The sequence below is a fragment of the Grampus griseus genome, assembly GCF_964374135.1.
Source record: "Grampus griseus genome assembly, chromosome: 7".
Taxonomy (NCBI): Eukaryota; Metazoa; Chordata; class Mammalia; order Artiodactyla; family Delphinidae; genus Grampus; species Grampus griseus.
In genome coordinates, this window is record NC_139001.1 from 57,949,840 (window position 1) to 58,074,915 (window position 125,076).

The 125,076-nt window shown below is 43.3% G+C and overlaps 1 protein-coding gene and 1 pseudogene across 3 annotated transcripts; both read left to right on the forward strand.

Annotated features, from left to right (window-relative positions):
- The first annotated feature begins 302 nt into the window (after positions 1–302).
- WIPF1 (WAS/WASL interacting protein family member 1) lies at positions 303–114,767 on the forward strand. Of its 2 annotated transcripts, none has more exons than XM_082658982.1 (9): positions 303–392; positions 89,916–90,004; positions 93,980–94,109; positions 99,429–99,557; positions 102,556–103,347; positions 107,291–107,503; positions 108,239–108,352; positions 111,748–111,799; positions 112,143–114,767. In XM_082658982.1, the coding sequence occupies exons 2-9, from the start codon at positions 89,954–89,956 to the stop codon at positions 112,153–112,155; spliced, it is 1,494 nt and encodes a 497-aa protein (XP_082515108.1). In that variant the 5' UTR covers positions 303–392; positions 89,916–89,953; the 3' UTR covers positions 112,156–114,767. The 2 variants fall into 2 exon arrangements, with proteins under 2 accessions (XP_082515108.1, XP_082515109.1); XM_082658983.1 differs by lacking the exon at positions 303–392 and adding an exon at positions 80,445–80,478.
- An 8,413-nt stretch (positions 114,768–123,180) lies between these two features.
- LOC309825151 (MARCKS-related protein-like) lies at positions 123,181–123,781 on the forward strand (annotated as a pseudogene). Its single transcript has one exon. The product of its transcript is annotated as an MARCKS-related protein-like (transcript).
- The last annotated feature ends 1,295 nt before the right edge of the window (positions 123,782–125,076 follow it).

Below are 125,076 nucleotides of genomic sequence, written 5' to 3' on the forward strand. Positions count from 1 at the left end.
CGCTCCTCTGCAAACACAGGGGAGGGAGACGGAGCGACACACGAGCCCCAGACTCCTAACCGCCCCACTACTGCCACGTTCCTCCAGGGTCCCGAGGCCACGGGGCGCAGAACCTCGGCAAGGGGCAGCGCGGGCGCGGCGCGCAGACAGGAGGGCGAAGGGCAGACGGCTGCCTCGCCGCGCGTCCACATGTGGCAGGGCCGCAGGGGGGTGGGGACCGGCAGCCGAGGGGGAGGGTTTACATCCCAGCGAAGTTCCCGGATGGTCGCAGCCTCCCGGCGCTGAGCACTTTTCCTGCCCAGCTGCTCAGCCCTACGGACTGGGGAGAAGTTTCCCAGAAAAAAATGCCCGGCGCGCCGCGAGGCCCTGGAGCCCCACGGAGCCGCTGCGCGGTAAGGGACGCGCCGCCGCCGCCACCGAGGGCGCGACCGGGTTCCGGGGACTCAGGGCAACGCCCGTGGAGACCCTGGCAGCCGCCGGGGACCCCGGGGAGGGCTGGGCGGCGCGGCGCGGCTCGGCGCCGGGTGGGCACGGGCGGGGGCCGCGGGGACGTCGGGGCTGCGTCCGCTGCGGGCGGGGGCGCGGGCGCGTGGTCTCCTGGGGGGCTCGACTCGGGCCCGGCGGCTCGCGCGTCCTGCCGGCTGGCCGGCGGGCGGGGGAAGAAGGGGCCGCGGACCGATGGGCTCCGGACGCGGGCGCCTCTGGGGCTGGGCGCGCTGCTTGCCTCCGCCGAGCCTGGGGCCGCCCGGGGGGCTCGGCCCCGCTCGCGCTGTGGGTACCCGGGGCAGGGGCTTCGCGGGGATGCGCTGGGGCGCGTCTTCCCCCTTGCTCCCCATCCCCAGCGCCGGCGGATGGGGACTTTCGGGCATCCCCGGGGCCAGTTCCTGCTCTGGAGCCGCTTCGCTTTCTTCGCTGGGGAATCGTACCCATCCCGCAACTCGGCTTCCCAAACTCTCTTCCCGCCGGGTGCCCCAGGCTGCTGCTCGCGCAGTGGGCGGTGTAGACGCGCGCGTTCGATGTGTGCAGTGACCTTAGAGGACTTATAGTCCCCGTCAGCGATTTTCTCCCGGGGCCTCTCCCGAACTTTCCGGACAGCTTCACTGCAGTCTCATTCCCTCTACATTTTCTTTTTAAAATAGAACAGTTAAAGAAAGTTGCAAGGGTAAGAGAAACCAGCTGACCCAGTCAGGGGGACCCTAAATCTTCAACTCGTGTTTAGACTTTGAACTCTTTGAGATTAACAAAGGGTGCTTCTGCGAGGGGCCCAGCCTGGCCAGGTCCTTGGTCCTGCTCAATCCCGGAGGAATACATATTCCTTCCTGGGCCACCGGCTCCTGACTTTATCTCAGTTCTCTGGGAAGCCTCTCAGGTTGTCAGCAGTGACTGGATGGACTTGGTACCTTTTTCTGAAAATTGCGTGTCACTATTGTCCCCTGCATGGTCACTGGACCCCACCCCCAATCGCTGGCCGTGGGTAGTCCCAGGCTTTAGGTGGTGCAGCCGCGGAGCCCCTGGACAGAGTCCCGCCCTAGGTGGGTTTTCTTTTGCCAGTTTCCCAAGGCAATTCCAAAACAATACTGCAGCTTCATTTTGAGTCATTGGCATATTTTTCCTCCTCAAAAAAATGTCTTTTTCTCTAGCGGATAAAATAACTCCGAAGAATTTTCCTTTTCAGTTTGCATAAAATACTTTTTGACTTCCAGAGGTAAGAGATCCTGCATAGGCCAGCAATATTTACATCTTAATCCCTCTTTACAGTGCTTACAACTCTGCCTTCACTCTTGCTGTGTATTTTTACCTGCCTGACATCCCCACAAGGTTGAGTTTCTCAGGGACCAAATCCACCGCCACCTGTAGGAGCCCATTACCTGTTGAGTGGAATTGTGCAGACTAGACTCTGCAGATGTTACTAAAACATTTTAATATCATCTTCTTCCTTGGGACCTACCCAACCTCTGCCATAATTTTGGCTCCCTGAGCAGCACATAAACTCTTAGGTTTGTGGGATGTAGAACAGAGAGATTTGTAAGCAAGGTAACATCAGATTCTGGTACATTTAGAGACAATGAGATTACTTCCAGGTGGAGAGATTCATGCCTTCTTTCATTTGTTCATTTCAGCAATTAAGTGTCTACTGTGTGTTCAGCCACTTTCTGGCCCCTTGGGCCTATCATGCATATTGTGTACCTTGAGCCTCACTTATCTCATCCAAGAAATGGGGTTGATAACCTTTGCTCTTCCTCCATCTCATCGTGTGAGGATCAGGTGGGATAATGGCGTGTGAAACAGCAAAAAGCAGCACAGCACAGGGCATTGGAGGGCCACACAGACACAATAAAGGGCTAAAGTTGTGGGACAGGGGCAGTGAGGAGGTGGGATGCCTTTACTTTTTAAACGCACTGTCTTAGTTGCTCTGGCCAGGGATGAGCCCGCTTTTGTGGGAAGTGTTTGTTACTGGGTCTGCGTCACTGTCTTAGATATTTCAGGGTGTTACTCACTACGGTTGTAATTTTAGGAACATACATGGTTTTTACAGTGCACATCAGGAGAACAGAATTAAAGAAAAGTGCCTTTTGTTGTTGTTGCTGTAACCACTTCAGTTTTCAGCATCTGTTATTTGGGATTGTGTGTCCCAGAGCCGTCATCTTACGGAAGCCTGCCCTCCCGTGAGGTCTTCCAGATTCCTAATGATTTTCATAGAGGCTTCTCTGCCACTGTGACCCAGCAATCCACAATTATGTTGCAGTGCTGGACGGTTAGGCCTTGTGAATAGCCAAGACCCACGTATGTGAATCGGCTCACAGTTGAAATCAAGCAATGAAATCAATGCTCATTTGGCATTGAGGGTCCCTTTTAGGGGTCACTGTTGTGCCCTGTGCCAGGGTAGAAGGGGAGACCTAGCTCAGAAGCAGATGGGGTTTGGTCCCTGAATGCTTACCTCCTGGTAGAGATGAGACATGGTTTTGAACAGCAGGAATGCAGGGTAGAATGTGGTAAATAAGATGAAAAAAAGGTACAGAGCAAATACAGGGAATTCAGAGGAAAGTGAAATTACTTCCAGCTGGAGGGAGTCAGTCTTCCCTCATTTGTCTATCTAACGAGTATCTACCAAGTGTCTTCCATGTGCCAGGCATGGGAAGATTCATAGGCACGTGTACATTGTGTTCCATCTTCCCTGCTCCAACTGAGGAGCAGTTCAGTTTCCTCCTCCCTGGGAGAAATGAATACTTCCTTACGGGCCTCATTGCCCAGCCCAACATTTATCAGTTGTTCTCACCTTGTAGGGATTACGGTCAGGTTAGAATAATTAACTCTGCCTTTTATACTTGGAAGTAATAAAAACTCTGAGGCTCACCATATTCCCCAGAATACCTTCCATTAGTTGAGAAACGCTATCTACCTAACACGCTTTAACCAGTATTGAAGTACGCTGGTCCTTAGTCGTGGGTGTGACTTAAAAAGGCTTGATTCTGTAAGGCTGGGGTGAGGCCCAGGAATCTATTTTTGAAAGCCCCCCCCAGGTGGTACTGACGCACTACCACCTGCAGAGTCCCTAAAGGTAAAACCGTGAGCCAGGGGGTCAGGCAGATCTTCCATTCCCAGCTCTGTCTTCCACATGTTCTGCGACTTCTGTTTCTTTATCTTTAAAATCAGAGTACTGTAACCACCTGTACTACGGGGTTGTTCTGAGGGTCGGATGAAGTCATGGATGTGAATCACTTGGCGGATTATCCAGGACATGCGGCTGCTAGGTATTTGTGGGCCATTATTATTATTATTTTTCTTCAGCGAAGACAGCAAAAGAGATGATTTATTGTACACGTTACATTCAGCCACAGCTGAGAACAGAACTAGTCCAGAATGTCACAAGTCCAGGGCAAAGGACTGAAAGGGACCGTTTTGATACCAGCAAGATGGGCCTCTCAGAGGTGGTCGAGGCGATCAGAATGGCCATAAATGTTCCGGATCCATTGAGACAAGTTCTAGACAGTTGGCATGCAGTCCGACGACTTGTACCAGCGTGACTGGCCTCTGGCTTCCCTTGTTTCTGCTCCCGTGGCTTCCGTGGGTGTACGAGTTTACTTGGACCTCTGCCCCATCTCTCTTCTTTTGCGCTTCAGCCTGCGCCTTTGCTTCTTCCTCCACCACCACCTCCTCTGCTTCTCCCCAAACTATCCTTCCTCTCCCAACAGCTCTTGGGCACCCTTGAGAACCCAGTGATCCAGAACGATGGCGGCCTTCCCTTGCCACATCTACTCCCACAGTCTCCAGTTCTTACAGCCTCAGCCCACTGGCAGGGACTGCTCGCCTTCGCTCTCGTGGTGCGGAGGTTTCTCAGAAGATGGCGCCAAGGCCGAGACTGGGGGTCACTGTTACTATCAGTGTTAATTTGCGCAAAACACTGTGTAGGTATTCCTCTTTCCATATGGAAACAAAAAAAGAGCCTAAACATAGGAACTGCTTTTGTATATAAAGTAACACATAATGATCCCTCAGCTGTCTGTAGTTTATTGAGCATTTCACACTGATCACCTCATGTATTCTCTCAACAGCTGAGGAGGAGGGATATCACAGAGGAGAACATCAGTGTGGGGGGTGAGGGGAGGGCTACCAGCCTGTGGTATCTGCTTAGCCAATCAAGCTACTCTGTTGAGACGACCAGGGCAGATAAAGGGCCAGGGGAAGAGAGATGTGCTACTTTCCTGTCCCTTTGGCACCACGAAGTGCTGGGGTAACATGTTGTGGTGGTCGCACAGTGGCCCTCATCCGTGTGGGGTGACCAGGGGGACCGCCTGTCCCAGGCCAAGCTGCTTTGGTCACAGGTAGAGCGCCCACGCCCACCGGATGGGAGCAGCTCTGCTCTCGTGTTCTCTGGCGGCCAGGAGCCAAGAAACGTTGGCTGATTCCTGGGGGGCCGCTCAGCATTGCAGCCTTCAGGTCAGGCGTCCATACTTGGTGAGAAGTCAAAAATAATCGACTTTGCTAATACTCAATAAAAGGAGAACGTAGCTAAAATAAACAGGCAAAACAATCACCTACAACTTTCATTAGTTTAGAAGCTTCAGAAACATGGTTCATATTGTAAAACCATGTTGCTGTGATGTTATACAAGTAGTCATCCCTTGGTGTCCGAGGGGCATTGGCCCAGGGCCCCTGTGGATACCAAAATCTGCAGATGTATAAAAATCTGCTGACTATAACAAAATCTGCTGACTCTAACATTTTAGCATTGCCTACGAGGGATATATTGTTTCTCTTCTAATAAGCCATCTTTCCACTGTAACTCAGTAATTTCCTTTTAATTTCCTTTTATTGCTTAGTTATATTAATTTAAGTGAATCAGATTTTCAAAGCTTTCTGTGATCTGGCCCAAGCTTTACAAAATCTCTCCTTCCTTTCCTTCCTTCCTTCCATCCTTCCTCCCTCCCTCCCTTCCTCCCTCCCTTCCTCCCTCTTTCCTTTCTTTAACATTACCACTTACTGTGTGTCATTTAATTGAATCATTTAATAGTCACACAGCCCCGTGAGGTAGATTCTATACATGTATGTGGAGCCTGAGACTGAGAGAAGTTCGGTAACTTGCCCAAGGTCACACAGCTAGTGACAGAACTAGCGTTCAAGCCTGGGGCAGTCTGATTCCAAGCTCTGCACTTTTAACCCTTAACTTCACCTTCTGCTGTATTATACACGACTTTTCATTGCTGTGGACTCCAGCCAAAGATTCTTTTCCATTCCCATCTGTATGCCTCTGCTTTGCCATTTCTTCTCTTGACACTGCCCTTCTCCTCACTTGTATGTTGAATCCTATAGATTCTTCATATTGGCCACAAGTACTTGTTGAGAAGAAAAATAGCAGACTTTGTTAATACTCAGTAAGAGAAGAATACAGCTAAAATAAACAGGAGACACAATCACCTACAAATTTTGTTAGTTCAGTGGCTTCGATGAACATGGTTCACATTGTAAAAACATGCTTCTTAAGAAAAGTCGAAACGCCGTCTTCTTCTGGAGCCGATTCATCCCTCTTCTTAGTAAATTCTCATTGCTGTCTGTTTGGGCCTCACCTGTGGCTCGGAATCCACTCCAATACATACGTATTGGAGTCACTTGCATGTGTTTTTTTCTCCCTCATTAGATTGTAAACTCTTTGAAGGAAATAACTTAATTTTTTTTTTTTTACATTCTCTCAGAAACAGTAGGTTCTTGTATAGTAGGTTCTCAATTAATGTTTGTTGAATGACAGTTTATTTCCACCACTCTGGTTGTAAGGTTTGAGGTGAGTGAATTTTTTATGAAGGCAAAATCGATTTTGATGTTGGCTTCTGAAGATGCTGGGAAACAAGTTTCATCCTAAGAGTGATTTCATCCTTCACCATGATTGATATGTATAATACATTACTTTTCATCACATACATAAGTATCTTTAAATGCTGTTTATCTTTATTTCTTCCAAATTGAAAAATAACAATGATCCTAATAATAAAGGAATGGGATTTTGTGTTCTTGTGGGGAATGTGGAAATTATTATTGTAGAACCTAAGAAGTAACATTTCCTGATCTAATGCCTGTATGTGGTTCACTTCCACATTAGTGAGTGTTCAGGCTCTCCCACCCACGGATTTTCCATCTTTTTCTTTGAGCTAAGAGGTGATGTACAACTTGAGAAAGGAGTTTAAGCAAAATTGAAGGACATTAGCCTCTCCCCAGACTGCCACAGACTCCTTTGTATTTGGAGGATAAATAGTTCTCTCAGGTAAGAGGTGTCTGCAGGAGGAAGGAAATGGTGAATAAAATGGAAAATTGAGGGCCAAATAGTTTCCTTGGCCAGAGGAGTCAATTACGATTTAAAATAAAAGTTAATTTTACATATGTTCTATTTTTCTTACATAGGCAATACACACACACATAAATATATATATATATACACACACACATTTACATTATTTAAATATATATTTTGTCTCATAGGCAATACTTGGTTACTTTAAATACTGAATATGTAATGTGTACACCTTACCTCATTGTAACAGCTAAACACAGCTTGATTACATTCCTCCTATTCTCCCTCCTCCACCCCACATGTTTGAGACTGGGTTATTTGCATTTTGCTTGCCTGATAGTTTTAGCGTTTCTTGGACATATTGCTACTATGTTCTTAATAGTTGCATGGCATTCTGCTGTCCGGCTGGATATATTTTCCTGTTCAATGACCATCTTCTCATCTGTTAGCTCTTGCTAATGATGCCCAGACAGCTAGTCCATTGAGTCAAGTCAGACAACCAACCAATTCAGTGACAGCATCAATATAATCATTTAGTTGGCTTACACAGACCAAATGGGCAGTTGGTTGAATTTCTTGCTTTTCAACCACTTGTGTGTCACCCAGCCCGTTTCTGAAACTTCCCGAGCATTTTTCTATAGACGTATGCAGGAGATTAGGTCTGTTGACTGAAGAATTTAGGCCTGGGAGGGACCAAGAAAGAAATCTGGCCACATCTTTGATGCAATTTTGAAGTGTTGAACATGTTATCAAATAATATTTCAGGAAACTCTGAGACTATTTTCTGCCCTAGGCAGGATAGATTTTGAAAGCAGAGAACCTTTAGACCTTGGAGAAGATCTTGAGAAAACATGTACCCTAGCTATTTTTTTTAAAAAAATGTAAACAGTGAGGTCAGTGTCTTCACCACAGTAGACTTGTGTTATGGGGATGGATATTTAAATAGAGGAGACAGATCAGCCAGACATAAAAGGGGAAGAAATGGGTATTCTGGAGCAGGCTCATGTAATGTAAGGAGCACACGTATGTGCTGCGGGAGGGTCTTTCAGGAAGGACCGGGGTGATGGATTGAGAGAAAAGGGTGGGGGCAGGGAGAATACAACAAGACGAAACCAGTTATCTTTCCCAGGCCCCAGAAGGAAGGCTGGGGGACACTAAGACAAGTTTTCAGATGGTACTGACATTTCTAATTCAATTTTTGAGGGCCTAGAAAAAGGCAAAGTAGTTGAAGTCTTTTTAAAAATCTTTAAAAAGTAGTAATTTACTTTAGCAGTGCCTATTCTTATCTATTAGAGCAAGACTTTGATTGCCGCACATGGTTTAACATTTAACCCAAAGCATCCGTTTAAATAATCCCAGGTTTTGTGAGTAAAATGCCACATTATTCTTTTCCCTAGAGTTTTAGCACTGCTTAAAAAAAAAAAAGCCTCACGTGTTGTTTGAGACAAAATAAAAAATTAGATCATTGTTAAAATTGGGGATTACTTTACGTGGTACTTTACAAAGATGTTGGAGCTAGAACCTTATTAATTAAACATTGTAAACCTTTCCCCCCCTTAATCCTCTCCCTTTGATGAGGAACTGCCAGAAGAAAAAGAGAAAACAATTCTCAGTTGGTTAAAGGACTGTGCATGGGGTATTATGGTATTACTTTAACCACAACATTCCTTTCTGTACGGAATTTTTGCATACATCATCTCTACTTTGCTGTGATGAAACATGTCCCTTTTGTCAACCACCAAGCCAGGTGCTCAGTCTTTCTAATTCAGTCTTTGCTTCCTAGTTTTTGCTGAAAATGTGACTCTTATCACTTAAAAAAAATTAAATTATAGTTTCTACCTTGTTGAGATTACAAAAGTATTATGTGCTTGATATAAATAAAACAGAAGAGAAAGACATATACAAAGAAAAAGTTAATTTTTCTCCTATGTCTCTCAAATCTAACCACTCGGGGTAATCAATATTACCAGTTTGGGGTGTGCCCTTCTTTTCTCTTTGCTTATAAAACTATGTACAAATATATATGCACATATATAGTTTTTCTATTAAAAATAGAAACCTTATACACATTAGGCTACATGATTTTTAATTGCGGCATAATTGACACAAAACATTGTATAAGTTTAAGGTATACAACAAGTTGATTTGATACACTCATATATTGTAATATATTACCTCCATAGATTGGCTAACCTCCAACATGTCACATAATTATCATTTCTTTTTAGTGATGAGAACAGTTAAGATCTAGTCTCTTAGCAACTTTCAAGTATTTAAAACAGTATTGTTAACTGTAATCACAATACTGTACATTAGATCCCTAGAACTTATTCATCTTCTAACTGCAAGTTTGTACCCTTTGACCAACATCTTCCCAATTCTCCTACCTCCCCCCACCCTACCCTGGCCCTGGTAACCACCATTCTAATCTCTGGTTCTACAAGTTCGGCTTTTTTAGATTCTACATTTAAGTGAGATCATACAGTATTTGTCTTTTTCTGACTTATTTCACTTAGCATAATACCTTCCAGATCCATCCATGTTGTCAGAAATGGAAGGATTTCCTTCTTTCTCTTGGCTGAATAATATTCGTGTGTGTGAGATATTTTCTGTATCCATCCATTGATGAACACTTAGGTTGTTTCCTTATCTTGGCTGTTGTAAATGATGCTACCATAAACATGGGGGTGAAGATATCTTTTTTGATATCCACAAGATTTATTTTTTATTTATTTACTTTTGGCTGTGTTGGGTCTTCATTGCTGCACGTGGGCTTTCTGTAGTGTGGTGAGTGGTGGCTACTCTTCGTTGCGGTGCGTGGGCTTCTCATTGCAGTGGCTTCTCTTGTTGCGGAGCATGGGCTCTAGGCACACGGGCTTCAGTATTTGCAAGCGTGCGGGCTCAGTCGTCGTGGCACGCGGGCCCTAGAGTGCGTGGGCTTCAGTAGTTGCGGCGCATGGGCTCTAGGACGCATGGACTTCAGTAGATGTGGCATGCAGGCTCAGAGGTTGTGGCTCGCGGGCTGTAGAGCGCAGGCTAAGTAGTTGTGGCTCACGGGCTTAATTGCTCCGCTGCGTGTGGGATCTTCCCGGACCAGGGATTGAACCCATGTCCCTTACATTGGCAGGCGGAGTTTTAACCACTGCGCCACCAGGGAAGTCCCAAGATTTTTTTTTTTAACATAACAAAACATTATAGCCATTCTCTCCAAATTAAAAACTCATTTATACTATGGCTGACTGATATTCCGTAATTTAACCATTCATATTATTTCAAGTTTTGTGCTACTACAGTTCTTCCCCGAATATCCATGTGTTCAGAACATACTAGCATACAGAAGCTTTGATTTCTGTCACAGTCCCTAAAGTGGTATTACTTTCTAAAAGTTGTAGTAATTCATAGTCCTACTAAAACTATTTGAAAATATCTGTTTCCCCACATCCTTGCCAGTGTAATTCATTTTAGAAGTATAAACTTTCTAATCTCTTTTTCCTGTTTTGTTTCACATGATTTCTTTAGGGAGCACTTGTCACTCTCTTTACCTTTTTTTCTTTTTTAATTCCATTCATTTGAATTATTCATGCCCTGTCTTTTCCTTAATTTTCTAATGTGCATATGGTTTGTCTTCTAGACCTGGAGAAGAGAAACTTGAGCCTAAGCTCACTGAGCTTAATTGTTCTGTATCGAAATGAAACAAAACACTTGATATCTACATATAACAAAGTAAATACAGAACTTTTGATTCCAGTTTTCTCTTTCTGAAGTCTATTATGTAAGAAATGTCTCAGGAAATATAAATGTCTTACCAGGAAAAAATGGAAACTTATAAAACGCAAAGATGGGAAATTTTAAAGGAGTTTTAAGCTTGCACAGCTAACTGGGTTTCCCTCTTGAATCTTAAAGTCTGAAGACAAACATTCTTTGAGAGCATTAGTTATAAGTTATGCTGAATTACATCAAGAGGAAAAAGTGAATCATAGCAGATAGGAATTTAAACCTGGAGTGTGGTTGAAAGCCCCTGCCCTTGTTGCTCCTGCTTGTTTTTCTGGGAGGTGAGACTAGATTCCACTGCTCCTGTCCTTGTAGTTGCTGAGTTCACTATAAAATTATTTGTATATAACTCCAGCAGTACATTGGTTAATCAGAAACAGCTGTACAACTGGATTCATTTATATGAACAGAATAACTAAATCAATCTGCAAAATTTCTTGTATCTGGGTAGGTCGGGCCAACATTGTGTAGCCCAGAATAATAACAGTGCTTTGTAACTAACCTGACACAGATGGCAAAAAGATTGTGTCTGGGCAGCAGACGTTGGAACTGAAAATTAAGAAGCCCTGTGAGTCCATGATATCTGCCATAATAAAATGTTGCTCTCTTTTTAATGTGAGTGTTTTAAAGGCTAGGAAGCTTCATAAAGGGATGTCCTGTTTAAGAAAGAACACATCAGAGTTGGACCCTCTGAGAGTTGGATCTCCTGAATGAGGCTGAATTGTCCAGATCAGTGTCCCCGGAAAGATCAGTTTGTACCTCCTGCCAAACTGTCGGGGCTGCGACAAGCCAAGGGCCTCCTGCTGGGAAGAGGCCACAGACTAGATGGGCAAACTGACGTGTCTGCCTGGGGGGAGCCAGGCCAAGGCAGGGAGAAGCACGAGGTTCCAAGCGAGACTGAGGCTGAAGTCCAGGCATAATGGAGCCAGAGGAATTCCTCAGGACGTGTGTTCTTGTGCAGAACCCTAAGGTCCTGAGGAGCTGAGTGAGTTCAGTTCAGAATGCAGCCTTGTCCGTATGCCTCTCACAGTCAGTCTTTTTTTTTTTTTTGCGGTACGCGGGCCTCTCACTGTTGTGGCTTCTCCCGTTGCGGAGCACAGGCTCCAGACGCGCAGGCTCAGTGGCCATGGCACACGGGCGCAGCCGCTCCGCGGCATGTGGGATCCTCCCAGACCGGGACACGAACCCGTGTCCCCTGCATCGGCAGGCGGACTCTCAGCCACTGCGCCACCAGGGAAGCCCCACAGTCAGTCTTAATGGAGACTTCAGTGCAGTAAGATGGGAGGTCTGATGAGAACAGGAAAATCTCTAGACCTTGAGTCTCCATGGGTGGCCCAGTCCTGCAGGACTGAACTCTCCACCACTCAAAAAAACAGGTTATTCTCAAGGCCAGAAATCCACTGGCCCTCAACTAGCCAGAGTCCTAAGTCTGGACTGGGTTCTGGGTACCTGGTTGGCCTTGGTAGGTAGCTGTATTAGGTATTAGCCAGAGAGTGGCAGTGAGGGAAAGTGGTGCCCAGGGGGAACTGGGCACAGACCATAGTTTTGGCATTGGGATTTGCAAACACTCAGCTTCTTGGGGTGCTCATATGCTGTTGCCTGAGGGCATGTGTCCCCTCTGCCCTGCCTTCACTTTCACTCTGCCCCTGGTTTTGGATGTCCATCAATCCTCAGAAATAGACTCTTGAAAGTCAAGTCACTTTCAGGCTAAGACCTGATATCAACCAGCTTATTACTTAATTCCTTTTGCACTGAATCCTCTGCTAAAGGTAGAGTAGTAAAGTGAAAAGTGCAGAAGAGCCGTAGACTAGGAGTTTACCATTGTTTTATAATCCCAGCTTTCTTGCCTAGTGGTCACATGACCTTGACAACAATAAAACACTGTGCAAAAATAGAGTAGGGGAATTTGTAAGAATGGGAAGAAGGCTGAGGCTAGGATGTCTGTGATGCCTGTGGTGGGACAGACCCGACATCTCCAGATAAGGCACTGTCTAAACAATGCAGTTGTTAACAGTTTAACTTATCAGTCAGAAATTTGATAAGTCTGAAATGTTACTTTACCTGTTTTTGACTAAGTATTAGGTAAATAAGGGAGAGAAATAGATGTTTATCTCATTCCTCATTTAGCTAAAATAGTGTGGCTGTGTGACGTGGAACTCATAGGGTTCTTCATTAATACTTGAATCTTACTGTATGCTTGAAAAAAGACCATTAGCTATTATCCCAAGATTTTCTTGTAATGTTATTTGTGGGAGTGAGACGTGAACCAGGTGAGTCCAGGTATGCCTGGCAGATCTTATTTTATTTACATCCAGTGAAAATCACACTAGCTCGTGTGTACCTACACACATCCATTATACTCACTTTTATTCTGTATTAGTGCACACATGGTCCCAACCCTGAAACCACATGTCCTTATCATCTACCACCCACGGGTGCATGTGTACACACACACACACACACATATACACACACACGTGCACACACATGTCATTGGCTTACCCCTTTTAAAGAACACTTCAGATAGAGCCAGGAAGTACCAATTCTAAATGTTGCTGGGAAAGCACATGGATTGCTGAGTTTTGTACACATCTGCCTTTGCAGTGTCTTAGAAAGCAGAGGTCATTGCTCACTAATGTGCCCTTTGTACAGTCTCAGACCAAACACCAAATGCAGGTGACTGTAAGTGTGTGCTTTGGAGGATGTTCACTACGATGGTGGGGATTCCCGGGGGTGGAGAAAAATACCCACTTGGGGCTTTGCCTTGGGAGTTCTGCAGTGACCATTGATTGGTGGTTGTGACCATCACTGGGTGAGTGTCTTGTTTGTGTTTCTTAATCCTGGTCTGAGGAACAACACATTGCTGTTTTGGCTCAGAGGCAGACCATCTTGGATGGCATCCAAGAAACTGCACGCTGCTCTTGCTTCTTGAGATTGGTGCTAACATTACAGGGTCTCCAGTTGTGCATAGAAAGATCCTGGACCAACACACTTGTAAATGGTACCCCTGTGGACTCTTTGCTTTACAGAGAGGTTAGACAAACTTGGCCACCCTGGAAGCTGAACCTTAGGACTGGTGCCCGAGGGAGCCCAACCACCATTTGTAGATAAGGTTGTGACTAGGAGAAGATGTTTTCTGAGTTCCAACCCAGATGCCCATGGAAGGATGGAGGCCTAGTAGAAACGTCCCCTTTGTCCCCTTCAGCTCTGGCCCCAGCAACACAGAGGGAGGAAGGAAAAGGGAGGATGTTCCTGGTGGTGGAGAGAGTACAGAGGTCAGCAGTGACAACAGGGAAAGGATCTGGTGGTGTTGAGCTACGGGGAGACGCCTCAGCAGTGGGAGTGAAGGGACTCGGATCCTAAGCGTCCTCTGCAGGGTAAGAAGCTTCCTGACCTAAGGATGTCGCTGGGTGGGGGCCCTGGAAGTGCAGGGAAAAGTGGTGAGCTGCACTAAGCGGTGACCGCCCTTACTAAGAAGTCATTAGGAAACAGAAGCAAGAGGGTGCCTGCCTGCTCTCGCTTACAGACAGAAGTCAGGAATGAATTATTCCTCTTCAGATTTCTAGTAATGATGTTTGGACAAGGAGTAATAATAACAGCATCTAATAACATAGATATTGCTTAGTATGTGCCAGGTAATGTTCTAAGTGCTCTGAATTAACTCACTGAATCCATATAACAACCCTATGAGGCAGACACTCTTATCTTCATTTTACAGATGAGGAATTTGAGGATGGTCAGCTTGTCCAAGTTCACGTGGCTAACTTGGCAGAGGTGAGATTCAGTCGAGTCCGTGTGGCTTCAGAGCCTGCTCTGAACCACAGTGCCCACCTGCCCCTTCAGTAAGGGACATTCAGTTGTAAAGGACCTAGGTGGCCCCAGCTTTCTTCATGTAGATGGTTGACCATTGATCCATTGTTCTGGGGAAGTAACCTGGACTTCCTGTTTCTCTGCATACTTCTGGGTTAGTGTCACCAATGCATTGCAAAAAGGACAGCCAGAAAAAATAAAGACCAACAGCTGACCTGTCAGCAGAAGGGCCTGCGCTTTTCATGGTGTTTGGAGTACCACATTAGCTTTACTCTGAATCACCCACTTTAACACCTGACACCCGTCACAGCCATACATTCTAAATGACCCCTAAGACTTCAGCAGTCTCTAATGAGGAAGAAAATCTTCCTAGAGTGTCACAAATGCTGCCTAGTATCATTGACTAGTGACACATGATGTTCTCAAGAATAAATGAACAGGGGCTCCCCTAGAGGCACAGTGGTTAAGAATCTGCCTGCCAATGCAAGGGACACGGGTTCAATCCCTGGTCCAGGAAGATCCCACATGCCATGGAGCAACTAAGCCCGTGCATCACAACTACTGAACCCAAGTGCTACAACTACTGAGCCCAAGTGCTGCAACTACTGAAGCCCGCATGCCTAGAGCCCATGCTCCACAACAAGGGAAACCACCGCAGTGAGAAGCCCGTGCACCACAACGAAGAGTAGCCCCCGCTCGCCACAACTAGAGAAAGCCCGTGCGTAGCAACAAAGACCCAACACAGCCAAAAAAAAAAAAAAATTAATTAAAATTAAAAAAAAAGAATAAATGAATGACATTCAACCTGTGGGGAAGGAGTATAATATTCAACTATAAAATGTAGAATCTTTCATAAAATCCCAGAATGTTGGACATGGCAAGCCAAGCGAAGAGGAAGACCATTTTGCCTAACCTCTCAGTAGAAGGAGAACCCCAGAGAAGTTATGCGACTTGCCCAAGGCCAATGGCTAGTTGGTAACAGGCCTGCTGAGTTCCAGTCCAGTTCTCTTTCCTCTGCCTGAGACTGTATAAAATATTCTGTAAGTGATTTTCTTACTAAATTACAGATGAAACAAAGAATGGTCTATTTCTTTGCTGGGCAGGGCCAAGGTTAACCCTGACTTAAAGATGTGAGGGATGCAGCTGGACACCTCCTTCAGGTACAGGACGCAGTAAGCCCAGGTGAGGAAAAGGCAAGGCAGGGTTCCAGTGGCAGCTGCTCCCAGGGAGTTTGCAGTACTGAGCCTCTGCCTTCTAGAAGGTCCCTGGTACCCTCTGCTCAAGTCTGTTTTGGAGGTTAGGGAATCAAACTGACTCGGCTTATAGCAGAGTTCAGTGAGGGACGTGAGGGAGAAGAGGAAACGGTCACTTCCTATCCATAGAGAAAAATGTTTCTCAAAACCCTGCTGCTGTCAGGCAGCCAGGCCTTAGCCAAGCTCTGGCCATATTGGCCTTGGGGCCCGAGAGGCCTGCCCACTACAGGGCTCTTTCTTGCTCCACTGCTGGGATGGAGAACATCGAGCCCTTCCTGGAAGAGGCTCAGGCAGCCTGCGGAGGCCTGCCCAGGGGGCTCTGGGCAGCCCTGCCCCTGTCTGCAGCCAGGACCACAGGGCTCGACAGCCATTTCTGCGGACAGGGACAACTACAGGTCACCTTCGTACCTGCAGAGCAATGACCCAGGGATCCCCACAGGCAAGAATGGAGAGGAGGTCACATAAAGACAGAAACCCAGGCCTGGAGGGGCATCCAGAGCTGTTTTCCCCACCTCTGGGCTGTACTGCCTCCAGATAAGCCCAAAGTGGGCTGTAAGGTAAAATTGTCAGGGCTGATTTCAGCCCTGGTCAGTGTGATCCCACCCTCAGCAGAAGCGTCCGGGGGGAATCGAGGGGCATTCTCCACAGTGCCTGCAGAGACCGGGACGAGCAGTCCCTAAAGGTCCCCTCCCCAAGGGGCAGGGCTGCTTTACTCCTTCAGGCCCCGCTGGCCGCTTATCTGGCCATCTCATCAAGCCCAGGGAAGGACAGAATAGAAGAGCTCTCCAGAGAGCAGGAGGTGAAACAAAACCCGCTCCATTCTCAAGCCCGTCCGATGTGGGAAGCTTTTCAGGGAGGTGTGCTGCTCTGAGCCCCAAGGGGCCTTTCCAGCCTCAAATCCACAGGTCACCGCTCTTGGTCAGAGGGTAACAGGATCTTTGTGTTCTTCTGATGTGACCTGGAGCCCTTCTGTTATAGAATTAAGGAGGAAACCAGAGGCAGAGCTAGGATTCAAATTTAGAAGGTTGTGCTGTCCAGTTCTGTGGTCTCCGTGCCTTGGCTTGGTTAGAACGACAGTTTTTTGTTTGTTTGTTTGTTTGTTTTGTGGTACGCGGGCCTCTCACTGTTGTGGCCTCTCCCCTTGCGGAGCACAGGCTCCGGACGCGCAGGCTCAGCGGCCATGGCTCACGGGCCCAGCCGTTCCGCGGCATGTGGGATCTTCCCGGACTGGGGCACGAACCCGCGTCCCCTGCATCGGCAGGCGGACTCTCAACCACTGCGCCACCAGGGGAGCCCAGAACGACAGTTTTGGTGAGCTGTGCTGTGCGAGCAGCAGCCACCCCCGTCCTGCCTCCCTGGCACATGCGGGCTGCTGCCTCGTTGCTGCGTCTCCCCCTCCTCAAGCCTGGATGGTGTGCAGAGTGGGAAAGTGGCTTCCGGCCCTCCCTCTGTGTGGTCGCGGGGTACGGAGGGGACTGCTGTGGGCCAGCCCTGGTGGGTGCAGGTGGGACCCACCTTCCCCTGATCTTACCATCCCAGCTCCAGTGTAAACTGATGAACTCTCATGAAACCAGCAGTGGCCTGCTTGCCAGGAGGAACTAGAGGGTAGCATGTGCTTTAACTGACCCTGTTCAGTAAGTCAGCCCAGGGAGTTCCTCCTTTTTCCCCCCATGAGGTACCTCAGAAGGGCCCAAGGCACGAGAGCTGCACGAATAAACTCGGTCCTAGTACAGAGGCCACAGGCAGGAACCTTGTACTGTGAAGATTCTGGGGTCTGGGAATTTAAGAGACTACACGTGGTTTAAATTTTAAAAAAACAGCAAAAAGAAGCATGCTTAGAGTGCCTTATTCCTTGAATGACAGATGCGACAGATCACAATGTCAGATGCCAGGTGGCATCTGGGCGATATTTGAAAAGAAATCTCTCTGTGAACAGTGAGTACTCCATGTAAAGAAGCATTATCTAAACTAGCGTTTCAAAACCTTTTTTGACCATGACCCACAGTAAGAAATGTATTCTTCTTTGAGATCCAGTATAGATAGATGGATTGATAATAGAAACAAAGCTTTATAAAACAATTCCCATCCTTCCCACGTGCAGTACATTTTTATTTTTATTTTTTTTTAAAAAGAAGCAACAGCTGGTTGCAACCCATTAAATGGATTTGACAGCCAGAGAATAGGCAGCAATTTGCGGTTTGAAAAATACTGATTTAAACAGAAATGTATCAGGCGTGTAGAAACCAATTCTCGTTGTAGCTGTGGCAGATCTCTGCAGAAGGAGATCCAGTAACAGGCCTTGTAGTCTTTGAAGAGGTTTTCCTCGCGCTTCCAATCGCTGGAAGTTGGTGAGATGGTGATGGAGATGGAGGACCAAGGAAAGGAGGAGACGAAGCTGAGTTTTCATTCTGCTCATACAGAGAACACTGAGTGTCCCTGCTGCCTTGTCCTGGCGCAAATAAGACAGACCCTGCTTGTTCTGTGAGGGCGCTCACAGTTGAATAAGTGTACGCTCATCACCATCCAACATGGTCTATAGTGAAATGGAAGCATAAACAGGATGATGCAGGGCAGCTGAAGCCCCTTCGTTCCGAGTTCCCTAAATGGAGGAGCCGTGTTACAGGGAAGGGTATATTCAGTGTTACATCCCTAGTTCTGTGTCTCACATATAATAAGTATTCAATAAATATTTATTGAAAGACCATGTTATCGAATTAATACTTGCAATGAGACTAGTAATACTCCTAATTATCTATGGTAATATTAAGAAAACATTTTTGAAGGGCACTTTAACACACTTGATTCATCATGGAGCATAAGAAGGGACAGGACAGTTTAAAAAGACCCCAAGAAGTTGAGGTTAAAGAGCAGAACTGCTAAACCCCACCCAGGCTTCAGGTCCTCCGCATAGCAAGCCTTTAAAAAGTTGAGGTTGGTCTGCCCTGACTTGTAGGTGTGGGCGACTCATTGGTGGGTCTTGGGACAAGTTGCTCTGGCTCTTTGCTTGGAGGTGAGAAGTCAGAGCGGTGAGGCGCGTGTTGCCCCTGGCCAAGCGGGGAACACAGGCAGGAGTGCCTTCTGACTTTCCACCCCTGCGCATCTGAAACGGCTGCGTCTGCCCACTCGGGTCAAGCAGTTCGAGAGGATGTGATTCAGGCCTGAATCACCCAAGGTTCTGGGTGGTAGGTTTCTGGAGAGAGGAAGGTGCTTGCAGACCACTCTCTGTCGGGTCCTAAATGGAGTCTTTGTTTCAAGCTCTGGACCAACCCAGCACTAACCAGGCATTAAGGCTCTGAAGTGGTCAGGAGCCGTGGAGACCCTGGTGTGGGTGCCCCTGCACGGTGGGAGGAGTTCCCTGGCGCCCTCTGAGCTGAGCTTCCTGTAAGGGTCCAGCCCCTGGGGCCAGCCTTCAGTATCTAGCTGGGCCTGTTGGTCCAGACCCCAGCCTGCCATCCTGCTGCTACACTGAATTAGCTACAGGTCCTTCTTTCAAGGAATTGTGGGGCGAAGAGTGGGGGAGTGGGGAGTAGGCAGGGAAGCAGGGGTGTGAGGAGAGGAGAGGGAAAGACATGTGACCTGAGAAGAATACTTGAATAAGGGTGGTTTCCGTCCAAATGAGGTCACCTCACTTGAGCTTGGACTAAGGAGACACCCGTAAAAGTAGACAAATTTAACCTCGGGGTGACTGCTGTCCATTTTAGACATTCGTTCAAGTTTTACATGACCCGACCCCAGAGAGAATAGTTAGGGATGACCGGGAACTAGGAACCAGTCACAAAGAATAGGTAGCCCTTCGGCCCTGGAGCTTGAATACGGCCTTGGGACCTTGGATGCGTGAGGGGCTTCACAGGATGGCAGGTGCACCTAGCAAACTCCGTCTGTGTTTAATAATTTGCCTAGTTATTTACACCTATTTACGATAAAAAACGTTCCTGGATAAAACCAAATCTAAATGCAAAAGAGCATTAAAAATAAGAAAGGCAGCCCCGGCGCCCCAGCTTCTAGTTCCAGCTCTGTCCCTGTCTGTGTGACATTGGGCCTCAAGGGTCCTCATGGGTAAATTGAGGGGGAGTGGGGATTTGGAGATGCTTCCCCAGATCTCCCTCAGCTCAAACACCCTGTGGCTCTCTGCAGCCCGAGACACGTTTTCTGGCAGGAGAGAGGCTGCCAGAGCTTCCTTCTCAGGCAGCCAATGAGTACATTCTTTCCTGTGCCCACATATGGAAGCAATTTCTTGATTATCCAAGGCACTTGTGCCGCTGAGCTCAACCAAAACAGAGGAGCTCGGCAGTGGAAAGTGGAAAAAGAGAAAAAAACCTTGTGTGCGTTCTCTTACCTACGTACACTTTCACATCTGGAATCCCCCATGCAATTTGCCTATCTGTGCTATCTCAGGGGTGTGCCAGTGGGTTTGGGGCATTCCACAGATAAAATCAAAACTAAATGAGGGTTGAGCTCACTGCTTCTCCCCTGAAGCCGAAGGCCTCTGCCTTTCCCCTCTGGAAGCTTATGGCCGGAGGCTGGGGAGGAGTGCAAATTCCAGAGTTTTGTTCCCACATTTATGGTCATCTTTCTCTCCGGTCTGTTAATAAGGACTATTAAGGGCTGCTTTCAAAGGTTCTCCGTGAAGTTGAATTGGCAAACATTAGCCAAGTGCTTTGAAGGGGAAAATGTTTGATTAGTTCCTTTTCTGCCCAACCCTTTACTTACCTTGCTCTTCTGAACTCTTCAGGGGTTTTGGTAGTGGTTGAATGGTAGCTCTTTCACCTGTAAACCAGGGACACGGGGCATTTGCTCCTGAACTTAGGTCAGGAGAGTGACTTTTTCTAGGACACGACCTTATTCAAAAAGTCTCATCTGTGGTCCCGGTCCCCATAGGTGTTCCTAAGACCCTTATTTCCTCCTCCTCTCTCTCACCCTTGACCTTAATTCCTGGGAAAGAAGATTACTGAAAAGGACATGTTTATAGAGAAGTGCTTTTTGTTCCCCTTTCGTTTTGTCTCTAACTTCTCTACTGCCTAATCCCCCACCAACGTTAAAATTTAATCTGTAAAGCAGTGATATTCTTCCTAGGTATGAAATTCGAGTAAGTAGAGCTCTGTAAACGTTTACCAACGCTTGTTAAAACCGTTGCATGGATGTTCTCATAACAATCCAGGGTACCACCTCCAGATAGCTTTCTGGAAAAAACTCTCAAAATCAAGACAGTAGGCTGATGGATGCCGAAAGGCTCTTAGCGGGAACCACATTCTTTTTTGTTGTTCTTGCTGGGTCTCCAGCTTAGAGCCTTCTGGTCAAAGCAGCCGTCTTTTTCCCTTCAGAGAGCATGTTTACGGCTCTGGTTTGCTTCATTTGGGATTGCTGCTCTGGAGGGCCAGAAATCAAACATGACGTGAAGATAGAAACACTTGCGGGAACCTCACATGCCTGGCTGCCCTGTTTCAGGACGCTCAGATTAGCTCTGCTTGGCTGTGAATAGGGTGGTGATTCCACACATAGATTTTCCCCCATGGGATTCTTGCTTGGTTTAAAGCAGCTAAACTTTGCCGCTCTGTAGAACCATAATCAGGAATGTTTATTTGAAGCCCCGTCTCTGCAGGACTCTGTGCTCGATTCTCCTCAGCCCTATTCAGAAAACGTCACCCGACCTGCCTCTTGTCTGCTAGGTGCTGAGGGCCTGAAACCACACTCCAGGAGAAGAGTTACTGAGTGCAGGCCTGTTCCTGCCACACACATGTGCAGTATTAACTCGGGGCCAGGTTAGGTACCTGTGCCAGCCAGAGTGATGCCACTCCCTGCTCTGCTGAGAAGGTGAAGACCATTCAGTTCATCTGTCCGTTCCCTCCAGGGATTCCTTCCCCTTCCCAGGCAACCTCTTGTCTCTAACACAGCCACAGACACACCCACCCAGACCCCAGGCTCCCACTGAGCAATATAGTTGAACCCACCTCTCCAGGTCGGTCACCCACAAACCTCCCTACTACTCTGCAGCCTGTTTTTTTTTTTTTTTGCGGTACGCGGGCCTCTCACTGTTGTGGCCTCTCCCGTAGCGGAGCACAGGCTCCGGACGCGCAGGCTCAGCGGCCATGGCTCACGGGCCCAGTGTGGGATCTTCCCGGACTGGGGCACGAACCTGTGTCCCCTGCATTGGCAGGCAGACTCTCAACCACTGCGCCACCAGGGAAGCCCTGCAGCCTGTTTTTGCTTCATCTCTTCACTCAGCAAACATTTGCTCAGTGCTCACTGTTGAAGCTTGCAGAAGGCAGGCTCCCTATCTCTGTGGAATGTATGTTCTAGGAGGGAGAAACAGCAAACAAGTAACTCAGACAAATTAATGAATGCTTCAATAATTAACGCTTAGTTAATTACTTAGGTAGATTAGTAGTGATAAGGGCTATGAAACAAGGCTGACAGGATGATGGGATGGAATGGTAGGGATGCTACTTGAGGTACAGCTGTTAAGGGAAGTTTATGAGAGTTGAGATATGAATGACGAGGAGCCAGACGTGAAGATCTGGGGAGAAGTGTGCATCAGGCAGAGGGAATGGCAAATGCAAAGGCCCTGAGGTGAGAACAAGCTGGACAGGTCCCAGGGAAAGAAGGAGGGCTGCGAGGAGAGGGGTGGGGACGAAGTCAGAGGTGCAGGCCTGGCCAGGTACTCTGCAAGGACCATACTGTAATCTAATAGGGTTTTAGCCCATGGAGTGATGCCGCCTGCTGTGTTTCAAGAAAATCACTCTTGCCTCCATCCCATCTCCACCCAGCTCTGAGCTCGTGGCCTCACACCCTGACTCACCCCTGCTTGTTGGTTAGGGTGCCCTCAGCTCTGCCCACCGCGCCCTGGCCCGGCTCTGGCCCTCCCATGCCCGCTGCCCGTGTTCAGGCCCATCACTTCTGCAGCCCCAGCACCAACTGACCAACCGTGCCTGGGGATTCAGAGGGTGGGTGAGTCAGTCTTCCCCGAGCTGGACTGAGTGCTGGGCAGAGAAGAGAGCGAGGTGCTTACTGGGCTGTGAGACCTTGGACAGACTCCTCTGTGATGGGCTGTACTTGTATCACACTCACTCCTCTGAGACTGGCACTGTTGTCATGCCCATTCTACAGTGGAGGAAACTGAGGCACAGAGCGGTTAAGTAACTTTTCCAGAGTCCCCAGCAAGCATGTGGTTGAGCCAGGATTCAAAGCAGATGGTCTGATAGCCCCATGTTCTAAATCACATTCCACTGCCACATGCAGTGGGGATGGCTGTTCCTTCCCAGCCGCCTGACAGTCCTGAACGAGGTCCTTTTCCAGAGTGCTGAGCCCAGAGTGCTGCCCTCACGGGGGACCCCAGATGCCCCCTGCTGACACACTCAGCCTCAAGCCGTCAGCAGACCCGTTGAGTTCACCGAGTTAGGGTGGCATCTCCAACCTCAGTCAAGCCAGTGCTGACTGTCCTCTCCAGGAGGAGCCCAAGAGCCCTTTCCTCGTCCACCTGTGAAAACCCCACTCTGGGCACCTCCACCACCTGCCAAGTAACAGTCAGGAACAGTAATAGGAGCAAGCGATTACGGAGCACTCCCTATGGAATGCTTATTTTACCGATGGAGAAACTAAAGCACACCCTGCTTAAGGTCACAGAGCTAGTAAATGGCAGAACCAGGATTTGAACCCAGGCAGGTTGGCTCTGGAGACCCTTTAGAGTACAATTCTTATTCATTTTTAAAAATTTATTATTTTTTGCGGTACGGGGACCTCTCACCGTTGTGGCCTCTCCCGTTGCGGAGCACAGGCTCTGGACGCGTAGGCCCAGCGGCCATGGCTCACGGGCCCAGCCGCTCCGCGGCATGTGGGATCTTCCCAGACCGGGACATGAACCCGTGTCCCCTGCATCGGCAGGCGGACTCTCAACCACTGCGCCACCAGGGAAGCCCTAGAGTACAATTCTTCATACTGAAGAATTCCATTCCTGTGGTTTCCACGTTGTGGTCCATTCTCTAATCCTTGTAGCCACAGAATGGTCTAATTTTATTAACATAAGACAGACCTGTCAGTATTTGAAGACAACTATCACATCTCTCTCGGTTCCAAACCACCACACCAAGCTCTCAGGGAGCAGTTCTACCCTGAGTCCCTTTCTTTCTCCCAGAAAAGCACAAAGAGTGCTTTGTAATTCTCCATCCAAATCCAGATACTTGTGAGAGGCGAGGGAGCACAATTAATAATTATGCTGGGACAACAGGCATAAATGTGGACTGTCCTGGGCGAACCAGGAAGTGGTTCTCCCTACCCCCAGGCCACAGCAGAAATACCACCACTTGGCATGCCTTCTGAGCATTCTGTTCAAGTGGATTATGGGGAAGTTGAGCTAACTTTACACAGATACGTTATTGATGGGACATCAGGTTTCAGGAGTCTGCCATTCGTCAGACTTCTTCCAGTGGAAAAGTGCTGGATGTAAGGTCAAGTCCCACAGTTGCCACTGTGAACTTGGATGAGTCACCTCCCATCCGTGCTCACTGTTTTCTTGTCTGGAAAATAGAGGTTGATCACCCGGGAGTCCCTTCTAGTTCTAAATCTCTGATCCCACGTCAGCCTTCCCAACACAAGCAAAGGTCTAAGTTCTCACTTTGAAGCCATGAACATGGAACTTGAAGGTTTTAACCCATTTTCTGTCAGTTTAGCAGCTCTTCTACCAGCTTATTTGCCAAACCCCAGAGGTAGATTTTGAGAGTAAGATCCCCTTATCTTGTCTACTCTGGGGGTGTCAGTGAAACTGTGCTGAGCACTAATTATCTTTAAATAATGCTTTTCCTCCGAGACAGCCATGGATTTTGTCGATACAAACACAGGAGATAGAAAATGGCCTCCAAGGAAAGTGCCTGTTGACTTACTGAGAAATTTCTTTATCTTAAAAAAAGAAAGAAAGCCTTTTATGTTCCCTAAAACCTGTACCTCTGAAATAATTTCGAAGTGTTTTCACATAATTTATCACATTAGATCCTCAAAATGGCCGTGTAAGATAGGTGTCGTCTTTGTTGTCCGGATATTGAAACAGAGGCTCAAGGAGACGAAATGGCTGGTCTGAGGGCGCACAGCTGGTTAGTGGTAGGGCTGCAACTCACATTCACGTCTGCAGGATCCTTATCTAAGAGTTTCTGTGCTGCACCAGTAGTTCTCACTTTGTTTGAGTCTTTTAGCAGAGAACTCATTTTTTTCAAGCAGAAGGGAAGCTTTTCTGGGTAAAGTCGAGTGTACGTGCCTTCCGTGGTGCTCTGTGAGGGGGTCCCCGCAACCCGCACAGAGCATGGCTTGAACAACCCTGCACTTTTCCAAGGTGCTTCACGCTGTTTTGCCCTTTTCTAGGGTATAGAGTGCTTGTGGGATTAGGTACAGTTTCACTGTACATGAACTTGTTGCATTTAATAAGCTTCACCGTGATTCTCGGTCACCTGGTCAAACATCTGGGGGCTTGTGTCAGCTGCATGGACACGGTCTTTGCTAGGAGGTTTGACTCCCTCCTTCCCGCCCCCCTCCCCTAATCCCCAAGGCTCAGTTATAAACCTCTCCACCCTGTTTTTCCACCTTGCTCTGCGGAATCCCAGTCCCACCTGTACCATTCACAGACTCCTGTGGCCTTTCTGGATAGGACTTGCCTGCCTTCGTCATTCATCCACCCACCCAATAAACACATTAAATACGTACTAAGTAAAATCATGTGAAAAGGCCCAGCCTAGCAATTGGCACATAAGGAAAATGAGTTCCCATCCCTACCACAAAGCGTGGTACCCCTTCATTTCCTTGTATCTGAGATGACCGGCTTCCCCATGACAATCTCCCAGGTCCCGTCTCTTGAGAAACGCTGTTGCTGTTCTGCCAGCCTTTTCTCTTCCCTCGAAGGTAAAAATGGGGTGCTGGGCTTATTGTCACGGCCTGCGTATCCTGTCCTCTCCCCACAGTCAAAGCACAAGTCTGTGCCTCCACCAGAAGTTACCCCCCAAAAGAGGAAAATTTAGAGAACAAGCTTTCCATTCTCTGAGGTTGCTGGGTTGCAGGGAGCAGCTAAGTGGCATCTATTCACAGAGCCCCCCTACCTAGGAGAAAAAAAAGAGCGGGAAATAGTTCCCATTTTTTACGTCTAGATTTTGCTCTCCCTCAGCAGCGTTTAAATGCCCAGTCTCACCAACTGACAGGACATGTAATAAATGCTGACGGTTTATGTTTATGCTTAAGGTTCTGTTACCCTTGCTTAGAGTCCGGAGCTTTGCACACACTGGGAACTGATCCTTCTCTTTCAAAACATGCAGCATACGTGCTGCCAGATTTTTCTTAAATCTACTTCTTCAGTCTCCACCAGATAAGATTTATTAATTGGAGATACTTTTAAAAGACATGATAGGACTTCCCTGGTAGTACAGTGGTTAAGAATCCGCCTGCCAGTGCAGGGGACACGGGTTCGAGCCCTGATCCGGGAAGATCCCATAGGCGGCGGAGCAACTAAGCCCATGCGCCACAACTACTGAGCCTGCGCTCTAGAGCCCGTGAGCCACAACTACTGAAGCCCGTGTGCCTAGAGCCCGTGCTCCGCAACAAGAGAAGCCACCACAATGAGAAGCCCACACACCGCAACGAAGAGTAGCCTCTGCTTGCCACAACTAGAGAAAGCCCGCATGCAGCAATGAAGACCCAACACAGCCAAAAATAATAATAAAATAGAAGACATGATATATTCTCAAAAATACGTTGATAATTTTACCTTCTATAGATCATTCAGAAACGTCAAAGCATTAGTCCAGTATGAACCATTAGAAAATATTTTTGACATTCTGTTTTTTGGTTTTTGTGAAAGACAGATCCTTAGCTTAGACCCTATTTCTTTTACGATGATCCTTTTTCTTTCTGAAAGAGAAGTAATTATGAGAAGCATCAATCCAAAGTTCCACCAAACCGCTGTAAATTTAGCACTTTCTCTTCATTCTGCCTATCTACGTGGGTCTTTAAAAAGAATCTAGCCATATCCTGGATTATGTAATAGTGCCTCAGCTGTCTCCATGGGATATCAGTATAGTATGTGTGTGTATGTGTTTGTGTAAGTGATTGGATGCCTGGGCTAAAGTCATGGGTAGCTGTCTGTTTTACTTGTAATGATCATTTTAGTTTCTAGTCAAAATTGGCCGTTTTGTTCTTTGGGTGATTTTCACACTGAACTGAACATCTGATGCTCAGTCCAGCTAAGCCAGGAGCCCCTACAATGTTCCAGTCTGCCCTGAACACAGCAGCCCCCATGCCCTCATCCACAGCTTTGGAACTACCCTACCGCTAAGTAAGAGGAAGTGGAACAGCAGGATGGGCTGGTCGCCTGCTAGTTTCCATTAGTGTCTTAATGTTCACATTGCATCCTTGGTTGGACTCCTTAATTTTTAATGTCAGACCAGGAACCCTTTAAAAAAAAAAAAGTAGGGAAATCTTTTCATTGGAAAATATCTTAAAACCAAAGAAAACGACAGAGGAAAATTGTGATGTATTTTAAATGGAAGCTGGTGGTATGAGTTCCTCGATATCCTTTTAATGCTGTTGCTCTTTTCTTAGATCTGCCTTTTAGAAACTTCGACTTGTCTTTGCATAAAAGTTATTCTGTGATTTTTGTATTCCATTTTATTTATATATTGAATTTATTATAGTTATGTGTTGGTATGTAACAAACCACCCTAAAACTTAGTGGCTTAAAAACACAATCATTTAATTGCTTACAATTCTGCACTCTGGGCTGGGCTCAGCTGGGCAACTCTTCTGCCATTCTTGCCTGTGGTCAGTCTGGGGCTGCATTCAGATGGCAGGTTAGCTGCGGCAGGACTGAGCTGGGCTTCTCTTTTTCTCCAGGAAATGTCAGGACCTTTCACTTTCCAAGTGGCCTCTCCAAGTGGTCTTTCCATATGGTCTCTTCAGCAGGATTGCTGGACTTTTTACATGGTAGTTAGAATCAGAAAAGCAGAAGCTGCCAGGCCTTCGTAAGGCTCAGGCCCAGAACTAGCAGGTTCTTCACTTTCTTTTTTTTAAAGCAAGTCACAGGTACAGCCCAGTTCAAGGGGAGGGGACTACACAAGGTGTGAATACCAGGAGGCATGCTTCATTGGAGGCCAGCAGTGGAACAGACTACCCCACAGTCATTCTTCAATCACATGACACTTACCAAGTGCATGTCATGCACCAGGCAGTGAGCATACAATGGTGAAGAAGCAAAGCCTTGTCCCTGCCCTTATGGAGTTTATTAGTCTGTGGGGAGCACAGGAAATGAGGAATCAGAAAATTACCATGCCAGCGCTGAGTGCTGGGATGGGAGGAATGCTAGGGGCCCTGGGAGCACACCTGGACTTCATGGAAAGACAGAGGAGGCATCCTGTGGAGATGGCTGAGAGGGCTGCTGGGAAAAGAACAGCATGCTCCCTGGCCAAGAGACAAGAGAAAATATGACTCTTCCGTGGAGCTGAAGAAGTTTTGTGTGGCTAGCGAGTGGAGTGTGGAGGGTAGAGCTGCGTGGGTATGTTCGGTGAGGGGAGGGGAGGAGTCACACCTCGGGTTCAAACAAAAGACCCAAGAACTAAGCAGGAGCCTCCTCACTTATTGAGAGCCTGGTAAGCCATGTTTGGACTTTACTTCATTTCAGTTGTGATAGGAAGAGAATTTTAAGCAGATTTGCCCTTCAGAGAGATCATAGCTACATCATGCTGAGAATGGAAGGACCTGGGCCTGGAGACCCCAAGAAACTGTTCTGGGGCCAGGCAGGGGAGAGTGGTGGATGGCTCAGGGGACGAGTCCAGAGATGCTAGGAAGTAGAATCTGCAAGTCTTGGTCATTGGTTGATTGGTTATAGGAGTGAATGAGAGGGAAGAGGCTAGGGTTACCTTCAGGTTTTTGGCTTGGGTGGCCAGTGATAGTCTCATCTGCTCCAGTAGGGAGCCCTGGAAGAGAGGCAACGTTGGATCCCATCGAGGTGGGCTGGAAGTAGCAAGGAGAGCCAACTGGAATGTACCAAGTTTGATTCCTTTGGGTTTTAGTCCACTGCAAACCTTTTTCAGACTAACATGTTGTGAGAACCTTATTAGAACCTGCTTCTTCTGCTTCCCTCCCCCACCTCTCTCACCCACTGTGTTGCTTTCTGCTTCTCTCCTTTCCTCCCACGGGGAAGAGTAGAATGACCAGGTCTGAGGCAGGAGTGTCCAAGGATGGCATCTTCTTGAACCTTTCACTTTGAGGGCAGTGGGTTGGAAACACTGGTGATGGAGAGTTATAGGATTTGAGGTTGGCAGCTTACAGAGAGCAACTCAGGTCACAGAGTTGAGAAGTGCAAAGGTGAGGGGATTTAGGACAAAATTGGGAAAAGGAGAAGAGAAAAAAAAAAAAAAACGCCAGTTAAGGCAAGGAAAATGAATCATTTGAGGAGGAAATACTGAACAGAATAGAAAAAGCAAAGAGAAAGAGGCAGCCCCACAGCTATGACCTCTGTCATGGAAGACTCTAGAATCTTGTTCTTTCATGCCTCCTTTTCACATCCACATTCTAAAAGTTAGAAAAGTAAAATAAGCCTTTTTCCTGAAAGCCTCAGTGGGCCTTCAGATAAGCTTTCTTGTAATATATGAAAAAGGGAAATGAGCAGTTAATACACTAAGGTAACCTCTAGTCCTTTTGTGGAAGAAAAGGAACCCTAAGAAAGGGACATGCATACAAACCGTTAAAGTCAATTTTTAAAAAATTATTGTCTATTCTCAAGCGATCTGACAGAAAAATATCTGTAGCCTGAGAAGATGGGGAGAGAGCATGTCCCTGTGATCAATTTTTAATAAACGTAAATGGTATAATAAATTATGCATTGAGGAGTGGTATAAAGCATTAAACAATGAAGGATAAATAATTTAAATGATTAAAAACTGCCTCTGTCATATGTTTGATGTATGAGAACTCTATTTGACTTTTCAAGGAAATAGAGGAGGATTTCTTTTTTTAAAGGGGATTTTTCAAAATAGATTTTTTAAAAGGGAAATCATGTGATGGTCTGCCGAGAGAGGGTGTTGAGCACAGAAACACCAATTTCCATGATCCCGTATCTTGTGCTCCTTTGATAAATACGTGAGTTGTGCCTTGCTAGTGGATGGGATTCTATCAGGTGATCCATGGTGGAGGTACTGCCCATCTTCTAGAAGGCTGAGACTCCAGATCTCTTTCCTCGTGTCCAGAGAGACGTGGTCTGGGTGTTGGAGTACAGTGACCTTATACAGTCTTAAACTTCCAGTATTCTGTGTAGGAGGAACTGTCTCTGCATATTCGGTGCCTCAGGTAAACTTCCATTTCTATCACAAAATTAGAGTAACTGGATGGGTTATAACCAAAGAAGTGTTGACCAAGGCTTGCCCCCTTCTTGGACACCACTCACCTGTGGTTTAGGGGAGCCGCATTCATCAAAAGCACCATATTATAACATGCAGTGGCTAAGAGCACAAGTATCGGGGTCAGACCTGTCTGGGTGTGAATCACTATGTACCACTCAGGAGCTTTATCACCTTTGTCAGGTTAATTAACCTCCTTGAAGCACCATTTCCTTATTTGTAAAATGGGTTCAGTAATACCCCAAAGGACTGTTGAGCATTAAATAAGGAACAAATGTCAGTAGCTTAGCTCAGTGTCTGGAACATAGTAAATGCTCAATACATGTTTATTAACTACATAATTATATATTGAGGGTTTATTTTCTGGTCTCAGAGGAGTGCAAAATAGACCAATAGAACCAGAACAAAAACTGTAAACCTAAGAAATATCCACCATGTAATCTCAATCAAAGATCGTAAGCTGTGGTCTAAGAGCCATTTCTGGAAAATGCAGTATTTTTTAAAAATCAAATTCAGATACCTTAAGGCAAAGGACACATGTGCTCCAGTTAACCCCAGTCCGCAGTATTTCCATTGGCTTTTACTTCTCTACTTGCCCAGCTCTGATAGAAGTTTGAATTTGCCACCTCAAACTGAATAGTTAGTTCTATAAAGTTAAATTGGTTTCCCCTAAGTTTCCTTAGGTGTTTTAATTTAGCTTGGGGCATCTGATTGCTCTATAGCCTTAGTGGAAATAGGGAAAAAAAATTTTTTCCCAACAGAATAATTTTGATAAAATTAAAGGCAAAACAGGCCAACAAATCTGCCAGTTGTATACTTCGTTGTTCTTCCAAATTAATATTTTCTTGTTCTTCCAAATTAATATTTTCCTAACATCCATGTAGGCATTTTATTGCCTCCATGGCAATTCAGAATCTGATTATCCAGAAATACAATTGCAGGCATTTATGGTTGATATTCTGAAAACACAAATGCTGATCAATAAAAGTTCAAGTTCCAAATATTGGTGCACCAGACAACGGGAAACTGAAGGCTCACTCTAGGTATTTGAAATCATGGCTGCAAATATGTTGACACTTCTCCCGTTGAGAGGTGGGTCTATGTCCCCTTCCTTTGACTCTGGTGGGGGAAGGGGATTGTACTTCTTTTACTAAGAGAGTAAGACAGAAGTGGCCCCATGTGACTTTCAAGGCTAGGTCATAAAAGGCCGTACTTCTGCCGTGTTCACTGGGAACACAGAGACTTGAGCCACCAAGTAAGAAGTCTAACTAGATGTAAGTGCTGTGGTGGACAGTCTTGGTGAGCCCATCCTTTAGCCTTCCCAGCCTTGCGTCAGACATAAATGAAGAAACCATCAAGGAAGTGGATTCTCCAGCCCTAGCCTTCTCGCCCCCAAGTTATCAAGGATCCCAGCTAAGACCACAGATAATATGGAACAGAGACGAGTTGTCTTCATCATGACCCTTCTAAATTCCTGACTCACAGAATCCATGAGGATAATGAAATGGTGGTTTTACAAAGCTGAGTTTTGGGCTCATTTGTTACACAGCAGTAGATAACGAGAGCACTCACCCACCATGGTGGGCTGGCTGTATAGCTGGGGTAGTTACAGTATCACATCATTGTGTTTATAAGATCTTGACTGTAAGAACCACCTGGTCCCATCAAAATGTACCATATCATTGCTAGGTTTTTTCCATACAAGATAAACATGGGAGAGTGAGCTAATCAGTTAATAGATATGTATTGAACTGAGACCCAGTAATAGGTGACAAACCAAGCTCTTCTGCAATTTTAGAGCTTGCTCAGAGGAGTATGTTATTGTTTTTCATTTAGCAGTAAGTCCGTGTCACCACCTCTAAAGTAGAAATAACAGCTTTCTTCAATGATGATGAATTAGGCAATGCATTAAAAAGCACTTAGGGTTTGTTTTTTGTTTTTTTTTTTAAAGAAAAACATTGTTAATACATATAAACACTTAATGTCATAATTATTTTAGGTTAATGGATAACGCTAATAGTTCGTGCTATTAAGAGCATTTACAAAGCAATCTGAGCATATACAGGAGAATTAGGCTATTAGGGCCTGAGGTAGCATGTGCTTCAGAAGCAGCTGAACTGGAGTAACAGTCTTAGTACTTACACTTGGAATTAGTTTAGTGGTCTTTTTATGAAAAGTCTGAATCCAGTCTGAATTTTGAAAATCAGGGTATGGCAGATCACAGGGCAGATCCCTTCTGAGAGGCTGTGTGGAGAAATCTTTATTTTTTCTAATCGCTGCCTTTTCAGCCCAGCCAGCAACAGAGAAAGCCAGCTCCTTGTGGGTCAAAACGCATATTCCTAGATCAGGGGTAGCAAATTCACAGCACAACGCAATGCCAGTAAACCAGGCTGTCTCTAGACACGTTAAGTTCACCATAGTGCTGGTCTCAAGTGTGCTTGTGTGGCCGTCACACGTGAGTCCTCATGGCAGGCACCTGCTTGGCCATTTCTCACTGCCCATCCTTCTGAAGAGAGCCCATGGGCACCTTGAACCAGAACAAAGATCACTAGCACGGGTATGACTGAAGATAGATTGGTTGCTTTCTATTTGTCAAAGACTTTCTATCTTGTTTGGACACCACTCTGTTAAAAATGCTGTCAGGAGGTGTACTATTTATGTTTAATCCTAGAAAGAAAACCGAAAAGCTAGGAGATTTCTTTTTTTTTCTGACTGCTAAGGAGAGCAGTCGAGATGGTATTATGATTCAGTGAAAGTAGAAGGTCCAAGAAACACTAGTACAGGAGATTGTAGAAGCAGGGACAAAGGGAATTTTATATCCAGTTTCACCTTAAGATCTATAAATTACTAGGCAGGTTAACTTAGAATTGGAATCAGCATTTTTCATTTTCAAGCTTTTATACTTTGTGCATACACAGAGTGGACCGTTTATAAAACTGGTAAACTGGACTGTGGATTTGAGAATGAGGAATTCCTCTGTTCTTTGTTTTGGGGAGGCAGTGATCGTTCATTCATTCAGTAAACACCTGCAAGGTGCCAAGCCCCTTTCTTTCCCCTAACCTCCAGATGGGCTGGTAAGGAGTGGTCTAGGGGATGACTGGTCCAGTGGAGTGAGGGGGTGAGACCCTACTGAGAGGGTTGAGAGGAAGAAGGAAGGAAGGAAGGGAGGGAGGGAGGAAGGGGCTGACCTTTGACCAAGGCCAAGATTGGCATCACAGGAGACAGAACACCTCTCTCTTGAGGTGCTTATTGCCTTAAGTTTCACTCTTTACTTCAGAGATGTACTGAGAGATGGAAAGTAATTTCTTTGTTTCGCTACATATTGTTCCAGACTTTTTGTAAGGGCTGATAAAGCAGACTGCGGTGGGGAGCATGTCATTAGCACATTGTCATGTGTTAGGACAGTCACTCACCTCTGGGTATGCCTCCTCTTTTCCTTTAAAAGGGCCAGTAATGTTCCAAACTTCCCGTCTCCTTTCGAGAGACATGAAACTATCACAGGTACAGGACAACAGTAAAAGGTTGTTGTTGGTTTTTTAAAATCCGTCTCAAATCTTTCCTTCATCAGCTTGGCATAAGGAGAACGTGAGGGAGGGACTGTCCAGAAGGAACGGTGGTTTATAACCGAGCCTTGGAGTCACTGCAGCAGCAGAGCTTCTGAGCTGCCGTTGTCAGGATGGGGAACCACGTTGAGATAAAGAAGTATCTGGTCCAGTGCAGTTCAGTGACGTTTACAGTTGTGGCTAAGGTAGCAATTTACTCTATTCGGAATTACTCTTGATCACTGTCTCCTTGGTTGACATGAACTGGCTGGTTGCCATTTATGAGCCCTGGCATGTGAAAAATATGTGTTTTTGAAGATGGGCATTATACCCAGTGTGGCATGCCTGTGACAACCACAGATTCACATCCCTCATCTCAGGAGACTCGGGGCGCACTCATTGCACGGAATGGTGAGTGAAATGGCTGTCACTGTGTATATTGTTTTTTCTCTCTTTTTCCTTCAAGCATAAAGAGTTGGATTTCTGTAAGTAAAATATGCCTGTTATTGCAACTGCACAAATGAGAAACATAATCCTAAGATGTGTCTGTGCACCGTTAGCACAGTTTGGTCGTGGGTTCCTAGATTTTTTTTCTTTACAATTTGGATAGCAAATTGGATTGCAAGACAGTTTATCATTAATGACAACCCAGGGTTGTGTTGGTGTTGCTTTGCTTTATTTGTTTTTGTTTTTGTAACCCTAAATCCTTGTCTTTAATCAAGCTAAATGAATTATTTTTAACCTGAATTTATACATTTAGTTGTACACTTAGTAGGACACTACTTGTTACAGCTTATCTTCCCCCTGCATATTCCTTATTGTTTAAGAAGGCTTTACACTTATGAAGTCTAGTTACTAAAAACGTCAACGTATTTTGATGAATATTACAGTTCATGGTGTTCATTTTCCAGTAAAAAGGGAAGTATAATTTATTAAAACAGTTCATCATAATATTCCATTAACTCCTATTCTGCCTATACTTCCAACAGTGTTATTAATGATCCACAGTGCCCCTGAGGTTAAAATGCAGTTTATGTAAAATGTTCAGGAAACATATTTAAATAAGTACACTTATGTTATTAGATGCAGAGATGTTTGATCATTTTTGTGTGTACGTTTGTCCTTGGAAGTTAGTAGCTGCTATGTTGCTTTTAGTACAGTAAGTATATCATTGAGAGATGTGCAACAGTAATTTAGCACATAGCACCTTGTTTTATTTTAGGTACCTCTCAGAGCACCAACTTTATTTCTAGGCAAAGAAAATAATAGGTAATCATATATAAAATATATTGTTACTCATTCAGAATGACTGTGAGTAATTAATAAAATCTTGAGAGATGTTTATCTTTTGAAAGTTTATCTCATTTATAGAATCGTGTAATTCAGCCTGTCTACAGCCACTTCAAAATCCAAATCATAATCCAGAAAATACGTGATAAACACACGTGGTTGGGTTTGATGTTGCTCAGCTGGATGTGACCCACACTCTAATTGTAACCTGAATAAATCTAGAGGCCCCACATGGTCCAGATCCTGCTTGGAGTCTCATTCAAAGAAAACATCAGAAAGCCAGAAAGCCTTGAAGAGTAATGTATCTCTTTCATCTAAGGTTTTCTAAAAGGCATGGCTTAAAGCTGTTACAGTTTGCACCACATAAACAATTTCTCCAAAATTCTGTGTAGCCATCTGTTCCTCTCCCTACACTCATGGCCACTGCTAAACCTCTCTAACTCATCCACATAGTTTTTCACTGGCTATGCAACCCTTCATCATTCAAAAAAAATTAATGGAGATATAATTCACAAACCATTTTCCTCCTAATTTTTTGATCAGACACAAATACATCCATCTCTTCCAAATTTAGAAGCATAAATGCTACACCACTTCCAAAGTTAGAGTATGCAGATGGATTTCCTGTTCTACTTCCTGGATGGACTGTGCCTCTCTAGAATGACTGGAGGACCTGTAGCTCCACTGCCTCTGATTTTTGAATATTTTTTATTTCCTGTTTACCCAGCACCCTCAGAAGTAAAGCCCATTGCCTCACTCTCATTGCATTTCTTTTTCTTTTTTAATAAATTTATTTATTTGTTTATTTATTTTTGGCTGCGTTGGGTCTTCGTTGCCGCTTGCGGGCTTTCTCTAGTTGCCGCGAGCAGGGGCTACTCTTCGTTGCGGTGCGTGGGCTTCTCATCGCGGTGGCTTCTCTTGCTGTGGAGCACGGGCTCTAGGCGTGCAGGCTTCAGTAGTTGTGGCACGCGGGCTTAGTTGCTCCGTGGCATGTGGGATTTTCCCGGATCAGGGCTCGAACCCGTGTCCCCTGCACTGGCAGGTGGATTCTTAACCGCTATGCCACCAGGGAAGTCCCTGATTGCATTTCTTGTAAGAAATTCTAATGTAGAATTTCCTAATAAAATTTCCACCTACTAACAGTAACAGGAGCCACCGTTTATGCACTGCACTGGCTAAGCTCTTTGAATGCAGCGTCACACTCAATACTCAGAAGGTTATCTGCATGTTACAGATGAGTAAACTGGGACCTAAAGAATAAAGTAATTCACTGCAATTAGTAAGTGATGGATCTGGGATTTGAACCCAGGTAGTTTGATTCCAGAATCCTTCCTTTTAGGAACGACATGGGCTTGTTTACCCATTCTACCGTATTCTATGTGCTCTTCAATGTGGAAGGGAGGGATGCATCTGAGTAGGAAGATTGTGAAAACAGGCAATTAGTTAGCTGTTCTCTTGGTCCCATGTTATGTATACGTGTGAGAAAAACACAAATCCTGAATCAGGGCTACAGATCTGCGCAATACCCACTCATGATCTCTCCCAGTAACCTTGGTTCACTTCTGAATTGTAAGATTGCCTTATATTCTTCTTTTCTCTATTCAGCCTAAAAGAAAGGAGCAAGAAATATGTGAGAGGGTCTTGGTTCTCAATACTGTCTGCAACCTCTGGAGTTCTGTGTTTATGAGCCTTCTTAAAACTCATGCTGGGTGAACGTCAAGGCTTTCTGTGTGCCCCTAGCCAGTCTTTTTTTGAACAAGGGAATTTGCCATATGCTTTCAATGTTTTGATCAACAGCAAAGATGAGTGAGGGGCCTAGTTATTTGGAATTAAGCTGTGTGAAATTGGAAACAGCCAGTTTGGTTGTTGGCCTCAGGTCCCGTAGTATGCCAAAGAATGACTCTGTCAGGTAGGGCTCTGGCTTTAAAGACAGCTGGCCAGAGTGCTTGATGATTCTGGCTTAGATTACATTACAATGGCATAGTCAAATGTACCAGAGTGCGGTGCATCATCAAGAGAACTTTCTTGACTTTTCATCTTCTTTTTAGCTGTTCCAAGTGCTCAGAAATGTGGTGCATGGTGTCTTTTTGCATGACTGCTAATGAGGAAAGCCTTTGGCATGACATAATGCTCCCAAAACCCCTGAGGGTCAGTGTAGAAACAATTGCTCTGGGGTCCGGCTGGACTGTTTGACCTACATGGTGAAGCACTGACTGCCAAGGGTGTGCCTTGCTGCAATTTCTCTCTGCAAAACATGCATGTGGTGTGCATGGGTTTAGCTTTCTCTGAAACAGAAGTTTTGGTATATGTTGGAAATGACACTGGACTTGTAGTCAGAAGCTTTGGGTTTAAATCCCAGTTCTATTACTTATTTACTTGTTTGAACAAATCCCTTCAACTCTTGGAATCCCTTAGTCTCCCCTTTTGTATTATGAGAATGCTTAAAAAAGGATTTACTTCATAAAATTTTATGTGGCTAAATTAATTTTTAAAATATGTTAGAACAGAAACACTCTTTTAAGGTATTTAATCACTTCTTCTTTGTGATCCAAACCAGGATCTCAGTCCAGTAAATTGAGAGTTAATGGCAGGTCTTCAAACAGTTGCTTCACCTTTATCCCTCTTCCCTCCCTCCCACTGGGATTCTCCATGAAAAATTAAATATGGAATTTTAATGTTAACCTTTATTCAAACACATGCACTTATAGAAACACATACAAAGAATACACATACATAGGTATTTATGGCCAGAATTTTCTCCATCACCCCTGCACCTATATCAAAGTTTTAAAAAAGTGGAAACCACCTCATTTTTAGGGGAAAAAAAAAGGTGGATTCTTGTTGATTACTGAGCTTTCTTAACTAGACATTAAGAAACTCAGAATTCTAGCCTCCTAAGCAGGTCTAGCAACATTTATTTTCTCATTTGGATTCTTCACCTCTTTAGAGGGTATGTTTACATTCTTGTGGTCTTACTGTTGCACTCTTAGCTAATTCTAGATTAGATTTCTCAGCTGATGATGACTTCTAGAGACTGGAAGTGAAGTAGCAGGAAACTCACCCTGACAGCCTCCCTTCTACAGATACTTCTACAGATCTCCAAAGTGCATGTATATCTCAGAGTCCAGAATTTGCAGAAGCATTCCTTAAGATGTTCCTGGCTGTATCCCAACCACTAGGTTCTTGACTGCCCCTCTACCCCACACTCATCCACAAGATTTGTGAAAGCTGTAGTAGCCAGTCCTTGTTGTAGGAAGGGAGAAGGGAAGTGAATGGAGATCTGGTCACATACTCTTTTAGAAGGGTTTCTAATACCTATTTAGTGTCATTCCCATATATACACAAAATCTATTATTGCTACTGACATGAATCTACCATTAAATTTCCCAAAGCAATGGACTGACCTTACCAATTAACAGGGTCCTACTATGCAGTTATCTGATGTTCACCAAGAAAGGTCACATGTATTTGATCTTTAGAAAAAAATATAGGTAAGATTTCTAAACCATTAGATATTAAAACACACACACAGAGCTAGGGGTGCTACAATAATAGAAACCATAGTCTATCAGCAAAGGTCAAGAAAAGAGGGAAAAAAAGTAAGAAGAAAACCATATGATAAAATAGCAAGCATAAGATAAACATATAACAATAAATGTGACTAGGTTAAATTCCTATGTTAAAATCAGTGACTCTCAGATTGATTAAAAAGATAATCCAGCTAAATGCTGTCTTTAGGAATCTTTGTATACCAAAATTACACAGAAAGGCAGAAAATAAAGGGATAGGTTGGTGAAGTCTAACTAACAAAACAAAAATAGGGATAGTAATATTAATTCTAAAAAGTGTGGGATTCAATGTAAAAAGAAATATTGAACGAGACATAAAAGAATAGATATAAATCAAACAAGATTCAATAACAATGAAACTTTATGTACTGAACATTTAGCACTGAATTAAATTAAAATTTGTTAAAAATACAAGCAAAATAATGCAAATAAAAATAAATTAAAAAATTTAAAGCATAAATAAACTTTTCCATAATCATAGTGGGAGACTTTAACAAAATACTTTCAGAATTTTATCAAGTAAATAAAATTAAGTAGGAACAGAAGATTTGAATAACATAGTTATTATTATTAACCTAACTCAACAAATAGGAAGTATACACAGTTTTTTTAAAAGACCATGGATCATTTTCAAAAATTGATGAAATACTACACCACAAAGAAACTTAAACTAACCAAAAAGTAGACATATAACAATAACATAGCATTGAAAGTTACACAAGATGGCTCCTGCCCCTACCTCCATCCAAGCACTTGGAAACTAAGATATGGTCCTTTTAAATAATTCTTGGATCAAAAAGGAAATCACTACTGCAACTATAGACTATTTTAAAATTAACAATGAAAATACAGTGCACTGAATTATGGGGATTGTACTAAAAATATAGTTAGATAAAAAGTTAAGGCTTTTATTTAAAGGACTGAAAAGAAAATAAGCTTAGAATTTAAGAAGCTAATAAATGAAAAACAAAATTAAACAACAAAGTAGGGGGAGGGAAATTATGATGTTAAATTATTTACCTTTATGGAAAAATTGTGAATTTTTTCCAATAAAAAAATTTGATTGGCAGTTAGGCAAAAGTTCAGAGTTAACAGGAAAGCTGCTGGAATGAGACTGGAAAGCTGAGTTAATGGGCTAAAAGACACTGTCCCTGTCCTCACTGTCACTTAGGTTTGGCTGAGGTGAAAAGCATGTGCAAAAAATAATTAGAGAACAAGACTGTATTCAATAAAGTGCCCGTTTGAGAGTTATAGATGGTAAACCATCTATAGCAAAGAGAAGCATTAGGCTCTGAGTCTCTGGCTTCAAACTTATCAAGGGCCTCTGGGTGGTTATTTAGCTCCTCTGACGTGGCTACTTATCTGTGACGTGGGGATCACAGTACCCACCTCAAAGGATTGCCGTGAGAATTAAAGTACACTGGGCCCTCTGTATCCACCGAAGTGGAACCTCGGATACACAGGGCTGACTGTAAGGGACTTGAGCATCCGTGGATTTTGGTGTGTATGTGTTGTGGGGGGGGGTCCTGGTACCAATCCCCTGCAGATACCAAGGGACAACTCCGTGCATGTGGTAAGGGCTGCCAAAAAAAGTCAGTGTGGCATCTCTTCCAATCTCTTCTGGATGCTGGTGAGATGGTTAGGGCACAGTCAGTATGTTAGTATATTTTACACAGGAGTAGGACACGTAATGATGTTTAGAGTACCCAAGTTCTATCTGCCTGGGTGAAAAGACTGGGCATTTTATCTGTGACTGTCTTGAAATATGCCCGTGGTGATTAGATAAACAAGTCTCTGTCCATTAAAAGAAAAAAATCTATAAAGCATGACACTCCCAAAGCAGCGGCAGTTCATGAGTTTCTGGCCACAGAGAAAGAAATGACCAGTTTTGCCATTATGTAGTCAGATGGCTTCCCCAGGTAGGAAAGGGGGGGACCAAGGAGTCCTTCCTGATCTGCTTCTGACCAGTAAGCACTTTTAGTCCTCATGTGTAAGAGTGAGACATCATTCTTGCAACCATTTAGTGTCGGCATTAGGCTCCTCAGGCATGATGATGGATTCTGAGATCTTGAAAAAGTGACCTGGTAAACATAAAAGGAATCAGATAGTAAACCTATAAAAAATTGAAGAGAATTTAATGCTTGATGAGCATATGTGGTTTGAGGTAAAGTTAGAATGTGGCTGGGAGTAGGTAAAAATCTGCAGATGCTACACATCAAACCACTTTAGTCAAAATATTTGTTCAGTGGGGGAAAAATATCAGTGAAAGTAGTTAAATGACGTCTACGGTCCAAACAAGAATTAATCGTCTACTCTACTTCCTCCATTCCCAAGACACCATCAGCTGTAAGGTGTACCATCAACTTTATGACAGGTGAGGAGGCGGGGGCAAGGACATGGTATTAAATGTATACTTTGGTTCCAGAAATGTTAGAATATGAAGGCAAAAAGCACTATCAACACAAACATGCATCTTGGAATTAAGGAAATGCAGAATTTCACACAGTTGATGTTTTGGTGTTTTCTTGCTGGTAGAGGATAGGACTAATTTTATAAAAACAACTTTTAAAATGTTCACTAATACATGGGGCAGAACTAATGACAACTGAAGGCAAATTTAAGTTTTCTCAGGCCCATAGATTTATTTTCTTTTATTCTCTTGTCAAGACAAAATAAGCCATGGACCGTTGGGGCGGTACTATACGTGATAAGCGTGGAACATATTTTAGTGCCAGAAAATAATGAAATGCTCAAAAACAAAAACCAAGACACAAAATATTGGTGGGAGAATGTCAAAGGAGCACAGGAGCCAACTGAAAGAGGTCTCACCAGTCAAAGGTAGAACAATTTGAGCAACACAATTAGTAAAATAGTGTTGAATTAGAACCCAAAGTATAAAATGAATACCTATGAGGCCATACTGATGTAAATAAACGGTTGAAAACATTGTTGAATGGGGAGAAGAGATAAATCTTCCGTGAAGAAGAATTCAAAATAATTTATATAGATACTCCACCCTCAAGCTTTTCCTTCCAAAGTGTATGGTATGGAAGCGGGTAAGGAGCAACCTTCCAGTGGAGAAACCTGACAAACACCACCTCGGGTGATCAAGGCCAACGTCAATAGTATTAAATTATGTTGATAGTATATGTGCTTGATCTGATGTGATTAACATGGCAGTTTACCTCTGTGGTCTTCCTCCAAACAGCCCATCACCCCAGTATCATGAGAAAGATCCCCATTGTGGGACATTCTACAAAATACCTAACCAGTACTCAGAACTGTCAAGGTCATCAAAACCAGGGAAAGTCTAAGAAACTGTCACAGCCAAGAGGAGTCTAAGGAGACTTGATGACTAAACGTAATATGGTGTCCTGGATGGGATCCTGGAACAGATGAAGGACATTGGGGGAAAAAATTAAGGAAATCTAAATAACCTATGGCCTTTAGTTGATGATAATGTGTCAATATTGGGTTTCTTAATTATTTATCTATCATATTAAATGTAAGATTTTAATAGTGGGGAGATTGGATACAGAACGTGTGGGAAACTTACTATCTTCTTGATTTTTCTATAATTACAACTGTTCTAAAAGATAAAGTCTATTAAAATTCTTTTAATGCCTAAACAGAAAGAAAAAAAAAAATTCATGCACAGGAGGCCAGATTCTAGAGTTTAAAAGGAAGTTATAAGGCATTTTGTTGAGACCTTTAAAAATTCCACACAGAGCATGGCTGCAGCAGAACATATGTAACTGCTTAGCTGAAAAAAATGGAACTGGCAGCTGAGCCCAGAATGTGACACTTCTGAATAAATTTAAATGGACCCATTATTATTTATCATCGATGGAGTATTTTGTTTTTCCAAGATGGCAAAGTTCTACCATTATTCCTATTTTAAAGCGAATGCCGTGCTTTCAGCCATCTTGACTCACTCAACTGGCTAATCTAACTGTACAGTCCAATCAGAAAACCAGCCATCAACTGTCAAAATGGTAAAAACAGTTATGCATGTTTTCAAAGCCAGAAATGTAATTATGTGGTGCGACTTCAGGGTTTTAGTGTTCTCCAGGATTCTGACTCCCGGGGTTCGTTCCCTTACTCGGTAGAAACTCACATGGAAAAATTCTTTGAGGGAATTATAGGGTAATATTTTCAAGACTTGGAACAGTGAGCTTGTCTACGGTTACCTTCCTAAAAAACAACTAAAAAATGCCTTTAGAAGCATTTTTTAAAAAAAGAATTGTGCCAGCGTAGCCAAATAGAGGCAACGTTGGGGTTTCTGCACTGAGTCAAGTTGCACAAACTGCAGAATATTCCCCTCTGTCCAGGACATCGTTTTACTCCCACATACCACTTCCTACATCCACAAATTCCAGTGTGTTGGACCTCCAGAGAGCTAGAGGAATTATAAAAGGAAAGAGGCGGGTACTGACCACAGGGACAAGTAAGCTAGAATGGCAGCCCTGGACTTCTCGCTTGGTCCTGCCTCAGCTCTTCTCCAGGCCTCCCCGCTCCAGGCCTCTCCCAGGTGCTCTTGCCAGGCCAGCATCAGGGTCCCCCGTGGCCAGGGCTCACGGGCCGCCAGGACCCCCCCACCATCCCACAGGAAGACAAAGTCAGCCCTTTCAGGGGAAACCAAAAGGCTGGCATATTTTGGAGACCAGCAGGGGGGAGGTATGTGCCAGTTATTTAGCCCTGGGAGGCAGGGAGTACTGGGGCTTTGTTTGCTGAGCCCAGAATTAGGGCACACAGTCCGTCAGCAGGACTAGCTAGACGGGATGTGAACTTGAGACTGTCCCCGGAAACTCAGGGTGAGTGGCCCCTGTCGCTGCAGGGTGCAGAACCACAAGCCAGGCCCTGGGTGTGCTCCTCCGGGCTGGTGCCCTCCAGAAAGCGTCCTGGGGACACCCTGGGTGCAGCACCACGGCCGCCCTTCCTCAGCAGTTCCCAGGGCAGTAGCACCAAGGCCTGCCTGTCCTGGTGATAGGACAGCGCCTAAGCCCCAGTGAGCTCAGACGCCCCTACCCCAAGATGGGCAGCCTGGGGCCCAAGAGTCTCTGTCTCTCCCTTTCTCCCCCTCCCTCCTTGTGGAGTCAGAAGAGCCAGGAGCCCGGATACTACTGTCCCCGGCCCCCCACCCCCTTTGCTTCTCTCCTCTTTACCTGAGCCCTAGGGATGCCTGAAGCCAGCTGGGGACCCCTGCGAGGACACAGCATTTCTTCAGACACAGGATTACCCCAGCGTGAAGCAGGCAGGGAGATGGTCTTATCACATGCCTCTGACGGCTCCTTGAACGAGTCAGAAAAGGTGCAGTAAGGAAGTATAATGTCACATGCCACACTTACAGGAAGCTGGCCAGAAGACAGAGGGGGAACTTGAGAACCTGGGTCATTTCAGCGGATTAAAACAACACAGGTTAGTGCCTTTTTTTTCCTCCCCCTGAAAAATCTTTCATAGCCATTCTAAAATACCTAACTGGTTCTCTTTCCTTAAACCGTCTTTAACTCTTTGCAATGTGGAGAAATTGCTCCGGCTTTGGATGTAAGAGCCAGGGCGTAGCTGGTAGCCACATGTTATTAGAGGAACCAGCAGCAAGCCATTATTATGAAAATGAAATTCTCAGAACCTCCCGCTTCCCTATTCAGAACTTCTGTACCCTAAAAAACAAACCTTCAGATGGTCATTAAATTACTTATTTCATGGAATCCAGCTAAGCCTCTCCTCGAGTTTACCTATTAGCGTACATTGGGACACATCATTTTGTGTTTGGAGGCAGACGCTGGGTGCTCAAAGGGCGGTAGAAAGTGCAGCAATAGTGTGTGGACAAACTCGCTGCAAGGCTGCATGCAAAAGTTTGCTGTTTTTATGCACTTTTTGCCTGGCAGAACGAATCTTTTGGCTTGTGTTTCCTGTTAAAATAATTTCTTGTATCTTTATAAATTCTTAAGTTCCCTTTTCTTTTATATATTTTTTTCTGCCCTCTTCCTTTCTGTGTTCTTTTTTTTTGCAATTTTCCTTCTTTTATTAACAGAAAATGGGAGTAGAGGGTTGTGGGCAGTTTGAACGTGGGATGAGGAAGTCCCCTGCCTCCCCTGCCCCAGGGTTTCAGAGCACAGCCTGGGGCTGTCATGTGCAGGGTGTATAGAAGCCATGAGGTCTCTCACTAGAGCTTTGTGTCTTCAGCTTGTTCTTCCTCTAGAAGGGAAGATTTGAGGAGTCTAGAAAAGAGCCCAAGAGATGGTCAAAGCATTGGAAATTAGAGCCCAGAAACAGCTAAAGGGACCAAGATTATTCATCCTGTGGTCCTCGAGGGACAGTTTAATAAAGAAGTTCAGTAAAAGGCTCTTACACAACGGCCTGCCGCTTTCAGACCTGTATGACAAAGGAAAGTGTCTCAAATCTGAGTGAGAGGAAGGAAGTCACCACCTTCTTGGGCTCTCGTTAAGCACTAAAACAGGTTAGCCAGAGAGGTTGCCGAGCTTTTTTTCTGGGCCATTTGAAAACAAACTAGCCTTCTTCTGTGACTGTTCACGTGTTAACAGAGGCAGGGAGAGAAAGGCAGAGAAGAGCCCAGGTTTGGGAGCTTCTTGTTTCCTTCTCTTCATTCCAAAGTGTACTACGAAGTGTCTGTGCTGGAAAACAGAACGACAGTGGGGTGAGGGGTTAGTGGACCCGTGTGTTGTTTATGTCCCAGTACTGCAAAATAACCAAAACTGTGAGGCAAGAGGAAAAACATCATTGTTGATGATGTCCTCAGATTGCCACATTTATTTCATGTTTTGCTACCACGTTATGCAAGAAGATGGAGAGGAAGCTGACAGACTATGGGAGGATTCTAAGTTGGAGTTCTCAGCCCAAGTGGTTTCAGAAACCCTGCACTAGCTCTGACTGAGGCAGCCCACGTTTCCACTGGGGGTCGGAGCTGGAGGGGAGATTGGACTTTATTTGATGTTTGGAGCCCTTTGCACAAATAAATGCCTGGAGGAGACACATGGAGGAGCACTGCAGTGGAAAGGTCTCTTGCACGTGGTACCAGGAGCTCTCCTGAGCACCAGAAAGAGGCTTACAACTTAGCCATGGCTGGACATCCCTAGAAGGAGCTCTTCTTTCGGTTTTGTTTTGATTTTTAATTGGTCCTAGAGGTTTGTTGATCAGGGAGTTTTGTATTCTGCTAATCTGCTGCTCATAGCAGAAAAGGGCTTTTTATTTTGTTAAATACTTTCCAGATGGACCTGACATCTTTTTTCTTGGAGTGCATCCTTCCAAAAGCTGTTTCCCTTTCTCCTGGGGGAATCTGTTCTCTCCCCAGCCATTTCTCCAGCTTCCTACCGTCACTGTGCTCCTTTGTGTTTGAGATGCAAGAGAAGGTTTATAAAGTGTCATTATTATGCAGTGCCTTTGATCCCCCAATCTGGAAGTGGTTCCGGAAAAGAAAAAAGACAAAAAGAAGAGGTCTCAGAATGGCAGAAGGTGGTAGATCGTGTTGGATGGTGGAGAACACCTGGAATATTAATCTCACGTGTAATTCTTAGACAGGAAGTACTGCCAGTTCAGTGTGAAGGTCAAAAGTAGAAAGAGAGAAGTGGTCATCTTTTATCTGGAGAAAAGATGCTGAATTTTATGGGGAGGGACTGCATGGGCATGTTACTGAATTCTCTAAATAAGAAGAGGAAGGGGGCTTCCCTGGTGGCGCAGTGGTTGAGAATCTGCCTGCTAAGGCAGGGGACAGGGGGTCGAGCCCTGGTCTGGGAAGATCCCACATGCCGCGGAGCAACTAGGCCCGTGAACCATGGCCGCTGAGCCTGCGCATCCGGAGCCTGCGCTCCGCAACAAGAGAGGCCGCGATAGTGAGAGGCCCGCGTACCGCGATGAAGAGTGGCCCCCGCTTGCCGCAACTAGAGAAAGCCCTCTCACAGAAACGAAGACCCAACACAGCAAAAATAAATTAATTAATTAATAAACAACTTTGAGGAACTAATTCATATTAAGCAAACACAGAGGAACCTGATTTATACACCAGAATGCCAATTTACAATATTAATTTAAAAAAAAAAAAAAAAGAAGAGGAAGGGGGTTGACTTCACATATCCCTCCTCTCCTGGACCCTGACATTTAGGCAGGCCTCTTTTCCCCAGAATCCCAGATAATGCAGAGTAGCACTTCAGAATCGGCATCCACAGATGTTTGGGTGGCCTGAGTTTCAGAGGAGTGTAATGGTGAGATATTCAAAATATTCATGTTAGTGGAGAGAAAGAAAATAAAAAATAAAACTCCGATGAGTGCAACCATGTAGTTGAATTTATCCTCGGCCGTCTTTTTGAGTTGGCATCAGCGAGTCTGTAGGCCAGCCCTCTGGGCCTCTCAGAGAGAAGTTCCTGGGTGTGTCTGCGGTGTTATTGTTAACATCACTAGCATACTGGGAGCCAGAGATTTGGTGTTTTCAACTGTGGTAAAATACACATAAAATTTACCACCTTAACTATTAAATGTGTGGTTCAGTAGCGTTAAATATATTCACGTTGTTGTAAAACTCCAGAACGTTTTCATTTTGCGAAATGGAAACTCGATAGCCATGAAACAACAACTCTCCACTTGCCCTCCCCCAGCCCCTGGCAACCACATTCTACTTTCCGTTTCTATGAGATTGACTACTCTAGGTACTTCATGTAAGTGGAAGCATACAGTACTTGTCTTCTTGTGACTACTTTATTTCACGTTGCATAATGTCCTCAGGGTTCATCCATGGTATAGCGTGTGTCAGAATCTCCTTCCTTTTGGAGGCTGAATAATAGTCCATTATATGTATAGACCACATTTTCTTCATCCATTCATCTGTGGATGACATTTGCATTGCTTCCACCTTTGGCTTTTGTCACTAATGCTGCTGTGAACATGGGTGTCCAAATACCTCTGTGAGACCCTGCTTTCAATTCTTCTGTATATATATCCAAAAGCGGTATTGGTAGATCATATGGTAGTTCTATTTTTAATTTTTTGAGGAATTGCCATACTGTTTTCCATAGCAGCTATACCCTTTTACATTCCCACCAACACTGCCCAAGGGTTTCATTTGCTCCACAACCTAGCTAATAACGTGTTGTTTTCTGTTTGTTTGGTTTTTTTGTTGTTGTTGTTTTTTTTTTTTTTTTTGTGGTGTGCGGGCCTCTCACTGTTGTGGCCTCTCCCGTTGCGGAGCACAGGCTCCGGACGCGCAGGCTCTGCGGCATGTGGGATCTTCCCAGACCGGGGCACGAACCCGTGTCCCCTGCATCGGCAGGCAGACTCTCAACCACTTGCGCCACCAGGGAAGCCCTGTTTGGATTTTTAATAGCAGCCATCCTGATGGATGTAAGATGATATAGTTCTGATTTGCATTTTTCTAACAATTAGTGATATTGAGCATCTTTTTATATGCTTGTTGTTGTTTGTATATCTTCTTTAGAGAAATGTCAGTTCAAGTCCCTTGCCCATTTTTTAATGAGATTATTTGGTTTTTTGTTGTTGAGTTTTAAGGGTTCTTTATGTATTCTAAATATTTAGGGAACTGTAGATTTTTAAAGTATTGTATGTGCAGGTTCTAATGTTCACATTACCTACTAGGAACCAGCTGCCTCCTGTGACCTACACCCTTGGGAAAGAGCATGAGTTTCAATAATATGTTTTTTTTTCCCCAACAGTATGATTTTTATCCTAACTCTGGAGTGCTATACAAAATCTCAGTCATTTTCAGCTTATAAGCGGTTTGGTTTTTGAGAACTGACAAAGGTGAAGAGAAGGAAAAGAAAGGGAAGAGCTTGGGGTAATGCTTTTTATTCCTTCTTTAATTTATACTTTTTCAGCTATGTAAACGTCAGGAGAAAGCTTTATCCTCAATTCTGTTGACTAAAACTAGACTCTGTGCAAGAAGAAATATACTTTCTGAGAATCATCCAGTAATTATGTCTTCTTATACCACCCTCCCTCCAAACCCACAGACTTGAATTCACCTCAGATTATGAAACCATTATCATTTTCCTTCATGAATGCCTCAAGCAAAATGCATTTAGCTTCTGAGTAGTAAGTACCCAAAGAGGACTTGGTCTGCTGTCCCAGGAAAAGGAGCAAGAAAGGCGGGACTCTTCTGGAGCTGTGGCCAGGGGGTTTGTGTAGATTTCAGATTTTCAGGAAGGAACTGGTAGGGAAGATGTGATGGACAGGCGGGCACAGTGCTGTGGTAGGGCTGCTTTTGCTGGAGGTGCTGCTTCTAAATGGAGTATCATCGTGGTTAGGGAAGGGATTGCCTGTGTGCCCGACTGATTCTTCACTCTACCGTTTCAATTTCCCTCCACTTCCTCATCAGTTACAAAGTTGGTGCTGTTTCAACCCCCCCCCCAAAAAAAAGCCTTAGTGTCCCTCCTCTCCTCTCCCACACCCACCCCCCCCCAAAAAGCAAGCTATCAGGAAATGACAAGAACAGTAACATGTATTTGTTTGTTGATGAAAGGACAGAGAAAGCTTTGTCTTGAAAAGAATAAGAATAAACTGGGAAAATATGAGTCCTGGAGGCGGAACCCTGTTATGATGCAACAAACCGACAAACTTCAGAGGCACCTCTTCCTAGTGTACATGACATCCTACGCCAGTGCCACCCGGAGGTATTCATACAACACCAACATTGTAATTTCTCCATACTAATTCGAAGTTACTGCTTTGAGACTGTCAGACTAGCTAGATACTTACCAGAATGTCTGTTTTTGATACTTTCTGGTATGAATTAGGCTAGCTTTCTGCTTTTGTTTGTGCCTGTGTTTAAATAATATGTCATATTTTAGGTTCACTCATTGTATTGGTTTGTAATCCTAGCGTGACTTAAAAAGAGAGACTTTTTTTTTTTATAGTAGGATACATGTTTGCACACATGCATGTACCCACCCCTCCTAAAAATTCTTTAGGGCATATGCTTCCTCAGTTAAAAGTCATTAGATGATATCTTGGCACCTACAATTATTTAGAATATGCTGCTAACTTCAGGCTAGGCAGTTATTCATGTATTATACCTATAGATGCGTTTGGAGGGTCTGCTAGTGAATTGCTCTTCTTTCAATAAATCACTGACTTATTAAGTGGTGGTTTGGAGCATCTTTGATTTCCAGGATGGCTACGGAAAGATTTGGTCTTCCTTAAAGGCTTTAGAGACCTGTAGAATGATCCTGGCTCCTGGAAACTGGGTGTGGGACCAGTAGCGGGGCTGCCCAATACCTCACCAGCTTGCTACGCAGACAGATGCGCAGACAGGAGTTGGCGTTCCAGCTCCGCCCTCTCACTGTGGTGTGACTTCGTAGGAAAGTCCCAGTTCCAGAAGCCATTTAACCAACTGAACATTCTTGATGGGCTGCCACCAGGGCTTCGCCTAAAAGCTCTTTCAAAGCAAACAACATGTGCCTTCACTCTTTCTCTCCTTCCCTTTGCGTTCCCCCTTCCTGCCCATCATCTCCTGAAAACTGAGACCAGAACTCACCTGCGCAGACAACTTGTTTCCTCCCCCAGCCCCGCCTCTAACCTTTGTATTCCATTTCCTCAGAGCATTTAATACCCTTCCCTGCAAAACAGGGATGATGAGCATAGTTGCCACAATGAAAGTGTTTGTGTGGTTTTTCATAGGAAAAATAATTGGGGGGGGAGGGGGGGGAATAATGTTATTATGAGATAGATCCTGATGAATATGGAAGGGTGGATAGTTTCCTTTTTTAAAGCTTTTTTTAAGGATTCGTAAGGAGGTAGCAGTAGGGGAAAGGGAATTGAAAAGGCCAGAGGATAATTTGCTCTAAAAGACAAAATAGTTAAGTTATTCAAAAACTATTTTTTTCTCCTACTTCGGTGCCAGGAACATCTGGCCTTGGGAAAAGTTTCAGAAACAGGGTTTCAGATGCTGTTGTCATTATTTAAAACTTAAAGAGGTAGGTAAAAAATAGAACTCTGGGTTTTTAGAAATAGAAGGGATCTTCAAGTGTTCAGTCCCCTCATTTTTACTTTTTTAATTAATTTTTTTTTGGCTGCATTGGGTCTTCGTTGCTGCACATGGGCTTTCTGTAGTTGTGGTGAGCAGAGGCTACTCTTCGTTGCAGTGCAGAAGCTTCTCATTGCGGTGGCTTTTCTTGTTGCAGAGCACGGGCTCTAGGCATGTGGGCTTGAGTAGCTGTGGCACACAGGCTCAGTAGTTGTGGCTCACGGGCTCTAGAGCACAGGCTCAGTAGTTGTGGCTCACGGGCTTAGTTGCTCCGCGGCATGTGGGATCTTCCCGGACCGGGACTTGAACCCATGTCCCCTGCATTGGCAGGTGGATTCTTAACCACTGCGCCACCAGGGAAACCCTCCCCTCATTTTTAGATTTGGAAACTGAGGCCCCGAAAGTTTAGGTGATTCGTCTTGGCCAAAAGAGCTAATTAGTGAGAGTGGTGACCATCAGTCACGGCTCCTGGCTCCAGCATGGGCTGCAATGTTGAGCGCTCCCAAGGGCTTGGACTCTGGATGTTCTACCCCTCTGGGACCTACAGAGGCCAGACCCATGCCTAAGAGGGGCAGGCCAAGCGACTGAGGAGCTTATGAGCTCACAGAACTCCAGCCAAGTGACCTCTGTTTCTGGAAGGTGGCACAGCAATATGGGTGTAACCTTACCAGGAGACACCTAATCCGTCCTACCTGGAGAAAGTTTGTGTGCAGTGAACGGTGATGGTCCCCTTGGAGCAAAGAAGACGACAGCCCAGAAAGGAAAAATTCCCAGCAGTTGCCCAGGATTGGCCAGTAAAAGAGACCCTCAATCTCGCGGACATGACTGTGGATTGAGAGGGCTGTCCGTTGAGCAGTGTGGCTGAAGATCAGGCCCAGATTAAGTAGCCTTTCCAGTGACCATGGCCCAGATTAAACAGCCTTCAAGAGGCTTACCCATCCTTAGCCCTGATTCCAAGATCCCTGAACCACCTTCTGAACATTCAATCAGTTTCCTTGCTACCACTGTCTCAGAAGAGTATATTCTGGGCAATGGCCATGGTCACTGGAAAGAAATGCCATCATTTGTGAATTCTGGTGTGCCGGGGAGCCTCTCGTGAATTTGTAAGATGGGTCGGTCATTCTGAGTCTGATCCCTCTGACTCCCAGATAAAAAGGAGATTTGGGGACCTCTATGGCGAAGTCCCTGTGCTGGAAGTGTGGTGATCTACCCCTCCCCGGGAATGCCACTCCACAGGGTCTTTCCTGGGCAAGCAGCATCCTTTCCTCAGTGTCAGTCCTACTTCTTTGTCACTCCTCTTTAAAATGCCACAGCATTATGAAAAGAAGAAAATGGGGCTTCCCTGGTGGCGCAGTGGTTGAGAGTCCACCTGCCGATGCAGGGGACACGGGTTCGTGCCCCGGTCCGGGAGGATCCCACATGCCGCGGAGCGGCTGGGCCCGTGAGCCATGGCCGCTGAGCCTGAGCGTCCGGAGCCTGTGCTCCGCAGCAGGAGAAGCCACAACAGTGAGAGGCCCGCGTACTGCAAAAAAGGAAAAAAAGAAGAAAATGAAATATAATATGTGGGTCCTGCATTTGGACATCACAAGCCCCTTTTTGGACTCTTGATATCTTATGGGGTCTTTTTTCTGCCCTTTGGGGGGCATTTTCCCTTAATTCAGAAATATTTACTGAGCCCCTTCCATGTAGATCTTAAATTCTAGGTGGGGGATGTGGACAATAACAATAACCCTAATAAAATAGTACGTCATGTGGTATAGGACAAGGTTAAAAGTAGCGAGGACTGTGGAAGGAGTGCACAGGGTAGGAAGAGTGGCAAGGCAGGGGTGGGTGTGTGGATTTAAGTGGGGCAGGTAGGGTGATTGTCACGGAGAAGGTGGCATTTGAGTGAAGACTTGGAAGAGGTGAGAGAATTCGCCTTGCAGTTACTGGGGAAAAGGCACAGGGGCCTTGAGGCAGGAGCAAGCCTGGCATATTGAAGGAATAAGGAGGAGCTGGTGTGACCAGGCAGAGTAAGTGAGGAGGAGGGAAGTAGGGGGAAGTCCTGGAGGGCCTTGTAGACCCTTGTAGGACTCTGGCTTGGGAGATCAGCTCGGTGCTCTGTGACCACCTAGAGGGGTGGGATAGGGAGGGTGGGAGGGAGGCTCAAGAGGGAGGAGATATGGGGATGTATGTATATGTATAGCTGATTCACTTTGTTATACAGCAGAAACTAACGCACCATTGTAAAGCAATTATACTCCAATAAAGATGTAAAAAAAAGAATATCCTGCTGAGTGAGGTTTACGTTAGAACGTATTGCCACAATTATTTTGAGACTTTATGGCTCTGAATTTGAAAACATAAAAAAAGGAAGAGTGAGAGGGAGCTTTGGGATCCCTTTAAGCCATGGAGAGACGACGATCTGGCTTTGTTCTTTAAAGGATGCCTCTGGCTACTGTATTGAGAGTACCGTACAGGAGAGTAAGAGTTGAAGAGAGAGACTATTCCAGTACTCTGGTGAGAGATGAGGGTGCCTTGGGCCAGGGTGGCAGCACTAGAGGTGACGGTGAGGAGTAATCAGGGCCTGTTTTTTTTTTTTTAATTGAAGTTTCATTGATCTACAATGTTGTGTTAGTTTCGGGTGTACAGCAAAGTTCATGTTCTTTTCCATTATGGTTTATTACAGGATATTGAATATAGTTACCTGTGCTATAAGATAGGACCTTGTTGTTTATCCATTCTATATATAATAGTTTGCACCTGCTAGTACCAAACTCCCCATCCAACCCTCCCCTGCCCCTCCCCCCTTGGCAACCACAAGTCTGTTCTCTATGTCTGTGAGTCTGTTTTGTAGATATGTTCATTTGTGTTGTATTTAAGATTCCACATATAAGTGATAGCATGTGGTATTTGTCCTTCTCTCTCTGACTTACTTCACTTAGTATGATAATCTCTAGGTCCATCCATGTTGCTGCAAATGGCATTTTTTCTTTTTACATCTTTACTGGAGTATAATTGCTTTACAATGGTGTGTTAGTTTCTGCTTTATAACAAAGTGAATCAGTTATACATATACATATGTTCCCATATCTCTTCCCTCTTGCGTCTCCCTCCCTCCCACCCTCCCTATCCCACCCCTCTAGGTGGTCACAAAGCACCGAGCTGATCTCCCTGTGCTATGCGGTTGCCTCCCACTAGCTATCCATTTTACGCTTGGTAGTGTATATATGTCCACGCCACTCTCTCACTTTGTCACAGCTTACCCTTCCCCCTCCCCATATCCTCAAGTCCATTCTCTAGTAGGTCTGTGTCTTTATTCCTGTCTTACCCCTAGGTTCTTCATGACATTTTTTTTCCCTTAAATTCCATATATATGTGTTAGCATACGGTATTTGTCTTTCTCTTTCTGACTTACTTCACTCTGTATGACAGACTCTAGGTCCATCCACCTCATTACAAATAGCTCAATTTCGTTTCTTTTTATGGCTGAGTAATATTCCATTGTATGTATGTGCCACATCTTCTTTATCCATTCATCTGATGATGGACACTTAGGTTGCTTCCATGTCCTGGCTATTGTAAATAGAGGTGCAATGAACATTTTGGTGCATGTCTCTTTTTGAATTATGGTTTTCTCAGGGTATATGCCCAGTAGTGGGATTGCTGGGTCATATGGTAGTTCTATTTGTAGTTTTTTAAGGAACCTCCATACTGTTCTCCATAGTGGCTGTACCAATTCACATTCCCACCAGCAGTGCAAGAGTGTTCCCTTTTCTCCACACCCTCTCTCTTTTCATCTTTTAATGTTTATATTATCTTGATTTGAAATTGCATTTATTGTGATTGAAACAAATGTTAGCTAGTTATACGAATATTAATGAATTAATGTATGTTAGCTGTTTTCCTGGTTTTAAAAGGAGATATGTTAACTTTATTCAGTAGGGAGAACGCTGAGTTCTTATAGGTTGGATCTAAGTCTGTGCCAAACCTATTGAATACATTTGACCTCTAAATTTGCCCTTTGTCTGCTTTTTAGTCAGCTTGAGTGAACAAAAAAGACCTATTTAAGAAATACTTAAATTGGTACACTGGAGTAACACTGGAAGTTCCTACCCCAAACAGAGACTAGAAGTTTTTATTCTCAATCTTGTGCTCAGTTTATAAGAGTATCTATCAGTTTTGTCTTTGTCTCGTTAGACCCTCGACCAGCCTACAAGACAGGCTCTGTGTGAGCCCCATTTACAGAAGTTTCTACATTGCCTCAGAGGGGAAGTGACTGGGCTGCAGTCCCCTGAGCCGGAATTCAGACCCAGGGCTACCTGTAGCCAAAGCCTCCCCTCCTCTGTTTACCAGAAGCAAGAGCAAAGTAGACCAACCAGAGCATTTTAGCAAAATAATATAGACCAAGAGGCACTGCAGAATGTCCTCTTTTATGAAAAAGTGAAACGTGAGCTCCATTCAGGAATTTCGGGTAGTTGCTAAACCAGTCCTTGAAATGAGAGGGTACACGAAAAAAGTCTCTTTTTTCATCGCTGCCCCGTACGGTGGTGGGGCTGCTTGGGTGGTGTGATGCCTGTGGACTGCGAACATGCCCCTCCATCAGACTTACAGGAAACACCCAGCCCTCTCTTGCGTAGAAGTTCCTCGGTGCCAGCTGGCAGCAGCTGTCCAGGCTGCTCCTAGAAGGTGCCTGGGAGCTGGGAGACTGCAGCCAGCCAGCCCTGAGAAGACATGAGCAGGGGCTTCTGAGAGCCTTGGAAGTGGTCCAGGACCTAGAGGCACTGACCTCAGCTCCAGGCGCAGAGAGAAGGGCTGGGCTCTGTCCCCACAGTACCAGCCAGACAGAGTGCCGAAGGGCAATAGGGTCAGCTCCCACACTGGAACCCTCCATGGGGACCCTTGGGAGGAGCAGCCCCCCACTGCAGCAGAAGATATTCAGACTGTTAGCACTGGTGCAGCCGCACTGGTTACTAAAATACCGAGATGCTTCAAAACCCGTTGGTGACTCCTCACCAACCTCAGTCACCCGAGTACACCCCCAGCACCCCTGAGACCTCTCTCATATTTCAGCAACTAAGGATTAATGCCTAGCACAGCAAGGGGTGCCCCAGGACCCTGCTCCAGCATCAGACATTGTTTGGATTGGTTATTGCCTGTGCCTTATTGGTTGTTAAATATTTTGAATATAACTCCTGTCTCACCCCCAATACAATGGAACACCTAGGCATTTCTGTGAGCAGGCGATGACGAGTTTTGATTGGGGTCCAGGAGGGCAAAATTGAAACTATAATTGTGTACAAAGGTCACTGGTTCTCTGCTCTGGGCCTGTCGTTAGCATCCCAGGCTATTCTTCACCATCTAGAAGGAAAATACCTGCAGTGGCTGTGGCTGGAAAGGTCATAAGCAGAGGTCAGGCAGGGCCCTTAGAAATATAATTTTGATTCATGTTTTCAGAGGGCCCCACGTTTAAGAAGATCGGATTTTTTAGGAATACAACATCTCTCCTCTATTCGCTTTCTACTCCGATCCTACCTGTCATTAGAAAAATGGTTATCCCTTTGAAACATGACTTGTTTGTCCCAGTAGATCAGTTTCTCCTCCTGCCCAGAGGAGGTGAAAGTTTCACTATAAGCCGAGCTCCACTAATCCTGATTTATTAGTGCCCAACACTTGCTTTTTGCAGCTGTGGGAACAGTTTTCAAAGTTTTCAAAGTCGATTTATTTCTGAGTTGGACTAGCAGTACCACAAGGTTAAGAAAAAAAAAAAAGGATTCTTTCACAAACATGGTAAATGCCCACACAGGGTGGTTCCAGGGGTATGTGAGGAGTCGTTGTGCCCATCCACAAAGCATCAGACTGATTTTCAGGTGGTGCGAGGTATGCTGAGTTCTTTAACACAAGGGGGTTTGAGCTGAAGTCTGTGAACATAATACACCTTTATTTTCACGAACCTCTAACTGAAAATTTGCATGTCCTACAAGTATGAATGTAGCCAACAAACTGCAGTAGTTTTAGCAGCACTTGTGACATCATCACCAATAGAGGTCATTGATATTTTACATCATTACCTGGTAGGCAGCTTCTAAGATAGCCCCCAAGGGTCCCCACCTCCTGGAATTCACACCCTTATTTAAATCCCTCCCCTTCACGTGGGCTAGATTTAGTGATTCATTTATATTGAACAGGATGCAGCAGAGAGGATGGGATATCACTTCTGAGATTTAATTATAAAAGACTATGGTTTCCATCTTGGGGGCTTTCTGTCACTCTGTTGCTTTACTGTGAGGGAAGCCAACTACCATGTTCTGAACTACCCCACAGACCCACACGGCACAGAATAGAGGGAGGCTTTGACCAATAGCCAGTGAGGAACTGAGTCCTGCCAACATGTGAGTGAGCTTGCAAGCGGGTTCTCCCCTAGCTATCATGTATGCTAGAAAAAATATCTAACAACACATGAAATCCATGGTTTCATGGACCTAGTCACTTAGGATGACACTAAATTATGTATTCAGATTTTTTAAGGTTAGTTGAATTAAATAAAAATATTAAGTAAATGATATCATTTGGGTGGTATGCAGCCATCCCAGAATTATGAAGTCGGTTTGCAAATGTTCGACATTTGGGAACCACTGCCTTAGGAAACTTATTGGGAGACCAGACACATATACAGATTAAGAGATAACCAGTTCAAGTTCAGGTGGATCTGAGTTCAATCAGATTGCTTCCCAGATGTTTGATAACCTAATAAGTAACGTTTAGAGGGGTAATCCCTATCCTTCATCCCTTTCAACCTTCCGTCACATGTGACGCTGCCCCTTTGCCACTGCCTCTCAGAGCACGAGAAGGGGGTGGTGGGTAGTGATCTGGGGGGCTCAACAGGCTCCTCATTGTTCTCTCATCTGTAAAATTAAGTTCTGTTTAATTTAATTCCACAAATTCCAAGGCCTAGAGAAACGTCATGTTGGTGCCTAAATCACCCTTGCGGTTCACCATCTAGTCCTGCATATAGTCCCCTTGAAATGTCGCTGATCGGAATTGATATGGGCTGGGCTGTAGGTGTAAAGGATACATAGGATATGAAGATTTAGTATGAAAAGATGACTGTAAAATATCTCATTAGTGATTCATTTTGAAATGATATTTTAGATATACGGGGTTAAATAAAACACTCTTAAAGTGAATTTCACCTGTCACTGTTTTTCACGTGTCTACTAGAAAACTGTAAATTGTGTATATGGCTGGCATATTTCTAACGGGCAGTGCTGCCTGCAGGTGAGGGGAAGCACGCAAGTGTACGTGGGGGGATGTTGGAGTGGGAGGGGTGGTTAGCCCCGTGCTGCTTATGCTGACCTGTGACCTGTGCTTGTCCCTCCCTGACCTCCAGATTGTATTTCCATTTGCTTTCTGGGTATACCTGATATCTCGCCAGGTCTCAAGGTCAATGCGAGCAAATGCCTTCCCTCTAGAACCTGGACCTCCTCCTGCCTTCCCCACCTCATTAGTGGCACCCCGTCTAATCAATCTCTGTGTCATGTTATTTCTCAAATAACATTCAGCATTACTCGATTCCATGTCCTCTTTTATGTTTCCTCTGCCTCTTCCCTGAATTATACCTTCAAAGCCTGTGGGCTGGACTAGTGCAGATAAGGTCTCCTGCCTTCCAAGACTCCAGCCCTTCCCCTCGCTGCCATCAGAGTGAGCTGATAAAGCACAGCTTTGACCGTGGCACCACTGCTTAAACGTCTTTCATGGGCCAGGCACCTCCAGTTTGGGAGTCCAAATTCCTGAACACTGCCCGACCCCAGAATGCCTTTCCAGCCTCATCTCCCCAGGCCGCCATGTTTCGGCCGCATCTGACCAGCAGCCTTACTCTCTCACTGCCTGGGAGGCTCCTCTCCTCCTCTGCTCAGTAGACTGCTTTCAAGTACAAGCACAGCTCCTGGCCAGCTCCTGTGTGAAGCCTTCCACATCCATCGCTCTGCCACCAGCACAGCACCCGTGCACTCCTGTCACCACCCAGTCACGTGGACTATGATTGTTTGCTCACGTCTTCCTGCCCACCCCTCCCAAGAATGAACCCCTCGTTTCTTACCTTGGGACACTTCCCCCCCTACTACCCCAACACCTAGCACAGCCCCTGGCCACAGTATCTTTTTAGTGAATGTTGGTCAGATGAGAAGGTAATATAGATCAATGCTGAATATTTTAATGCTTGCGAGGGAAAAAAATCTTATTATAGATTTAAACAAGGATCTTAAGAACAGAGTAGTACTTAGATGTGAGCTTTTGCTTTTGTCCATAAAACAAGTTATTCTGACTTGATGTCAAAGATAAAATAGAATTTAGATCAGTAATGGTTTCCTTTTCAAATATTGTATGCTGTTTTTTTCCTTTATACTTTCACTCTGTTGCTTCTGTTAGGTTGTCAACCTGTTCTAAAGAAATGACTCATGGGGCAAGACAACTAGATTCTAGTTCTAACTCGAATACATTGCCCAGGTCCCTAACCTCTCTGAGCTTTGGTTACCTTATTTATAAACCAAAACAGTTTATTCACTGATCCCTAAAGTGATTTCCATTTATAAAATTCGACAGCATTTTAAGGCTCCAGGGGCTTGAAGTTGGGGACTGGTGATCATAGGCTTATTTTACTCTTGTTCGTAAGTGGCTCTTCTGAAATTTACTTTGGAGCATAGAGTTTCAATATATACTCTGTTCTGACCCATTGAAGAAACCAAATTAAGCTATAGCTTTTCTAAAACTGTAACATTCAGCGTTGGCAAGAGTACGGTGAATGGGGCATTCCTTTATGATGCCAGAGGAAATGGGAGCCTTCCCAATGTGTGTATGCACTGTGTATCAGGAGAGTTTAAATTATTCAAACTGTTTGATCCAATACTTCTGTTTCTATAATTTATTCTATTGCATAATCCTAGCTGAGCACAAGAATCTGTATATACTGATATTGATATTGGCGCACTTATAAAAAGAAAGTAAGAGATAACTAGATGACCAGCAATAGAAGAATGTTAAATAAATTTTGATATAGGATATCATGCAGTCATTAAAAATCAAAAATTGGTTTCCAAACTTACATACATCACAATCCTAATTTTAAGACATTTCATGTATGTATAAAGACCAGAAGGAAATAATCCGAAAAGTTAACAAATGTATATTTCTACCCAGTAGGATTATAGGTAATTGATCTTCTTTAAACTTATTTATGTTCACCAGTTTGCACGGTAGACTTTGGAATTTGGGGAAGACAATTACTTAAAATGTATTAAAGGCCTGTCGATGCAGAGCAGGGTGGTGGTTGCTGTAGGGTTCGACAGATGAGACAGTGTGACACCCGGCGTCTGGGAGCACCCACCTTGCAAGTGCTACAGACATATATGAACATCGTTTAGCGGCGATGGGGCCCGTACCATGAACAAGTGGCCGACCCTGAGCTTCGGTAGGACAGAGAAAGGGCCGTGGTTCGTACTCCTGAGATGCTGCTCTGCAGTGTCTGGGGGGAACGTGGCAGCCCCACCTACAGGCACATATTCTTTCTGAGCGAGTCCCAGCCAGCATGAGCATAACTGTTGCCCTCCCCACAGCCTCTCTCTGACCCGGAATCCTAGGAAGGGAAGACCTCTGAAACTTAGGAAGGACGTTTGAAATCCTAGGAGGGAAGCCATCTTCAACACGTCTGTTTTTGTTCTGGTGATTTATTTTTCATTTTTTTTGTTGAAGTATAGTTGATTTACAATATTATGTTAGTTTCAGGTGTACAGCAAAGTGATTCAGTTATACATATGTGTATATATATTCTTTTTCAGATTCTTTTCCATTATAGGTTATTACAAGATATTTTCCCTGTGCTATACAGTAGGTCCTTGTTGGTTATCTATTTTATATATAGTAGTTTGTATATGGTAATCCCAAACTCCTAATTTATCTCTCCCCCACCCCCGCTCCCCCATCCCCTTTGGTAACCATAAGTTTGTTTTCTGCTTCTGTGAGTCTATTTCTGTTTTGTAAATAAGTTCATTTGCATCATTTTTTTAGATTCCACATATAAGTGATATCATATGATATCTGTCTTTCTCTGTCTGACTTTACTTAATATGGTATGATAACCTCTGGGTCCATCCATGTTGCTGCAAATGGCATTATTTCATTCTTTTTTATGGCTGAGTAATATTCCATTGTATATATGTACCACATCTTCTTTCCATTCATCTGTCAGTGGACACTTAGGTTGCTTCCAGGTCTTGGCTATTGTAAATAGTGCTGCTGTGAACATTGGGGTGCATGTATCTTTTCAAATTAGAGTTTTCCCCAGATATATGCCCAGGAGTGGGATTGCAAGATTATATGGTAACTCTATTTTTAGTTTTTTAAGGTTTGGTGATTTTTTTTTTTTTTTTTTTGCGGTACGTGGGCCTCTCACTGTTGTGGCCTCTCCCGTTGCGGAGCACAGGCTCCGGACGTGCAGGCTCAGCAGCCATGGCTCACGGGCCCAGCTGCTCCGTGGCATGTGGGATCCTCCCGGACCAGGGCACGAACCCATGTCCCCTGCATCAGCAGGCGGACTCTCAACCACTGCGCCAACAGGGAAGCCCAAGGATTGGTGATTTTTTAAATGTGCTTTTTTTAGACATTATTTTATCAATGAGCTCAGGATACAATATAGTATTGTGCAAAAATAAGACACAATGTGTACAAAGATAGGATATCATAGTATACATATCATGCATAAGTGATATAGGCGTGTTACATATGGACGTGTGACCTTACAGAGTAGACGCTGGAAGCGCATTCTAGGGGGTGGGATTTGCAGACCAACTCTCTTTCTACCAAAGATAAGGTTCCCGAGAGCTGGAACAGCTTCCAGAGCTCATAGCAGTTCCTGGCACGTCGTAAGCCTTAAATGGTTCTTGAATCAATAAATATATACTTAAGTTACTGAGATTCATGAGTGGCACCAAGAAAAATGCTAATCTTGAGACAATAGGGGAGCAAGAAATAGACACTCTGTCAGGCCTCCCTAACAGAGGCACTTCATTGCAGGAAGGTCAATAAGGAAACAGGGCACCCAGGACTAGCCCCACAGGGAGACACATGTTGATTAGAAGCATGGACGCTGGGGCCAGGCCATTTGAGTTCAGGTTGTGTCTCTACCACTTAAAAGCTGTGTAGCCTTGGTCAAGTTACTTAATTCTCTGTGCTTCAGTGCCAACATCATCATCATCATCTACGTCATAAAATTATTGTGAAAATGATTGGATTAATATTTGTAAAAGGGCCTATAATGCTCCTTAACATAAAGTGAGCGTGCGATGAATGTTAGCTAGTATTGTTGTTCTTGTTACTGTTAATACTGTTAAAATCGTTGAAGACGAGGATGCCGTTTAGGGACCTGAAAAACCATGATGTGCCAGGAGATGGATCATCTCCTCTGTCTTCATGTCCACTGCTTAACTGGCTCAGCTGTTCCTTTCTGTCTCTTGTCTGGTGCCATCAGCCGACTGCCCCTCCCTCTCCATGATTCCCAGATCATCCTTCTGAGACTGGGAGGAACCTGACTGCCCTATGTGAGTAGAGTTTTTCATGCCCGGCCGGCTCAGTGTGCTATCCAGCCTGAAGACTGGCCCCTCCCCGCCAGGGACCTGCTCTCGTCCAGCTGGCCATGGCTAGGGTGGGTCTAGCTGCAGTTGGTCTCAGAAGGGGAACATAGGCACAAAGGAAGCACTTGTAATTATGGAATTTTAAATTACTCTGAAAAGAGGACTTTAGAATAAAGAAAGGGTTAAAAAAAAAACTTAACACTGTTGAAGAGAGCCATTGACCTCTGGCATTTTCCACCTAGTACCCCATTCATTTTCTAAGGCCCATTAGTCACTGGTAAGATCCAGAAAGGAAATTTATGTGACTAAGAACTGTGGAAATGAAACCTCAGAGACCTTTTTTGAATCCTTGCCCTCCTAAGTCATGCCCTTTCCTCCTCTGCATCAGTTCACTTTGTAGCTCGTCTACTTTCTGGGATCTTATTCAATTCTTTCTATGCCCACGGACCAGCCAAGAAAGCATCGTATGATGTGTAAACTACACACAGAGATGTTGATGGGCCTTTTAATTGTTTTCTGAAGCTGAATGATGCCTTTGGGAAAGCTCATAGGGAAGATACTAACATCACACGGTGTGCAATCTCATGGCGCACACTTCCTTCTCTCACTGTCACTGCCATGGACCCGCATCTTTTCACCACTCCCTGTATCCTCACGGTGATCAGACAACATTTCACTCCCTAGAAGTCGACCACTGCCCTTTAAGTCCCCCTATCACTTGAGTCAAGTCTGATAGAAACGGCTCTTTGCTCCAATGCTTGTAGCTCCACAGGCAGCAGACAGCAGGAGACGAGCCTTTAGGGGGTCACCGCTCACAGGCTGTGTAAGACCATTGTTTTTTCTGGGCCATCTCTCTTTTCCAGATGCCTATGATTTGGTATTTCTTCTGGCCAGAGAATAGCACAGGAAACATTGAACAGAAAGCATTCTGTCCTTTATTACTCAATGTGTTTTTACCAGAGAAGCCCAAAAGGTTATGCTGGGTTTTATGAGCTTCAGAGAATTGCTGACGGGTGTTCCACCTAGAAAGACAAATGTCGAAAACTAGCGTGGAGCTGCTCTTGTGGGTGGGCTCCTGAGCTGAGACAAAATCTCTGCTTCCTGCGCCCAGCCTGAATATTGTCAAGGGGAAGGGAAAGCATCCTTTCAAATACTTTCATTGTCCCCACATGTGACCTGGGTACTAAAAGTTTTAAACTAAAAATCTTACTACCCAGTTGACGGTCAATGGCACGTTTCTGATATTAAAATTCAATCACTTTTTCCTGTCTTCCTCTCACAAAAATGAAAATCAAATCAAATAAATAAGCCTTCAGCTGTGAGATGAATTTCCTCAACTGATCAGAACTGAAGGGCTTTTGGAACTTCCTTCACCCTATCAGCAAGAAAGACGTCAAAGTAGTGATACAAAACCAGGATTGAAAAAACAATTTAAAGGCTTTTGCTGACATAGCTAATGATCTTCTCAAATGAAAGTTATTTGAAAATAAAAATAAGGATCTTTTTAAGATTTTGGTAGCAATCTCCATCTATTCTGTCAGAAAAGTAGCTGCTTTTACAGAAAATTCCAAATGGTTTTCAAAACCAAATATAAATGTGATCTTTGTTGTTGATGTGTTGGCTTAATTTGAAGAATATTTTTAAATGCTCAAAAGTTGAAAATTCAATATTGTTCATTTTAAAAGATTGTAGATGTATTTCAGCCTAATGTTGACACACACACACAAAAAAAGTTTTAGGTGCCCTGCTCCTTTCTTAGCTCTGTAAGGACAGCATTGTGGAAGGAAAACCCATGGAAAGGCTTCAGTGATGGAGAGACCATATGTTAGAGTCTCAGAATGGCTTCTGATCTACTACTGGCTTCAGGGAGGGACGTCAGATTCTAGGGCCCACCGGTCTCATGGAGAGAATGGTGTGAAGTCCCCTTACATACATGTGAATCTGTGTGGGAAGCCATGTGGGGTGGGGTATCGTCTCTTATTCCATTCTGGCCCCAGGATGGATAATCTTCCCCTTTCATCCCCTTTGGCATAGAACAAAATCACTGGATAATTGCTGACCCTCAGTTTTCCTGCGTGTGTGTGTGTGTGTGTGTGTGTGTGTGTGTGTGTGTGGTTATAGCCAAGGTAAACTGGTCTCTTGGGTTTATTTTGAGTTGAAAATTAGCTGAGCTGTTTGTTTCCTCTGAGCCATATACAGATGCTTTTTGAACTATCTTTGTGTTTGAGGGATTTTTTTTTTTCATGGTATCAGCACACCACTTCCTCCAAGTCATTACTTCGAAACAGTTTTGCAGAGGGAGATATTCCTGCCGGCAGTCAGCCTAGCCAAGCAAAGCGATGATTGAGGGATGGCAGCAAACCTTTACAGTCTATTTCATTTTTGTGTATGACTTCATGAAATGATTCCTCATCCACTAATTTTGGCAGACAGGGTGGGCTGTCCTCTGACCTTACCCGTAGAAAACTGCATTTTGTTAATATCAGGCATTGGCTCCCCTGTTTGAATGGTATTCAAAGTTTAGGCTAAAATAATGTCCTCAGATGACCCTTTGCCTGCTCTCTCTTTCTGAGAATTCCATGGAACTCTCTTGAATGTGGGTTTCTACTTAATCTTTGATACGTCCAGGCTCTCTGGTTCTGATAAATTTTTAGAAACTGCAAGTTTGAGTAAAGCAATTCTTAACTTTCCTTTAATTATACTTTAAATATTACACTTTAATTTTTGTTTTTTTTTTGGATACGCCACATGGCATGCAAGATCTTAGTTCCCTGACCAGGGATCAAACCCACGCCCCCTGCAGTGGAAGCCTGGAGTCTTAACCACTGGACCACCAAGGAGGCCCTCAATATTTTAAAATAAATGACCTTTGAATACTTTGAAATGTTGATATGCAAACATATGCAAGTGCTTTTACTAACATGTTTTATAAATATTATTCCCTTTTCCATAAATTCATGAATTTCTTTTGTTACGAAGATAGTAATATTTTACATTATCTTACAAGTAAATTCTAAAGCTTTCAATACTTTAATACTTATGCTGAGGAAAATAGAACTAGAGATTTTAAATATATTACCATGATAAACTTATAGTGATTTTATATTCCCAGATTTATGGATTAAAAAAAAAACTGATTTGACTTTCATCCAGTTCTGATTTTATATTTTTTAAAATGTAATTGCTTGCTTGTGTGTGGGAGGGAGTGGGAGGAAAATACTTAAGGAAAATACGCACTGAGTTGATCCAGTCCTTCTGTGGACTTTATTTTTGTAAAAGCCCAAATGCTAGCAAAGCAATAACAGGTCCCAGTTACTTCCTAAGTAATATATATTGTACACTGCCTTTTACACTGTTTTTAAGTAATTGTTAGTGAATCCGGGGTATAATATGTGTTGTTGTTCTCCGTTGTTCAACCTTGTGCGTCTTTATGCCTATGAAGACTTTGAGATACCTCAACTTTATGTATCTCTCAGCGTTTCTGAGAAACTGTCATCTGTATTTGCAAGATGTAGGGAGAGGGCGGAAAGCAAGGGAAGAAAACCTAATCTCTGCATTGGTGCATTAGAGGCCGAAGAGAATTCAGTAGGCACTGCTGATGAAGAGTATTAGAAATGTGCCCCTACAGAGCATTTTGCACGAGGTAGGAGTAAACCCAGGATGACTAGAAAGTTCTGTACTGTACTTTGGAAAATAAAATTTCACACCGGTCATCTTCATATTGATTTTCCGTGAATTCCCTGCCAACGAGAGTTGGATCTGCAAAGCGTTTTCTGTGTGGTATTCAGTTCTGCTGAAGCTTTACTTGACTCTGGGCACAACTGTGTTTCACGTCTGAGTCCCTCATCTTGTGGTGGCTGAACCTGGGCATAATGATAGGAATCATTTTGTTTTCTCACTTGTTCAGAGACCCCAGATCTTGTCTCAAGGCCTGCTTTCTTTCAGTTCATTATGTGCCACCTCTGAAAACATTCACAGACCATTACTGTTCTTTCTGCACTCCTCAACCACTAGAATAAAGCAGACTTGAAAAGAAGTTCTTTCTTCCATTTCCCAGTTGGGTGAGACAGTCCCCAAGGGCTTTGGGACATTTTCTTAGTGCACTGAAGATAAGCCTGCTCTCTGAAGTGGAGGATTTGGGGTCCCCATCCTCCTGGAACTCTCACCTGCAGTTGGCAGGGAGCCTCTCCAGGTGAAATGAAAACAAGGCAGTGAACATAAACTCAATTTACGAATCCCTATTTCTCCTTAACTTTTAGGAGAAATGGTATTTTTAGGAAGTTTCTGGGGCATTTTTTCTGAATTTGTGTTCATTAAGTCTAGTGATATTTGAAATTGCACAAAAAAGCAGAGGCATTCATAAAAGAGAATTGTGTAGATCAATGCCATCTTTTTGAAATAGGCCTAAGTAGACTTGAAAACGAGCTGTAGAACCAATATAAAATGGAGACTCTGAAATTACGAGTACCCAGGTTTTCTCAACTATGACATAGAGTAAATTCTTTATTCTTAAATTACATTGAATTATCCCTCTATAAACAAAAAGAGCCACTTCATCTGTTGTGTTCCCTCTTTTACCAAGTAGCACTAACTGGGGAGAAGTTTAGCTCACTTAACAATAGTAATGATAGCTGATGTTGCTGAGTGTTTAGCGTTGTGCCAGCATCTTCTAAGTCCAGGAGCGAAAACTGTACCAAGTAAGGAATAGCTCTTAACTTGGGAAGACACAGGTGGAAAGGAGACCGGAGAATGTCATTCCAGCCCAGGTCCTCCGGTGAATCATCAAATAGATAACTGTAGTTACTTTGAATGACTTAGGCTCAGAAAGGTTTTTAGCACCAAGTTTTCAATCAAAAAAATTCTAAGTTAGATTTTACTTTTTGCAGAATATTTGCAGAATTACTAAGGAAAATGGCAAACATAACAGAAGCTTGGATACTCATCACGTCAGCCTAAGTTACTCCTTAGTTCCTGGGAACTTTGGTCTTGTGAAAAATGGAATAAGGTGACTCAGGGTCATAATGGTTGTTTTCTGTACTCAGACTTTAGAGGTTTACACATGTCTGCACGTGTGTAGCATAAATCAGGGTATTCCTACTTCTGCTTTTGAGACAGGAAGAACCGTGGTCAGATGTGCCCGGATGTCCTGCTCCTTCCTCCCGGTATGGGATGGAAACATTTCTTAGATGTTGAACATTCTCAGAGGCTGCACAAAATTATCCACAGTTGCAATCTCAGGGAATTCTTTTGTAAATGTATATATGTTGGGAGTAGGGGCGATTCTGGATTTATGAAATTTTATTTATAAACACACAGAAATGGTCACTGCTATCCACCCAGTCCCCCAATGGTCAGAACATTTTATTTTGTCTATGAAAAGTCATGGAGCTTTTAGGTGGTCTTTAAATTGAAAAGTGGAAGAAATAAGGGAAAAGATTAAAACCCTGTGATTTAAAAAAAAAATCCAGATAACTAATGGAGAAAAATATACTAATAATGGAGAAGACAATAAATACATATAAAACATTGTTAACCTCATTAATAATCAAAGAAATGAAAATTAAAATGGCTCATACATACAATTTTTTTGTCTATCAAACTGGCACATTTTGAAAAGTGATAAAAGCAATGTTGAAAAGAAATGAAATGGGTGCTAGTGAGAATATGAATGCGAAAACTAAGAAAACAGTATAACAACATGTATCAAGGGGAAAAAGGAAAAACTTCCTATCTTCCATTCTAGTAATTGTACTCTAATAAATTTATCCTAAGGAAATAATCTGAAAGGACCACAAACATTTGGATACAAGTGTGTTAATCATAGTAGGATTTGTAATAATAAATTGGATGCAGTTTAAATATCTAACAACGAAGAGTATTTACATAGGTAATGGAACATCTATAAAAATGAAATATGCAACTATTAAAATTGTGTTAGGATAATATTTAATAACATGGGGAAGTGTGAGAAAGAAGAGTATGAAACTATATATATACAGTATGATTCCATTTCAGATGCACACACTGAGAGGAAAAAAGACTGGAAGGAAATTCCAAAATGGTAACTGGTTTTCTCTGAGTACTAATGGGTCACTTTAAAAATTATATTATTCCTATTTTCTAAACTTTTCATGTATGACTTTTTCATAAGAAAATATATATATATTTAAGTGAAGGAAGAAAACTATAAAAAGTAGGAGAAAGTTAAGAAAGTTTACCCTAGACAGTGTGACTGTACTGTACAGCACCTCCCTCCAACCAAATGGCTTCCTTTCTCTCAACAAAATGTCCACTAACTCAATGTCGTTTGGGTTAACAACTCCTCTGTCTTTAAAGATAAAAGGCAACAAGTCGATTTCCTCCTGACATTTTGATGAGGTCATCTTACCCTGTGGAGGGGAATTATGACTTCTGGGTAAGAAGTACTTAGGGACAGGAGCCCCTTATGTCCTGAGTGCGGTCAAGGGAAGGTGTAGGGCCGGCTTGGGGATGGGGCAGAGGCTGAGGCTGGCGCAGCAGAGAATCATGAAGCCCTCTCCCATCCATCACTTCTGAGTCCTCTCCTTTGAAGCATTGGAACTAAAGTTTTAGTTTAGTCATGTTATGAATTAAATAGACTTTTGTGGGCTGGCCTGGCAGTGCACCCTCAAGTACGTTTGTACGGAAATGGTTCTCAAATCGAAATGATTACCCCAGGACTTTGGTGCACTATACGTTTACACTAGAGTCTGCCTGAATTAGCCCTTCCTCTGGCACTGACCTGGGTACTCTGTAACACCTGTGCGGCACGGAACGGGGGGTAAATTGTTTTCCTTCCATCACATCATCAACTCAGATATGAACGTGAGCTCTGTGAGGGTGGAGATCACTGTGTGATCTCACCTGTCTGATCCCTGTGGCATCCGCGACACCTAAAACAGCACTTGGCACACAGTGGATTCTGAGTGTTGAGTGACTGCCTGGGAGCCCTCGCAGCGTTCCGGCTCCCTAGTCAGCCGTGAGGTCAGAGACAGGTACATGGGGAGAGCAGGTAAAAGATCATCGAAGATTTGATTCCTAGGAAGTAGTCTTCTTTGTGCGTTTTTCTTTCTGGTTGGAGAAGACTGGCCAGGAGGTTGAGCATGGGGCCAGAGGAGCTGGAGTTGGAGAAGCGACTCTGGAAGGAAGCAGCTGTGATGACCGAGAGGGGCGGTGGCCGGGCCGGGAGGAGCTCTGGCCCCGGCGGCCATTATGCTTGACCTTAGCCGTGGAACCCAGACAGCTACATATTTGCCTTGTTCGACAGAGCTGCCACCCCGAGGCCAAGAGTAACACCCAGATTGGGTTCTGTTTAATTGCTGTTTAGTCTTATTTTGTTTTTTATTTCTTAATGGTTGTAGGTAAGGGTGAGGGAGAAACCAGTTTGATTTTTTTTAACTATGTCCATTTACCTTCCTGAGGGTGTCCTATAAAACATAAACCACATGTGGTTTTTACACCTCAAGTCTTTGTGGTTTGCTCTTCTCAAACTAGTCAATATTTAAACATAGTCCTGGAGCTTTTTACGTAAGCCATCATTCTGTCCATTCTGTTGGAATGGTTCTCAAACAGGATGAAATGATCCAAGACTGAATTAAGCAGCTTCCATGCAGCAGGGGAAGAGTCATTTAGTCAGCACTGAGCAAAAACAAAAAAAACCAATAAAGCAAAACACACACACAAAATGGTAGAGCAGATCACCTTGTGGTTGCACCTCTTCTGATCTCTTGCCCCTGGACCTATATTTGGAGTTGAGGGAACACATACGTGCATTTGGTCCAGCGGGAGGCATTTCCGTCGTCTGATAGGGCGGCCATCCCTTTAGAGACAACCTGGAGGTGTTTTTCCAACAGTCTGTTTTCCCAGTCAGTCATTTGGAGATTCCAGAGCAGCCAAATGGGAGGCAGAAAGTTCTTGAAGTGGCAAAATCAGATGGAATCTGGGGTCATTCGAGTAGAACAAATTGTTTCAGCCAAGCCACTGAGAGAAGCAGGGCCTGCTGAGAAACAGGGGCAAGAAGCACCGCATGCAGCTGTGACCGTTGGGAAACAAAGTGTGAGATTCCCTCCCAGGATTATAGGTGAGCAGCTGTGATGTCCCCGTGGGTTCCTCTCTTTATTTCCCAGGCTGGACAAGCAGAGCCCTCAAACTACCGTGCCTGACTTTAAAGGAGCTCAGTCAGGGGTATGCACGGAGGCGGTGGCTTGCAGCCCTGTCTGAGCCCGGGCTCACTTTGAATAACAGTATTTTCTAATGCCCCCTTCACAAGCTTCAGTGAACCTTCACCGGGAAAATAATCTGACCTCACACGTCATGTCCCCCCAGATCCATGTAATCTTTATCTGTAATTAAAAAGAGAAATGAAAGGAATGTAATTTATTATAAAACAACTTCAATTTGGAAGTGATGGGGTACAACTGATTAGCAAACGGGTTTGCAGCTACACTGATAATCACTATGAGTGGGACAGCTGCAACTGCAGGCTAATTTGGGTAAGAGAGACTTAGGTACCGCAAGTGGCGATACCTTGGGACACATTTTCCAGCAGAGGTGAGCAACCCTGGGTAAGGAGCTGAGCAAAACATAGTATTTCATTTCTATGACAGTTGCATTACTGGAAAATTCAGGGACTAATACAGCAGTGCAATAATTACTTTGAATTGTATGTAAAATGGAGTTAAGTTCTCGGCTCAGATAACTAAGCAGTTTTTTCACCTACAGCAGTGTCCAACAGGACTTCTGTAGGTCATGCGGGTCAATTCTTTACTGAGTGGGACAGTCTGGCACATTGCAGGTTGTCTAGCATCCTTGGTCTGAATCCCAGACGGGCCCTCCCTGTTGTGACACCCACAAACACCCCCATTTCCTGTCCCTGTGCAGAGGATCTGGGTCTGCTTCTCCACATAGCAGCTGCACTAGCCTGGTGCTGCTTCTTTGGCGTCAGGGGGCACCAGGGGGAGTCTCGGGTCAGTGAGCCCTTCCTTCAGGCTTCAGATGAGTGCCATCAGGCCCAAAGGTGCAGAGCTGGATAGAGCCTTTTTTCCTGAGAAGCCCAGGGAAGGGCTTTCTTGTCCACATGGTTCTATTCTCCAGCAGGAGACACTGAGTAACCAGCCATATGGCTGGAGAGAAGACTGAACAGGGAACAATATAGCTGTTGTCCCCACCCCAGAAATCATTATAGAGGCCCCATCCTGGGCTTCATACCTAATGATTAGCAACCAGATTAGCAGCCAGAAGGAACACACAGCTATCCATATTCCAGCAGCTTCTCCCTGGGTGTGTGCGCAAACAGATACATGGCAGGATGTAAAAACAGGGCTTTCCACCCATTGGCCCCTTGAATTGTAAGAAACATTTTTCTATATCTCACGTGGTTTTTTCCCCTGGGGGGCCACTTGTATTGAATGTCGGTGACCACCTGGGAAATGTTTGCATTTTAATCAAATCATTTAGGATAAGACGGGGCTCCTTCCCACCAGGCCCTCACCATCTAGAGAAGTGTTGTCCAGTGTGGTAGCGGTTCTTGAGCATTTGAAATGTCACCCATAGTAAAATACACACTAAAATAGTAAAATAGGAAAAAAGAGTGCAAAATGCCTAATTAATAGGTTTTTTATTGTGAGTACATGTTGTAATGATATTTTTGAAATAGGGTGTTAAATAAAATGTTATTAGTATTTCACTTTTTTTTCTTTTTAATGTAGCTAGTAGAAAATATAGAACTGCACATATAGCTCAAATTATTTCTACTAGACAGTGCTGATCTAGGAGGAGCGTTGCTTTCTTTTGTTCTTTGGTTGGTTGGTTGGAATTTAGATTTTTGCTTTTTTGTTGCCATTAAGAGGGTCTCCAATTTTGAGTTGAATGCTTTTCTAGGAAGAGCTACTTGGGTTCTGAATCAGTATAAGGGAGCCCTCAGTCTGTCCCATTTCATCTATCAACCAAAGAGATCATTATGAGGAGAAAAAGGTAACTTCTGTAACTCCCAGGTCTGAGCATGATTATAACAGAGTGAGCAAACCCCTTTAACAGCCTCTAGTGGATGAAGAAGGGAGTGAGCCTCGAGTCATTTTTATTTTACTGTTTAAACTTTTTATTACAGAAACATTTCAAATGTATATGAAAAGTAGTCAGAACATTATAACAAACTGCCACGTGGGCCTCACACAGCTTCAAGAATGATTTTCTCTGGCCAATTTTGTTTTCTTTAAACCTTTAGCTATTTTCCCCCTTTTTCACTTCAGGGCAAACCTAGACATCATACCTTTCCATCCACAAATATTTCGGTATGTATCTCGAAAAATTTAAGGACTCTTTGTAAAAAACAACATAACCTCAATAACATTATCATGCTTAAAAATTAGCAATAATCTTTTTTTTGTGGTACGCGGGCCTCTCACTGTTGTGGCCCCTCCCGTTGCGGAGCACAGGCTCCGGACGCGCAGGCTCAGTGGCCATGGCTCACGGGCCCAGCCGCTCCGCGGCACATGGGATCTTCCCGGACTGGGGCACGAACCCGTGTCCCCCGCATCGGCAGGCGGACTCTTAACCGCTGCGCCACCAGGGAAGCCCTGATTCAGTTTTATATATCTATGTACATATTCTTTTTCATATTCTTTTCCATTTTGGTTTATTACAGGATATTGAATATAGTTCAATAAGATATATAGGTATAAGATATAAGATAGGACCTTGTTGTTTATTTTATATATAATAGTTTGTATCTGCTCATCCCAAACTCCTGATTATCCCTCCCCAACCCTCTTCCCCCTTGGGTAACCATAAGTTTGTTTTCTATGTCTATGAGTCTGTTTCTGTTTTATAAATAAGTTCATTTGTGTCATTTTTTAAAGATTCCACACATAAGTGATATGATATTTGTCTTTCTCTGACTTAATTCACTTAGTATGATAATCTCTAGGTCCATCCAAGTTGCTACAAGTGGCATCATTTCATTCTTTTTAATGGCTGAGTAGTATTCCATTGTGTATACATACCACATCTTCTTTATCCATTCCTCTGTCACTGGACACTTAGGTTGCTTCCACGTCTTGACTATTGTAAATAGTGCTGCTGTGAACATCGGGGTGCATGTATCTTTTTGAATTAGAGTTTTCTCCAGATATATGCCCAGGAGTGGGATATAGTAGTGTGTATCTGTTAATCCCAAACTCCTAATTTATCCGTTAGCCTCAGGCTCCTCTCACAGCTTGTTCACTGCACGGGCTTCATTCTCAGTCTCCATGTGTGTACAGCGTGGCTGTCATACCACCAGTCCCAGCCCCACACGTCTTAGAAAAAGTCTCATTGCATCTCCTTGGTACGAAGTAGTCACATGCTCATCTCTGAACCAATCACTGCAGCCAGGGAACCGCAGGCTCTAAGTGGCCAGGGCTGGTCACTTTCCATTCCTGGAGCCCGGGTAGAGTTAGCCCAACTGAAGCCAGAAGAGCAGGAGTAGAGATCAGTGGATGTCTCTCTCCCCAGATCTGAGGCTCTACTGTAATTCAGAAGAATGGATGCTGGACAGCCCCAAAGCAACCAGTGTATACTCTATTTACCTATGCAACACACACACATCTTCCCACACATACAGTTTCAAAAATGCTCCCACATAATAAATCACACTCACCCTCCTCCCTAGAATAGGTGGCCAATCCAGGTCCAAGTCCAGCGCCGAGTGCACACTTTCCACAGTCTTGTCCGTCAGTGCTGAAGGTAGTATCTCACGGTCCAGTGCTAAATTAAATTTAACACCCAGTATACAATGGTGGAGGGAGAGCAGCAGAAGAATTTCACAATTAAACTTCCATTTGGGAAAGGAGCGGAGACATTGCTCTCCTGTCTCTAGCATATTTTATAACCCACTGAACAGATTCTAGCTGTGTGGCAACGGAATGAGGACTTTGGTCATCCAGTGGCTTAACCTCCTGCTCTCTGGGTGGGCCTTCCTTATCTGTTGCCTTCAGAGCCATCTCTAAGAGCAGGGCTGCCCCTGTTCCACGGCCTACACCCTGTTCTCCTGGCTTCGGGGATCTAGGGGTTGACTTAGGATCTGAGCAATCATAAACTGTTTTCGACCATTCTGGGGCTTTATCCTCTAGTACTTAGAAACGTGGTAGGATTCTCTAATGCCTGAACTCCATGGACTAGTGAACAAAACTCAGGATTGCGTTGAGTCGTACTCTTTGAATGTGAAGCCAAGCCTGGGCATTTCTGTCTCCCAGCAAATGAACCATCCTCCGCTCCCAAATTTTGTGGCCTCTGATTAGGTACAGTTTGAAACAGTGGCCTGAGGTGGTGAACCCACTAATAATTTACTCCTCGCTCCTGAGATGGAAACCAGTGTATCACAATGAATGTCACGGGCCTTCTGCTCAGATGAGAGACCACAGTCCTTTGGAGAGACGATGGGGAATCGGGCTTCTCCTAGGTTTCAAACCTCTTTCCTGATATTGTTCTTACCATCAGGCCTTGCTCTATCTAATGTTCGCATAGTGTTGAGAATTTGGGTTTTTAAACCCACAAAGCTCCAGATTTTTTGACTCTTCAACCATCTTGGTTGCACCTCACAGGAAAAAAAAAAGGCCTCTATTAACAAAGCCCTTTTTCCCTGCCTCTGGGCTTCCAATCAGTTTCATCCTATGTTTCTCTCTTTCCTGTGGCTCTCACTGAAGGCTGCAAGTAGCCGACACACTCCAACCTTCTAAATTTCATCTCCAAATCCTTTAACGGTGCACCTTCAGGAGGCTCGTGGTCTTAGACCCAGGATTCGATAGGTGGCACCATAACCAGCAGTGTTGCCATCACATAGCCGGGATGGTCAACCTCCTAGTGCAGGAAGCCTGCACTAGCTGTCATCCAACCTTAAATCAGCCAGTTGCACATTTTAGGGTTAGTCACATTCAACATTCACTTCTAGTACTGATTTCTGTATCACGTAAGAGTGTTTGTATTGCCAGTGATAGAAAACCTGATCACACTAGCTTAAACAAAATAGAGAATTTATTTGCTAGTGTAAGTTAAAAGTCCAAAATAGAGCTAGCTTCAGGTATAGATGGATTCAGCCAACAATGTCAACAGCTGGGTGTTCTCCATCCCCAGCTCCCCCACTTTGTTGGTCTCATTTTCAAACCCCATGTGGGTGAGAGGAAGAGTGAGCCAATTCCAGCCCCTCCATCTTCACAGATCCAACTCCAATCTCATCCCTCAGGAAGAGTCCTCTCCTCTGGCCACAAATTCCCTTGGTTCTGATGAGGTCACAGGCCATCGCCAAAAAAGTCTCTGGGGCCACATGAATGCAAGGATCCCATGAGCCAGCTCTTCGTGTATCTGGAATGGGAGTGAATTCCTCTGGACCCACAGGGTCTGGGAAGGAGGGAGGGAGGGAGGGAGGGATGGATGGATGTGTCTCCAAACGAAAACTGAAGGACATCATTGTAAGTAGGGTCAGTGGAGGCTGAGCTGCCAAAACATAAGGAAATGTATTGCAAATATTTCCCCAAGTAAAATTATACCAATTTATATTAGCAGGACATAGAATAGGACAAAATTTGTTTTTAATTTCTCTGTTTCTGAGATTATTTTTAAATGATCATCCCTCTATGTAGCTGTACTGATAAGTTTATGGGGAAGAAGTTAATTCCTTTGTTTCTGCTCTTTTAAATCACATAGTTCCCATGTTTTAACAAGTTGCACGTAGAATTTCTCTTACAATAAATGCATACATTTAATTTGGTACTGTTTCCTTTTCCCCTGAAAAAGCTATAAGGGGGGTATTTTGCTATTGAAGAAGGTGGTGTTTTAGAATGGAAGGAATATAGTATTCTAAAATATGTTTCTACTACCAGGGAAATACTGAACCATAACAGGTAGTCATGGAAACACAACTTGAAAAACCAGAATTATAAAAAACAATTGTTCTTATATTTTATCCATGTCACTGTTGCCCTTATTCAGTCTCTGTTGATTTGGGGTCACCATAGGAGGGTCGCTGGCTGGGATTCTTTACGGCTTTACCCAGACTGGTGAGAACCACCGTGTTGTACTATAATCTCTGTCCGTCCTTCATTTTCTGTTTCTGTAGATTAACATGGAGGATTCTTCATCTGATTGGTCCGGAGACTGTTGATTATTGTTTTACTCTGTCATTAGGCTGGGACTGGTCTATGTATTGAATAGGGTGATATATGCATTTAAAATTCTCTTTGAAGTCCAGGACTGTGATTATCTTTATTCGCCTCGGGGTCTCAATCCACTTTTCTTCGGCCTTTGATTATAATAACATCCCCAACAGCAATACAAACCCTACCCTCAACTGCTTCCCTCCACATCACAGCCTTCTCTCTACCCCTCTTCTTTCCACCTCTTCTTATGCTTATAGAGAGGAATTAAGTGAAATCCTCCTCTGAACTTAAAATGAGGCTTAAGGCCATAATGACACTGGACCATGGAGAGAGAGACCGGGCTTCTGGCACCAGTTCTGCTGCTGCCTGCTGTGTGACAGAGGCAGATCACTTAACCTCTCTGGACCCCCGTTTCCTCTTCTGTAAATGATGGTGTGGACTCTGATCTCTGCAGTCTCATTCATCCTTAAAATTCCTTATTCGGAGAAACTGACGCGGATCTGGGAACACCTGGGCACAGAGGAAGGGCAGAAAGCGCTTTCACATCCAACACCTACACCCACTGCGGAGAGTGGCCTCCAAGGCCGCTTTGTCAGTGATGCAGTTGGAACCGGCCCCCGCCCACCATGTGATCTCACCTTTGTCTCCATCTTTTCCTGCCTTATTTCCTTTATCTTTTAATTTCTTCCCCTTCCTTTCCGATTGGATTATTTATTTGTTTTTAACTTTCCTGACCCATTTTTCTCTTCCCCACTGCCCAGTGACATGAGCCACTTGCACTGCATGAGACTCTGCACACACTGCCAAGCCCCCCGGTTGGCTAAAGGGTTTACTGCTCATCTCCAGTGTCCTTTCCCTGGCAGATTTCCCTTTAACCTAAGCCTTCCCAAGAAGAAAGTGCAAGTCTAGCCTTGGCATTCCTTAGTCACTGCTTTAGGGGGAACAGCCTTAGGCTCTTAAACAAATGTTATGTTCTGGTAGAATTTTTAAGAGAGATTGATTTTCTTTTTCATTCAACAAATATTTCATTCAACAAATAATATTGATGCTGCTCAATAAATAAATAATATTTATTGAGCACCTACCAGGAGTCAGATGCGACAGCAGGAAACAAGGTCCTATGGAGCTTGGGGAGGGATGTACAAGTAAGTAAACAATTAAATGAAAAAATGTCAGGTGGTGACATGTGCAATGTATAAAAGAAAATGGGAGTAGAGATGGGACATGAGAGGGGGCATTTTTGCTGACAACTGGAGAATGAAAAGGAACCAAGGAGGTGAGTGTACCAGGTGAGAGGGCTTACAAGTGTCAGGGCCAGGATGCAAATGAGCTTGTGCATTTAAGGAACAGAAAGACCTGGAAGGAAATTAGCAAGAGGGAGTTTACTTGAGATGAGGTCAGAGAGCTGGGTGTGCGGGGGGACGCAGACCTTGTGGGTCCTTGTGAGCCTAGGCAGAGCTTGGATTTTTAAAGTGAAATGAGAAACCATTGGCGGGTCATTATCTGATTTATGTCCTATGGTGCATAGTGGACACCTCATAAATGTATCCAAAGTTGACTGTGCTTACAAGTTCTCATTAAAGATGAGATAGACCCAAACCCTAGACCAACTACTCCCTTGTGTGTCTCACAGGCTCCAGACTTCTAAGTGACATACCCCCTTCTAGTTGAGTTTTTCCTAATGGGTGAGAATAGTCATGAACTGTAGTGTCCTAGGATGCGTGTGTGTGTGTGTGTGTGTGTGTGTTTGTGTTTGTGTTTGGGGCACATTACTTATTAGAGAACTTCAAAGTAATTCTGTAAATACATAGAGAAATCACCCTATTGCCCATGTTCTCTTTTTAGACCCAACTATAGTTAGACTTCCCCAAAGAGTCACTCAGACATTTATTTACCTGGTAGGTGATCAAGTTCTGTGTTTTCCCGAGGTTAGTGGAGAGCGAAGGAGATAATAGCTGCAGGCCTCCACCTCTGTCCAGCCTCAGGCCTGCATGTATTTATTCATGTATTGAGTGTCCCTTGGACTCCAGGCCCTACGTTAGTTGAGAAGAATAGAGTCTGTACCATCAAGTGGCACCAGGCAAAGTAGAAGACCCTAGGTCACTAATCCTTGGAAGCTCCACTTCTAGGAATTCTGCCATGGCTTGGCATCATGAAACTCCTTGTAAGGCTAGACTTGTATCTCAAAGAATTGAGAGTTAAAAGAACCTTGGACGTCAGCTATCCCAGTACTTCTCCAAAATGTGCCTCTGTTTTTCATTCTTTCAGCTGGTACCGTTTTCTCAGAGGTACATGGTGTGTGTCACAAATATAAGTCTGAACCTTTCAGGTGGATTGAGAAAAAATTATGAGCATTTTCAGATTTTTATACACTTCTCAAGCTTTCGGTATAATATTTTTTGCCTATATTCCATTGCCTACCCACCTCTTAGAGTCCTTTGAGAGTGAGGAATCTGAGTTTCCTCCTTGTGTACTCATCATCTCTGTGCTTCTGTCAAGCATCCTCTGGGAGAGTTATTGTCACCCCATTAAGCGTGGCGGACGGAAACAAAACATTTTGGCTTAGAAAGCTCTGATCTTCAGCTGACTTGAGCGGTACAGGCTTACTTCGGAGATACTGAAGATTCCGTTCCAGGCTACTGCAGTAAAGCAAATACCGCAATAAAGCAAGTCACACCGTTATTTTTGGTTTCCCAGTGCATGTACAAGTTATGCTTATACTCTGCTGTAGGCTATTAAGTGTGCAGTAGCATCATGTCTAAAAAAAATGTACATACCTTAATTAAAAACTACTTTACTGCTATTGTAAATCAACTATGCCTCAATTTAAAAAAACTTCATTCAAGTGGTAATCATCATCTGAGCCTTCAGCGAGCCGTGGTAGTAACATCAAAGGTCAGTAATCACAGATCACCATAACCAATAATAACGAAGAAGTTTGAAATGTTGCTTGAATTATCAAAATGAGACACAAGGTGAGCAAATACTTTGGGAAAAATGGCGCCAGTAGACTTGCGTGACTCAGGGTTGCCACAGACCTTCAATTTGTTAAAAAAAAAAAGTACAATCTGAAAAAAAATAAAGAAAGGCTTGACACTAAATGTAAAGAGACACATTGAATCAAATAACCCCACTAACCCATATTCTACCTTATAATGAGGTTTGGAGGAAGAAAGCCAAAACCAATAAAGTGTCAGTGATTTTTATAACTTTGCTCAATACAAACAGTAGAAGTGAAAACAAACAAATATAAAGAGCCTAGAATATTAAAATGGGCATTTGTGTGTGTGAATATTTATGGCTTTTGTTAGAAAGTCCTTAGACATACTTAATCCCTGAAGACCATAATCTCAAGAGAATAAATTACTTCCATAGAGTCAAACCAGTGACGGGCCAAGGTTTAAAAATTCCACGTTCCAAACAGTTTAAAGAGAGAAACAGGATTTAATGAGAGTTTGTGGGACTACAAAGAGATGCACTGAAGTTATTCACCAAATTATTTGAAATGCCTTGAAAGTAAGAGTTTTCTCAGTGTAATATGAATTTTAAATAAATACAATTTTGGTACTTTAAAAAAAAATAAAATAAAATGTAATATCTGCAAAGCACAATAAAGTGAAGCACAATAAAATAAGTTGTGCCTGTATATCATTTATCCTGACTTGGGCACCAAAATCGCGTTTCAAAACTCATTTGCCTTCCTACACCTGACTAGCTCTCTTCACCTGCGTTTATAACTTACTCCCTACCCCGCTCTGTAGATGAGGAAGGATCACTTATGTTATTTATTAGTGCTGCTCAGAGCTTTTAGTTCTTGAGTGACTCTTTCCCTTAATCCTAAATGTTATCATCAATATCGAGAGTGACGCTTTAAAATGGAATTTCTTGAAGGAATCTCACGTTCCGTGAGCAGGTGTTTTTGTGGAGGTGTCTAGAATAAAGTTGGGCTGTTGACCAGATGGAGGTGCTCATCTCCTCTTGTCCCTCTTGTCTCCTCCTGTACCAAAAGGTATGTTACACCTGGTGGGAAGGAGAAACAATTAATTTTCCAAATTTAGGGGTTTCTTCTTGCTTGCTTCTGAAGTAAAACCTATCTAGCCTTTTTTTCTGCATAAAAGGAGGAAGGAACAAGCAACAAATTAATCAGACAGGAAGTGAATAACCACAGAAGGATGTCTGCCTCTGACTCAGTGTGTCACATTTAACGAGAGGCCGGAGCTTGTCCAAAACGGCTGTCCAAAAACGACCCCACGTTTGCGTTAGAAGATGATGCCTTTCTCAGGGACGGTTTTCTCTCTCATATCTTACTTGCTCCCTGTCTGCCTGTGTCCCTGATCATGCCTTCCTGCAGTATCCTTTAACGGTAAGAAAGATTATATTCAAACTAAATGTATTTCCTTTATTCAGTTAGAGGGAAGGACTCGATGGCTTTTGGTGGACCATAGTATGTTGAGATTAAGTTGTTTAATTTTTCAGTAGAGTACCATGTGGTCGAGTCCTGTTGCACACAGGACTAGTTTCACCGCTATAGTGATCATGGGCAATTTAGAACTTGTGTTTTGAACCAAAATGTAAGCGAGATTTTCAGGAGAATTTTTCCTGACCACTGGGCAAGTTTGGATCCACAGGAGTTTTTTCTGCCATTTAAAATGGGGGTTTATGTCAGTAACTGTATCCTTTCGGTGGATGGTGCAATTGTCCACATGACTGCCTTTGAATTGTCACTTTGGCCGACAACAGTAAGTGCTTTTCAAGCAAAAGGAGCCACTAGAAGCTTCAAAGGAAAGTACCGTGGAGCTAAGCTCTTGCCAGTCTGTTGCTACAAACCTGTTACTTAAGTTCAGATCCCAAACCATTTCTAAGCAGAGTCTTTTAGGACAGTTTGTCTTTTAGAATCATTCTGTTCAACATCCTAACAGTGCGGTGCACAATTACTATTGCTAATCAAATTCTGCAGCATTCATTGTAACTAGTTACATTTAATATGATTAATATTTTGACATAAAATAATTGTAATTTTCGTATTTCAAACGGTGTACCCAGAGATCTACAGAGCAGGATTAAGGAAACTTTTTTGTATCAAAAAAATGCTTTTTTTTTCTTTGGGGCATATATGAAAAAGCAACTTGACTTATATTCCTTTTACCCCATGGAGAAATATAAAATAAAGCTTTAAAAAGTTAAGAGGGCACAACTTTGGTCAATAAGTATAAGTTCTTTTAAATAATTCAGTGGCATAACTAGTGTATACAGTAGAAAATAGACAAGTGGTAAAGCGAAGAAAAGACTATAGGAGGGTTCTAATTAAGAAAAGTAGGACAGCTTGGTAGAGAGAAAGATAGTGGGAAAGCAGGATAAAGAATAAGACAGGATAGTGAGAGAGGAAGATGAGAAGCCTGAAAAAGATTTTGAGGTCCATTAGTGTGGAAACCATACCCTTACTAGTCACTTGGGCTGTGGGTCTAACATTATGGGTTAACTTCATAAAGTTATGTTGCTTCTGAACTGGAACATCATTTAGTCGAAATTCTCCTTTTATAGTCTAAAGAGGTTAAATGATTTATCTAAAATCATAGGTTGTTTTCTGATGCTCTTGGAAAAGTTCACCTGTTGGTTAATTGCTCACAGCTCTTCAATTACTCTAATATCTAAACTTTTAAGGATTACACATACTCTGAATGAACTGCAGTATTCAGAGACCTTCCCATGGTGAAGAATTTTCCCTGGGGTCCAGCAGCAATTTCACTCTGATCGTTGATGAAATCAAATTCTAGATCTTCCCTATAGGCTGGAAGTTCCCCAACCTGTGCTAAAATGTAAGAGGAAGTGAGCTACCTAATTCCTGGACCTTTCAAGTTTTACGCACTTTTGGAGTCTGCTTAACATTTCATGAACACGTCATTTTCGTTGGGAGTTTCTGGCTATTTAAATTGTGATTCGTTCCTGCTTTAAGGTTTGACTCATTTTTATTTTTCCAAATTGTCATACATTTACTTATTGTTGAAAAGAGCATTTCCCCTGGACTATCAAATACCTCTGTCTGTATTTTGCAACCCTGAGTCCTGAAAATTAAAACTGAAAAAAAGAATACTAGAATAAGTAATGCCTTAATTAGTGTGCTTTCCTGAGAAATTTAAAGTGCACTTTATATGCACCTCCCTTTGCCATTCATTTGTAATGCAGAAGTTTGCATGGGTGTGCACATGTAGGCTACATCATCAGCTCGTGGTTTCTCTTTCTCATGGTTAAAAAAAGGAAAAGACTGTTTATTGAGCGCTCACCGTATGTTAGGCTCTTGACTTTTGCTTATTTTATTTTTTTTAAATGCTAATACTTATTTAGCACTTGCCTCATTTAACTTTTTTTTTTTTTTTTTTTTTTGCGGTACGCGGGCCTCTCACTGTTGTGGCCTCTCCCGTTGCGGAGCACAGGCTCCGGACGCGCAGGCTCAGCGGCCATGGCTCACGGGCCCAGCCGCTCCGCAGCATGTGGGATCTTCCCAGACCGGGGCACGAACCCGTGTCCCCCGCATCAGCAGGCAGACTCTCAACCACTGCGCCACCAGGGACGCCCCTCATTTAACTCTTGAATAGTCCTGTTGAGTCGGTACCCTTCTCGCCATTTTATTGTGGGAACTGGACTTAGGCTAAGCAATTTACCCAAGGCCACTAACAACTAACTGTAATTTCAAGAGCTTTTTTCGTAAGTACAGTTAGGAGGCCACAAGATGTCCTTTTCTAATCCCGAGAATCTGGGATTGTACAAATGCTTTGTTTTAAGTGTCACAGCCACAGTAAATATCTTTACGTGAATAATCTCAGGTAAGACCATTTCCTTTCTAAGTCTTATGACCTTTTCAGAAGTAAATGTGGTGACTCTTCTGCTTATATTATAAGGCTACACTTTCAATGGTTAAATGAATAAAATAAGTTGAGTTTGTTGACCTGTATGCTGTGAGTATGTGTGCATGAGTGTGTGTGTGTGTGTGTGTGTGTGTGTGTGGTGGAGAACAGGGAGGGGCAGATCTTAATCATCTGGTAAAACTAAATGTGGTGCTGAGGATTTAGGGAAACGTAGTTTTGAGATTTGAGGCCCTTAAAGAGAGTACTAAAAAAAAACAACCACCAGTACTTGTTAGAGATGGGAAGTTGTGGGAGGCAAATTGGTACTTTTTAGTTAAGTGGATAAAGTAGAAAAGATTTCTCTTCCCTTTCCCATAGTTAAACAAGGACAAGTAGGTGGGTCATTGAACTTACCTTCATTTTCTCATTTTTGAGAGGGTTTAGCTGTCTATGAATCTGCACTAATTTTTCAATTAAACATTTAGGACAACGTATTAAAAAATAATTTTACTTCATAGCAACCTTTATTTCCCCAGCAGTTACTCTTACAATAAAATTGTGGGTTTGTGTCCAAGCTCCCCTCTAATCGTAATGACATTGTAGATGCTTCAAAATGTCTTCTCTGAAAAATCCCCCCTACTCCCCAAATTATCCAACTCTTTATCTAAAAGAAGTGTTTCTGAAATAGCCAGGGACCCTCCAAGTACAGCAGAGACACAAACCCTTACCATTGAGAAGACAGCCCGTAAGCAGAATTCACTTAAGCTATTGCCTTAAATGATGATCAACGGAGAAAAGAGCAAGTACGTTTTGAGAAATGAGGGGTCCCGTGTACAGCTCAGATTGAGAAAAACAATGATTATGAACTAGGTGAGGCAGTTGCTTTGCTTATAAAGGAAAGCTTGTTTCTCTTCTCTACCTTTGGCTTCTTCTTGGGTTGAGCAGCCTTTTCTGCTTCTCCTCTTGTATTGATTGCCTCATTGCCTTCAGCCCTCTGGAGCTTGGACTGAGGAGAGGAAGAGTCACAATAATAGAAACAAACTTTATGCAAACGTATTAAAAGTTGCTAAAATGGCCAAAAACGACATGCCGGGCTTGGGGGTGGGGCACTGAGCTGTTGCACTGGGCCTGGTATCAGAAAATAGAAACTACGGGCAACTGCAGCTGTGAAAAGACTGCTAAAGAAACAGGATGGCTGTGGTTTGCTGTGAGCATCAATTTTCCTGTTGAGCATTTTTACAGGAAGTTGAAGAACAAAGCCAACTTCATCTTAATTAGTTCTGATGGTTTGCAGACCTTATACACATCCAACTAAGTTTGTCTCTTGGAGGAGTTTCTAAAGAATAGAACCCAAAATAATCATGAGTAGGAATCCCCAAACTACCAGTGTTAGCAGCAATTTGAGTTTTCGCTAAATGATTTTATTTTAACGGTATAACTTGGAGTAGATTCATTACCTTTATAATGAATGCCTTTGCAATCTTTTTTTTATGGCTGCAATAACTCGATATGAATTTAAGGGTCTTTCCTTATTAAAACACTGTCAAGTTGTATGTATTATAAATTTCCTTCTGTTAATATTTATTTGTCAAACAGTTGTGCATGTGTGTATTTATATAGATACAAAGAGGTATGTGTGTGTTTGTGTATAAAAGCTGGAAAAATACACATCAAAAAGTTAACAAGAATTATCTCTGGGTATTATCAACCCCAACCCTTTTTCACCTAATACTTAATTATTATCAAATGCTTCCTTCAATGGTTAAATACAACTGTCGTGTTTTATTTTCATCTTTGTATTTTTATATTGTTTATAATTTTCTAAATGAATATATGCTACTTTTGGAAGCAGAAAAAAAATTCTCAAAAATCTAACCTGAAGACACCAAGAGCACAGAAGAAATATATACATGAAAAAGAGTTAAGAGCATTATATATAAAGTAAAATATCAAGGAATATAAATAAAAATAAGATAGAGAATAGAAAGTAATGAGGGCAAGAGAACATTGGACGTTAGGATCTTTTCAGTTGTATTATTTCTATTATGTCCTTTCCCTGTACCCCCCCCACACACACACAGTGATGAATTCAACCTTTTCTGAACAAAAAGTTTACTTTTCTCCCATTCATTTTAGGTAGAATAGTATTTAAGGGTGACTTTTGGCAAGATTTGCATAGCAAAATGCTTTATATTTTTGAATGGTCCAAAATTGTGATAAAACATAACTGGATAAACCTGCTTCTTATCTTCTCTGCTAGAACTTGGCCGATTCACACCCACGTCTTCAGGATTAGAGGCCAGCCTTCTGAGGATTATTTCATTGGACAGTGCTGGAAATCTCTCCCCTCTTCCTGTCATTCTATAGTGTGGGCCTCACATGACATAATCTAGAATGAATTTGACATTGGTTGGAAGAAACTAAGAAACAGTTTATTTAAATAACTTGCCAGTTCTCTTGATCATTTTACATTCAGAGATAATTCTTTCTTAGATGAGCATATTGCAGAAGAAAGCATAAGTTTCCTGGGGCAACTCTGGACTGAACTCTGGGCTCTGATTGAGTGTCTAGTTGTCCATGCTGTTGGGGGGATACGTCACAGTAGGGTGGGGAGCGATTCACTCTCTCACAAGGTGTTCCCCATAACCAGTATTACACATTGAGCAGATGGCTCGGGGCCACCAGCTACCCTGGTTGATCTAGGGTCAGTGTGTGATGCTGTCCACTGTCCAGCATCATTAAACCATGATGCTGACCTACTAGAAGTGTAGTAAAACCAACAAAATCATCCATGTCTCTCACAGAACTAGGAAATTCCAGAATTTCTAAATATTGATGTATATTGTGTGTATATATGTACGTGTGTGTAGGTGACAAAGAAGAGCCAATTAGTGGATTTTTAAAAATTTATTAATTTATTTATTTATGGCTGTGTTGGGTCTTCGTTTCTGTGTGAGGGCTTTCTCTAGTTGTGGCAAGTGGGGGCCACTCTTCATCGTGGTGCGCGGGCCTCTCACTATCGCGGCCTCTCTTGTTGCGGAGCACAGGCTCCAGACGCGCAGGCTCAGTAGTTGTGGCTCACGGGCCCAGTTGCTCCGTGGCATGTGGGATCTTCCCAGACCAGGGCTCGAACCCGTGTCCCCTGCATTGGCAGGCAGATTCTCAACCGCTGCGCCACCAGGGAAGCCCCAATTAGTGGATTTTTGAAGTCATTTATGTAAAATATTCTACTCTGTTCTCTCAACCCAAAGAATCAATTCCTTTATAAAAGGTTTACTGGTAGATCCCTCCCCTCATCTCAATAGTTTCCACCAAAAATTTGTTGACTTTTTTAGGGATTCAGTTATTAAATAAAACTTTGGTAATCACTCACGTTCCCTAGGGTTCAGGATTTTTTTAATATATGTTTTATCTATTTATTTATTTAGGCTGTGTCGGGTCTTAGTTGAGGCATGCGGGCTGTTCATTGTGGCACGTCGATTTTCTCTTCTCTAGTTGTGGCATGGGGGCTCCAGGGCATGTGGGTTCTGTAGTTTGCAGCCTGCGGGTTCCAGTTGAGGCACGGGAGCTCAGTAGTTGTGGCATGTGGGCTTAGTTGGCCCGCAGCATGTGGGATCTTAGTTCCCCTACCAGCGATCGAACCCACATCCCCTGCATTGCAAGGCAGGTTCTTTACCACTGGACCACCAGGGAAGTCCCCCCTCCGGTTGACTTTTAATTTCTTTAACGTATGACAGACAATCCAGAGATAGTTTGGGTGAGAAATCAATTGATGGTTTTATTCAAAAGCTATTATCTTATAATTTTCACTGTGGATAGCAGACATGATAGATAACATGTATTGTTGAAACTGTGTTTATCATTTGCTAGGGCTGCCATATCAAAGTACCACAGACTGGGTGGCTCGAACAGCAGAATTTTGTTATCTCACATTTCTGGAGGTCGGAAGTCAAAGATCAAGGTGTCGGTGAGAGCGCCCACCCGCAGATCCTCTCCCCGTTGTTTATCGGAGGGGGCGGGGCAGGGGCAGGCCCAGCCTCTGTGCTCCAGAGGTTTATTTATAAGTCAGTTAATGCACAGAGAGAGCCATAATAGCAACGACAGAAAACTGTAAAATACTTAGATTAAAGAGGCCTTACAGGGTGGCAGTCCCCTGAGAGTTTCCCTGTTCCATCATCTGGCCCCTAAGGCGTACAGAAGTTCAGTTTTATCTTTGCAACCAGAGACTGGTTTATGAGAAGCAAACCCGTAAGAGGTTCCCGGTAGCTGATCGGAATCCACTTCTTCCTCAGTATTAGGATTAACAGGATGGCAGGTTAGCTGGTGAGCGTAGAACCTGACACAATGGAGTGTTGAGGGGCCTTTCATCCACTGAGCACGTGGACAGCCTGTCCCATGGAGCCCATCTCTCGGGCCCTCTGGGTGGACCCGGCCACCCCTTACTTGGTTAGCTCCCTCCTCAGCTGTTCAGACCATTGCTTTGGCCATAGCAGCTCTGACAGTTAGTTGGGCCTGAATCCAGTTTCAGATCCCCGTCCTTCCTCCTGGTCCTAGGACACAACCCTGAGGCTTCTGGAGGTGCCCCTGCAGCTGGAGCACCCCCTTCATAGGCCTCCAAACACAGGCCCCCCCAGCCGTCCTTATTACACTGCCCGTGTAGCCCCACGGGGGACCGATTGGTGTCACCCAGAAAAGACCAATGTAAGGAACAGATTTTAAAAGAACCCCTGTCTGAGACAGGCTCTTATTGAAAACCGGATTCTGACCGAGTTTACAGGTGAGCTGCAGTACTAGTTAGCCCTTTACCTGCCTAAAAATGCTTATCTAAGAAGAGCAGGGATCAAAAGGACTTGATGTGAATGAGTTTCGCGGGTCTTTTAGCGAGTTATTAATTTCTCTGAGTCCCAGCGTCCTCCTCTGTAAAATGAGTGGAATTATGCTAGTTTGCAGTGTGGTCATAAGTATTCAAGACGACAGAAATAAAGTGCCCTTTATCATCCACTTGACTGTTAATAGATGAGAGCAGCTCTTGCTGCTCCAGAGTTTTTTAAATTTCATTTTCTAGATGGCACTCAGAATAGAACTGTCAGAAGCTCTCTTGATTCCTGTCTTCCAGTAGCTTTGACAAGTTTGGCCATGTCCTCTTAGCTTTTCCATTCCGTTACTGTCGCAGAAAGCAAGCCATCCATCCAGCAAAACTTCTATGGAAAGTAACAGCTGACCCTTGAACGATGCGGGGGTTAGGGGCACCGACCCTCTGCACGCAGTCAGCCCTCTGTATCCACGGGTCCTCTGCACCCGGATTCCGCATCCTCGGATTCAACTACCCATGGATGGTGTAGTACTATGATGTTTACTATCGAAAACAATCCACATCTAAGTGGACCCGTTGTTCAAGGGTCATCTGTATTTGTTTCAAGGTATAAGTTCTCCACGTTAACTTTCAGTGGTTGAACTAAGTTAATACTTTAAATTGTTTTTTCTTTTGGCCATGCCATGTGACTTGTGGGGTCTTGGTTTCCCGAACAGGGATCAAACCTGGGCCCCCAGCAGTGGAAGTGCAGAGTCCTAACCACTGGACCCCCAGGGAATTCCCTAATACTTTAAATTCTAAGAGGTTGTTTTCTGCAATTAAGAGACTATTGAAAATAAAAGATAATTCTGAGGTTTGAAATTCAGGACACATGTTCCACAGAAACAATGTTATTCAGGTGGTCAGTGTTCCAGGCTGCTCACTTGGTTTAAGGCTCTACCACCAGGCTTCTCAAATGCATATGAATCACCCAGGGATCTTGTGAAAATGCGGAAACAAATGCAGTGCAGGCAGAGGGACTGAGATTTGATGTTTCTAACAGCTCTGGGTGATGCCCCGCTGCCAATCCGGGAGCGCTGCTGATCCAGGAGTGGCAAGATCTGGGTGGGAGAAGCTGGGATACTGAGGGGTGAGTAGGTGGGTGAGGGCTGCGGCCTGGGGCTTCCGCTTAGACCCAGGGATGGGACTCCGAGGACTGGGGGAAAGGGAGACAGGGTTCATTGCTGGCACAGCTCTGGGGGCACGTCCTTGCCATTGTTTCTTCAGCCCCTCATGTTTGCCAGGCTGCCCCCTTCGCCGCTGCTACCCACCAGGGCTTCCCTACGCTGTCTCACCACCGCGGAGTCTGGCCTTCCCTTTGTCCCCAGAGCAATTAGGCTCTGCAGAAATCCTTTCTAAGGAAGCCTTTTGGTAGTAAACAGCCCAGAGTCAGAGGTTTGATTCCTCCTCTCTTTTTTCCCCCCTTTTTTTCCACTTGGATCCTGTAAGGAAATGCCAAGCAGCATAGAGGTAGGAATACAGCCTCCTTGCCCATCTTATCTTCCCGTATTCCCATCTCCTTTCCCCGGAGGACTGTAAGAACTTTGAGGGCAAGTATAGAAATATAGATTCATCTTTGCATTCCTGGGTGCTACCCAGACCTAGACAAATGTCAGGAATCTCAGAGAAGAAAAGCAGCGGAGTGGAGAAGAAACGTCAGGAATGTTGGAGAAGAAAAGCGCGGGCACGGAGTTGGCGGGAGAACGGGAGAGGGCTGCGCCATGGAGATGAGTGAAGAGGAGCCACTTGAACATCGGACTTGGCCAGGATACATTTCTAGCCGTTTCCTAATAACCTCCCAGCTTACTCGGGCGGCAGGCCAGGGTCCTTCCCCCAACCTGCTTTGGTGGTGGTGGGATTGAGCAGCATGAGGCACTGGGTTTTGCTTCCAGTATCTCCAGGCACTTCAGCTGAGAAGCCTTCCCTGCTGACCTCCTTCCAGAATAGTAACATCCTAGCCATGCCGTAAAGCAATTCCACCTCTTATAAAAGGTGGGCTTCGTGAATAGCTGCCACTTTGACGGGAAAGCGGGAAGGAAGATTAGGATGGAGTATTACTAAGAAGTCTAATACGTGATGGTGCTTTGTTTCTTTTTGTTTTTACAGATTTGTCAGCCAGACTGCTGAAAACGTAACTATCCAGGATGCCCGTACCGCCCCCTCCAGCACCCCCGCCACCGCCCACGTTTTCTCTGGTGAGTGATTCTCCCCATCCATGGCCCATGCACGAAGCAAGCTAAACAAACTTGAACCTGGCACACGTGTATTTGTTTTCAGTGTATTCACATTCTGGCTTAAATATGAATGATATGGTAAGCTTTCCAGGTGCTGGAGTACATAAGCCAGAGCCTGAGATGCAGCAGATAACAATACGAAAATGCTTTGTAGTCTAAGGTCTCATGTGATGCATCGGACACGCGTGGAATGTGGATTAGTTAGGTTTCCTCTGCCTCGTCCATCAGGGAGACACTTCCTGTTCATTTGAACACACTGGCCCAAGACGGTTGGCAGGAGCGGTTCTGCCCAGCCTGCACTGTTTTAAGCTTCTAGCCTTTAACATCTGGGCAGGATAGTCCAGAGACCCAGTCTGCCTGTCTGAAAATGCATCCATTAAAGTGTCCTCCAGACTCACTCTCTTTTTCTCTGCCTTTTGCCATCTTTCTTCCCACTCTGTTTCTGACAAATAACCCCCATCTTCCACTCCCCACTCCCCCCCCCCACTTACTTCGCCCTTTAAATCCATCCTCGCAGTTCCGTGTGTACTTTCCTAAGGAATTTCTTCTCTGGGCTCATCCTGGCCCCCTGATGGACCCATCCTCAGAAGTTAGTGCACCCTCTTCCAGGAAGCCGGCAGCCCTCCCCGCAGTGATACGGAAGGTCTCCCAGACGCACCCCCCCCAGTATGTGAGGCCTTCGCTGCTAAGGAGCCTCCCAGTGATGGGCCCTTCACTTTTCACTTGAGGAAACTGGAGCTCAGAGAGGAAAAGTCTCTTGCCTGGGCTTCCATGGTACACATTTTTTATAACCCATCTAAGGCTGGAACCTAGTTGGAAGAAGAGACCATTGATTAGCTCATTGCTATTCCAAGTGTCATCCTCCAACTCCTGGTTAGAGTCCCCAAAAAATAAGTACAGAAATTTAGAGTAAGCGCTTAGAAACACTTATAGCAATCTGAGAGTGGTGTTATGTCTATTGTTTCTAAGATTGTATTTTGTGTGTCTTTTTTAAACGGATTCATTTTTCTAATAAGTCATTGTTATTTTACAAAATATTGGTCCATGACGGATTGGAAATTTTTTTCTTAAAAATTCGTCCTTCCCTTAGATAAGTTTGAAAAGCTGTGATCTGGCTAGCATAGAAGGACTAGTTTATATTTCCCCAAAAGTATAGGTTTTGCACCACTGCTGAGTCGTATGTGCCTTGATTTTTTTTTTTTTAATTTTAATGCTCGTGTTTAATATGTATTGTAAAAGTTATAACTGGCACACCCAGGGTTTAATAGTGAGTTAATTTAAAAGAAATGTTCACTGAGAAATAGTATAGTAAATAATATAGTGAATTAACTTAATGAAAAATATTAAATAATAACACAGGTAGCATGAGAAGATGACAAAAGTCACAAAAGTTGTACCAGAATGGTTGAAGTTTGGGACACCCTGGTTTATCCTATCCACTCATTTCTATCCATTATTACCTGACTAAAAGCAAGATCCTAGAGAGACAGGATATAGAGACGAGAAGATGGAAAGGTTGGTGGCCATCGTAGGACACCATCCAGTGGAACAGCACAGTCAAGAGATAAGTCAGCACCCAAGGAGGTCAGGTGTCAAAATAAATTTTGAGGCAGAACAGGAGGCCAGGGAGGGCTGCTGATCCAAAACCCTGAAGAGAACCAACGTGGACGTGGTGCTTAACCTCTAGACGCCTCAGGTTTTTTCATCCTTAAAACGAAGACAATAGGTAATTCAAAAAGCTCTTTCTAAGGTGTCCAAGGCATGTTGTTAAGTTATAAAAACAAGTTTCAGAGCAATAGAGGATGATCCCATTAGCAAAAGCGAACTGTATATGCAAAGAGCGTTTCTGGAACTGACTGCCAAGAAGCTCTTAACAGGCTTGCTTCAGAGGAGGGCTGGAGGCCAGTGGGGAAAGGGCATTTTATTTATTAATTTTTTTTCAACTGAGATATAATTGACATATAACATTCTATAAATTTAAGGTGGACAGCACATTGATTTGATACATTTATGTATTATAATTACCACCATAGTTTTAGCTAATGCCTCTATCACATCACATAATTATCATTTCTTTTTTGTGGTGAGAACATCTAAGTTCTGGTCTCTTAACAGCTTTGAAGTATATCATACAGCATTGTTAACTATAATCACTATGCTGTACATTAGATTTCCAGAACTTATTCATGTTTTAGTTGCAAGTTTGTACTCTTTAACACCTCCCCATTTCCGGGGAAGGGCATTCTAGATCCCGCGTTTATCCTTCTGTCAGGTTATAGGGAAGGCTCCGGAGTCAGGCTGCCAGGCTTTGAATCCGAGCTCCTCCTCTTACCAGCTGGGTAACTGGGTTGATGATTTAACTTCCCTGTGCCTCAGTTTCCTTGACTCTAAAATGAAAGTCATGACTCACAGGGTTGATGAATTAGTATACTTAAAATGCTAAAAACGGTGCCTGACCCACAGTAAAAGCTATATAAATGTTAGCTGTTATTATCGTGAGCAAGGACTACTTTGTAATTTAATTAAGACCCTTTCAGTTTCATACACAGAGATTCTGTTTAGCCTGCTTCAGGGTTTTTCTTAGCTCTCCCTCCGCCTCTAATAAATAGCTGGGTCAGGTATCAAGCTAAACTTGCCCAGGTTTACTCCTTGTGGCCCTTGCTGGCATCTGTGAAATCAGAGCCTTTCAGAAGGGCTGGGGCGAGCCTCAAAGGACTCTCACGGCTGCCAGAAGTACCACTGGGTTTGGGGAAGACGACTCTCCCCAGGACCAGGCCAGACCAAGCCAGTTTCCAAGTGTGACAAACACAGGTACACGCCTACTTCCGAGTCCGTTTGCTGGCGTCTTAGTGTTCCCACTCCCTAAAAGAACCCTGAAAAAACAAAATCCCAATTTCACAGTAAGAATCTTTCCCAGGAATTCTGAAATTATAGAAAATACCCAAAGGTTTTATTTATTTTTTTATTTTTTATTTTTTGGCTGCTCATCGCAGCTTGTGGGATCTTAGTTCCCTGACCAGGGATCAACCCCACACCCCTGCAGTGGAAGCACGGAGTCTTGACCACTGGACCGCCAGGGAAGTCCCCCCAAAGGTTTTAAAGCAGCACCATTGTCAGCTGTGCCGTTTCTGTGGGCTAAGCTTTCAAAGGGATTAGGGAACTATGTTCAATATCCTGTAATAAACCATAATGGAAAAGAATTTTAAAATAAAAAAAATTTTTAAAGGGATTAAACATCAGGAACACCTTAGCCCAGAGGAACATGAAGGGAGTTGGGGGGTAATGGAAGTGTTGTATATCTTGATTGTGGCGGTGGCTACACGATTGTATATGTTTGTCAGAATTCACAGGACTGTACACTAAAAGGGTGATTTTACTATTTGTAAATTATACCTCCAATCTGCCTTAAATTAAAAAGAAAAAAGTCTCTTGTCAGTGTAACCAGAGGGAATTATTTTCTAAAATTTTGGTGGATTAAAAAAAAATACAGCTGACCCTTTTTGATAAAGACAATTTTCCTCTTGCACCAGGTTAGTTCCAAAAGACAAGAAAGAGATGTTCTTCAGAGAACATTCTAGAGGATGAAGCCTCATAGTATCCTGCAAATTCCTCTCAGACTTAAAATTCCCTGCTCGTTTCTAGCCATCCACCCCTTGCTCTGTTGGTTACGGCCAGATTGTGGTCTGAATTTTCAGAGACTTTTATCAGGGAGTGACTCTTCCTGCATTAAAAATGAATGTAATGTATTGCTGCATCTGCTCCCAAATGTCTGGGTCTTAAAAAGAGTGACATCGGGTCTAAAACTTGTAGAGAATTTACAGCCTATTGCCAAGAATCTTAATAACAAGCTCCCAATGCGCTAGCTGTCCCCACCGAGTGTTGTACTACATGATCTTAATTCAAAAGATGAATACGAGTTTGCGTGTTTCCTTTCAGGCCAATACAGAAAAGCCTACCTTGAGTAAGTCAGAGCAGGCTGGGAGAAATGCTCTTCTCTCTGACATCAACAAAGGGAAGAAACTAAAGAAGACAGTCACCAATGACAGAAGTGCACCGATATTGGACAGTAAGTAAAAAAAGTTATGTTCCATGGAGATAAATGGTTTATGACCTAACAATCAACTCTACTCTTCCCACCAAAAAAAAAAATTTTTTTTTTTTTTTTTGGTTAACAACAGCTGCAAAGCTAGCAGAATAAGGGACTGTATCACTCATTGTAGGCCATGGCTCTGGCTTGGGTTCCCTCTAATGCTGCAGGAAGCCAGTATAATAATTCTTTGTCCAAGACACACACAGCAGCAATTCTCTGAATTATTCACAACTCTTTACAGCACTTTCTGGAAATTAACCCTTTGCTCATCTTACCACAGCGCAAAAGGCAGCATGAAATATGGAAAGAGCCCTAGTCTTGGAATCAAAGGATGTAGGTTCGAGCCCTGACCATCTCCAACCCTTTGTCTTCATTTGTAAAATGGAGATAATACCTGTTCTACTACCCTCACAAGTTTGTTGTGAGCATCAAATGAGACAATGCTTCTGAAAGTGTTTTGTTGCCTGGAATGTATAATTCAAGTGTAGTTATGATTATTAGGGGGTTAGAGAGAGAGGAAATGAGATCACAGCTTTGCTTATTGACCCATCATAAATCTGAGATACTTTCTGGAACAAGGCAGGGTATGTGTAAACAAACAAGTACCCACCATACAGGGCTACTTATTAACATTTACAACAGAATGAAACATTACAGATGGCTAGAATCTACCGGAAGTTAATTATCAGGCCTCAAGACTATCATCTCACACTCCTCACACATTTCCACTGCCAGCCAGATGTGCCCAGAATTCATCCTCGACCACAGATGCCACTTGGACTCAACAGGAATTAGACTGTCCTAAACTCACCAGAGGGAGTTTGGAGACAAGTGAATAACGATGTAGGATTTTAGCCAAGTGGAGGAATTTCTAGGAAAAGTGCCTAACGAGTAGAAGAGAAAGATCAGTGTTAGGTGAGAACATTGGTGAGGGAGGAAGGTGGAAAAGAGGAAGACCAAGACAAAGGCCTTTGAGTTTTGCTCTGTTACCAGGCAAGGTGGTGCAGATGGAATGCACCACACCTCAGTGGAACTAGAGGGTCTTTGACTTTTGATGAAGTCTTACCTCTGGGTCAGAATGCCCACAAAATGGTGTGGTTATTGTATAGTCAATTGCTTAGTTTTCCTGATCTGTGTCACAAGGTTCTCCCTGGGGTTGCCCAGCCCAGTCGCTTCTTTCTGGGGAGCTCTGGTCCAATACCCATTGAATCGTGGTGCCTGGGATGGGGCCAGAGGAACTCCACAAACTGCCAACCTCTAGACCAGAGCCCAGTGGTTCTCTCCACTACGAGAGGGAGCCTAGGCTCTGGAGAATTCCCTAGATATTGAAGGAGAATGGACAGTCTGGGGCCTAGTCCTGAATCCACTAGTGGAAGTTCATTATATTCTTCAAGATACACTTCTCTCATTAAATGGAAAAGAGTGTTAGTTCTCCCTCCCATCTGCTCAGTGATGTTTAAGAATGCACTTTGCCTTGTGGACACCAGATGCAACCCAATGCATGCCCTTGTTCATGAACTTAACTGGACGCTAACACTGTTGTTAGAAGCTCTTTGCAAGTGGCAAAGTCCATCCATGGTTTTGTATTTGTTTGCAGGTGAAACCTCCCTGGGTTCTATGTCAAAATGTTGACCATGGTTATACAGGATATAACTCTTGAGGTCAGCTTTGTCCTCCAATTTAATTGTTAGCAGAGTGACCTAGAGCCAGTTAGCTGTCCTCAACTAGTGTAGCTTCTCTATCGGAAAGCTGTACAACTGTTGCAAGTTAAGAACACTAGTGGACGATGTCTGATAGAACAAGTTCATCGATCTCTTTGAATGTTCAATACCAGGTAAAGGTGTCCTATGAAATGCAGTATTGCAGAATGCATCGTTCATCAACCAATAACATTTTAATGTCAAGGGCATTATTAATATTATTGGCAATAATTTAAATGAGTAAAACTTTTAAATTTTATATGGAAGCAATTTTGCATGCACTTCCAGAAATGGTTATTCTAATTTGATATAGCGTACTAGGCGAAGTAATTCTTGTGAGTTCAGTATCAGATTGTTTCTTCTATCAGCAGAGTTCCCATAAGTATCCCAGAAAGTTCCACACCTAGAAAAGATACAGAGCTGACACAGACTTATGATCAATCTAATCCAGAAAAAAAGAAAACACAAATGAATAAATAGAGCTCAGAAAGCAGATTAAATAAAAGATTCAAAGCAGATTTTCTAAAATTAAGGATGCTACAATGAAGTTATTCTTAAAGAATTTAACTTTTTAAGAAAAGTACAAATTTACCAAAAATCATTCATGAAGCTTCAGTGAGCAAGGAAAAAGTTGAAAACTTTATCAAATTACTTTTTCTCTAAAAAGCTTTAGAGCCAGATGATTTTATCAGAAAATTATTTCAGATTTTAAGAAACAACAAATTCAAATGCTATATAAATCATTCCTAAATGTAGGAAGACATGGAAAGCTATCTGTTAGGTATAATGAGATTGGCATGATCTTAATATCAAAACATGACAAAGGCAGCATATATACAGAAAGAAAGCTGGTGTATCAGTGTCTCAGGGGACACGTGGCAATGCCTGGAGGCATTTTTAGTTATCACAACTTGGTGAGGGAGGGTTCCTACTGACACCTAGTGGGTAGAGGCCAGGGATGCTGTAAACATTCTACAGGGAACAAGATGGTCACCCACAACAAAGAATTATCTGACCCCCAAATGTCCGTAGTTCCAAGGCTAAGAAACCCTACTATAGACCACTTATGATCACAGATGAGAGGATACTAACTAAAACTCCAAAAACTCTAATTCAATAGTATGTTAAAAAAAATAATTCACCAAATCCAGAGTTTGTCTCATTTTTAATGTTAGAAAGTCTATATATCCATCATATCAAATAAGGAAAACCATATAATGATCTCAGTAGATCCTGGATAGGCATTTGATAAAATTCCATGCCATAAGAAAGTCTTAAAAACCCAGAGTGGAAGGATCCTTGCTAACCACGAATACTTAGAAAAAAAAGTTATTTCAAAAGTTATTTCAAAGTATGTAACTTGGGGGTTTCCCTGGTGGTGCAGTGGTTAAGAATCTGCCTGCCAATGCAGGGGACACGAGGTCGAGCCCTGATCCAGGAAGACCCCCACATGCCGCCGAACAACTAAGCCCGTGCGCCACAACTACTGAGCCTGTGCTCTAGAGCCTGTGCTCCGCAACAAGAGAAGCCACCTCAATGAGAAGCCCATGCACCACAACGAAGAGTAGCCCCCGCTCGCCACAACTAGAGAAAGCCCGCACACAAGAACGAAGACCCAGTGCAGCCAAAAATAAACAAATAAATAAATTTATTTAAAAAAAAATGTAACTTTGAAACATTAGAGGCATTCTCATTAAAATCAAAACATGATTTCCTTTATTTTTAAAATACTAATAATGTTAATAATTTATGTTTAAGATAAATATATAAATGTATATTTATTCTTTATAATTATTTTAAAATAAATTGTCTTTAAATTAATAAAACATTCATAACTTACACTGTTATGGAAGCTCAGTCATCAAAGTAATTTCTTACATAAAACAGAAATAAGATACACAACTCTTAGAAAAGAAGGCATACACCTTACCTTTATTATTTGCAGAGCATTTGTCTACTAGAAAATCCAAGGTAAAAAATAAATTTTAATTCTGAAAATGCAGGAAAGTGATTTATTAGATATCAAATGAAATTTCCTGATGCCAATAATAACCAAATCCAAAATATAGTAGGAAAAACATTCCTTTCATAATTTCAACAAACAAAAATGTATTTGAAGTGACTCTAAAAGAACTATGGGTGACCCACATCATGAAAATTACAAAACTTTACTGAATAAATCAGAAGACATGGGAAAATATACCAGGTTTCCATAAAGTCTAAATATCATGAAAGCGTCAGTTCTCCCAGATTAATTTGTAGATCTCGTGTAATACTTACCAAAGACTCAACAAGGTTTTCCAGGGGTAGAACTTTAAACAGTACTTAACCTCATAAAACATATATACATACATAAATTGTTAAGAGACAGTTTTTTAAAGAGGGTATAATCATGGCTCTAATACAGATATAAAATAAACATATATCAAAGATTTTATTTAGCTCATTAATTAATGAGGGAACCAATATAATGTTATCAATTCAAAGGAGAATTCGAAGTACCACACATATGTAGGCAGGTGAGTGTTGAAATGAATTTACAAATAGGTGCAAAACAGGTCAATCAATTGCATGACACTGAACACAACCAATATGCATTTCTATGGACAAATATCATTTGCATTATTATCAGTTTTGTACAATTTAATAGAGTTGCAGACTAGCTCAAAGGCAATGGGAAATAACCCAGAAGGCTAGACTGGATACTTAGTAATCTTTTTCTTTCTTCTTCTTCCTTTTTTTCTTGTTTTTTTGTTTGCCTATTTTGAAATCTTTCACAGTTTTTTGGCAACAAGTGCAAAATAAAACAAAATCTTTGCATCGTCTCAAGTTGCAAAGATTTTAAAAATGTTAAAGTCTACTGTTGGGTTTTATGATATTAAAAAACTGAAATCAACCCGGAAGGCCATCAAATAGGTAGATGGATAAATAAATTACAGTACATTCAGTGTTCTAAAACACAATGCAATCCTTTAAACTCATGTTTTCAAAAAATATTTAGTGACATGGGAAATGCTAACAATAAAGTATTGACTGAAAAAAGCAGGCTGAAAACTATGTAGTGAATTTGGTCGTGAGAAAAAATATGTAAAATGAAAAAACAAAAAAAAACACCAAAACCTGGCAGGGAAAAATACACCAAAAAAGTGGGTATTTCAATGAAGCAAAATTATGGGATATTTTATTTTCTTCTCCTTTATTTTTACTGTTTCCTTTCTTCTCACCTTTTATTGCATCTCCTCCCTTAAGACTTTCTTTCTTTGAAGATACTTTTATTTACCAAATCCTATGATACACACTAGATATTAACTCATGTGGCAGCCAGCCAAGCAGGGGAAAGTCATTATCTATTACTGATTCTTCTACCTCTGGGCTTGCGACTGCCCTGGAATAGAAAGAACCCTCTGCTTTTCTGACGGAGGATAGGGTGAATCCTTAAAGTCCTACCCTTTAATGAAATTCCAGGTGTCCACCATGGGCTTAGGTTCTGCCAGCTCCCCGTTGTATTGTGATTGTTTACTTGGGCGAGGACTGGTAAAGTTCTCTGGTGGTGTCTTCATACATGTGTAAAGGCTGTGTTTTCTTCCTTCTGCAGAACCTAAAGGAGCTGGTGGTGGTGGCGGAGGCGGCAGTGGGAGTTTTGGAGGGGGTGGACCACCCGGTTTGGGAGGACTGTTCCAGGCTGGGATGCCAAAGCTGAGATCCACAGCCAACAGGGAGAGTGGTAAGGAGAGTTTCCTTCCTTAGTTACTGAAGACCAGGCTGAGTCTGGCGGTTTTGAGACTTGGCATCCCCTCTAAGGCATTGTGCCCTGTGAAACAGTTTAGATTTCTTGAAATGTTAACACTGTTTTATAAGAGGGACTCAAGGGACTTTCCTGGTGGCACGGTGGTTAAGAATCCGCCTGCCAACACAGGGGACACGGGTTCAAGCCCTGGTCCAGGAAGATCCCACATGCCACAGAGCAACTAAGCCCGTTCTCCATAACTACTGAGCCTGTGCTCTAGAGTCTGCGAGCCACAACTACTGAGCCTACGTGCCACAACTACTGAAGCCCGCACACCTAGAGCCTGTGCTCTGCAACAAGAGAAGCCGCTCTGCAATGAGAAGTCCGTGCACCACAACGAAGAGTAGCCCCCGCTCGCTGCAACTAGAGGAAGCCTGCGCACAGCAACAAAGACCCAACGCCGCCAAAAATAAATGAAATAATTTTTTTACAAAAAGAGGGACTCTATTTAGCATCTTTTTTTTTTTTCTTTTTAAATCAGGATCAGACAGCTCCATCGAGCTGTTAAATATTTGCCCAGTGTCCTTGGGGTAACTTGTACTTTTTTGTACTTTTCTAAAGGATAAGCTAGAGTGGGAAGAAAAGGAAGGAGCAAATGGGACTTGCCACCCCTGGAAACTCTGCCTGGTGACCTGGCAGATTCAGCTTTCTTTGTGAGGTAGTCTGACCCACCTGTTGAGTGTAGTAAATACTTGTGGGTCTCTTTTCAAATACACAATGGAGCATGTCATATGAAATATAATTACGTATCTCACAAAACCTAAAAAGGTGTTTTGCCTGACATTTGGCATTTTAGAACTAGTGATTCTAAGTATTCTCTGCAGGAAGCCATGGAAATGAGTCCTACAGGATTGTCTGTGAACACGATGGCACAGAAAAAAGTTAAACCTGGTCATGCCTAAATAAAATACTTTACAGAGTGTGTGAGGCTCTCCCCTGACTATGACAGAAGCTCAAGAAATTTCCCCATGAAACTTTACTTTTTAATGTTTACTGTGTTAGAAGAATTTTATTTCTAATTCCATGGTCTTTTAAAATGTCCACTGGGAAAGTGTGAAACTGTCACATTCATATGAAGATAAAGTCACTGAATCCTCAGGGTTACCTGGCTATTTTAGTTTTGGATTGTCAACATCTAGAAGGAGACTCAAGAATATGAGAGATTCTATCTTGCCAGGCCTGCATTTAAATTTGTTTATTTAAAACCCACTGAAAGGACTTGAGGCAACTGACAAATGCATACATTCAGTACTTTAACAGTAGGTGAAGAAATTCAGGCAAAAGACAACTGGAAGTAAAACAATGAAATGAAGATGGAATTTAAGTTAGTACACAAAATGCTACAGTATTTGCATAGTACACTATCTGCATAATGGGTCCCATCCCTGTAACATATATGTGGATAGTAACTGCACCTTTAATCCAAATTTGGAAGGTAAAACTTATCACAAGTTGGTGACATAGAACTATACCACACAGTCAAGGAAAATATAGCTCATGTCTAGTGCTAAAGTCAAAATAAAAAATTCTTTCTAGAGTTCACATTATTCATAAATCCAGCCAGATGTCTCTCATCGTGCCTTGGATAAAATCTGAACGCCTTCTGGCCGACAAGGTTCTCTATGACCCGGCCCCTGCCAGCCACTCAGGCTGCATTTCGTAGGGTTCTCCTCCATGCTCACTGTGCCCCACACACATAAAAGCCTTGGTTTTTTAACTTGAAGCTCATTTCCACCTCAGGGTCTTTGCACCTGCTGGCCCTGACTGAAGCACTTCTCTTCCTCCTCTCCATGGCGGGCCTTAGCTCAAATGTCACATCCTCAGAAGGGCCACCCCCATCTAACCTGGCCTCTCTGGGCATTCTTCATCTCATCAGCCTATTTTAGTTTCTTTTTAGTCCTTATAACTGTCTGAAAATATTTATGTTTACTGGTTTTTTGTTTATCTCCCCCAGAAGAACATAAACTACAAGAGAGCCAGATCTTTCCTGTTTTGTTTACTCCTCTGCCTCTAGCATCTAGAATAATGGCTGACGTATAGTATAGCAGGTTAATATTTGGTATATTAATTAGCTTATAGTTGAACTGGGTAAAGTTTTTTCAGACTAAGCATTTTACAAGAATTAGTTTAGGTTCTAAGAGACTCTGGGGTGGTGGTTTGGGTTTTTCCATAACTTTGGTTCCTCTTTAGCTCTTCCCTTTGTTGAACCAAAGTAGTTGAATATTAATTATGTATTAATAGTAGGGTTGTTCTGTCCTGTCAGTATTAAAGTGGAAGTTGACCTAGTAGGGAAAAACGTTGTATAGTTGCCTACTTGTTGGTAGATTAAGACCATCCACTGGTGTCAACTCTTTTAAACTTTGACAGTTTCTTTTTCCTTTGACAGTTTCTTATTTCAATCATAACTCTTCCACTCTCTTAGAAATTTACCTTTAAAGGTTCTAGGTAAGCCCTCCCATACAGAAACTTACATTGGGATAACTAATTTCTTCATCTAAGAAAGCTACATTATTTTTCAAACCTGAGAGGTACAGGGTGGGGGGACAGGGATAGTGATGGGGAGAAAAGAAAATCATTAGCAGAAATCCCATGTACCAATGCCATCCTGTTCTCGACCTCTTGTAATGAACAGGGATGTCTCCAGAACTCTTACCAACCTCATCCTGGTTCTTGTCCATCCATAATGCCAAGAGAGCTCTCCAGAATCCCTTTGAAAGCTGATGGGTTGTGGAATCTGGGAGTAGAAGAGAAACAGAGAGCTGTGATCTGTCCCTCTGCTTCCAGGAAGGACACACAAAACCTAGTTTATATAAGTAATAGTTACCTGTCGTTTGCAGCATCTAGGAAAGGGCTTCCAGTAGCTGGCAATTTACTCTAGTTCTCTGATTGCCTTTAAGGTTCCTAACTTTCTGATTTTTTTTTTTCTGTTCTTCAGATTCTGGAGGGAGCCGACCCCCAATTCTGCCACCAGGAGGAAGACCCACATCTGCCAAACCTTTCTCGCCCCCAAGTGGCCCAGGGAGGTTCCCTGTGCCTTCTCCAGGCCACAGAAGCGGACCTCCAGAACCTCAGAGGAACCGAATGCCTCCCCCGAGGCCCGACGTGGGCGCGAAGCCTGATAACATTCCGCCTCCAGTGCCTAATACTCCAAGACCCGTTCAGTCAAGTCTGCACAACCGGGGGTCCACCCTAGTGCCCGGGGCCCCCAGGCAGCCCAGCCCCGGGCCGACTCCTCCCCCTCTCCCCGGAAACCGAGGGGCTGCTTTCGGGGGAGGCTCCACCCGCCAGACCCCGTCAGGCTCCTCCTCGCCCTTCTCCAACCGGCCTCCCCTCCCCCCTACCCCGAGCAGGGCCTTGGATGACAAACCCCCTCCTCCGCCCCCTCCAGTGGGCAGCAGGCCCTCCACCCACAGGGAGGCCGTCCCCCCACCTCCCCCTCAGAACAGCAAGCCTCCGGTGCCCTCCACCCCGCGGCCTTCCCCCTCCGCGCAGGCCCCGCCCCCGCCCCCCAGCCGGCCGGGCCCTCCCCCAGTGCCCCCAGGGTCCAGTGGCGGGGGCGGCGGCGACGAAATCCCGAGGCTCCCACAGCGGAACCTGTCCCTCTCGTCGTCCTCGTCGTCGTCATCATCTGCGCCTCCCTTACCTTCACCTGGGCGGTCGGGACCTCTTCCTCCCCCGCCCGGCGAGAGACCCCCTCCTCCAGTGAGGGACCCACCGGGCAGATCAGGTATGGCCAGAGCGCGGTGAGTTGTGCCCCTGTGCCCCAGCCAGCCCAGAAGTCACTACCAACTGCACATGAAGAGAGCCCAACAAAAGCTTAAGTGAACTCTCGGGCTGCTTTGACCTTGGGAGTGACACATAACCCATATGATTTCCTCTTGGCCTCACGTAACCTCTGAAGAGAGTGGGACCCATACTTCTGTCCACGTTTCAGAAGTGAGGAGACTAAGTAACCAATGAAGTGAAATGATCCCAAGCGAGTTAATAAAGAACAGGCCACTCACTCACCTTCCATCTCACCACTCTACCTGACATCTCCTGAAAGGGAATTTCTGCTGTCTTAACTGGGAACTAAATACCCATCTCCTGCAGGAGGGCCCATTATTCCAACAAGAAGGGCAGTTATTTAAGAGTGAATGAACTTTCCCTGTACTTCTCTTCATCGGTCAAGTTTTGACACATACTAGAGTCCATTTTGCTGTCTGTTCACATCTCTGACACGTAGATCCCTTGGAGAATCAGATAAAGGTATAATAAGGCCTTCTCTCCATAAAAATGCTCATAAGCATAAACTCAAAATTGCCTGCTGTTTCATGGATTGAAGGACCTGCTGAAGCCCATCTGTGTCCCCACCCAGGGCTGGAAACCTGGATCTAAGGGGAGAACCTGCACAGTGTGAAATGAAGTGTGAGGAGTCTGTACTCTCTCTCCTACTTTCAATAGGTGCTTGTTTGTTTTCTGTTTGTTATTGAGGGATTCAGAAGAACTATCTAGTTTTGGAATTTAACCTTACCATACCTACAGGATGTCTGGAAATGGGGCATTTTTTGCTCTGTGAGAAGCTAACTGACCTTTGACCCCCTGACCTCAGGAACCTAATAAACACTTTTTTAAAATAGTCCTCAAACTTGACCACATACTGGGATCACCTGGGAGCTTTAAAAACCACCATGCCTAGGTTCCTACCCCAGGATTTCTGGTTTCATTGGTCTGGGTTACAAACTGGGCATCAGGATATTTGGAAGCTCCCCGGTGACTGTAATGTGTAGCAAAGTGAAAACCACTCCTTCAAACCACTTTGCCGGAGAGAGTCAGCTACAAATATAAAAAGTTGGTAGTCTATTCAGTCTAGACATTGTGGCATCTCATTAAGTATGCTTCAATGAACAAATAAGAACAAGTAGTCAGATGAATGAAATGCATCATTTTCTTCTTATCCAACAGGTATGGATTTTCCCACAAAATGGCTGAGGAGCTGTTTGCTTGGTTCTACCAAATGATTTAATCAACAGATTAAATATTCCCCCAAATAGGATAGGCAGTGATATATATTTGTTGTTTCTTTCAATTACATTAAGTCATACCTGTTTATTGTACAAAATACATAAAAGTATAATGAAAATAAAAATCATCTATAATTCTGCCACCACCATCATCCAGATATAACATTGTTTATATACCCTTTCAGTCTTTTTTAAATGCATATATATACATGTTTGCAAAATTAGTATCATACTACATATATTGTTTGCTAATTTTCTTTTTATTTAATTTAGCTCATTATTTTCTGACATGATTAACTCTTCTTTTACAACCTGACTTTCAATGGCTGCATAATATTAAATCCCACAAAAGTACCTTGGCTTATTTATTAGTCACGTGGTCATACAGGCCATTTCTAGAGTTTTGCTATTGCAGATAATGCAGGGATACATTCTTGTAGCTAAATATTTGTGCACATCTCTGTGTATTTCTTTTGGATGAATTCCTAGGAATGGAATTCCTAGGACAATGGATGTACACAGGAAACTATGGATTTCATAGGTATTGCCAAATTAGCCTCTAGAAAATTCCCACCAATTTACATTTCCATAAGGAACCTATGAGAAGTCATCAAGGGCCATCTATATTTTGAGAGGTGGCTTGGCTTCATTGTTAGGGGAGTGTTTTAGAATTTGACAGAATGGAGTCAAATCCTATTCTTCCACTCATTAGTGTACTGATTTGGGCTCTTTAACCTTCCAACACCTCTGAGGCCTCACCTGCTGTCCTGATGCTCCTCGGGGCTGTTGTAAGAATTAAATGAGACCAGTGTGTATAGTGGTTATCTTATTTCCCCCCATGTAGTAGCATTCAACAAATGATCGTTTTCATTATTATACTGCCAACAGGAAATAGAAATCTGTTTTCTGTTATGCTTGCCTAGGTTTGGAGCAGAGGGCTGGAAGGTTGGAGAGTAAGGAACATGAACAGTTACTTTAAAAGAGAGAGAGATCAAGTTGGTCAGGTTACGTAGTACCAGGCCCCATAGTATTGGAAGTCTAGTTTGCATTCAGTGACAGTTATGTGGTGGTACTACCACTGCCATTAAGCCCACAGCGTGTGAGCCACTTCTCCCCCCAGTAAATCTACTCATACTAACTAGGACTCCAGCAGTGAGAAGTAGATGGGGCAATGAATAAACCCTACCAGATTAGGCACTGAAGACTCCTTGAGAGACGAACCAGGGCTGGGCATGCCTCCCACCTCCATCAGAGATCTGAGCCAAGACTTCCAGACAGGAATATCTTTGATGGGTGGGTCATTCACTTTAAGGTCCTCTAGTTGGATTCTGAATCTGTAATTAACAAGACATATTTATATTTATAGCACCATAAGACATTGTGTTTACATAAAGATGTCAGCATGTTGCTAGTGGAACACACCACTGAAGGTCAGGAATAATTACTAAGGCCATTTTGATTTGCATGAGAGATGCTCAAGTTCTTTTTTTCTTTTTAAAAATTTACTCATGACCCAAACAGCCTCTGCATTTGGAGGATGGGAAAAGCAAGATATGTTCCTTTGTACTATCAAAAAGAATTTACTTTGAATTATTTACTAAGAACTTAAAATTTTCTGATTATACCACACCACTGCATTTTTTTTTTTTTTTTTTTTGTGGTATGTGGGCTTCTCACTGTTGTGGCCTCTCCCGTTGCGGAACACAGGCCCCGGACCCGCAGGCTCAGCGGCCATGGCTCACGGGCCCAGCCGCTCCGCGACACGTGAGATCCTCCCGGACCGGGGCACGAACCCGTGTCTCCCGCATCGGCAGGCGGACTCTCAACCACTGCGCCACCAGGGAAGCCCACCACTGCATTTTTAAAACATGGTTTCAAATACTATATAATACTTTTTATTTGCTTTTTGACTAAGTATTTCTGGCAACAGTGCAGTGAGAAAGGTGTTCTTTCGTAGACAGGAAATCAAGTTCCACAGGACAACCAGCCTGCACAGGGTCAGGATACTGCACCAGCATTTACAGCCATGCACATTGATTAGCTGATTGTCACTCCCTCTGTTAATCTGACTCCCCAGAGAGGAAGAACCAAGAAGGAGCTCTTACTGTTCTCGGGATAACTGATGTTTGGTTTCCTGATCCCGCTTCTGCCTGGAAACAGATCATATGCATCACAGAAACATGCTTGTATAATTAGCGATAATACTATGCATTTAAAGAACTTAGTCCCTCTGGAGACCTAAAATAAGTTCATAACTATCTTATTTTTAAAACAGCATTTACTTAATAAGTAACATGTCACAGTAATTAGTTCAACAGCTATTTAAAAGGAATTTTAAATGTTTTTTAAAGTATACAGTTGTCAATATAAACAAATGATTACCATTGTCAACTGCATCACCTCCAATCTCAACTCAAAGCCAAACAGCCATTTAGCTATCAATGTGCACTTGTTCCACGTATGTGTGTACATTTGTGCATTTCTGTGCTTATATGCGCCTAATCATTTCTTGGCTAAACCTCCTAGGAACTCTCCACCATTTCTCCACATTCCCTAGTAAAAGGGCATGTATCCAGCAGGCACTCAATAATTGCATGTTGATGACCATGATGATAGTAATGTACAGTGTAAGGTATAGCACTAAATGTCATTTTTCTTTTGCTCAAGGCCCTCTCCCACCACCTCCTCCAATGAACAGAAATGGCAGCACATCTCGGGCCCTGCCTGCCACCCCTCAGTTGCCATCCAGGAGTGGAACAGACAGTCCCAGAAGTGGGCCCCGGCCTCCTCTTCCTCCCGACAGGCCTGGCACTGGGGTGCCTCCCCCACCTCCACCATCGACATCAATTAGAAACGGCTTCCAAGACTCTTCATGTGAAGGTGAGGTGTGGTCCCGGCTCCTTGGAAATGTACAAGCTATAGTAGGGCAGCAGTTGAATGGCAGGTGTGTTTGTGTCTGTTTGTATGTTTGCATTAACATTTCGTGTTTGTGTGACCCTCATTGTTACCATACTGCACAGCACTAATCTAAGCACTCTAGGGCCCACCATGATTTCAAATGAAAAATAGTAATCCCCCTTCCTCCACTCCCCAAAAAGGCAGATCATTTTTCTCTGTTCCTTGTTTGAGTCTCATTTTGGTTAACTTTCCAGAGGTTCCAGAATTCTGAAAAGAACCATTTTTGTAGCTAACCTTATACCTACCTTTCTGAACAGTTCATGGTGGGTAAGAGGCCCAATGGCCTGCAGATATTGAGCAGCTTATCTCTGCCATTGTTATCAGAGGGTCCTAGTTATTCCTTCCACTGATGAAGGAATAATTAAGAAAGGCATCCCAAACCTTAGTCCCCAGCTCCTGAGAGGGACTGGCTGGGTCCTAGTCACTCTAGTTAAAGTCACCTGGATCTGTCTTTGGTTTGATATGCAGACCACTATATTTTATCGCTGTGCTAATCAGTGACATTTGTAGCACTTCCGGCTTTTCTCTAAACTTATAGACATAAAACCAGAAGCGATCTCTGCCATTCTCTCTGTATTTCATTCTGTGCCTTTCGTTACATAAGTCTTCAGAGAAGATTGTCTGTTACTGAAGATATTGTTTGTTTCTCTCCCTCAGATGAGTGGGAAAGCAGATTCTTCTTCCATCCGATTTCTGATTTGCCACCTCCAGAGCCATATGTACCAACAACCAAAAGTTATCCCAGTAAATTGGCAAGAAATGAAAGCCGGAGTGAGTATTTCTACAAGGGCAATTGGATGCCTTCATACTTGAGTAGCCTGGGTTATACACAACTGAGGGTTGTATAGGAAATCCAGGTCTCTTGCCTGGAGTGGGGCGATTTCAGAGAAATCACTCCTGGATTTGGAACCATATAAATTCTAGTAAACTCCCTTTCTACACTCATTGAGGAAAATGGAGACATCCAGAATGCATATGAGAAATGATTATTTTAATGTGTCATTACAAGCTCAAAATACCTTTAGTTTGCTAGTAGGTTAAATTTTATTATTTTGCTTGTTTGGACAATCTTTCCCCATTTTGATCTTCCTAAGATGGCACAATTAGAGCCATCTTCTATTCCTACTAGTTTTGAGACTGGCAGAATGTCTAATTATAACAAAAACTCACTGTAACTGCCTTGATCGTTTAAATATAATCATAACTTTACAGACCATTACATGAAAATTTTAAGTATACCCATAATCTCTCTACATAACATAACAGATATTTTCATTTTACTAGGTTGTCTTCTAATTTTTATCCATCTAATTCTGATTAATTTATATAGTTTAATAATTATAGAGTATGGGTTTTGCTGATGAGATTTATATAACATTGCTGAGTAAACACTTCCCTATTTTATCACATGGTTTTTATTCTACAGAATTCCATCAAGTCAGCATATAATAATTTAGTTTACCATTATTGGACATTTAGATTGTTTTTTTCCTTATAGATGTAATGCTACCATAAAGAAGTGAATCAGTTTTCCCCTACTGAAAAGAAATACGTGAACAAGAAGAGGAAATAGAAAAACTGATATTTCACAACAATAAATGTATAGAACTAAGGAAGAATTAGCATGAAATATACATATATCACTGATGAGGCCCCATCTTGGAACAGCCTTAGCTTCAGACCAAACTCCCAAGCCAGAAATGAGTGGAGAAAAAGTGTTTGAGCATGTCAAAGAACTGTCACATGATCCTAGTCTTGTCCTCATTGCCCAGCAGAGTTACTTCATGTACTCTGAGCCTAATGACTCTTTCTTAACACACAGTTCTTAATTTTTGCTTGGTTGGTTCCCAGCCTTAGAGCAGATTAATATCAGCTGAAGTCAAGGTTGGTTAGAAGCAAAATCACTGACTTCGGGGAGAAGAGATAGGTGGCAGTCTTGGGTTAAAGGAGGAGCTAGGAACACAGAGCTCTGCTAGGTATCACAGCACTGGACAATACAGTTGTTTCTGTTGGGTTATTAAGAACAAGACAAATTGTGCTTTGTGCTTCTGTTGAAGAATTCAAAGAATTAGAAAATATTTTAGAAAAATTTCCCTGAAAAAAATGCCAGAAGTAAATAGAATATTGCTGCTTGAAAGGACAAGTTTAATTCCTAGAAAAACTTATTTATGTGGAATACTGCATTCTAGATGATGCCTAATAAAAGAGGTATAACTGTAATAAAATTATCATACAAGAGTTGGTGGTTGAAATTTTTGGTGAAAAAGTCTTCACGTGGGAACAGCATCCTCGAGTTCTCTTCCCCCACCCCACTCTGTGCTATTTGTATATTTACGTCAATAACAGAGCCATCCTCCCCAGCCCCTCTAGATTTTTAATTTAATAGCTGAACACATTCCTTCCCCCCAACTTCCTGTCTTTATGACTGTCCACAGCTTGAGAACTGGAACTAGGCCCTGCTCACTACTGCATCTTCTGAAAGTGGCACAGAGCTTGAAATACAGCAGCATTTAAAAATATTTCTTAGATCGGTAAATTAATTTCCACAGCCCTCCAAAAATGTTTTTGTAGCTTTAAAAAAATATTTCTAGCATTGGGCATGTTTAATATTTTATAATGATAATGGATCATCTCTCTAACACAAAAAAAGTACTATGGAGTGGTTTTATCCTGCTCCTGTACCTGCCTCAGCCTCCAGGCCCACTACCTGGTAGGGCACCCAGACAGCCCTGAACAGTGCCTCCTAATTGCAGCTTTGCACAAGGCCAGCCCTTGTTTTGCTCAACATTTGTGGTGTGTCAATTGACAGTCAAGTCTCCATGACAGATAGCTGATTTACATACAGATGAGTCTTTCCTCAGGTCCCTGCCCAAGAAAAGACTTGGTTGGGATAAAAACAGGAAGAGGCAAGGTAATGGACTGCCACTGTTTTCCTCTAACTCCTCCCCTTGCTCAGAGATTTGTTCTAACTCAGGAATCCCTAAGTGGGCTACTTTGGTTGCTGTCAGGGAAGTGGTGGCCTGCTGAGGAATCCATCAATGCCAGTCCACCTGAGTATCAGAACTGTGGCCTTAGCAGACCTACTCCATTGACTCAAGTCCCTGGTAGACCTACTCACAGCATCTGAGCACCTGGTTTCATGCCTAACACCTGTTAGATCCTCAAAACAAAATGTGCATGGGACAAATGAATTTTTTAATTGTGAATGGATTTTAAACCTAGTTATGGCATGCTGACAGCCCATGAATATGCATAGTTTTTAAAAGAACACTATCAATAGAGTGAAGAGAAAACCCATGAAATGGGATAAAATATTTGCAAATCATATATCTGATAAAAGGTTAATATCTGGAATACATAAAGAATTCCTACAATTCAACAACAACAAAACAACCCAATTTTTAAAATGGTTGAATACCTGCACAGATATTTCTTGAAATAAGATATACAGCTTGCCAATAAGCACATAAAAAGATGATCAACATCACTAATCATTAGGAAAACACAAATAAAACTACAAATAAAACTACCACTTTACACCTATTAGGATGGCTGCTATCAAAAAAGCATTGTTTAGAAATTAGAAGATATCTAAATGCCCAAAAAAAGGGGAATGATTAGATAAATAAACTACAGTATACTTATATAATAGAATGCAATGTGTCATTAACAATTATATTTGTAAAGAGTAATGACTTTGAAAAATGTTCAAATGGACTGTATATGATCCTGTTTTTGGAAGGAAAAAGGGAACTGTTTATATATGGAAAATATACATATAATGTTATTGGTTATCTCTGGGTGGTAAAAGCATTGGTGAATTTTTGTTTTGTTTTTCTCATCCGTATTTTCTCAATCTATAATATATATATTATATGTAATGTATAATCACACATACTATGTGAAGAGAAAAAAAGTGACTTTTTAAAAACTTTAAGTTCGCACAAGTACTTGGTAGCCAGTGGTAGGTCATCCTTCTCTAGTAAAATTTGTTCAGATCCTTACTTGCTTCTTCCCCTCATCTCTCATGCACATGTGCAAGTTATTTACAGCCTTGATCATGGCGGGGGGCGTGTAGTGGGTTCTTTTGCAACCATTCTTAAGTTTTACAGTGAGAACATAAGCTTTCTAACCAAAATTTATATTTTGTCTATTTTTTCATCAAGGTGGATCCAACCGAAGAGAAAGGGGTGCCCCACCCCTTCCTCCTATCCCGAGGTGATCCTTGCCTGCTCTTCTCCACCCAAGCCCAAGAGCTCCTTCTGCTGTTGCTGTCCAAGTCGCACACCCTCCTTCTCTTGTCTTCCCTTGTCCCCTTCATGATGGCAATAGGGAAGAAGGGAGGTGATGTGGGAATGCATGTGTGCAGGGTGTGTATGCAGTAAAGAAATGCACCTCGCTTTTTATATTGTGTATATTCTTAAAGCTATTGCTTGCTTCAGCTATAGCCTGTTGGCTGCTTTGGGGATCAGTATAGGCTTTTGTGGCAAGTAGGCAGCGATGAATTGTGTCCCAGCTTTCAACCCATGAAATTCAAACATTCACTGCTTTTTTGCTACAGATCACGATATTAAGGTCCCTGAGAGCTGTTTGCTTCCATGCCTTTTTTGCATGTTTGGCCTCCTGTTTCCATGAACCACAGACCACCTAAGCAAGTTGCTTATATGAAATGTTTGCAGTTACAGGCTGTCCAATCTTTGGCCGTCTTGGACAGAGCTGTCCAATAGAAATATAGTGTGAGCCACATATACAATTTTACAATTTCTAGTAGCCACATTAAAAAGGAAAATAGGTGAAATTAACTTTAATATATTTTATTTAACCGACATCCAAAATATCATTTCAACCTGCAATCAATATAACAATTTTAATGAGATATTTTATATTCTTTTTTTGGTACTAAGTCTTCAAAATCTGGTATGTATTTTACACTTAGAACACATCTCCATTCAGACTTGTCACATTGCAAATGCTCAATAGCCACACATGGTTGGTGGCTTCCATGTTGGACAGCACAGGTCCAGAAGATAGAGGCTAGTGCAAAAACCTCTTGTTTAAAAAACAAAAAAGCAAGATGAGCTTTAGCAATTCAAGAGGTAACTTAAAATAAAGTTAGGACCCAACACCTTGTTTGGCAAACAGCTTTCCTTAGATTTTTCTCCCTTATTTCCCTCTTCCCTGGAAATCTGTATGCAGATGTTGCTTCACAGTACCAAGGTCAGAAATTGATATAATAGGGTTTACAGTCATGTGGAATAAAGCCATTGGAGAGAAACTGAAAGCCAGTTGGGGCTCTGGGGCTTAGAAGCAGCTGCCTTGAGCTCATCTGTCGGTTGGCCTCCTGCCTTATGCATGGGAAGTGGCTTCATTCCTCTCCAGCTCAGCGTGCTCCTTAGGGCAGGAGGCTCATAGGCTCCATAGTTGTGGGGAAAGTCAGGGAAAGGTAGCAAATCAGAAATGTGGAAGAAGGGAACAGTTTTGAGTTGATGGACAAAACTCTAAAAATCTAAATCTGGTGATTATGGGGTTGAGAGAAAGAGACTGCTGCAGGATATTGGAGGGAACTTGTTTTGAATCTTTCTGGGAGAATCATTTGCCTTGGATCTATGCAAATAAAGCTCCCCCAGAGGACCATAGGGATGAGCCAGCCTTGCCCTTTTTGTATGGTTTTGTTTACAAAACTTTACTGGGACTTTTAAATCTAGCTATACACTTGGAAAAAAAGATTTCCATTTAGATGTTTTATATGGTTAATTATGTTTAAAATTTACCATTACTTATTTTTTTAAAGTTCACAGCTATATATGTATATGTATATCTACCTAAACTTTGTATTATGGTTTCAGTGAATTGTTCATGTATTACTGGGAGATGCTAACAAGAAATCAATCCAAAGAAAAATTTGAAAGAAGCATTCCTATTTATAGAATAAATGTTTCATTTATATAAAAGCAAAAGAACTTAGAGTTCTAATAATGGGATGTCTAATAACTTATGAAGTTGCCCATTTGAATCTGTTGTATTTTTATAACTTTCCTTGCCAAAGTCCTGGGCTTATTAAGTACATTAGAGACTTTGGGTTCCCCGCCCACCACCATTAATTTGTCTTTCATACGTTCACTTGAGGGCCTTTACCCAAAGAAAATCAAGAAACATAAAGGTGTAACAAGCTTGGCAAAGTATTTTCAAAAAAAGTTTTTAATCTCTAATATTTTGGTAATATAGCAGCAGCATCTTATTTTGAATTCTTTGATCAGATATCAATAGTTGGTAAAAATCCCTATGATAAAGCCTAATGACCCACTTCAGAAAAGATGGAGTTGGGCCTTCCTAGCAAATATGGCAGAGAAAAGTCTGACCCAAAGAAAATGGGTCTGAATTTTGTAAAGTGTAGTAAGTATGGCCAATTTCCTTATATATCCCAATTTTGCAGATACCATCCTAAGTTTGAAGCAGGGTCACAGCTCAAAGTTGCTATTCATCCAGGATAGAGATGTTTTAAAATGTATTTTTTAAGTGAATACTCCATTAATACATGTACACCCTTTCTTTGAAAGTTAGAAACCTAATCACATCCCAAAGTTTGAATGAGGTTCTATGCTAAAATCGTCAACTATGGCAGATCACAAAAATTAATAGTTACTTCCCTGAAACCAGAGCTTACATATGTTTTTTCCCCATAAAATTTCCAGATAAATGTATTCAAGATGCAATACAGTATCTTAATATTCACATATTTTATAATGAAATGTATTACAGTATTAAAATTCAGTGTTCAGTATTTATTTCAATATGCATTTTATTTAGTAAAAACCAAGAAAAATGTTTAATCCAGTGGTGCCTTACTTGGTGATTTGCAAGAAATTGACTTTTTATGTCTAAGTAGCAGATTATTTGCATATTTGTAAGAACTGTTAGGCCTTTATAGTTTAACTTGTAATACCAATTTTGTTATTTTAGTAGCAGAAATGTGATGACTGTTAAAGTGCCCAAAATTTTCTGGCATGAAATTAATTTTTCCCTATTTATAGTCAGGGGCTGTAAAGAAAGAAAGTGTTTTTCATACCACTGCATTATATAAACATGCACATTTTGGTACCTATGTCATCAGGGTAGTTTATATGGTGGGGTAGGACCTACCCTAGACATCTGTGTCTTTGTAAGTTAGCCAGACAATAAATAAATGCAGAATGATAAGACTGTCATCTGGTGGGTTTTATTTTAAGTACTCTCTATACAAATATAAATAAATGAAAAAGCAAGTGTCTGTTTTCTGCTTTATACTCTGGTAAAGAAAGACAAACTCAAAAAAAAAGAAGAAGAAGATCCACAAAGTAAGTAAATATTCAGTGCATCCACTTTCTAATCCCCTTGATTTCCTGAGAACTTGCATTTTAGTCAAAATCTGTAGTCTGCTTCCTTGAGGCAAATGCTGCTTCTACTCTGAAGTAAAGGATGGATGGTGGAAGCAATGGAAGATGTAATTACAAAGATTATCACTGACACTGATAAACAAGGAAAGGCCAATGGGAATTTAGGAGGCCTGATAGTTTTTCTGTTTTGGGGGGTTTTTTTGGACAATTACTGTATTTCTAAAATAAAAAAAAAAAATGATTTGCAAACTGAACTTAAACATTTGTAAAAACTGAGATTCTTAATTTATAGCTTCAATAAATTCAGTACTAAGCTGTACTACAATAACCTTTCTTTCTGGACACAAAAATTCTCTTTTAAAAACTCCATTGATCATTCCCATAGTGATCTCAGAGACACAGTAACCTACTTCAGTGCTTGAGATGGAAAAAGCACAGAGAAAACCTTAAGTTAGTTGTCTTTGACTTTTAAAATCCCTCTCCAATCTCCAGGTTAGTGTAGCTTCCTTCAGTCTTGGTAATCTTGACACTGAAGCATAACTGACTTGACCTTTGCCCCTTTCCTCCTTGGGGATGCCACTGGAGGGCAGGCAGAAGCACAAGATATAATTTCCCCCACCTGGCTTCCTAGACAGGAATTAATTGTAAACATCTCTATTCCTTTCCTAACTTTATCTCTTTTGTTGGCTTTCCAACCTCACTCTTCTCCTGCAACTATTCCCAACAAGCAATTAATTCACTTAGAGAATTTCTCAGGGTTCAAAAAAAGGTATCCAGAAGTGAATTCAGGTATACCAGAATTCTGCATTAGGGACACATGCAGTGGGGGAGGTGGTATGCATCTGCTGTTCCTTGTCTCTATGACTACGATGTCCTCTCTTCTCTTGGTCTAACTTACTCCTCAGTTTTCAAAATCTCATCTTTTGCTGACTGCTTGAATATATTTTTCAGGGACATACTTTACCCGCCTCAACATTACTGAGGGACTTCCCTGGTGGTGCAGTGGTTAAAAATCCACCTGCTGGGCTTCCCTCGTGGCGCAGTGGTTGAGAGTCCGCCTGCCAATGCAGGGGACACGGGTTCGTGCCCTGGTCCGGGAAGATTCCACATGCCACGGAGCGGCTAGGCCTCTGAGCCATGGCCACTAAGCCTGCGTGTCCAGAGCCTGTGCTCCGCAACGGGAGAGGCCACAACAGTGAGAGGCCCATGTACCGCAAAAAAAAAAAAAAAAAAAGAATCCACCTGCCAATGCAGGGGACACAGGTTCAATCCCTGGTCCAGGAAGATCCCACATGCCACGGAGCAAATAAGCCCGTGTGCCACAACTACTGAGCCTGCGCTCTAGAGCCCACAAGCCACAATTACTGAGCCCATGCCCCACAGCTACTGAAGCCCACATGCCTAGAGCCTATGCTCTGCAACAAGGGAAGCCACCGCAATGAGAAGCCCACGCACTGCAACAAAGAGTAGCCCCCGCTTGCCGCAACTAGAGAAAGCCCACACGCAGCAACAAAGACCCAACACAGCCAAAAATAAATTTAAAAAAGAAAAAAAAATTACTGAGACTTCTTCATGCTGCTGTCCACGGCTATTTGTTAGTCCATGCTATGACTATATCACATTTATTCATTTCACTGTTGATGGAAATTTCAGGTTGTTTTCAGTCTTTTTATTTATTACAAATAATGCTGTTATAAATAATTGTATACTTGTCTCCTGGTGTACATGTGCAAGAATTTTGCTAGTGTCTGTAAGTGTGTAGGAATGGAATTGACGGGTCAACTTTAATAGGTGATGCACTGATTTCTACCGTGCTGCAGCATATGTGACATCCTCTTGCTCCATGTCTTTATGAACACTTGATTATCGGCAAGGTTTTTAGAGAAGTTTCTTTAGCATTTCTTTTTTTTATAAATTTATTTATTTATTTTTATTTTTGGCTGTATCAGGTCTTCATTGCTGCACGCGGGCTTTCTCTAGTTGTGGTGAGCAGGGGCTACTCTTCGTTGTGGTGCGTGGGCTTCTCATTGCAGTGGCTTCTCTTGTTGGGGAGCGTGGGCTCTAGTAGTTGTGGCACGCGGGCTCAGCAGTTGTGGCGCACAGGCTTAGTTGCTCTGTGGCATGTGGGATCTTCCTGGACCAGGGATCGAACCCGTGTCCCCTGCATTGGCAGGCAGATTCTTAACCACTGTGCCACCAGGAAAGTCCCTCTTTAGCATTTCTTGTAAAGCTGGTTTGGTGGTGCTGAATTCTCTTAGCTTTTGCTAGTCTGTAAAGCTTTTGATTTTCTCCATAAAATCTGAATGAGAGCTTCGCTGGGTAGAGTATTCTTGGTTGCAGGTTTTTCCCTTTCATCACTTTAAATATATTGTTCTACTCCCTTCTGGCCTGTGGAGTTTCTGCTGAAAAATCAGCTGATAACCTTACAGGGATTCCCTTGTATGTTATTTGTTGCTTTCCCCTTGTTGCTTTTAATATTTTCTCTGTCTTTAATTTTTGTCAATTTGATTAATATGTGTCTCAGTGTGTTCCTCCTTGGGTTTATTCTGTATGGGCCTCTCTGTGCTTCCTGGATTTGCGTGAGTGTTTCCTTTCCCATATTAGTGAAGTTTTCGGCTATTATCTCTTCAATATTTTCTCAGGCCCTCTTTCTCTTCTTCTGGGACCCCTCTAATGCGAATGTTGGTACATTTAATGTTGTCCCAGAGTTCTCTTGGACTGTTCTCACTTCTTTTCATTCTTTTTTTCTTTATTCTGTTCCACAGCAGTGAGTTCTACCAATCTGTCTTCCAACTCATTTATTCGTTGTTCTGCCTCATTTATTCTGCTTTGATTCCTTCTAGTGTGTTTTTCATTTCAGTTACTGTATTGCTCATCTCTATTGCTCATTCTTTAAAGCTTCTAGCTCTTTATGAAACATGTCTTGTATCTTCTCAGTTGGTGCCTCCATTCTTTTTCTGGGACCTTGGATCATATCTACTATCATTACTCTGAATTCTTTTTCAGGTAGATTGCTTATCTCCACTTCACTTAGTTGTTCTTCTGGGGTTTTATCTTTTTCCTTCATCTGGAACATATTTCTCTGCTGTCTCATTTTGTCTAACTTTCTGTGTTTGTGGTCTCTCTTCCTCAGGCTGCAGGATTGTAATTCTTCTTGGTTCTGGTGTCTGCCTCCTGATGGGTGAAGTTGGTCCAGGGGCTTGTGCAGGCTCACTGGTGGGAGGGACTGGTGCCTGCCCACTGGTGGGTGGAGGTGGGTCTTGTCGCTCTGGTGGGCAGAGCCATGTCAGGCAGCTGTTAACTCAGGATGACTTTAGGCAGTCTATCTGCTGATGGGTGGGATGTGGGATCTTCCTGGACCAGGGATCGAACCCGTGTCCCCTGCATTGGCAGGCAGATTCTTAACTACTGCACCACCGAGGAAGTCCCTAACTAGTGTACTTTTAAAGGAAAGGGGCAATATCAGAAAAAATATCTGTATCAGAAATGTAAAGCAAACTCTAGACAGAGGTCACTTGATGTGCTATCAGTCCCTCACACCTCATGGGCCTGGGAAATGAAAATTCCTATTGCTTCAGTAATCAAAGAAACTATTAGATTCAATTTGAAATCATAGAAATTAAGACCTGGAATGAATCTCATATATAGGGCAGCCTTAGACTTTACGATCCACAGTGGAACACTTTTGAAAGTGGAAGGGAATGCTAATCATAGTCACCTTGGTACAACTGGTATAAATCAGGGCTGCCTTGGCAAACTGGGCCATGTGGTCACCCCACTCAGAGGTCATCAACTCCAGTCCTCTGATCTTACAGATGTGTAATTTAAGACCCCAAGTCACATACTACCGATGGCTAAGCAGCATAACTCTGCACCACACCACACTCCCTTCTTTATAATCCTTCCTCCCTCTAGCTAAAGTCTCTGTTTCATGTGTCTTTCACATTTGCTGGAAAGAAAGGTCAAATGACAAGTTAGAGTCAGAGAATGAACCCTGGACACAGAAACTTGGATCTGAATCCTAGCTCTGCCACTTGCTCCCTGGAAGGCCACCGACAAGTTATTTTAGTCCTGAGATCTAGTTTTCCTCCACTGCAAAATGGTTACAAGGCTTAAATAAATATACAGACATCAGCAAAATATCTGGCATATGTCAGGCGCTCAGTGAAAGTTCCATTTCCTAATCCTTTCTCTGTCAAACCTAGGCCATATTCAGGAAGGAATTTTCAGTGCATTCAAAAGAGTCTGATAAAATTTAATTACAGAATTCTTAGGAATAAAAAATGCTTTCAAAACTGTCCTTATCTGTTCAAACTGGAACCATTCATTTGGTTCATTCATCCATTCAAGGAATTTTTATTGAGCACTTACAGCTACACCACAATCAAACCAATGTCCCCACCATAATTCTACCGGTCAAATGACCTCTGAGAGACAGTTAAGGAGGCCAGCATTCCTGTTCCCACCAGGCACGGGTGCTACTTCAGTCACCCAAGCAACAGAGGACTTTCTATTAAGGCAGGAAGTGAATACTTTATTTTCCCCCTCTAAGTAATTATTTGGTTTCTTTTCTCCTTAAACTCAGTGGGTAAATTACATTGATTGATTTTTTTCTTTTAATTCTTAAACCTACAGGAAAATTGGAAAAAAGAAAAGGACTGTATTTTTAAAAAGTTCTGATGGCCAATAAATGATAGGGTTTTGTTGTTGTTGTTTTTGATTAATTTGAAAAGTCAACTCAAGGATTCCCAGCTCCCTAAGCATTCCAATTAACTGAAGGCTTCCTGAATGCATAATTGACAGTGGCCCCTTCTCTGCTGTCTTCCCTACAACCCGGCTTCCCTCCACTCTGAGCACTTGGCACTTAATGTCTATCTCTGGAGCTACATTTAGCATATACATGTGTCTCTTACTGGTAAATGTTTGGAAATGCCCCACCCATCAACATTCTATCACAAATCCCTTTGTCTTAAAATGTTGCTTCCAGTATTACAGAGGCACATTTACAGGAAGCTAATGAAACCAGCTTTGTGACCTCTACTTGCAAGGACTGATCCCTTCTAATTACTCACTTTTATATCAAATATTTAAATTTATGATTGTATGGTTTTTTTTTAACAATAGAGCACCCTAAATTGTCTAAAGCTTCAGGCCTCACAAAACCTGGATCTGTCCTTGCATTATGGCCCTCCCTAGCTTCTGATGTAGAACCTGAACAAAGTGGATGTCTTAAAAACTTTAAGCCACCAGCTTTCCGTAAGAGTGACATGAGAATCCCAGATAAATATGAGACAGCAAAAGTGTTTGCCTCCTCTCTACTCATAGAGTGGCCTATAGATATCAATATTTCTAAAATCATTCAGTCATTGCACTGCCCACATTGCATTATTGTCAGTTAAAGGTCCCACAATGTCACCTATCTAGGAAAACATGTTCGACTTTTTTTTTTTTTTTTTTTTTGCAGTACGTGGGCCTCTTACTGTTGTGGTCTCTCCCGTTGTGGAGCACAGGCTCCGGACGCGCAGGCCCAGTGACCATGGCTCACGGGCCCAGCCGCTCCGCGGCATGTGGGATCCTCCCGGACCGGGGCACGAACCCATGTGCCCTGCATCGGCAGGCAGACTCTCAACAACTGCGCCACCAGGGAGGCCACCATGTTCGACTTTTGAGGTGCCTGGGAAACAAGTCTGGATGTTATTAGACATCGAGCTCAAATTTAACTTAAATCTTGACCAGGAAGATGCCTGTCAGAATACCTGTAATACCCATCATGGACTTAACACAAATATGTCTTAGTCAAGAGTAATTCCCACCCTTTTCCTGTTTTCTGTTTTCTTAAGTTAGTAAGTTAAAGGTCACCTGTGAAAATGCTATCTATTTCAGATAGGTCCCTGAAACAAATAGCAGCAGATAATTGAGAAAACCCTAATGCTTTATGGACCTACTGTATTCCCCTAGGTGCATTTTCACATTTATTCATTTAAATCATCAACAAACACTGATAAACTATGATTTATTGGACTTCCCTGGTGGCGCAGTGGTTAAGAATCTGCCTGCCAATGCAGGGGACACGGGTTCGAGCCCTGGTCCGGGAAGATCCCACATGCCACGTGCACCAAAACTATTGAGCCTGTGCTCTACAGCCCGTGAACCACAACTACTGAGCCCGCGAGCTGCAACTACTGAAGCCTGTGTGCTGCAACTACTGAAACCCGCATGCCTGGAGCCCATGCTCGGCAACAAGAGAAGCCACCGCAATGAGAAGCCCGCACGCCGCAACGAAGAATAGGCCCCGCTCACCTCAACTAGAGAAAGCCCACGCACAGCAATGAAGATCCAACGTGGCCAAAAATAAATTAATTAATTTTAAAAAACTATGATTTATTAAGCATTGGAAATACAAAGATCTGCATTGTACAATAGGAAATACTAGTCCTAGAACCAAAGAGGTGAGTTTAAATTCTAGATCCAACAAGAACTTCAGCCAGTAGGCACAACCTCATTCTACCACTGGTTCTGGAATGCTCCTCACAGCTAACACAGGTCTGTTTGGTTGGCTGTGTGCATGAAAGGAAAATTCCCCCTTGATGCTTACTGCTTAGACGTACTCTTGGAGCCAAAAGAATGGATAGGTCCCAAATGAAGCCACCATGGAAAAATGGAAAAACTTAGCTAACACAGTGGTGTAAACATGGTAAGTTTATACCATCAATACACTCCTCTTAATTTACTTATCTGGATGATGACACTTATCTATTGTCTTTATTTTTCATATAACTACCACAAATTATTGATCATCTACTATGTACTACAAAGTGTGCTAAGGTCTTTGCAAATATGTTATTTGCAAATATTACATGTGTTATTATGAACCTCTGTGACTTTACATGTGGTAAAATCAAAATTAGAAATTTACCTCAAGCCACTTATCTTGAATGGATCCAGAAGTCAAACTCAAGGCTGAGTAAATACATTTGAATGAGGAGACATAATATCATTGTCCACTTTTTCTTTGCCAGTTTTAAAAAATACTTATATTTCATAGAAGCAAGGACATTTCAATAAGCCAAAGCAAGGGAAGACCTGATCTTAGAAAAAAAGACAGACTCAAGCAAACACCTCGACCCTCCTCACTCCACTCCACAGTGTGGCACTGGATCTAGGGTGGTCAGGACCTGGGTAAAGACTTGAGCTAAGGACTTAGAGGTAGCCCAGGACATAGTCCAGGTGGGGCGGTGGCAGCCACTGTTGGTGCTCACTCAAAGCAGCACTCCAGAAGCAGCTCAAACTTCTGACAGCAACGTGGCTGTCCAGATTTTCCACAGCTGCCTCACTGCATGCCCCAGCCCAAGCTGAGCCAATGCTCTGGCCCCGCTCCAGTCCCACTCACTCCATGGCAGCACAGCACTAGATCTGGGGCAGCCAAGACCAGGGAAAAGATGCAACCATGGGCTGCATCGAGCAGAGCTGCAGACTTCTACACAGGCAACACACTGGTCCTCTATAACAGCACAAGCCCCACTTGCTTCAGCACTCCCCTCCTTCGGGGCAAAGGTCCCAGTGCGGGAGAAGGAAAAATACACACTTAAACAGAACAGAGCCAATGCAAGCCTGACCCTCAGGGCTTCTGCTCCAGCAACTAGGGATCAGACCCCGCCCCTGATAGGACGATGACAGCCAGCGAGCAGAGAGGAAGTCCCACCTCAAACTGTGAGCCTCTAGCTCCTCCATCACCAGCCACACTGCCTACCAGGTGACAGCAACCAGCACAACCTGAGGAAAGACATGACTGGCATCCACATAACTTCCAGCCTTCCCACCAAAGGCACTGGGCACACGCGCTCTGCATAGGGAGGCTTCCACATGAGAACACCTCTTTAAGACCACAATAGGTAACGGTTTACCTAAATTCATAGACAGAGAAAGTTAAGTAAAATGAAAAGGAAAAGGAACTACCCTCAATTGAAAGAACAAGAGAAAACCCCTGAAAAAATAATGAAACAGAAATAAACAATTTACCAGATAAAAAATTCAAAACAGGGTGGCATTCTGGCACAGAGTGGGGCCGGCACAGCTAGTGGGAGGGGGGCATGGAGTGGGGCCCCTTCCCTCAGCCACGAGTCCCACCCCATCCCCCACCCCCGCCGGTGAGGCCCACCTGACCAAACTATCTCCTGTGGCACAAGCCCAGGGTGGCTCCAGGCGCCCCTCCAGCAGAACCCCACCATGGGCAGCCAGAGCTCCAAGGCTCCCCAGGGCAATGTAACCGCCAAGGAGGCAGCAGGCACTTCCCCCGCAAAGGTCAATGGACAGGAGAACGGCCACAAGAACGGCTGCGTGAAAAGCAGTGGAGACTTATCCCCCAAAGGTGAAGGGGAGTCGCGCCCTCCCCCATGAATGGAACAGAGGAGGCAGCTGGGGCCACTGGCATTGCCATCAAGCCAGCACCCCCTAGCCAGGGCACTGAGGCCAAGGGGGAGGAGACCCCCAAGAAGAAGAAGACATTCTCTTTCAAGAAGCCTTCCAAATTGAGTGGCCTGGCCTTCAGGAGAAATTGGAAGCCGGGGGGGGGGGGGATGATCTGTCTGCCTCGCCACCCACAGAGGAAGGGCAGGAGCGGGGGGAGTCGGTGCCTGCAGCGAGGAAGGCACTGCCCAGGGAGGGAAGGTTGCTGCTACCCGAGAGCCAGGAGCCCCAGGCCAAAGGAGCAGAGGCTGGCGCTGCCTCCAAGGGAGGAGACACAGAAGAGGCAGGGCCCCAGGCACAGAGCCATCCACTCCTCGGGCCGGAGAGAGGCCCTACACCAGTGGGCAGGCAGAATGAGTAGCTGGGTGGGGGCAGATGAGTGATCTCTAAGCTGTCCTTGCTGTCCTTGTGGTCACTGCCTGGACCTGGTGCCCTGGTTGCCTTCCTGTGCCCAGAAGGGAAGGGGCTGTTGCCCCCTAGCCACGTTCCCTCTCCTCCTCTCCCTCTTGTGGATTCTCCCATCATCCATCTGGTCTTCCTCTTAAGGCAGTTGAAGATGGTCCCTTGCAGTTTCCTAAGTTAGGTTAGTGATGTGAAATGCTCCTGCCCCTGGCCCTACCTCCTTCCCTGTCCCCATCCATGCAGAAGGCAATTGCTGGTTTTCGTCCCCAATTCTTTTCCAGGCAGGTTTTGTTTACTCCCCAAATCCTTGAGCCAGAGGTGGGGGTGCCTACACTCCCAAACCCTGAGTGTCCAGCCTTCCCCTGCTGAGTTTGTAATCTCTTGTGCTGTGCCTAGTGGCCCCTGGGCTAGGGAGGACACTGCCCCTGTCTGGGTTTTTATAAATGCCTTCCTCAAGTTCAAACCTCCAGCTTGTGAATCAACTGTCACTTTTTTGACTTGGTAAGCAAGTATTAAGCTTTGGGGTGGTGGGGAGGTCTGTAATGGGAAACAACTTCTCGTCTTTTTTTTTCCCCTCTCAGTGTTGTAAATTACTTTTAATGGCCAAACTCCAGATGTGTACTTTTTTTTTCCTAACTGCTAAAACCATTTTCTTCCACCTGGTTTTACTGTAACATTTGGAAAAGGAATATATGTCGTCCCTTTACAAAAAAAAGTTCAAAACATTAGTAATAAAAATGCTAGTCGAATTAGGGAAGAGAATTGATCTAAACATAAATCATTTTAACAAGAAACTAGAAAATATAAAAGACCCAATCAAAAATAGATAATTCAATATATGAAATAAAAAAACACTCTAGAAGCTATGAATATCAGACTAAATGACACAGAAAAACACATAAGTGATTTGGAAGATAAAATAATGAAAATTACCCAATCAGAATAGCAGACAGAAAAACAAATGAAGGAGAAAAAAAATGAAAGTAACATATGAGATCTCTGGAATAATATTAAACCCACCAACATTCACACTATAGGGGTTCCAGAATAAGAGAGAGAAGGGTATAGAAAATGTATTTGAAGACATTATGGCTGAAAACTTCCTAAAACTAAAGAAGGAAACATATATCTAGTTACAGGAGGCACAGAGGGTCCCAAACAAGATGATACCAAATAGACCCACATCAAGACATACCATGATTAAAATGGCAAAAATTAAAGATAAAGAGAATTCTAAAGGGAGCAAGAGAAAAC

What these genes read in the sequence shown, in the direction of transcription:
- WIPF1 (XM_082658982.1), top strand. Translation starts at nt 89,954, where the DNA reads ATGCCCGTACCGCCCCCTCCAGCACCCCCGCCACCGCCCACGTTTTCT. An exon ending in CACCGCCCACGTTTTCTCTG is followed by an intron (nt 90,005 to 93,979) that starts GTGAGTGATTCT and finishes GTTTCCTTTCAG; the next exon opens with GCCAATACAGAAAAGCCTAC. An exon ending in CCAAGACTCTTCATGTGAAG is followed by an intron (nt 107,504 to 108,238) that starts GTGAGGTGTGGT and finishes TCTCTCCCTCAG; the next exon opens with ATGAGTGGGAAAGCAGATTC.